Source organism: Canis lupus, chromosome 4 (genome assembly GCF_048164855.1).
Source record: "Canis lupus baileyi chromosome 4, mCanLup2.hap1, whole genome shotgun sequence".
NCBI classification, from domain to species: Eukaryota; Metazoa; Chordata; class Mammalia; order Carnivora; family Canidae; genus Canis; species Canis lupus.
The window spans coordinates 9610892-9755070 of NC_132841.1; the positions used below are offsets into that span (position 1 = coordinate 9610892).

Here is a 144179-nt window from a genome sequence, read left to right on the forward strand (position 1 = left end):
ATCTTCACTTCTTCTCAGGGTAGAAACTGGCTGGAGGACCGTCAGCCACATCTGGAGGTCTGGAGGCCCTGCACACCTCCTCCATGCAGCCCCTCACTCACCCTAGGAAATGCTCCGGACACCTCGGAAGGGAAGGTCTGTGGGTTTGCTCATGGGAATGGGGTGCATTTCTTGTAATAAAGTCTGCTTGTCACCAGCCTAGAGAGAGACCTGGGTGGCTTCGAGCCCTGTGAGCCTCAGGAGGCCCATTTATCATTTGAGCTGTATTTCCTTCCTCTTGACAGAACAATCTGCTGAAGTGAATTCTAAATTAATTGGTCCTTACCAGGGCCTCGAAGGGCCTACTAGTCCTTTCCCTCCACACCCTTGGCCTGTGCTGAACATGCTTTTTTTTTTTTTTTTTTCCCTTTCTCCACGGGAAGCCCAGGTGTGTTTGTGTGCGGGGCAGAGGGATGCAAGGATCATGCCTGGGATGGCCTGTGATACATGGGGGCAAAACTCAGGAACCCACGGTCTGACCCCTTCCCTAGCTGCAGCCACTTTGTCCTAGGACTCGAGTGGACTTGGATGCTATAGCAGGGCAGACTGACTCATCCATCACCAGGTCTTGCCAAGCACGCAAAACAGAGCTGATCCCGGGAAAGCGATGGTTCTGTTTTCCGTGCCCCGCTCAGCGGTGGTGGATGCTGTTTGTGGAGAATGGGTGGAGGAAGATCCCAGAGGGCAGGGGAGCCAGGGCGCATGCCCAGGTGTCCAGGTGCGCGGGACCACGGCTTAGGCCAGGTGTGGTAGGAGAGCAGATGAGAAGGGACAGAGTCTCTTTGCAGATTACTGTCAGGGCCTCCTCGTGGGGTGCTAGGATGGGGCTTTCTGGTACAAGGACGGTTGAAGGACAGACCTGGAAGTTCAAAACTTTGCTAGGTTGGGATGAAAATGCTCTTCTTGCTGCTGCTGGGAGGATAGAGTGTTAACTATTACAGCTTTTTTGGAGAGCAGTTTATTATAAATCTATCAAAATTACAAACGCTCAGATGCTCAGACCACCCCACCTCCACCCCAGAGCCAGCTGTTTCCTCCTAGCAACTTCTCCTATAGATAAACCTGCACCCCTGAAAAGTGAAAGATGTGCAAGCTTATTCATTTCACTGCAGCATTATTCACTTTAGAAAAAGGTTGAGAAGCACCCAGGGCCCACTATTAGAGGCCAGGATCAAAAATGAGGGCCCAGCCAACCATGCAACAGGACACGGTGCAGCCGCAGACCGGAGCGGGGAGACTCCGCCGTGACACCGATGTTTGCGTGAAAGGTCCACGTGCAGCGTGGCGTGCTGCACCACGGCGTGGAGTCCGCCACCGTTTGTGGAGAAAGGGGGAAGAGGGTATGTATTTCTAGCTGCATAAGAAGCTCTTGGAAAATGCATGAGGCATTAACAAGAGGGTCCCCTCTCCTGGGGATAGACTGAAAAAGCAGAGGCTAAGATGTCAGGGAGACTTGTCTAGCTGCCTTTTTATAGCTCTTTAATACTTGTTGCCTTTTGCACGTAGTTGGTTGAATTTCTAAGTTTGAGATGCCCAGGAGATGGCCAAAGTGGACGTCAAGTGGGCGGCTGGACAGCGAGCAGGGATGCAGAAGTGGAGGCCCTGGCCCGTGAATGCCCCCATCCCCCTCCCTGGTAGCTCCCTGCAGCTACCAGTCCCTCTGGCTGCAGGAGCCTGGGGTGCTCCCTCCCCTCAGCATAGAGTGCTCTCCACTTCCCCCTCTCAGCTCTCCTCACAACTCCCCTCATACTTGAGTCCTGTGCCCCAGCATGTGACACCCACAGTGAGTACGAAGGGGCTTCTGCAGTCAGTGCTGGAGGGGAGTGAGGGGGTCCCACATGTGCAGAAATGGAATTCCCTCTCTTCTGGTGCCTTCACCCCTCCTGGGCCTCAGGACCTCAAACTGCATGAGCACACGGTTATCCTGCCCCTTTGCAGGGCTTTCTAGCACAGGGAGCTTGCAGCCAGTCAGTGGCTTAGTGACTCTTTCAGGCCAAAGCAGAGTCCTCTTGAGGTAAGCACTGTCTCCAGTGTCTCTGCCCCTGTCTCCTTTTCAGGGACAGGGATATGGGCCTCCATGGTGCCAGAACCAGGCCAGATGTCCCCAAGTCTTCTGGCCTCTGGTGGATCTGTCCTCCTCCCCTGACCCCAGAGGGCTTTCTTTCTAAGGTGGGAGTGACCCTTGTGCCACCAGAGACTCTTAAAAGTCTAGCTTGAAGTTCAAAGCCCAGCAGTGGTGTCTTTGTTCTAGAGGGGCTCTGTCCTCCGCCCCTGCATCTCATCCCCCAAGAAGTCCGTGTGCTTGCAAAGGAGGTTCAAGAGTGGTGCTCATGAGTGCCACCCCATTTCCTGGAAGGCAGGAGCTAGTGCTCCCTCTGTTATTTCCTAGGTTCACGCTGGGAAGCCCAGGTCCCCGGTGAGACTCTCACTTCCTCCCCAAGGATGAGTCCTCCCCAGAGCAGCCCCCATTCCACACCCCTCTTCCCCAGTGGGGCGTCGGCCTCCCGTTGGTAGGGATGAGCCTCCCGTCAGCATCACATCACGGGACAGGAGGTCATCCTCAGGCACTCAGCCCAGACCTTCCCCAGACACCCTGCCCAGTTTCTGACTGCGGAGAGGTTCCAGCTTGGAGACACACACTCAACAGTGACCTAATGGATCCTTCTCCGTTTCCCAGAACTGCTCAAGCTGCCTAGGCTTCCTTCAGCTGCGGGCTTGCTTTCTGGCTCGACTGTGGAATATAGTTTCCTCCAAGGCCTTGTCACCCCCAATAAGCACTAGGCTCCTGCGCTATGGCCCTAGGTGACACTGTTAAAATTGCCTTTCCATCTCTGAGAGATTTCACTCTAAAATTTCAGTGTGGGGGCACCTGGGTGGCTCGGGCAGTTAAGCATCCAACTCTTGGTTTTGGTTCAGGTTGTGATCTCCGGGTCATGAGATCAAGCCCCATGTAGGGCTCCATGCTCAGCGTGGAGTCTGCCTAGGACTCTCTTTCCCTCTCTCTCTGCCCCTCCTCCCTGCTCTCTCTCTCTCTCTCTCAAATAAATAAATAAATAAATAAATAAATAAATAAATAAACAAACAAATAAACAAATATCTTTAAAAAAATAAAATAAGGGCAAGTGGGTGGCTCAGATGGTTGAGCATCTGCCTTCAGCTTGGGTCATGATCTGCGATCCTGGAATCGGGCCCCCAGGCTCCCTACTCTGCTTCTCCCTCTCCTTCTGACTCCTGCTCCCTCTTCTAGTGCTCTCTCCCCCTCCCCCACACTGTCAACAAATAAATAAATAAAATCTTAAATAAAATAAAATAAAATGTCAGTGTGAAAAAAAGACTAATGTCCCTGGCTTCCTTCTGCTGACCCTGCAGCATCTCTTCTGTCCCTACAGTCTGAGCTCATTCCAAGAGGACAGCTTTCAAGGCCTCCCATAGGAGCTGCAAGTTGATGCCATGCACAGATCTTGGGATGCCTTGAACCCCAGGCACAGCAGAATGGAAATTTACTCTCTGTGGTTTAGTGTGCAAACATTCTAACTTGACTTTTTAAAAACTATACATCTTGTCTCCTCTTGCTCTGGAGCCCCCATTCCCAACCAGTAGTAAAAATGCAATTTAAATTTTGCTGTATGACACCCTCTTTCATTTTAAAATAGTCTTTTGTTCTATAAAGGAGAAGTCACTTCAGAATTCAAACACCCTCGGAGTTTCTTCCCACTCGATGGTCTTCCTCTCCCTTCTCTCCAAAAGTGAGTAACAGCTGGAACAGAGGGATCTGACTTATCCAGGGCACCGGGGCAGGAGCCTCTGGGGGCCTCCGGGACTTCACCTCTTTTCTGACTGTTTGCTGCTGGAGGCTCACAACTAGAATAGCCTGTGTTTCCATTTCTTATCATGGACGATGCTTTGCAATTCCCTGGGGACGGAGCATGGCTCCAACATTTCCCCCTGTCAGGAGCCCCTCCGCCTGGGTCTCTATGAGCCCCTCCATCTCTGGCCTCAGTTCCCTTCCCTGGCTGGGCTCTCGGCGCTGCGGCCTCCGCTGTTCACCTCCTGCCCACTCAGGGCAATGCCTTGATTGCAAAAGTGACTCTTGATTCTCAGCCATCGCTTCCCCGACAGAGGGGATTGTCACGTTCGCACTGTACGGCATCATTTGAACACCCTTCTTCCAACCAGAGAGTTTCCATTTCATAAATCCCATTTCCCAGGGGTGGGAGCAGACCCGATTCCCAGGTCTTCCTGGCTTCCTGGGCTGCGTGACTCAGGCTCTGCTCCTCAGACGCCCCCGTGCGAGACTGATTCAGAGCGAGAGGTGGAGAAGCAGGAGAGAAGGAATTTGGTTATGGGTGCAAGGCGGTGATGGGGGCAGTCCGGTCTTTGTGGCCTGTGTGGCAAGCTTTTGGTGTCCACTTGTCAGCATCTTGTGTGAGACTCCAGCATGTGGGCCCGAGGAACAAATTCTCCAGCAGCCAGCGACTGTGAAGATGGCATTTCCCCAAAGCAGCCTCAGGATGGCGATGAGCATCACTGCTGGCTGTGTTCTTCATGAGCCTGGGTCTCTGGCTTCCCTAGAAACTGTTATCTCCCTATACCCTTTGGTAAATGTTCTGCCGTAAGTAGGAACTGTTGCTTGCGACTAAGAATCCTGGGCCCTGTGGGCACCCTTGGCTTATTTCCATGTGACAGTCGGGTCCTGGAACCTGGGTGGGCTCACGTGCTTCCCTCTATCTGCTCCTTCAGATGCACGCAGAACCGGGTGCACGGTGCACTGTTCTCAGAGTCTCCCACAAACATCTGGAGGTTTTCCACTGCTCTCTCTCTGCAGGTTTAACCAAGAGGAGTGTTGGGGTGGGGCAGGCAATGACTTCAGACGTGAGAGCTCCAGTCTCACCTTCAGCTTCTCCCACCCCCGCCTCCCCAGCCTGGGCCTCTGAACACTTGGGGACTTCTGCTCTGGTCCTGAGAACCCCTCTGGCAACGCGCCCACGAGCCCTGGCCAGTGTTCTGCTGAGAGAGGGTCCAGTCATCCCAGCAGTCCAGAGCATCCCAGCTCTGTGGTCTCCTTCCGAGCCAGCTCAGGTGCAAACATCAGAGCCCACCCAGAACCAGACACCCCAGCTGAGTCTGATGTAAAACGCCAAGTACAGACTCCTGAAAAACACATATTCTTTAAAATCCTTAAGTTGGAGGTGGTTTGTTACGTAGCAAAAGCTAACTGATACACCTCCCATGAAACAATAACTATCATGGAATTAATGGGACAACCATTATGAGGCAGCTAGGAATTAAGCATGACTGGGAGTAAAAATATACTGGTTTGGGATTTAGTGTCAAAAAAAAATCATCAAAATCAAATTAAATTTGGTCTGAACTCCCAGTCTTCAGAACTGATAGAAAAAGGTCACTTCAGTTAGCTTAGGGGGAGGCTCTGCTTAGGCTTGTACAACCCCTGCACAGGGAGACCCAAGAGGGCAAGGAGGTTCTTATAAGTCAGTCACTGCCTCTCTGGGGCCTCCTGGCTTGGATGAAAAGCAGCGTGCAAGAGCTAGAGACGCTCCCCCCTGCCCCGGCATTGGTCCCATTGGCTCTGTGAGGGTGCACATTGTCCTGCACCTCTTTCCCCTGCGTATGATCACCTCTCCCAGCTATTAATTCACCCCCAATCCTCCTTTGGATCACCCAGCGGAAATACTGATTGGGGTGAGTCTGGGAGACTCCCTCTCTCCTTTCCAGAGATGCTATGGGGGGTCTGCTCTAGGTCTGAAGGTTCCTTCCAGCCTAAGTCTAACCACCATGTCTGGTACCTTCTGAAATACCAGAGGAATTATCCCGAAGAGCCAGGCAAAACACTTAACTGTCCTGGACCATCCCAAATCCAGAAGGCTTCACAATTACACAGCCTGTCCCAGGGTCCCAGGAGGAGTCCAGCCTAGCTTTGAGGGGAGCCCGTGGAGACACTATGACATCAAACAAGCCCCCTGGACCTTGATTTTGTTTTGAGCCCACATCTAGGGAGACTGGAGTAAGGGAGGCCGGAAGCTCCAAGGACGGGACTTTGCCAACAAGTCATGGGGCTCTGGGTGTGAATACTGCAGAGCAGGGTTTGTCCTGAAGCATCTTCCATCACGTAGGAGGAAGGACAGTCACCAATAGTTTGTGAAGTTTTTCCATAGTGGAAAGAGATGAAATAAAAACAAAGCCTTTCATTGTAGAGATTTTTATATTCTCCACTATGCTGCTGGGTTTGTTGAACTAATTAATGTAATTTAAAATATCTCAGGATCCCTGGGTGGCGCAGCGGTTTGGCGCCTGCCTTTGGCCCAGGGCGCGATCCTGGAGACCCGGGATCGAGTCCCACGTCGAGCTCCCGGTGCATGGAGCCTGCTTCTCCCTCTGCCTGTGTCTCTGCCTCTCTCTCTCTCTGTGACTATCATAAATAAATAAAAATTTAAAAAAAAATTAAAAAAAATATCTCATTTGAGCTCTCTCCTACATCAAATGTCCAGCTGCATATTTAATAATTGATATAGATTTTATTTAATTCCCATCTTTTTGGTGGTAAAGGTTTATCTTCAGCATCTCTTCATGTGTCTCATCTTTTGTCACTTCTCATTTCATCTTTTTGACACATTAGATTCTCATAAATTGTGTTCTCCCATGATGGGAAGGCGCCATTAGGCAGCAAACACATGCTATGTTCGCTCCGATGAATGGCTCAGGAAAAGAACTATTTGTCTCCTTTGAGCTAATGGCTTTCATAAAATCTCATAGAAATCCTTATGCTCCAACTTTCAAAGGGATTTATTAGCTTAGGCTCCCATGAAAAGATAATTTATAAAGTCACTGTCAGTCCTAGCTGTGAGGACATAAAGGAACAAATAATCGCTTATTTTGGGTAAGACTTTTTTCATTCGAGTACTATGATATGAACTATTACAATCACAAGTTCGACTACTATGACTGATATATAAATATAATTTCCTGTTTAACTTAGGTAATTAAAAACTGCGTGAGCTGATGGGGATGTAGCCACTTTGGAAAATAGTCTAGTAGTTCCTCAAATGATTAAACATAGTTATCATATGACCCAGCAATCCCACCCCTAGGCATATTCCCTCTCCCCCCAAAAAATGAAAATATATGTCCACACAAAACCTTGTTCATGAGTGTGTATAGCAACATTACTCATAACACCCAAAGGTAGAAATAATGTCTATCAAATAATGAATGGATAAACAAAAAAAAATGGTATCTCCATGCAGTGGAATGTGAGCGCGTCATAACAAGGAATGACGCATGCACGCTACAACACGGAAGAACCATGAAAACATTATGCCAAGTGAAAGAAGCCAGTCACAAAAATCCACGTATTATATGCTATAGACTGAATGTCTATCCCTGTCGCCCCAATTCATATGTTGAAACCTAACCCCCAGTGAGATGTCATTTAGTGGTGAAGCCCTGGGAGGTAGAGCACTCATGAGTGGGATTGTTGCCTTAGTCAAGGGGTTCAAGAAAGCTCCCTTGTCCCCTTCACCACTGGGGACACAGGGAAAAGACGGCCATCCATGAACCAGGAAATGGGTTCTTACCAGACACCAGATCTGGCAGTGCTTTGGAACTGGGACTTCCCAGCTTCCAGAACTGTGAAAAATAAATGTTTGTTGTTTAAGCCCCCCAATCCTTTTTTTGTATATTTTTTTTTATTGGAGTTCAATTTGCCAACGTATAGCATATCACCCAGTGCTCATCCCGTCAAGCGCCCCCCTCAGTGCCCATCATCCAGTCATTCCCACCCCCTGCCCACCTCCCCTTCCACCCCCCCTAGTTCGTTTCCCAGAGTTAGGAGTCTCTCATATTCTGTCTCCCTCACTGATATTTTCACTCATTTTCTCTCCTTTCCCCTTTATTCCCTTTCACTATTTTTTATATTCCGTGAATGAATGAGATCATATAATATTTGTCCTTCTCCAATCGACTTACTTCACTCAGCTTAATACCCTCCAGTTCCATCCAAGTCGAAGCAAATGGTGGGTATTTATCGTTTCTAATGGCTGAGTAATATTCCATTGTATACATAGACCACATCTTCTTTATCCATTCATCTTTCGATGGACACCGAGGCTCCTTCCACAGCTTGGCTATTGTGGACATTGCTGCTAGAAACATCGGGGTGCAGTTTCCTGCTGTTTCACTGCATCTGTATCTTTGGGGTAAATCCCCAGCAGTGCAATTGCTGGGTCATAGGGTAGCTCTATTTTTAAATCTTTGGGGAACCTCCACACAGTTTTCCAGAGTGGCTGCACCAGTTCACAGTCTCTCCAACAGTGCAAGCAGGTTCCCCTTTCTCCACATCCTCGCCAACATTTGTTGTTTCCCATCTTGTTAATTTTCCCCCATTCTCACTGGTGTGAGGTGGGATCTCATTGTGGTTTTGATTTGTATCTCCCTGATGGCCAGTGATGCAGAGTGTTTTCTCATGTTAAGCCCCCCAATCTGTGGCATTTGTTATAGCAACCCAAAAGGACTAAGATATTCTACGATTCCATTCATGTGAGAGTCCAGAATAGGAATATCTGCAGAGACAGCAAATAGATTAGTGGTTGCCAGGGGCTCGGGGAGTGTGGGGGGATGGAGTAGAAGTGGGGTGATAGTTACAGGATCCAGGGTTTCTCTGATGTGATGAAAACGTGCTGATGGTGGTGATGGTTGCACATACCTGTGAAGATACTAAGTATTATTGACTCGTATACTTCAAACAGGTGAATTGTGTACTATGTGAATTATATCTCAATAGAGTTGCTTATAAAAGATGTGTGTGAGTGCTGTGCTTAATTATGCCCCTGACAAGATTTCATAAAGTTATGTGCTGCAAATGTGATTTAGGTTTTAATACTAGTAATAGTACTAATAATAATCGCCGCGTATGGCTCTTGGCCATCCCCTGCACGCAGTGTTCTGTGCAGATGGCCCCTTATGTGTCAGTGTTCTCCTTCAAGTTGTGCAGATCAATCTGTATAAATTGGCTAGAAGGCATTTATCAAAATTGCTGGGGAAACCCAGAAAAGAGACCATGGACAGGGAAGCTAAGAACCAGGCATGGAGATAAGCAGGAACTGGGGGAGATCCATGAGCTGCAAACAGGGGAGCTCCTGGGTGGCTCAATCAATTGAATGTCTGCCTTCGGCTTGGGTCGTGATCGCAGGGTCCTGGGATCGAGCCCCAAATTGGGCTTCCTGCTTAGCAAGGAGCCTACTTCTCCCTCCCCTCTGTTGTTCCCCTCTGCTCATGCTCTCTCTCTGTATCTCTATCTCTCTCAAATAAATAAATAAAATCTTTTTTTAAAAAAAAAAAAGAGCTGTGAACAGGAACATTCTGGAAGCAGGGTCAGAAGCTGGGGTGACCAGAGCCAACTGTCCCCATTGTCTGCACCTCTGTGCTCCAGACTCCACCCCAGCCGGCTGCCCCTGAGCCCAAATTGGGCAGAGCTTCCAACTGACCCCTTCCAGATTCTACCCCAGAATCACAGGGGTCCAGGTGCCAAAAACTGACCGATGCCCACTGCAGTCTCCAGGGACACTTCCGGTTTGTCCAGGGTGAACCTCGTGGCCCCATCCTGATTTTACAATTTGGCCTCTAAGTGCTGCTCGAAGAATTATATTAGGCAGTATAGCAGCATGTGGCTGAGTCAGGAAAAATAAATGTGGAGTGGAGAAAATATTTAATTAAACCCCAAACACCCGAGTAACATATTTCTTCCTTGCCCAGCCCCCATTTGCAATTCAGATCAGTGTTCGTGCTCCAGATGTTGTGAAAATCCTGGGGAAATGAAAATGTTTGAAATAATTTTCCTGATCAAGACCAAAATGAGAAGAAGTCAATCAAGTTAGAAACAACAACAACCACTGTGCATTAAACCTTTATATGTAAAGAATGAATCTGTTTCAGGAGCTTGGAAGCAGAGCTGCGTATTACTGCTACTGAGTATTACTGAACAACTCGTTTTCTCAGCCACACCAACAGGTGAGAGATACGCCCAATCTTTGGGTTTAGGGTATCATATTTGAGTTTTGATACTCTTTTCCAAACTCCCCTAAATGTACATGAGACATTTTTCTTTTAAATAGTAAAGTCAGCATCCTGGGAAGAAATAGGCTGTGCACCCACCGAGGCAATTGAGAAGACTTTCATCAATGAACTGTTTACTGGGATGTGGGCAGGAAAACACAAGAGCCTGAGCAGTTCCCTGGGGCTTAGAGAGACAGGACATCTTTGGAACCTCCACGTTGGGGAGGGTGCAGGTAGGGGTCCAGGATGGGGGCCCGGGCAGGAGCTGATGGAAGAGCGCGTAGTCCCTGGTGAGGCTCCTATTTGAAGCAGGGGCTGCAGGAGTGGTGGGCAGATAAATAATGGTCACTCCCACCCCCCCCCACTCGCAGGAACCAGCTGGAAGCCCCACCAAGGCTGCTCTGTGCACCATTCATGTCAAAGAGCCTCCGTGGAACAGGGCAGGGAGGTGAGGGCAGGAGGGAGCCTTCAGTGATGTCTTTGCAGGGGTCCTGGCGGCCAGCAGTGCTGTTGGCATTGCTCTCCCACAAGAGGGCAGGAGGCTCCCAAACACCAAGGACAGCCCTGACAGCAGCTTCCTGAGCCAAGGAGCCATCTGATTATTTATCCACCTTTTCCTCCAGACTGCCTCTGGCTCTGGTCTTTTGTTAAGAAGATGCGCATAGCCAACGACTTATGGAATTTACTAGTTAAATTCTTCCCTAGAGACTTCTTGTGGTAAAATAAAATGTAACATAAAAGTTACAACCAAAAGATTTTATTTATTTATTCATGAGAGCCAGAGAGAGAGAGAGACAGAGAGATAGAGAGAGGCAGAGACACAGGCAGAGGGAGAAGCAGGCTCCATGCAGGGAGCCCGATGTGAGACTCGATCCTGGGACTCCAGGATCATGCCCTGGGCCGAAGGCAGATGCTTAACTGCTGAGCCACCCGGGCTGCCCAAAAGTTACAATCTTAACCATTTCTAAGTGACCTATTTCACTCAGCATGTCTTCAGGGCCATCCGTGTTGTAGCCTAGGCCAGAATTCCCTTCCTTTTTAAAACAGAGTAGTGTTTTATTGTACACACATACCGCTTTGCTTGGCTTATCTGTTCACCCATCAGTGGGTTCCTGGATTGTCCCCCCTTCTGGTTATTGTGAACAAAGCACAGGGGATTTAAGTGAAACATAATGCAAACTCACTCTGCAAATTCCAGCATGTGCCCATGACCCCACTTGGGAGAGGATCATCTACTCAAGAGGAATAGAAAATGCAGGTGCTGCATGCAAGAGAATGCACGAGAAGCTTCAACAGGCCTGGGTTCTGCTCCTTTTGGTATCAGAGAAGTAAAATCCAAGCTGCTGCCTGAGCTCTCCCTCTCACCTTACAGATGGGGGTGGTGGTTCCTGGATGACAGCAGCACATGTCTCCAGAACATGGTGTCCCAGTAGAAGAGATAAAAGAAAAGGCCTGGAGGTGGCCCAGTGATCGGCCAGCCGAGATGAAGACTCCAGCCCTCATCACAGTGGCTGTCAGTTGAACCAGATGCACCAGCAGGCAGAACCTGGGGAGAAGCCATTGTGGAAATACAATCAGATGAGTTCACCCCACCCCAACTGCACTGGCAAGTTTTCCAGAGGAAAAGTCAATCCTTCAAATGCTTCCTACTTTTACCGGATAAGCAAAGATGCCATTATGGCATGCATGGGTTTATTACATCGTAGCACATGAAACAGCTTTTCCGGTGTTGGTGAAGACAAACAATCTAGTAAGAAAAACTGTCTTATGACCAAAGGTCCTGGCTAGGCGTCCTGATGGTATTTGTCACAGGTACTTGCTTTCGCAAGCTTTAGCCTTTAGTTTTTTTGTTTGTTGGGGCACCTGGATGACTCGGTCTGTCAAGTGTTAAGACTCTTGATCTCAGCTCAGACAATGATCTCAGGATCCTGAGTTCAACCCCACTTTGGGCTCCATGCTGGGCTTGAAGCCTACTTTTAAAAAATGGTAGATTTTTTTTTGTTTGTTTATTTGTTCAAAACCTGGTGAACATGTAAAAGTGTGCTTGGAAACATCTAGTGAAGAGCTGAGTTTAATAGCTGATAGAAATATTCTATCATTTCAATTGGAAGGAATTTTCACCAAAAGGGGGCTGAATTCAAGCTCATAATACAGAATTCAATACATAAACCATGTAGTTTCATGTGATGATCACTGGCATAAGAAAGGTAAAGAGGGGTCATGGGATAAAGGGTGGGGCAGGGTGCTTCTCTAAGGTGCTCACAGCGTCCTCTGAAAGGCAAAGTTCCAACTAATCAATGAGAAATCAGCCACTGCTCACAGATCAAGGAAGAAATCATGCTGGGTAGTGGTTTCTGCATTTGGGGACAGGAATGAGGTCAGAGTGGCCAGAGCCCAGAGGATAAGGAGGAGCATGTACTAGTAGTGCTTACAGAGGAAGGCTGTGGTCAGTTGTGCAAATGGCTACATGTGGCAAGGGTTCGGATTTGTCACTAAATACAATGAGCCGCCTTTGGAGAGTCTTGCTCTTAGAGGGAATGTGATATGATTTACTCTGAAGAAAGACACAACAGATGGAAGGGAGCAGAGGGGGTGGGGAAGCAGGGAGTCTAGTAAGGCTGACTGTGGGACATCTGGGGGAGCCATGCATGCAGGAGACAAGCAGTTATGGGGCCCTGTTGGGAACATTTAATTAAAAACAGAGTCTTCTCCCAACCCAGCAATTCTCTCCACAACACAGTAGGGAAAGAACACACTTTTATGAGTGAATAAGCATTAAACCGAATCCACAAAAAGATGGCAAGCAGATACCACCATTACACACGGATTCTCAAGACAGATGACAACTAGTTCTCAAGTCAGAGGACATGATGGCACTCCTGGTCACACAGAGTTCATCTAACTTTACCTAGTGATTGGAGTGATAATCTGTGTTAGTCAATTGGTCTTATCCAAAGGAAAGACACACTTTTCACATCTTTAGGACAGGTGGTAGTTTTGCAACATGGAGCCAGACCCCAACTCAGCTTACGCTCCTACTTATGGCACACAGGGATGGGAGTATAAGGGAGCTGTGGCCCTTCCTGTTTATATTTCAAAAAGAAGAGAATTGTATTGACAATGCCAAGTTTTCTATGGTAAGTGCTCTGAGAAAATGAATGGGGGAAGGAAGAGCCCCTCCCCCATTCTCAACAAGGAGGATGGAGTCTCTTATTTAATTTGAGTTTGTCCTTACAGGGCCCTCTGTGTGTAGGAAATACTGCCCAGGAGCACAGGGGAGCTGTGCTGAAGACTAGTTGGGCACCATCAGGCTCTTGCTGGCTGTGGATGAAAGTCCAGGAGAGATGGAAAGCAGAGGCCAAAGGGCAGTGTGGGAAACTGGCGAGGTAGAGGGTGGCCATAGCACACAGGATAGAAGCCTTAGGCTCTGGGTCGGGTGGAGGGTCAGGTTACCTCTACATTTGTGTTTGCTGTCAGCCCAGCAAAGTTAGCTCTTTCCCCAACCACCTGGCTGGAAACCACATTCCCAGCAGTTCTTTCATGATTGACAGCGCACTGCATGCCAAACACTCATATACGTTAACTCATGAAATGCTCATCACAACCCTTGAGACAGGAATTTTTCTCCAAGGCTTGCAGAGAATATAAAAATGAGCCCGCTATGTCTCTGACCTTAATTAAAAAGTATATGACACAAGAACAAGAATAATGGCTCTGCCCAAAGAGCTATGTTGCATATGATATGCTCTACCCATTTACCACATGCCCTCTTATGGAGACGGGAAGTGAAGTAGCAGGTGTGAAGTTTTAGAAAGGAGACCTGTACATCATAAGTGCTTTGGTGGCGGCAGCATCTTCTAACTGTTGCTGTGATCTCACTGGTGACATCTTCATGAGCATGAATAGTGCCTCTCCAGGATGGCAGAAAGCCCTGGAAGGCTGGAGAACTTCCTGTGTTGTGCCTCCCTGTGCTAGGTCAGGACCCTATACAGAATACGTGCTCAGGAATTATTCACAAAAGATGAGGATTATCAGTCCCTCAGAAGTGGATACAACTTGCCATTTTCCCCTTGAGCATGGTGTCTTTCCGGAGGATAGAACCTTAGCAGAATTATGTTACACACTCCTGAACTATTTACTTAAGGTTTCTATTACTTCCTGAACCTATATTGATTATTTGAATTTTGCTAGAGAATTGCCATTGTCATGTAGATTTTCATACTTCATGGCATAAAGCTGTATATATTATTCTCTCTCAATTTCCTGATCTCCATTGTAATTGTAGCCTGTTTCTATCTCCTTAGCACAAGGGACCACTAATGTCTGAAAAAAAAAAGGGGGGGATCACTAATGTCTGGAGCAGGGAGTTGAAGACAGTTGTATTTTTCCTCTTCCTGGAATCTTTAGGAGAGATCACCCTCTTTGGGCATCAGGGTCATATGTGAGCACCACTGGTGTGATTTTAGGGCTCTCTAACACCTACCAGGGTGCCAGGTTCACGGGTCCCTGTCAGAAGGTCCCACCATTCATCATCTGCAATGCAACCTTGACTCCAGAAAGTCAAGGGAGGACTTCCAGATCCCTTCTCCAAATTCCTTACTCCTCACTTGGATAGCCAAGGAAACATTTTGAGATCTAAGGGAATGGCATGAGATGGAAAAACAAGGATTGGAGAGACACAGTAGCTGGGTTGAAGAACCTAGTAAGGCTCTGTTGAAGAACATACACAGACTGAATTCTTCGTTGAATTATGGAGGAGGGGTATTTGGACAGGACGTTAGAAGAGATTCACACACCCATCAGATTCCCTACTGTTGACAAAGTAAGTGGTCCATCCAGCCCAATGTTTCTGTTTGTTTTTAAATATTGTAAGTGCAAACCAAATAGAGCCCTCTTTCACCATGGTTCATAGTGTAACATCTTAGGCCAAGCCCTTATGTCCACAAGTGTGACCACTTGCCATGGAACCATTTATAAGGCAGCTGGTCCCTCTGTCAGTAAGATGGGCAAAGCAATGGTTGTGGTGCTTCTCTTTACACCAAAGTTCAGACAGGACATATCTTTTAGCTTTCTCCACAACAGTTGAAGGAAGCCCCAGTGGTGACCCAGGAATCCTGGCCTCTGCACAGGGCTGGCTTGACTGGCAGATTTTGCTGACACTCCTACCGTGGCTGGCCTCCCCACGTCACTCTGACTTCTCCACTCCTTCCTGTTTGCGGCAGGAAGGCACTTACTCATATTTCTCTTCCCAAATTTCTTTGCAATATTTTCCCTGGAAGAAAACCCGATCATTACATAAATACTATCTCTGGAATTTGGTTTTTGCAAGAAATACGTCTCAGGCCCAGAAGGACAGTATCACAAGTATGGTGCTTCAGTGGGAAAAGGCTGACAACATTTTCCCATTGGATAGTCATTCCTTATCTAAACTTATTAAATGGTGAGCAGTACTGTCCTCTGTAGACTTTTCCCAACTACACGAGTGCCAAAGCAAACACCTGGAGTCCAGCCACCTTGCTGTAGTAGTATAAGTGCAAGACGGTCTGAGGAGAGAAAATAGATTTGGAAAATAGTACCTTTCATATCTGCTTTCATGATGTCTCCCTCTACTGACACAGAAACAGCACCAGGCCTGTCCATGGCCATCCCCCAACCAGGGAGACACCTCCAAAACAAATTAAGGACCTCTGAGAAGGTGCTGTCTTAAACAAGAATACTGAATTCAAATTTGTGTGACTACTGATGAATTTTCATTGAAAATGTATTTTCTGGAATAAAATCCATCCAGCCAATCTAATTCACTAATCAATTTCTATTATACAGGGTAGTGAAATCATTTTTATTTTTCTAAAGTTGATGAAACATTTTCCATTCTTATTTCTCAAAAGTGATTTTCATCAAGATAAAGCCTTTTCCATTTAAAATTTACTGTGAAGAGCTGATTAATTAATTAGCTTTTGTCCTCATCAAATTTTCTTGATTATATCGTCTGCCGCCAAGAGTTTTCTTTTACGGCCAGACCCAAAGTTTCCTTTTGTTTTTCTCCCCTGCTCCCTTTGGTTAAGTCCAATGTCTCATGCTCAAAGTTTGCAGATCTGAATTTTGCCAACAATATATTTTTTAAAATCAATTTTCTGTTGGTGACAAAGTTTGTAATGTGTAATACTAGCTATCATCTAGATAGGTTATATAAATTATTTCTACCTGTCCTTTTCATTGTGAAGAGGATAAAATGTTATCTAACTTTTTTTGGCATCAGTTTGTTCAGAATGTTCTGGATAGTCATCTCTTTATGCAGGATAAAAATAATAAAGTTATACATGAAATAGGCACTATAAATAGATGTTTCCAAAGCTAACTTTTATTCATTATGGTTTTTTAAAAGATTTTATTTATTTATTTAAGAGATACACAGAGAGAAGCAGAGACATAGAACGAGGGAGAAGCAGGCTCTCTGCGGGGAGCCTGATGCGGGACTCAATCCCAGGACCCCGGGATCATGATCTGAGCCAAAGGCAGACGCTCAACTACTGAGCCACCCAGGTGTCCCTTTATTTATTATGTTTTAAAGAACTGGAGAGGGAGAGAAAGAGAATCTCAAAAAGACTCCTTGCTGAGCAAGGAGCCCAAGACAGGGCTCGATTTCACAACCCTGAGATCATGATCGAGCCAACATCAAGAGTCAACCACTTAACTGACTGAGCTACCCAGGTGGCCCTCAAAGCTAAATTTTTAATAGACAGATGCCATACAAAAGATCTATTACCTTTGTCAGTGGCAATCTGAATTAACAGAATAGATTAGGGTTCAGCAAGCTTTTTGTGCAAAGGGCCAGGTAATAGATATTTTAGGATATCTTCTCTGTTGCACTCAACTCTGCTCTTATAGCCTGAAAGTAGCCAAAGACTGTATGTAAGCTAATGAGCACGATTGTGTTCAATTAAAACTTTATTGTATATATATATTTATTGAAATATAATTAAGATATAATGTTACATTAGTTTCAGGGGTACAACATATTTATTTAGCAATTCTGTACACTACTTGATGCTCCCCACAGCAAGAGGGGCCACCATCTGTCACCATATAATGTTATTACAATATGATTCACTGCATTCCCTATGCTATACTTTTCATCTCCATGACTTATTTGATTTATAACTGGAAGGTTGTACCTCTTAATCTCCTTTATCTATTTCTCCACTCCCCCACCCATCTTCCCTCTGGCAACCGCCAGTTTGTTCTCTGTTATTTAAGAGCCTGTCTTTTATTTGTATTTTTACAATCCACATATGAGTGAAATCACATGGTATTTGTCTTTATCTGACTTATTTCACTTAGCATAACACCCTGTAGGTCCATCCATGTTGGCTCAAATGGCAGGATCTCATTTCTTGTTTATGACTGTGTAATATTCCATTGTGTGTGTGTTCCACATCTATATCTATTCATCTGTTAATGAACACTTGAGTTCCTTCCATATCTGGGCTACTGGAAACTATGTTGTGGTAAACAGGGATGAATATATCTTTTTGAAAGAGTGTTTTCCTTCTCTCCTGTTAAATACACACTAGTGGAATTGCTACATCATATGGTAGCTCTATTTTTAATTTTTTGAGGAATATCCATACTGCTTTCCAGTATGGATGGCTGCACGAATTGACATTCCCACCAACAGTGCATGAGGCATCTCTTTTCTCCGCATGCTGGCCAACACTTTTTATTTTTTGTCTTTTTGATTCTAGCCATTCTGACTGGCGTGAGGTGATAGCTCATTGTCCTCCAATAAAACTTTATTAATAGAGTTATGGTCCAGATTTGAACCTGTGTGCCATAGCTTGCCAATTCCTGGAATAGATGAATGCTATTCTATTATTTGTTTACTTGCCAAAGTTAACCATCAACTACTCTGGATAGAGAGGTCCTGGAATGCACATTACAAATGGTTTCTCTTCACCCAGCCTCTCAGGGTCATAGCTGTTATTAAAAGTCCTGCACGTTGGCCATGTGTGTGTCAGCAGGGTGGTACCCAGTTTTCTTAGAGGAGCTCATCACCCATGGACTTATATCGAGAACCATAAAAGGTTCTGTGGAGGGACAAAGGGAAGGTATTCACATTCCCATCTTATTGAAAATGGAGGCAGAACGATCCTTCAGACCCTAGACACAGGGTTAATTATGGATGGAGCATATTATATGATAAAATATGAACTAATCACAAAGGCATGACACTAACATTGCTATTCATTCAAGGTTTAGAGTTTTCATGAACCTCATCTGGGCATAGTAGATTAAGTTCTGAATTTTACTGAGGAATTGTTACACTTTATACTTAGATTATTTCCTTGAATACAAAAACAATGATGCTTGTGAGTGTAGCATTACATACAGAATTGTCTAATCACTACGTTGTACACCTGAAACTAATGTAATACTGTGTGTCAACTGTACTTAGAAAAGAAAAGCCAAAAATCCAACTAAAACAAATGTAAAAGGGAAATCTATTACAAAGAGGCTAAAATTTGATAGGAAATTTACTGTACTCAATGGAATTGAATTTTTTAAGGATTATATTTATTTATTTTGGGGGAGGAGGGACAGAGGGAGAAGGAGAGAGAGTCCTAAGCAGACTCTGCACTGAGCGCAGAGCCTAACGGGCCTGAGATCAGGACCTGAGCCGAAACCAAGAGTCGGATGGTCTTTTGGTCTCTCGGTGGGAATAAACGTTATGGTATTAGGGATGTTTTCAGCTGTGTATAACTACCTACAAATGCTACTAATTGTGCTCAAATGAGCAGAGGTCCAGAGACAGGCAGTTGTTGATGCTAGCTGGGCAGCTCTATGTGCCAATCAAAATCACAGATTTTCTCTATCACTCCACTCTATCATTCTTAGTTTGTTGGACTTTGGTCCTTATGTTTGTTGTCTCATGGTTGCAAGATGGCTGCTCCGTCTGCAGGAATTACATGTCTGAGGGAGGAGGAAGGAGTAGAAGAGTCTAAGCCACTTACTCTGCTAATACAAGGAAAGCAAAGACTCCCAATGGCCCTCAAATTTATGTTTATGTCTCACTGGCCAGAATCATCTTACTTGACCATTAATGGTTACAGAGGAGGCTAAGAAAGTGAATATTTACTTTTCTCAATTTCTATGTGGATGTGGACAAAGGAGAAAGATATAGGGGGAGAGGAGAAGTCAGCATCCATCATCATTTGATATAAAGTTTATTACTACCTTTTACAATAACCTGGAACTGGATTAGCTAATTGTATCACCTAATATTGAAATTGAAACAAATAATCCACGTTTATTTATATAACTATAATTGGTGACCAAGAAGAACTGTCTGACTATAATTTCTGAAATATGCTCCAACCACAAAATTTCCCAGAACAGTGTTATCTCGAATCACCATCCCCTCCAACCCATGTTAAATCAGCAGCCACACCCCTATCAGGCAAAGACTGCACACAGAAGTGTGATGTCTTAGAGGGCTCATGGAGGGGAGGCAGATACCTCCTGCTGAGATGTGGGTGCTGGGACTACTTTGTTTTATTTACCAGTAGTCTAAAGCCCTTGTGAGCTAAGAACACTGACTTTGTATTTGAGTACTCTTTGTTGGAAGGAGATGTACTTCTCCCTAATGAATGCATTTTACAAACAGAGCCCCAAGAGCTGTTCCGGTTTTCCTGGCACTGATGAGCAGGGATGGGGACTCAAGTGGTGAGTGTGTCCTGGTCGTAAAAAGAAAAACTCGGATTCAGGACAGGGAGCTCCTCCCTACTCCCTGGTTCCAGTAAATGATGTGTTTTGTAGTCATGTGTCCTGGACCAGGCATGTTCATGGGACAATAGCTCTGATGCAGACAGCAACAAGCCAGTCCCCTGTGAAATAATTAGTTTTGTCCTGGAAGTAAAAATAGAAACCCAGTTCCTGTGTTTATCCCTCATTCATTCTACCTGGTTGAGAGTCTGATTGCATCACACACAACAAATAAAGCATCTCCCAATTTTCCAGTCTGGCTTTGTTTTGCTTTAGAGTAGGAGTTCGTGTGTGTTTGTCCCATGGCTGGCTGGTTGGTCAGGAGAAGGGAAAGCAAGTGCTTTAGATTAGACCAAGCCTCATCTCAGTGACCGCAGCGTGGATTTGACCCCCTGAGAGCATCAGCCTGTGGAGCACCTTCAACCAATATGTCATTGTGGTCCAGCGCTGCCTACTATCCATGGCTGGGTTCTCGGACCCACTTCTGAGGGATGGCTTACTCAATTTCCATGGCCAGTAGTTGCTGTTCATTCAACAGCCTTCATTTAGCTGCAGATATACTGTCCCCAACTTCCACTGATGAAGTGAAAACAAGAAATGGTAGCTATTGGAAAGAAAATTGTCCTAAATCTGAACCGGGATCAAAAGTCTGTGGCCTGTTTGAGTGGCTGCTTCTTCTGGGAATAATTTATGGTCTTGATCAAACGCTCTAGCAATTTTCAGATTTATTTTAATGAGCTTAAAAGCCTGGCGTTGAAAATCCACCCAGCTGATAGTCAGCCTTGGGAGCTGATTAACGGCCTTTAACCAATATCGCAAAAAAAAAGTCGAAGCAGACATCCTTTACTGTGTCCGACTTAATGATTGCTTCCTTATTTTGTCCCCAATAACATGTCATTACCGAGACAGAAATGTCTGCTTAGAAGCCTCTCTCCACATTGTAATGAGTTTGAAATGAACTTTGACATGTGTTGTAATCCCTGAGAAGCTGCTTTCAAATATACTAAAAGCTGTAATTGTGTCATAGGGACTCTCGGGGCTGAAAAAATTGAGAGAGGGAGGGAATCGTTCAAGGGCACTCACGGGCATGGTCTGCAGAATCTAAGGGACCCATGTGAGATTCAGTGATTTTTTTAAATGAAGATTTAGAACAGTGGTTAGGGAAGATGTACTTATATCCCTACTGTCTAATCAGTGAAGGTAAGACTCTTTCTGTTCTTTATTGTCAAATGTGCCATTCCTGGGTAATTTCCTATCTGCCACAGCAAATAAATATACTGTGGCTCCTCTGGCCTGTTCATGTAGACGGTACACACCTTCCCGTCTCTGCAGCTCCCTAACACAGTGTCATCACTCCCGAAGCTGTGTCCTCCTCAGAGGTGCCATTTGGGAATGCTGGCTTCCAAGGACTCACCAAGGTTGCCCTGTCCTTTGTGGACAACAGCCACAGATGCGAGTCTTACTGTTAGAGGTCTAAATCAGAATTCTTTTTCTGGTCATATTAAATTTACTGTTTGGAATTTTTAGGGCATAAACAGAGTAACACATCTTGCCATCATACCTTCCCCTGAACTCCATAGGCTGTGCAGGCTGGGTGCACTCCTAGAGTATAATCTCTTCCAATGTTACCCTGCCTTAGGCACCCAACACGAGCTGGGACGACAGGTTGATGAGCCATGATTCAAGGGAAAGCAGGGGGTGGGGGTGGGGGTTCACTGTCAAAGAATGCCCCTCCTTCATCTGGCATGGCTAAGACCACCCCAGAGAGCACAATGTCACTGCATTGATTTGAGGCAGGAGAGAGCTTCCGTCAGAAGGACCAGTTAGCAAATCCAATACCGATTTTGAAAGTCCTTGGGAGGGACAGGACACTACCCCTGGAGGACTGCCTGGCACAGAGCCCGTGGAGGGAGTGAGCGTTCTGGGGGCCAGAGGCAGGGGGTCCACGGGAAGAAGGATGCCTGCTGTCATCCACACCCTGAGGTACTGGAGAGCAGAAAAGATACATGGGACACAGGTGGATGAGACAGATGCACAGGCCCACACATGGCTCGAGCCCAAGGGTTTGGCAGTGGCTCTTGGTAGCTCAGAGCTCTGAAGCCCCCCAAAGAGGACATCAGTACCATTCTGGTAGCCCAAGCTCATGCGATCCTGCTATTTATTATCAGAGAGAGAAACCTTGTGCCAGCCAGCAAGAGTGATCTGATAGGTGGACTGCCTCCTAAAACTACGATGCCCCACAGGCAAGAGTCCTAGAGCTACTCAGACATCTGGTCACCCCCTGATACAACATGGGGAATGTGTAGAAGGTGAGGAAGTGTCTTAATGGGGAGAAACAGGAACCAGGGACCACACAGGTCATGGTCCTCCCACTCTACCTGTCCCAAGCACCAGATAACTTAAAAAATTTAAAAGAAGGTGCTCCAGGGCATAGTTTGCAGGATCTAAGGGTGGTACCATTGGGAGGCTCCTTCCAGTTCTGTGGTCCCATGATTCATCTCTTCAGGCCTTAGTTTACCCACTGTTTGGGGCCGTTTTGAGATAATACAGTAAAATATAGTTTTATACATATTTGGGGTTCAGGACCCCTCCCCCAAACTTCACTAGTTTAAGAAAAATGTTCACTAGTTTAAGAAAATGCAGTACAGTTTGTCTAGATAGCAGATGTCCTCCTGCCCCTTAATACTGTCATTTTTGTGAAATATTTGCTGCCCTTTGGACAGTGGAACTAATACTCATGACCAGAAATTGACCTTCAATTTTTGGTGCACAGAAGGCTTTTGATAACTGTCGGACAAATGCGTGAATGTGGTAGGAAAAGAAGAGGTGTTGGTATTAACATTTTCTTTCTGGGTGACATTTAGCAAATCACTGGACGTCTTGGGGCATCAGTGTTCTCTCCCTGGATGGTGGCAGGTGTGCTAAGATTTGTACTGCGTACATCTAAGAAGATTTACGCACCTGGCATGTAGCAGCATGTTATAAAGAAAACCACAGGCCCAAAATGGTGTCACTTAGGCTAAATCAGCAAACCAAGACTTAATATCTAACCAACTGCAGTTTCAACCTCCCAAGAATGTGACCTTTCATCAGACAACATAGAATCTTCCGGTCAATACTAGGAAATCTACTGATAGACCTTTCTGCTCCCTTTAGGAGGCAACACTGCCTGACCAATGCACTCTTTGTCTTGCAATTATTATTTTTTATTTTTTTGTCTTGCAATTAAATTCCTTTACTCATTGTTTACATGCCCTCTCTCTCTCTGCCTTTATTTAGTTATTTTTATTTTTTTATCTCTCTGCCTTTAAAAACTTTTGTTTTGCTCAGTGGAACTCCGCTGTACTTGCTAGACGGAGTACTGCCCAATTCATGCAACGTTTAATAAATCAGATCTTCACATTTACTTGGTAGAATTTTTATTTTTAACAAGCTGCTTAATAAATATGAAGTCTTTCATCCTTCAACTTAGGAGTGGAGAATATAGTTTTCTAGCTGCCCCAAACTCCCACCCCTTCCTGACCACATTTCATGAAAGAGGAGTTCATTGTTCAACCTTCCATTGGCTTCTCAAACCATCTCAGTCAGACCCCCTTCCTCATCCTTCCCCGAGACCACTCTCCAACTACCTTGGAACTTCTACTGGCCTCCTCTTGGTCTTTGATGAGCAATAAAGAGTTGGTAAAGGATTCATCAAAATGCTCTGGGTGGAGACATCTCAGCACCTATGATTTGAAGCCATTCTGACATGCTATCCAAAGGACCTCCTTCAGGCCCTAGCTCCTCACTTCTCAGACCTCTTCCCCTGACTTCTGGAACATGAAACCCTATGTCTTGCAGAGGGTGGTGTTCCAGGAAGAAATATCTCCACCTACAGGCCTTGAAACCCACCATGATGCTTGGCACCTCACATCTGTGTTTCCAGCCCAGACTTCTGTCCTGAGGGTGGGAATGTTCTCCCCAAGTATTCCCTGCTGGGATCCAATAAACTCTCAAAAGAAACCCACCTGAGATCAAACTCTTCCTGTTGCTTCCCCAAAGCTCTTGTGCTTCCAAGGTCCCTCTCTTGGCTATTGGTTTCAGCATTCTCTCAGGGGCCAGAGCTTGGAAATTTGATGCCTGGCATACTGACACCTATCACAATTAGAGGACATCTGCAAAAGCAGAAGTCAGACTTCATGGCATTCCCTCCCTCCAACATCTTCGATCCCTCCCTCCTGTGGCATCGACTTTGACCCTGAGCTGGTGTTCGGGTTCTAACCAGTGTCCCTTATTTCCACATCACATGTCCCATGCCCCAGATCTGGGGTGGCAAGTGGGTTTTGTCTTGTGCGTTGGCTCAGATCCTAGAGGATTTGGCCTAAAGCCCTGTGTCCAGGGAACACTCAGGAAAGATGAGATGCCCTCATCGTCCACAGAGGCAAGCAAGGGAACGGTGGCAATTTCCTGTTGTCCCTGCTTTTCCTTGTGGTACTTTAGGTGTGCTGGTGTCCCCTACATAAGCTCCACACTTTCCCACTCCTTTGTTACTATCCTATAAACCCTTTAAGGTTCCTTCTTCAGGGACGCCTGGGTGGCTCAGTGGTTAAGCGTCTGTCTTCGGCTCAGGGCATGATCCTGGAGACCCGGGATCGAGTCCCAGGTCAGGCTCTCTGCAAGGAGCCTGCTTCTCCCTCTTCCTGTGTCTCTGCTTCTCTCTGTGTCTCTCACGAATAAATAAATAAAATCTTAAAAAAAAAAAAAAGGATTCCTTCTTCAGCTTCTAAATCCAAATTATTTACCCTTCAGGGTTTGACTAAAGTGACAGTTCTTCCTGAAACCTTCCCCAGGTTTTTTTTTTTAATTTTTATTTATTTATGATAGTCACAGAGAGAGAGAGAAGAGAGAGAGAGACAGAGACGTAGGCAGAGGGAGAAGCAGGCTCCATGCACCGGGAGCCTGACGTGGGATTCGATCCCGGGTCTCCAGGATCGCGCCCTGGGCCAAAGGCAGGCGCCAAACCGCTGCGCCACCCAGGGATCCCCCTTCCCCAGGTTTAACGGACTGTTCCTTCCCATGATCCGAAAGCATCTTGCCGGTGCCTTTCCATCCGTCGGTACCGCTGCTGGGGTACCCCCACGTGGGGGCTACAGTTCCCCAGCTAAATCAGAGTCCCCAGGAGGTGCTTCTGCTTGGTAGCGTGTTTCTCGCCTGTCAGAGGGCCTCCCAGGGAGCAGGTGCCTAAAAGTTGTTTGGACAACCACTGAGCTGCTCAACTGTGGGGTCAGAAGTCACCCCCGGCTGCCCCCGGGGCTCCTTCCCTGCGCCCTGGGGCCTCAGCACATTCTTGGGGACTCTCAGAAGCACACCTCGAGAGGGCTCTGTCAGAAGGCTTGGTGGCTGGCCTCGGCTTGTCACAGCTCAGGGCAGAGACGCGACACACACGCCTACACACACGTACGGGGCGCTCCGGCTCCCAGACCCGGCCCGGGCAGGGGAGCTGCGGTCAATGTGTAACTCGGCGGCCCAGCGGCTCGTTCTGCTCAGCACAGAAAGTGTGCATCGATCTCCCTGACTTCCTGGAAGGCGTCCCAGCCTGAGAGTAGCTCTGGCGCCTGTACCCCCCACCCCCGTGGGGCCCCCACCCCCATGGTCGGGCCAAGTGATGTCACCTCCCGCCTCCCCAGCCTGGGCACAGAACGCTCTGGGAACGGCTCCACCCCCACCCCTCTGATATAAATAGGGCCTCGGTGGCCAGCCGGCCAGGGAAGAGGCTACTCTTGTTTGGGGGACTCAAGCAGCAGGTAAGCTGGGAGCCCCTCACCATGCACACCCCTCCCCCTCTCTCAGGGCAACGGAGCTACCTGCTGGAAACCAGAAGCTGGGGTCAGTGGTGACCTGCGCTGCAGGGGGATCACAAGAAGCTGCCTCTCCCTGCCTCACACTGGCTGCCCTCCCACGGGCTGTGCTCCCCCTCAGCCCACCCCAGGTCTTACCAGGAGAACCTCCCCGGCAGCCGGCAGCCGGGCGGGGTGGCCGGTCCTCCTGCTGCCTCCCAGCAGGGCTGGGGCCTGGGGGGCTGGCCAGGGAGCAGAGCCACGGCGGCCTAGAGTCCACTGGGTCTCTTCCAGCCAGAAGGACCTGCCAGGCTTGTGGTGCAGGTGCTGGGAGGGGGCTGGGGGAGCAGGCTCAGGTAGCCTGGGGTTGCGTCCGGTCCCCATAGGCTCCGGGGAGGAGTGGTCTGCCTCTGCCTCCCTGCACCTCCCCTGAGGCAGTGCTGCCTCTGGTCCTGGGCTCATGGTTTGGGTCTGTGCCCTTGACTCATCGCTTTGTATCCCAGCCTTGGTTTGCTCCTCCATAACATGGAACAAGTGGCCGTGCCTGGCCTCCCTTGCTCCTGAACTATGGTGTAAATTAACATAATGTGAAAGTGCTTTCTAAACTTCAGGAGAAACTAAAAAGACAGGTTCTTATTATTTTGTTCAAGAGTCACCATAGATTGGTGCTGAAGTGTGTGGACTATGGCATCAGGAGGTCTGATTCGAATCCTAGTTCTGTCTCTCACTTAGCTATGTGACCTTAAGTAAGTCATGGAACCTCTCTGTTCCTCTGCAAAACAGGATTAATTAATCCATTTAAAGATTTTTCTTTCTTTCTTTATTTGAGAGAGAGAGGGAGAGAAAATGAGAGAGAGAGAGAGAGAGAGAGAGCAGCTGGGAAGGGGGTGAAGGAGAAGCAGACTCCCCACTGAGCAGGGAGCCTGATGTGGGGCTCAATCCCAGGACCCCGGGATCATGACCTGAGCCAAAGGCAGACTCTTAACCGACTGAGCTATCCAGGCATCCCTAATTAATCCACTTAACAATTATTTATCAAATACCTACTATGTTCTAGGAACACTTCTAGAAATGTGGTATATATATCAGCAAACAAAACAGAGCAAGGACTCCACTCTCATGGGGTTTGCATTCACGTGGGAAGAGACAGGCAATAAACACTAAACATAAATAAATAATTAAGAATTAATTATTTATAAGGCCATAGGGTGGTCAGTGCTGTGGTGAAAGGACATAAAGTAGGACAAGTGAGGGACTCCTGGGTGGCTCAACAGTTGAGCGTCTGCCTTCAGTTCAGGCTGTGATCCTGGGGTGCTGGGATCGAGTCCCACATCAGGCTCCCTGCAGGAAGCCTCTTCTCCCTCTGCCTGTGTCTCTGCCTCTCTCTCTCTCTCTGTGTCTCATGAATAAATAAATAAAATATATTTTTCTAAATGTGGGACAAGTGGGTTCAGGGTGTCAGGCGTTGTGGGGGGGGGGTTCAGTTGCTGTGTGAAATGTGATGTCATGGAAGCTTTAGCAGGGTGTGTTGAGTGGTCTATGGAAAGCACTAGAACACTTCTGGCAATGACAGGCATTATTACAAGTGTCGGCTGCCAATCTCACCATATCATTAAACTATAAACCACGAACCATGAGGACTAGGGTTACCTAGAATTGGGGAGATGGAGAGGGAGACTGAGGAGGGGTTATGGAGGAGGGCAGATGCACGGGTGCCCGGAGCCAACCTTTATTCCTAGCCACCAGCTGGGTGCTGACTCAGGACCAGCCGGGGCAGCAGCCACTGATCCCAGTTGACAGCCTCTGCCCTGACAATGCTCCCTGAAACTGCTTCACCCGAGTTGGAGCCTGTGCTGTGCAGCAGTGGCAAAGTGGGGGTGACGGGGGTGGGGGAGCCGTCCTCACCTGCATGGCCCAAACCTGGGACTGGGTACTGTTACTGCAAGATTTCTCCAGCTCTCAGCTTCCACGAGTTTCCCCCTGATAACTCAGCATGCTTTGGCTTTTTACACGAGGCACGAGCTGGCAACTGAGGCCTGTCTAGGATAGGATGGAGACTTTTCTGTCCCACTTCTATATGTTATGTGGCTTCTCATGAGAACAGTGGATTGAGTCAAAAGCATGGGGAGGAGGGTAAAGCAGTGGCTGAGGTCAGAAGTCCAAGGTCCTTTGGTATTTGATGACCAGAGCAGAACAAAACACACAATGCTTTTAAGTTGAGAGCAGGTGCAGGTTACCAGACCGAGGAGAGGAGTGCAAAGTGCCAGTATAAGGGGCTAACTGGGTATGCATAGGTGTGCAGGAAGGACGTGAGTGTCAGGGTGACCTTGAGTTAGTGGAGACACACTTCAGTTCCAGGGATGCCTGGCCCTCCCTGGGAGAGCAGAGGGATAAGTGGGGATGAGGCTGGGAGCTCTAAGAAGTTAAGTTGGTAATACAGTCCACCTCTTCACCAGAAATGAGATATCATAGAAATAATCAGAACCAAATGGACCCATACAATGGACATGGATCCTCCTCAAATGCAAAGAGCCAGACAGTAGAAGAAGTTAGCGGAGCCAGCCAAGAACCTTGTCTTCCAGGATCTCAGGCTACCTGTGTGCTGTTGGTGAAGGTGAGGCTGGAGCAGAATCACAGGGCTCTAGAGGAGAGTGCTGGAGATCCTCCTGCCAACCCGGGAAACCCAGTCAAGGGCAGAGGATTATTCTAACCCATGGCTGTGCATCAGAGTCACCCAGGAAGTTTTTTTTTTTTTTTTAAATCTATACCTGGCCCCAGCACAGACCAACGCCGTCAGGCTATTGGTGAGAGGTGCTGGCGGGGCTGGTGTCAACCTGCATGGGGGGTCCACCTTGCAGGAATAGTTGTTGGCTGGTTTGGGGTGCTGAGACAGGTAGAAACACTGGGGCTTCAGGCTGAGCCTCTGGTGCTCAACACCAGCTGCCTGTTAGGGCCACCGGGAGGCTGAAAAACCCATTCCCAGGCCACACCCCAGGGCCATTTGAACTGGCATCCCTGGGGGGAGAGACAGACTTCCACAGTCTCTAAAGCTTCCCAGCTGAGTCCAGTGGGAACCAGAGCTAGGGCTGACCCGTGAGAATAAACAACTCACCTGCATCTCCGTTACACGCTTGCTGCGGAAGCGGGGGACTTTACGTCACGCCTTAGCACTCCCCTTTCCGTGTCTGCAAAGAGGTGAAACACTCCCTCCCTTGCATGAATAGCGTGAGGACTAGATTGGGTCATCTATGCACAGGGGCTTCTGCAAACTGGCACATACTACACAATTATAATATCTCTATTCTTAAGTTATGCACCTTGTCTGGGAAACGACGTGTACGTGTCCTCGGTTGATACCACACGGTTCGATCTTTCTTGCCAGGCCAATTTATGACATAGGAAAAACCTCTGGGTGCATTAGTTCTGTATTCCACACTGGTTTACCACCTACCCCGGGGCTAGGAGGCCTCCTGAAGACTCGAAGTCTGGTCCCCGTTTGGCTTTCTAGGGGAAAACTTACAGCCAGAGGCAGGCGAATGCATGAGTTTGCTCAGGCTGCCATGTCAAAGTCCCACAGACTGGGTCACTGCAGCCGCAGGAATCTGTTATCTCATGATTCAGGAGGCGGCAAATACTAATGTGCTCATTTTGGGATAACTCTCATATCACACATAGGATACAAGTCCAACAGGGCGCCTGGATGGCTCAGTGGTTGAGCGTCCGCCTTTGGCTCAGGTCGTGATTCCAGTGTCCTGGGATCGAGTCCCACATCAGGCTCCTCGTGGGGAGCCTGCTTCTCCCTCTGCCTGTGTCTCTGCCTCTCTCTCTGTGTCTCTCATGAATAAATAAATAAAATCTTAAAAAAAAAAGGATACAAATCCAAGATTAATATGTTGGCAGGGTTGGCTTCTTCTGAGGTCTCTCTCCTTGGCTAATAGATGGCCTTCTTCTCCCTGTCTTTCCAGGATCTTCTATCTGTGTGTGTCTGTATCCTAATCTCCTCTTCTCAGATGGACATTAGTCAGATTGGATTAGGGCCCACCCCAATGACCTCATTTAACCTAACTGACCTCTTTAAAGACTATCTCCCAGTATAATACATTTTGAGGTAGTGGGATTGGGACTTCAACATATGAAGTTAAAAACTTTAAGGCAACAAGGTAAACATTTTTTAATTTTAAAATTAAAGTTCCTTTAAAAATAACTTTAAATGTTTCCATATTACTCTCTTTTTAAAGATTTTATTTATTTATTTGGAGAGAGAGTGTGAACACAAGAGCCGGGGAGAGGCAGAGGGAGGGGAAGAAGCAGACTCCCCACCAAGCAGGGAGCCCGACATGGGGCTTGATCCCAGGACCCTGGGATCACAACCTGACCCAAAAGCAGGCTGCTCCCCATATTCCTCTTTATTAAACATATAATATCACTGATTAACATAGTGTAAAAATAATGTCAGCCACTCATATTCTTGATGAGATGTGCTTATATTTTATGAAAACATTTATGTACGTTTTTACTTGACTTAATGAACAACTTCATATTTCTGTGTAAAATCTACAAATGTCTTAATATCAAGACATTCCCACCATTATAAAAATTAGACAAGTCAAAACCAACCCCCAAAGTAGCCCTATGAAGGCACAGCTGGGTCATGGCAGCGTGTTGTGCACCTGGATCATAGAGTTAGTTTCTCAGAGCTTTGAATCTATTGCTTCTCTTCACAATGTGTAGACTTGGATAGATTCCTCCTGGAATAAAGGATCACAGGGAATATTGGAACAATTAAAAGTCTGACCAGAGGGCACTTACTCACTTAGTAATCTGTCACCCTTCACACAATGATGTTTCAGGGCACACGGAAGCGAGCGCCCCTGTCAGAGATGGCTCCTGCTGGGGTGAGCCTGGTGGTCACCGTCCTCTGTCTCCTGGCCGGGGCTGGCCTGGCTGCTGGTGACCGGGTATATATACACCCCTTCCACCTCCTCGTCTATAGCAAGAGCAGCTGTGAGCAGCTGGAGAAATCCAACACGGAGATGCCCAAGGACCTGACCTTCCTGCCAGTCCCGATTCAGGCCAAGACATCCCCTGTGGATGAGGAGGCCCTTCGAGAAGAGCTGGTGCTGGTCTCTGAGAGGCTGGAGGGGGAAGACAAGATGAGGGCCACGAAGGTGGGGATGATGCTGAACTTCTTGGGCTTCCACATGTATAGGATGCTGAGCGAGTCTCAGAACGCAGCCAGTGGGACCATCCTGTCCCCAACGACGCTCTTTGGCACCCTGGCCTCTTTCTACTTGGGCGCACTGGACCCCACGGCCAGCAGACTGCAGGCTTTCCTAGGCGTCCCCGGGGAGGATCAGGGCTGCACCTCCCGGCTGGATGGCCACAAGGTCCTCTCTGCCCTGCAGACTATCCAGAGCCTTCTGGTGGCCCAGGGTGGGGCTAGTGGCCAGTCCACGCCGCTCCTGTCCACGGTGGTGGGCCTGTTCACAGCCCCTGGCCTGCGCCTGAAGCAGCCGTTTGTGCGGGCCCTGGCTCCCTTTGCCCCCATCACCTTCCCGCGCTCTCTGGACTTGTCCATGGACCCAGATCTTGCTGCTGAGAAGATCAACAGGTTCATGCAGGCAGTGACAGGGTGGAGAATGGACAGACCCATGTCAGGAATCAGCCCAGACAGCACCCTACTTTTCAACACCTACGTCCACTTCCAAGGTAAGGCAAACCTTGTGGGTGGGCTCTGTCCCTGGGCTGGCACCAGAGGGTGACAGCTCTCCGTGTCTGTGGACTTCATGTCCAGGATTCAGCTCAGCAGGGCCGGGCCTTGGAGATGGGCAGGGTGACGAACGTGAGGAAGCACCTGGGAGCCACTCTCAGGGAGCTGGGAGTAGCTGCCCAGTGGGCTCCTTGGTTGAGTAGCTGCCTATCTACCTGCTGCCCCACTATGGGCAACTATTACAGCACATCCTTGTACTTTTATCATTTAATCCCCTTGCGATGTGATGAAGAGATGTCACTGCCTCTAGAGAAAAGAACACAGTGACTTCCTCCAGATGGCACAGCCACAGGGGGGCCCTGGGACCCAAACCCACACTTTCGGCCCTGTGGCCCAGTACCACGCTCAGGAGGGAGGGGTTCTTGTCTCTTGAGAAGGTCAGTGTCTGTGCAAAAACCACTAGTTTGTTGGCTTACACCACTTTCATGTCGGGAGGGGTTATTACCACCACCACCCCTAAATCCCTACAAAGATAGTTTGCTCATTCAACAAATAATTGTTGAAGATTTATTAAGTGCAAGCCCCTGAGCTCGGTGTCTCGGAGGGGAGATAGATCCCACAGACAAATGTCCCCCGCTACAGAGCTGCAGATTAAAGCACCTACGAAGTGCCTAGGAAGGTCCTCCGAGGCTCGGAGCACTTGGAGGAGGGAGAGTCACTGGGGAGAGGACAGAGGCCCAGGGGAGGTCAGGGGAGCAGAAGAAGAAATGTGTGAGCAAAGGCTGGCGAGTTCAGGGCCAGGAACCAGAGCAAGGGCAGCTCTGTTTGGCCAGAGCTCAGAGTGAACGTGGAAGGCAGAGCCTGGAAAGATGGGTTCGGGCCAGATTTTGGAATGCGATTTTGGGAAGGTTGGCGGGTGTTGGAGCAGGCAAAGTGTTCTGTTCAGAGGTCATCCGGGCGGCCGGGGCTGTGTGCATTGGAGGCAGGGAGGGTCTCGGGAAGGTTACGCAACGGGCAAACTGTCCTGGGAACACGTGCTGAGGTAGTGGCTCTGCAAACTGATGGGTGGGCTGGGGAGGGTGCATTTGAGAGCCAAGTGAGCAAGCAGCCCAAGGATGAAACCAGAGACAGAGAGGTTTCATAGAGCATGACTATTTTCTTACTCCGAAACATCCTGGACGTCTGTAAACCGCAAAGGGAAGGACCTCCGGCCCGTTTAAGGGGCAGGAGGAAGATGATAGACCAGGACTGCTCAGGTCCCAGTGCTGACGGGTCATAGGAGCAGAGTCCAGCACAGGGACCATCCAGCTGAGGGGAGCCCCACGCCACGGAGGGCAGAAGGGACTCGTGGGCTCAGCCTGCCGTTCCTAAGAAGCCCCAGGAGGAGAGCTCATTGAGAAAGTCGTGCCCCCAAAAGGCAAAGCTAGAGAGCCACGGGTGTCAGAGATGGGGTCTCATTCTGGAAGAGCTCCTGTCCACGTGTTCTCATGATGCAGCTGGACAAGAGACATAGAGACAAGGAAACCACGCTCAGGACTCAGATGCTCGCCCAGCCCCACCAGGTCCCACCCTCTGATCTTGCTCCCTGACCTTCCTATGCCTGTTTCCATCAAACAGGGATGCACAGCCCCTCCCTGCCCACCACAGTGTGCCCACAGAGGAAGCAGTAGGCTGTCCTGGGGGATCTAGGCTCCCCTTTGGTGATGATGTTCTATTGCCATGACCTCAGCAGACAGCTGGATGCTCCTGACCTGTGAAGACGCAGGGACTGGGAGCCCCTGAGCTGTAGGGTGCCCTTTGCCCAGGCCTCGCTGTCATCCCGAGCTGCTGCTGGCCCTGGCAGGTCCCACAACACCAGTTGACTTAACCTTGAGAGATTTACTTAACCTCTGGATGAGGATGGTGCAGCTGAGCAGACAGGACAGGGCAGCCACCTCTGTTTCAGATTCTCACATCTTTCTGTTTAGTCCTCTCTTCCCCTAAATTGACAAGTCCTCGGCCAGGCCTGGTGGGCCAGCACAGAGGGCCCCTCGGGGAGTCTGGGAGGAGGGACGCTGCAGCTCCTCACTCCCCGTGGCCTCTGAGTATCAAGGAGCAAGAGGACGCTGGGTTCCCCAGTTCCTTCTCAGGGGAGCCAGGCCCTGGGAAGGCAGCCCAATCAGCCACCTCCCCCAGGCGCCCGTCCTTCCAGCCTCCACACCCCCCAACCACCTTGGAGACGTCTGGTCCAGGAAAACGAAGCCCTGGCTCTTTCACCTGCCTCTACTCAGATTCCCAACTGGCCGGCACCCAGGGGCTGCTCTGTGACAGACTCACCATCACCTCATTCTTCCAGAAAGAGCCCCAACATGGGTGATGAGGCTCCTAAGACAACTGAGAAGAACGCAGGGAAGGGGCTGTGCTAGTGGCTGCAGTCATGGAGAGATCCCCGGGGACAGGGTCTTCAGCAGGTGTCCACCCCTCATCCTGTGACAGTTGAACCAGGTGGCCACTCTGCTCTGCCACTGCCAGGCACCAGACAGGCTGGCCCCGCACTCCCCTGCAAGGCCCAGTGTGAGCTGGCATAGAGCACTGTGCTCAGAGCCACTGGTCACACCAGGTCGAGCGTCTATCCCTGGCAGCACGGGAGCCTGAGACATGGAGCCTGGACGTGTGTGCCCAGGTCTGCGTCCTACGACTTGAGAAAGGGAGACTCTCAGCTGGCAGTGTTCGCAGATTGAAAAGAGAATGTGCTCCGAGCACACATAGGGCCAAGGAGCTACTCTGGATGATACTGTGATGGTGCACATGTCATTGCACATTTGTCCAGACCCACAGGACGTACAGCACCGAGAGTGAGCTCTAACGTCACCCATGGTCTCTGGGTGACAATGACGTGTCTGCGCAGGTTCATCAGTGTAACAGGTGCCCCACTCCTTGGGAGTGTCGACAGTGTGGGAGGCTGTGCGTGCGTGGGGGTGCTGGGTACATGGGAAAGCTCTAATACCTTCCTCTCAATTTTGCTGTGAATCTAACTTCTCTAAAAAAATTACGTCTATTTAAAACGAAGAAAGTGAGCACGCAGACCACGGCTTTGGGCCAGGCCAGATCTGGGGTGCGTTTACAGGGATAGTTCGGCGTGGCCTAAGTTCCCTATGCTCTCTGGTTTCCCTTGCGGGCCTTCCGGTGACAGGTGTAAAGTCCCAGTGTGGCACCTGCTGTGTGAAATGGCTTCGACACTGGCAGCTGGTGTCTCCGTAGTGAACTCAGGTGGTTGGATTTTGCAGGAGGAAGTCGTGGCTGGCCCTCAGGGGTCCTGGAGCTGCTGAAGCGCTGGGGTGGCAGACTGGCCAGCGGCCTGGGGGTGTGCTGGGAGGGTGGGGGGCACAGGCTAGGCCTCCGGGGTCTGGGGGGCATCCCCAGCCCTGAGCCCAACCCGCCTGCCCCTGCCTCAGCCGACTCTTCCTTCTTGTCTCCTCTCTGGCTCTCCAGGAAAGCTAAAGGGGCTCTCCCCCCTGGCGGGGCTGCGGGAGTTCTGGGTGGACAACACCACCTCGGTGTCAGTCCCCATGCTCTCGGGTACAGGCACCTTCCAGCACTGGAGCGACCCCCAGAGCAACCTCTCCATGACCCGGGTGCCCCTCGGCAAGAGCGCCTGCCTGCTGCTGGTGCGGCCCCTCAGCACCTGGGGCCTGCAGACGGTGGAGGCCCTCACCTTCCAGCACAACTTCCCGACGTGGGTGAAGAACCTATCTCCCCGGTACGGCTCCCTGGAAACATCCTGGCACCCCCTTGGCTGGTCCCCTCCTGGAAAGTGGGGGCCTGGGCCCAACCTTCTGCCCAGGGTGGGAAGGGGTGTGGGGTGAGCCCGGGCCCGGGACAGGGAGGGCTGTTCCGGAGCAGAAGGCCTGTGTGACCCCGGTCCTGCAGCATCCCTCCCTCCATCCATTGACCTAGCTCTCGATGTATTGTCTCCTCCTGGGAGTAGAAGAGGTAAAGGGGGGTGGGGGGTGCTCTCCTCAGGCTTGGACTCACCCACTGGTTTTGGAAGCCTGCATTTCAGTCCACCCTGAGAGGGGGACTTTTTCAATGCCATCATCCCCTGTACCCCCCACCCACTCAGCTACATTCCAAGAGCTATTTTGGGGCCTGGCTTCCCAGAAGGGTTTGGACCCCCCTGAGAGCTGAGGGCGGGGCTTTCTCTAGGAGCTGTCCTGGACCCCAGAATTCCTCGGCTTGCTCCTCTTTCCTACCGTGGCAGGAAGAAAGCCATCCCCCTCCACTGGGGCGCTACACTTGACCTGCACCCCTGGCCCAGAGCAGTGGGGTCCAGAAATCTGCTCTGAGACAGGCACTTAGGAGTACACTGGCCTCCTGAGGGCAACTCTCCTTTTTAAATCATTTTTTGTTGTGGTGGTGAACACGGAACATAACATTTACCATGTGAACCATCTGTAAGTGCACAGTTCAGTGGCATGAAGCACATCCACACTGCTGTGCGTCCCTCACCACCATCCATCTCCAGAATGTTTTCATCATCCCAAATAGAAACTGTGTCCCCATGAAACACTAATGTCCCATTCCCCCGCCCTCAGTCCCTGGCTGCCACCATTCTACTTCCAGTCTCTACAAATTTGTCTATTCCAGGACCTCAGATGAGTGAACTCATAGAGTATTTGTCCTTTTGTGATGGGCTTATTTCACTCAGCATGATATCCTCAGGGTTCATCCGTGGGGTAGCACGTGTCAGGATCTCCTTCCCCTTAGGCTAATATTCCATTACGTGGACAGACCATGTTTTGCTTATCTATTCATCCGTCAATGGACACTGGGGTCACTTCCACCTTCTATTGGTGAATGATGCTACTATGGGCATGGCTACACTGTCAACTCTTGTAAGGGTTGGTCTTACGGGACCAACTGGGAAGGTCAACTGAGTTGATATAAGCAACATGCTGGGCACTAAGGTTGACAGGACATTCCTCCCATTGCTCGCCCCCCTCCACGGGGATTTCTATGTCAAGAACACCACTGAAAGGTGGCTAGTAAGACATGATGCATTATTTCAGAGAATAGCATTTTTAAATTATCCAGGTAATACAGCTCAATGCAGCCAACCTAAAACCAGAATAGAATGAAGAACAGCCAGTTGGGACACCCAGAGAGCACTGCTTTAAATATACATCCTTCTCACACTACTTCCAAGGCCATGAAAGTTTATTTGTTGTATTTGTTACTGGACAAACCTTTTCTGAGACAGCCTAGCTGGGTGAGGGGGCCCCAGGGCCTCACAGCAGAAGCTACCGGGACCTTCCTAAGTGTGTCTCATCCCTGCAGGGCCATTCGCCTGACCATGCCCCAGCTGACACTGCGAGGCTCCTATGACCTTCAGGACCTGCTTGCTCAAGCCAAGCTGCCCACTCTGCTGGGTGCTGAAGCGAACCTGGGAAAAATCAGTGATGACAATGTCAGAGTTGGAAAGGTACCATGCGGGCAGTGATGTGTGGGCCTGCGTGGATTCTGTGTGTTCCCAGCGTGGGAGGTGTAGGCGGGAGGGGCACAAACGGAGCTTCCAGGAGGCAGGCAGGAGAAGAGGGGAGGAGAGCATGCTAGGTCAGTGTGCACCCAGGGTGGGAAAGAACTGACTGGAACCTTCCAGACCTTTCCAGGGACAGATGGAGCACAGTATACCCCTCCCCGCAGTGTGTTCTATGGCTCTGCCCAGCCTGGCCTAGCCTCAGGGTCCTTTCCAGATACTACAGCAGGGTCATGACTTGGGCCAAGAGAGTAAGTGCCCCTAGACCCAGTGCCAGCCCTGCCAGAGAGCTACCCACTCAGAAAGCCTCAGCAGTAGGCAGACTGTCCCTGGGACACGTGGACTGATGCACCTCTGCACCCGGGCTGCCTGGATGCCCTGGACAGAGGAGTGGCCACACACAGTTCTGGCCTGGAGATCACTGTTGGGGGCATGAGGCCTCTTGCCAAATTAGCGGGATGACCCAAGCACTGGCGGATGCAGCTGAGGGGCTGGGGGTTCTTCCCTGGACAGTGAGGTGGAAAGTGGAGACCGGTGGGTTTGAGGGACTCTCTGGGGAGGAGCTGTCATGCGAGTTGGGCCAAGGGAGAGTCGTCTACACCGAGCGGCACGGACGTCGTGGGCAGGCTGCAGAAACAGCCTCCAGCTGTCCTGTGCCCTCCTCCCTGGGCCCCGAGGGCCTTCGGGAGCCATCCCAGCGCTTGCTGCTTTGCAGGTGCTGAACAGCATCCTTCTGGAACTACAAGCAGACCAGGAGGAGCAGCCCACGGAGTCTGCCCCGCAGCCGGATGGGCCCGAGGTCTTGGAGGTGACCCTCGACCACCCGTTCCTGTTTGCCATTTATGAGCAAGAGTCCACCGCCCTCCACCTGCTGGGCCGTGTGGCCAACCCGCTGAGCGGGGTGTGAGGCCTGGCCTGCCCCCGGGACGCAGCTGTCACCGTGAGCAAGGGCAGCAGCCCACAGCAACGCTGATTCGCCACCAGTCGTCTACTTTGCCTTCCAGTGAGTCAGCGTGGAGCGGGAAAGAAGCCGTTTCTCCTTAGCAAGTGTGGCGCTGTGTATAATGAGCAGCAGAACCTGCAGGCAGAAAGACCTCCCGGGTTCTCACGGTTATCTTGGGCCACGTGGGGGAGCCACGAACCCGAGGTCAGCACAGGGAAAAGTCTGAACAGACCAACTGGTTCGTGAAACCAAAAATTGTTTTTTATCAGAGAACAGAAACTGAGTTTTACCATTTCACGGTTTTCATGGCCTTGGGTGTATATCCGGCGAGGGCCTGTGAGCGGACGGCCTGCTGTCCCCACCACGCCTTAGCTTTGGTTGCTTTCCCGGTCTTCTTTCCCAGGATACTGTTATCTTTGAAAAACACATTGCATCTGAATTTATGTTAGAATGTAATACCATGGCTGATTATCCCTTGTGTTATTAATAAATGTCTTGCAACAATAAACAAAAACGAAAAATTCTTGGGAAAAAAAAAGAAAAGAAAAATTCTTGGGGCACCTGGGTGGCTCAGTCGGTTGAGAGTCGGCCTGAGGCTCAGGTCATGATCCTGGGGTCCTGGGATCAAACCCGGAGTCCGGCTCCCTGCTCAGCAGGAAGTCTGCTTCTTCCTCTCCCTCTACCCCTCCGCATCGCTCGTGCTTACTCTAATAAATAAAATCTTAAAAAAGGAAAAGAAAAAAATCCTTTCACTTAGCAGCAAAATAAAAACATACACATGCAGGTCCATTCTAGGGCTTTGAGCCATATTTTGGGTGGAATTCCCAAGGGAGGTGTGGGCTGGTACTTAGCCATCATTTGGAGAAGCTTTATGTGATGCTTTCTTCTGGACACTTCTATCTCTAAATGGCAGGTGGGTGCATGGGGGAGGCCCCATCCCCCCCCCACACACACACATACACACACTTGCAGCTGGCAAGGATCGAGGAGGACAGGCACTTCCTCCTTTCCAGGGACACAGGGTCAGACCACTGCTTCCATTGTGCCCAGGTAGTGGAAGATAAAGAAATCCTCTCTGTCGAGTGCCTCTGCCTGCTGTCCTCTGGGGAGATTAGACCCCCACCATCTAAACTCAGGCAGAGAGTGAGGAGGAGGTGGATGCCCAGCAGCCCCACGCCGTTGACAGTGAAGATGTTTCCTGATGTACACACAGCACTTTCTCTCATTCCCTCCGGAGATGCTGAGATAACCAGGCAGGCCCACTGGCGAGGAGGCGCACGGCAGCCAGAGAAGCATCCAGGGGTGAGAGTGGGGATGACCGTTCCAAAGTTGAACCAGTTCTTTGCTATGCGGTCTCAGTGGTGTGAGCAAAAGCATCTGTGTCCTGTTTGCATGACGACTGTGCTGCCCACTTGTGCCCAGGCCTTGCCCGCCCGTCTGCTGGGCACTGTGGCCACAGTCCAGAGGGGACTGAGAGTGCTGTGAGGACGAGAGGCAGGCCTGCTCCTCAGTGTCCCCCTCATGTTCCCAAGCACCTGGCTAGTGTGGAACACACCTCCCTGCTCTCATGTGAGGGGGATAGCTGGGCCAGGCACAGGAGAGGCAGCATGGCGGTGTTCAGGAGTTGGGTTCCAAACACTGACAAGCAGAGCAGGAAGCCCACATCCAACACTTACTGCGACCTGGGGCAGGTGACTTCCCCTCCCTGGGCTTCCCCGCACTTCTGCGTAAAGTGAGAAATACCTGAACAAATAAATGAATAAAAACCACCGCCATGTCAATGGCAGTCAGTCCACAAAAAAGTCATGACCTCTACCTTGTCTGGAGTCCTGTTCCATAAACACACAGCAGGAGAAGGATCCCTCCCAGAGCCTCCAGAGGGAGCACTGCCTGGCCAACACTTTGATTTTGGCTGGTGAGATCCATCTTTGACTTCTGGCCTCAGAACTGAAAGAGAATCAATTTGTGTTGTTGTAAGCCACTACACTTGTGGTAACACATGACAGCAGCAGAAGGAAACACAGGCCAGCCTTGGCGTGCACTCAAGCGTGTGTCCTAAGGGCACCGCTGGGGGACCTTCAAGGCTGCTCCCTCCACATTCCAGGCTCCCCTTTGGGATGGTCTTCAAGGAGGAGTGCTCCCCCCTATCCATTAAAGAGGCCCACTGACCATACAGGGACCTGGCTGGCACCTGGGGAGCAGAGGTGAAATGTCCCAGGGAAAGCTCTGGGAAGGGCCTCAGGTTTGCAAACCCTTTGGGGTCCAGGCAGCACCCATCCCTGTCTTTAAAGCTGCAGGTGAAGCATTTTGCTGGGAATCATTTCAGTTCCTGGCAACCTCTACCCTCTTTCCTCAGATCAGGCTCTGCTTGGTCTGGCCACAGGGGAGGCCCCAGATACATGTCACACAGATATGGATGGATGCTTGGAAGTTCTAATGTATTCAGCTGGCTGCCTCCCTCCAGCCAGTGAATGAGCCGGAGCAAGGGGTGCATATTCCCCACAAACCCCTAGACCTCGCAGGATGTCGGCCTGAGTGGTGTCAAATCCCGGAAAGATAAATACATCACAGCACCTGTGCTTTACTTGGTCACTTTGAAGAGGCAGCAATCCAGATGTCCTGAGCCCTCCCCGCCACGTGGTAATGAACTATGGGTGCTGATGAGGGTCCCCCTCTTCGCAGATGGCAGGGAGTCTGTTCCCCCAGCAGCCCCGACCCTGCTGGCCTGGCCCTGGTTTCACTTGGGTAGTTTGCCTTCTATCACGCTCTGCACCCCTGGATCCCTTTTCCTTCAGAGGCCCAGTGTGGGGCAGAAGCTGGCTCCCAAACCCTGTCTGGTTTGGGCTTTTGGGAACGGCTACTAGATGCCAAGTCTCTGGGGAGAAGTGGAAGTTTAGGAAGCAGCGTGTTAGAGATGCAGAGCCTTGGGCCCCACCCAGGCCCCACAGTCAGCATCTGCCTTTTCCCAGGGAGCCCGAAAATGCACATTGGACTTTAGGGTTAGGGCCAGCAGGGAAGCCCCCTTCCCAGCACAGGCTTCTGGAAGAGCCGGGGGGGGGGGGGGGGGGGGCGGTGGGGGGGTGGGGGGGGGTGCCACGACCAGTAGCGCCACCTCTTGGATTCCCTTCCTTGGGTGGAGGACACATCTTCGATCAGAACTCTGTGACAGCTTCTGTAATTCCTAAATCAACTGCAGACGAGAAGTGGTCCATATATATGTGCACTATGGGTTCAGAGCTATTCCTGAGACCCTCCGGCTCGTCCTTCCCCACATAGGACGGATGTTTGGGAGGTGCTGACCGAGTGCCAGCAGGGAGCCTGAGGCACCACCACTGACTCATCCTGATTTGTGGACCGTGGTCTTGAGGTCTCCCACAGTGATGTGAGACAGCCTTGCAACCAGGGGATGAGAACTTTGGTGTCCTTCGCCAGTTGTCCAGAAAGCAACTGGCAGCGGACTAGTGCACGTCTTCCGCTGAGCAGGCTGCTGGGCCTCGGCAGGCAGTTGCTAGGAGTACGATGTTGCTAACCGACCCGCTGCTGCTCTGTGTCCTCCAGCTCTTTCATAAATGGCAAGTGGGTCAGGATGTTACCAGGATACAAAATACGAACATTTCCCAGATTACTCAACACAAACATATTAATTCTGGGGGTCTGTTCCTCTTAAACCATTCTTCACTAACTTCTAAGTCTTCTTGGAGTTGCCAAGTGCTTCTCCCATAGACAAGGGCATGACTCAGCAGCTCAGATCACCTCCAGCCTGGGCATGTGCGGGACCCACAGTGATTCAGGTGCTGGGGGTGCTTCCCGTGGCCCACTGAGGAAACACCGCAGATCCCAAGTCTTTACTGAGTTTAGAAAACTCAATGATTTTTGTTTGCTATTCACTTGGCAGCCAGCCCCAACCTGAACAGACATGAGGCCGCGTTACATGATCCTTATGTTACACAAGTTTGTGGAAGTGTGAAGAGTCCTCCATTTGCTGCAGAAAGATGTTTGATTACGAGGTGCTGTTCCAGAACCCCCGGGTGACCACATGGTACCCAGGACAGAAACCACGTTACCTTTCTAAAGTCTGAAAAATTCTGATCTCTGAAACATGTCCTGAAGGTTTTGGACAGATTTTGGATTTGAATATTACCCCATGTGATTTTTTTTTCTAGCAGAATTTATTTTTTTACAGCAGTTTTAGGCTTACAGCAAAATTGAGCAGAAAGTACAGAGTTTCCATAATACTAATAGATGAGAGTTTTGATGCCCTAAAAGTCCTGTGTCCCACCTATTCATCCCCCACAACTCTTGGCACCACTGATCCTTTTACTATCTCCATAGTTTTGCCTTTTCCAGAATGTTGCACATTTAGGACCCTTCAGTATGCTGTCTTTTCAGATTGGCTTCTTTCTCTTAGCAATATGCATTTAAGGCTCCGTATCTTTTCATCACTCGATAGCTCATTTCTCTTCAGCACCCAATGACATTCCATGGTCTGGATGGGCCACCATTTCATATATCCATTCACATACTGAAGGACAACTTGGTTGCTTCCAATTTCTTTCTTTTTTTTTTTTTTGTAATTATGAAATAAAAGCTTCTGTAAACATCTATGTGCAGGCTTTTGTGTGGACACTGGTTTGGCATGTGATTTTGTTAAAGACTTTATTTATTTGAAAGAGACACAGAGAGAGCACCAGCAGCGGGAGGGGCAGAGGCAGAGGCAGAGGGAAAGGGAGAAGACAATTCCATGCTGAGCAGGGAGCCCGACGTGGAACTCATTCTCAGGACCCGGGGATCACAACCTGAGTCAGGCAGATGCTCAACCACTGAGCCACCCAGGCGCCCCCACGTGATTTTTAAAGCTGCAGAATGAGCAGATGTTCAGGGCACCCCTGAGAGACTCTCGAACACAATGAGCTGAACGTCAGTGGCCCATCACTTCGGGGGGCGGGGCCCGCGGCCTACCCCGAGCATGCAGGTTACTCCACACTTCTGTCCAGTTACCTTACAAGCTACCCTCTGAGGCTTGTTTTTAAGCTTTGCTAAGTGGGTGGGACCAGTCTGTGGTTTAGGCTAACCTGGTGCCCCTCCCCCCTCCCGAGGCCACAGCCTTCTGAGGACCTCCCCTGTGGCCCATCAGGGCCCTTCCGTTCTGGCCGGTGGGCACACACCATTCCCAGCCCCTCGAGCTCTGAGGATCGTCCTACTTACTCCTCTCTGGGGACCCACACCAGCGGCTCCTCAGCACCCAGCTCACGGAGTGAGCCCTGCTCCCCTCCACTCGCTGCCCCCCAAGGTCTGGCCTCCTCAGCACCCTCAACGCCAATCTCTCTCCAGCCAGAGTCACCAGGCTCCGGGTGTTCCTATGCCGGCCTGGAGGCCATCCACACGGGGCTGTTTCCCTTCTCTCCGGGATCCTCCACTGCTGTGGTCCTGTGTCCACACCGCGGCCTTGTTCAGCTGTTCAAGGTGGGAGAGTGACTCAGGTCCTTGTTACGGCCTCCAGCTGGGTCGTTCACCCATCGAAACACCACCTCAGCGGTGACTGACACCCTCTAGTTCCATGGTAATGAGAGCTGGGACAAGAGGAGAATCCCGAATGTTCTGAGACTCGGCGGGAGGGTGAGTGCTAAGGCTCAGCGGAACCCGGCCGTGCCCGGAGCGGCGGGAAGGGAGCCTGTGACCAACACGACGCCCGGCCACCAGTTCAGGGAGGCGCCCAGCGCCTGGAACGTTGGCACAGGTCAGTGCTGGTGTCTCCTTTGGAGCTGCTGACCCAGGGGGAGGGAAGGGGGAGGAGTGGGCAGACAGGGAGAGGCCTGCTCTCTCCCACAGCGAGGAGCCCTGGTCTAGGATGGCTAGCAGCAGGGTGGGGGGGGGGGGGAAGGGGGGTGTGGGGCGGGAAGGAGAGGTCTCTCTTGGGTATTAGAATCCCAGGTACCTAGAAAATAAATGGGGCCTTCAGAGAAGAAACCACCCACAGACCTTGCTTAAGAAGCTACCATTCACTCAACATCTGCCATGAACCATATCTTGAGTCCAGGAACATGAACCTGAGCGGGAAGGTCTCCGCAATCTCAGTGGCAGGGTCACAATCTGCCCACAATTGTGCCACCAGGGCTGCTGCTGGCCTGAAGGCACCCGAGGTCCTGAGGTCCTGCAGTCCTGCCTGCTGTAGCCCACCAGGAGAGGCCTGAGGACATGGGGGCAGCATTTTCCACAGGCACCTTTGTGGCTGAGCAGTTCTCATACGGCAACTCCACGTAGTAGGTCCAGGGAGCTGCAAAGAATTACTAGTGAAGACTCCCAGCAGATCGAGGTGTATATCTAAAGCAGCTGCAAAATCTACCTTCCTCTCTTCTTCCTGGACACAAAGCTAGACCAATTTCCAGTCCCTGTGTGGCTGAGCTCCAGATACTGGAGTGTGTGAAGTGTGGTGTCCTCTCCCCGGCAGGGCCACAACCACTCCCCGGCGTGGCCCTTCATGTGCTTTTCCTTTGGCTGCAGCAGAGGGCAAGGACTGAATGGTGGCCTCCAAAATGATATGCCCACATCCGAACCCCCCAGAACCTGTGCATGGAGACCTTACTTGGCTAAAAGACCTTTGCAAACACAACAAAGTTAGGGATCTCATGATGAGACCCTCCGGGATTGAGCAGGTCCTAAATCCAATGACAGTGTTCTTGTAAAAGACTAGAGAGCAGACACAGAAGACAGAGGGCCACATGAAGGTGGAGGCAGAGATGGACTGGTGCTGTGAGCCAAGGGACATCTGGAAACATGTGAGGTGGCAAAGAGCCCTCAGAGGACGCATGGCCCCATCGACACGCTCATTTGGACATCTACCTCAGAATTCTGAGCAAACAGAATTCTGTCGTTTTGAGCCACCACATTTGTGGTAACGTGTTACAACAGCCATAGGGAACCCACATAGGAAGGCACCCTCTGAACGCGGAAGTCGTAGGATGGAGGTGGCAGCTTGCAGGCAGCCTGGGTCCCCAAGTGACTGCGTGGAGCACCCACTCGCACACTGCCTCCTGGCGCCACATTACTCTTGGGCTGAGATGCCTTTTGATTCTTATATTCTAAAGTAAAAAAATCATTATAGTTTTACTATAAAAATGTATTGCTTCATCTCTAACTTTGTTCAATTATGATTCTTCAAGGCAAAGCTAACAAAACACACACTAAATGAAGGAGATGGTCTGGGGAAGCCAGAAGTGTTGTAGAACCTTTTGTTTTTTATTAAAGATTGTTTCTTCAGTCTAGAAATAGGGATCAGGGCCCCACGTGTGTAGCTTTGCGGAAACAAGCCCAGAACACAGTGTTACTGAGCCCAGGCCAAGCCTGGGGCCCCGACCCTGGACTATCAGCCTCCCTGTACCGATGTTCTTACTACGGAGGAAGAACTACCTGTTGGCAAGCAAACTGGACTTGGAACAATCTTGCCTGGGTTTAAATTTGGCTTGTTAGTTATCTAACTTTTTAATTTCTATTTCCTCATCTGCATAATGGGGATAATGTGGAGTTGGAAGGACTAATACACTGTATCCCTGCCAACCACATGTGGGGACAAAGGAGAAAGGCAAAGCAGTCCGGGACCAGGCTGGAGGGAGGTGCTCAGCCACGTGGCTATCCAGCAGACCGTCAGCCTGGTAGGGCTGGGTCTCTGCTCCCGCAACACCCCACTGGGCACGGTGGGAGGTCAGCGCTGCCCACAAGGGCCTGTTGACACTCGGAGGCTAGTGTAGGGGAGGCCACCGTGGCAGCTCACAGATTCCGCTGAGCTGCAGGCTCACCTGCTGTACCTCTTTGGCTCCCTTGGGTGCGAGCAGCTTCAAGGAAGCACAACTTCCACAGGCCCCCCCTGTCCTGAACTTGGCGTCTAGAGGAAGCAAGAAACAAAGGTGGGTGCCAGTTTATCTCCACTGGTTCCAGGTTGGCCTTGCTCTCTCACTTCACGCCTGGCTTTCCTTCCCGACCGCTCCTTGCTGCCTCAAGGCCCAGCACCATGCAGAGGCAACGCCCACAAAGACAAGACGGCTGAGCCGGCTCCCGCAGCCAGGTGAGTTCCGACCCTGATGTTGAGTCCTTTCTGCTCTCTCACCCACAGGGCTGGGTCTGACCAGGCTGCCAACATGGTCTGCTTAGAGGCCAATCCAGTCGGGGCAGGGCGCTCCCTGCTGAGGCCAGGCACGCGCGCTCTCCACAGGGTGCAGGCACAGGCCCTGAACAGAGGGGAAGCCACACTGCCCATGGGCTGGAAGACATGTGGCCGGGAGCTCCTGCTGCTGCTCTTGTCGCTTCTACTGGGGTTCCTCCTGTGCTCCCTATTTCTGCAGCTCTGCTTCATCACTGCACTAAAAAAAAAAAAAAAAAAAAAATTGCTGCTAGCTCCCAGATCTTCTTTCTTAATTGCCTATTGCTTATCCCATTCCTTTCTCTCTCCAGAGCTGATCTTTGAACAGAGGAGACGCTGAGCTGTAACGAAACACAAGCAGAGGAAGCGCGCCTGCCTCTGTGGGGTCGGTCAGCAGCAGCCCACCTCGTGCTCCTACCTCTTCCCAAAATTCCTGCAGCTGTTACCTCCTGACACGCATGGGTCTGTGGCCTTGTCACCTCCCACACCTGCAGGAGGTTTTCCCAGGCAGGCCCCACCACAAGCGGTGTGGGAGGCAGGTGCCCTCAAGGAGACACACCTCACAGGGCACCTGGGAGGAGCACCATTTAACTTGCACTGGATCCACAAATAAAAATTGCACACACTTTTGGCAGACACTTTTTTTATTCAGGAAATACATCTTCCCTACTGGTTCCAGCCGCTGCCAGGAATGATGATGTGATGGGAAGCACTCTCACTGAACACCCAGTGGGAGAACGGAGGAGCAGCATTGCTTCCTGCCTTTTAGAGTGTCACCTCACACAGCAGGGCCCAGCAGAGGAGGGGCTGAGGGGAGCGAGCCACCTGTTGCGGTCACCCCTGCAGGCAGGTGCTTCCCATGGCAGGGTCAGTGGGCCAACTTTCCATAGTCAGACATCTTATTTCCTCTAATCGTATTTTAAGAAATCGGCTCTTCCACGCTAAGATTTACAATAAAAATAAAATAATTTGCTCTGTAAACTATAGTAGAAAGTTAAGTGTCTTAAAAACTATCTTCCATACAACGGAAAAAGGCTTCTGTGTTCTGTTCTGGGTGAAAGGAGACCCAGGTGTGCGGAGAGAAGCCGCATTGGCATGTTGCTGGAGACATGTGGAAGCACTTCTTGGCCTCAGAGGCTTGGAAAGAGGACGGAGCCACCTTCTTCCCTTCAGGCTTGCCGTCCAGCTTTCCTCTCCCTGTGGGCTCTTCCAAGATGCTCACGGCTATTCTGCAGTTGCCTGGTCCTTGGCGGCGGCAACCAGCTCTGCCAGGGCCGGGAAGCTCTTTATGTCCTTTGTTGCCAGGCCCATCTTTTGTATCTGCAAAGGCCACGAAAGTGAATAAAAGCACTGTGGTCTCAGCTGAATACGAACAAAAGGCCCTTATGAAGAACACAAGAATAACTACCACCCCCACCCTCCAAGAAATCAGAAAAAGGCAGCTCCCCAAAGAATGGCAGAGTATTTTTTCCCTTCACAGCAAAGGATTTACTCATTATAAAGCTTCACTTTTTTGGGTTAAAGTTAGCATTCTATGAAGCCAGCATGTTCATTTATCTAAGTCCATCAAATCAGGCTTACCCAGGGTAAGAGCCTCTTTTGTGAACTGGAAAAGAAAATTCACACAAAAAGAATAATAAAGTAAACTATTTGTTAAGCAGAGAGTTTTTCCAAAAAGCAATGGCCTGCGCTTTTACTTTCTTCACATGCCATCAACAACCTTTTCTCAGAATCTGATGAATTGCGGACGTTGTGGCAGAGAACCAGAGTGAATTACTGAGGCAACCGAGTTGTGGCATCCCATGTTCCCACTGTTGTTAACAACGGCAACAAACCCCACACACTCACAGGAAAATCTGGGAAAATCTACACCAAGTACTTCACATCTGTGGGCATGTTGACGCTCATCTGGGGACCAGGACCACAGGGTACCATTTCTTTTCATCCCCCTGCTTCCACCCACCCCGCCTGTGTCTGGTTTCTTTGTTTCTCATTTTGCTGTAGCAAGCTGTCTTGTTTGTAAAAAAGACTGTAAGTTTCCCTTGTGAAATAAAGAAATGGAGCAATGGATTCCTGCCGGGATGTATCTGTAAATTCACCTCAAAGCAGCAAATGTGGATCTCCAGTGACGACCCTGATATGCAAGTCCTCAGTGAGCTAGAAAACCAAGCATCTCCTGAGGGAGCTTTTAGGATCTCACTTCTTTTCCTCTAGCAAAGGAAATTTCCTGGAGGACCCATGCCATACAGCGAATGTGAACAGCTTAGAAAGCCAGCTTATCAAGAGCAACAAGTTTCACAGTCCTTAAGCAAGTCACCTCTGTATGAGCAGAGGCCCTGTCCAGAACCTATACTTGCCTCCTAAGTAGCACTATATTCAGGAACGTTCATCTACCTGCCATGACTCTAAAACCTGAGAAAACCCAGCCAGGGAAACAAAGAAGTCAGGCTCAGACAATTCCTTAAGGGCTGCAGTGAGAAACCCACGAGCTAATGCATTTCTAGTTATTCTAACCGCCTGATTAGGTCTCAGACACTTTCCGGTCAGTGGACAAAAAGGACACCATCTTCTGTGAGCCCATACTACAGCGGGCTTTGTGAACATGAGGGCCCGTGAGCCAAGCAGATGTCAGCTGCACCAAAGACCAGTTCATCAGACCTCAACTGTCAATTTACAGTGTTGGGTACACACCCATATCTCTTTCAAGTCTGGGGCCCTGACCCTTCTTCCAGCTCTGGGAGTGGATGCCCCCCACCCTGCTCGGCAGCACGTGTGGGCTCAGAACAGCCACCAGGAGATGGCTGGGCCCGTAGAACTTGCGTCAGACACACGGGGCTGATGATGGCTCGGGGCTTACCTGCTCTCCCAAGTACTCCACATCTAAGGCCAACTGCAGCCTGATTTTGTCATCATCACTCATGCCACCACCACTAGGACCGACGGGATTGGTGGGAGTGCTTTTTCTGGCTTGTTTCAGCCTTTTCAGGCTCTCCTCCATCTTCCTCACCGAGCTCAGAACGTCTGACACAGTTTCGTAGTACCTGGAGCATAAGACACACCCACTGGTAAGACGGAGGAGTCTGTGTGCATCCCCAAACAGATGAACTGGCTTTGTGGACCAAAGCAAGAGATTTTTAAGACAAAATTCATTTCCACTTAAAAAATCAGCCATGGTACATTTATCAATGTTTCTTAGGACTGAAAAAAACCCAGAGTCTTGACTCTCTACCACTGCATTCCCTCAGAACTGAAGAAATATGTATATGGACTCTCTGTACAATTTTACTCCCAAACACTAAGAGGAAATCGTGGGCCAAACTGTCTTTCCTACTTGAAGGGTGAGCAGCTGGAGCTCATTCCCCAAGTGCAAGCAACAGATTCATTTAGAATCAGTCCTAGGAATGGCTCATCTTTTAAGGAATGGAAGCATTTCAAAATTTTAAATAAAACTAATTTCCTTCACAATAATCTTAATAAAATTTGCAAATTATAAATGAGTTGCATTTCAAAACTTAGTTTACAAGCTGGTTACTTGGCACTTGGAATATATTTGCCTACAAAAACAACACTGTAACTCATGGTTCTGTTCTAAATTAACCCACAAATGTCACTTAATTCAGAAACAATTGAAATAAATCAAATATTATTGCAAAATAATTATACAAAATTCAATAATAAAACTGAATAATATACTCGGACATAACTCAATGCTGGCATTTGGAGAAGAGTTGATTAAATGAGAAATAAGGAGACATTCAAACACGGAGATGCTGAAGACCTCCTTATGTTTTCAAGGGTTGCAGGGTTTTAGGCACTGAACATTTATCCATTGTAATGATACTTCAGAAAATATGTTTTCTTTTCCTAGACTGCAGTGGCCTCACCAGTAGGAGTCTTTCATTATCTGGAGTGATCAGACCCATTTTCGACTGACACAGCTGAGGAGAGAAAGAATCCTCAAGGAAAAACGATGCCTGGACTTGAAGTAAGAGGCCTGCATGAAGTGTATAATGGACAGCAAAACCCAGGCCTGCCCAGGGTAGTGCAGGACCTGTGTGAGACCCAGGGAAGCTGGGAGGCGGTTTAGGTGGAGGCAGGTGGCCCAAAGCGCTCTGGGTGCAGGAGGAGTGAAGCGAGCACAGCTCAGCCATCAACACAGACAGAAGTATTAAGCACCTGTACCTGACTCACCCAGTGACACACTGACTTGATGTGCTCACCACCCCGTCAACATGCAATCCCCTGGTGGCCTCAGTGGTCTCTGACTCAGGGATCTTCTAAGAAAGTCTGGAATAGCCTACTTCTAAGGTACTCACTTATGAGTGCTCTCAGAAAGTGCGCCTTCTAGCCACTGCTGAATTATTGCCTGTTTGAGCTTATCCTTGTGCCCACTCTGAAGTTGGTAAAATGGCTTCAGAGCACTGTCCACATAAGAGGAGGCTGTTGTTGGCACCTCCTGGAATAATGATGGTAGAGGTTAAAAAAACATAAAGAAAAAAAAAAAAGGAGAATAAGTTACTCAAAACTTCAAAGAGATGCTAGTGATGTATCAGTTTTGAGACATGTACAAACGTCATTCCCTCCCCAGAATAACACTAATGTCTATAGAAAAATACCTGGAGAACAGGAGGGGGCCAAGAAGAGTAAAGCGAGGGGAAATCATATTTAGAGCAGAGCCAGAAAGAGGAAGAGAGAGAAAGAGGGAACAAGCACCTAAGTGTGTACACAGAGGAGGAGGGTTGTGCTTGACTTGGTGCATTTCCAACGAGCTCCCACCAGGTGGACTGACCGACCAGCAAGGATCTAGGGCAAGTAATTGGACTTTTCTTAGTTTAAGTTTCTTTGTCTGCAAACAAGGACACTGGCATTCACTTTATAGAACAAATGAGAGTATCTGACCCCCAAGCACCTGGTAAATATATTAACATCATATACAACAGACAGGAAAAGCTGGTGGCTTAGTAAAAGAATATTAACGAATTTGGGAATATAAAGTAGGTCTCTCTCTCCCACTTTGACATGGGAGTTTCAGGTCAGATCAGAAAGGAAAAATCGGGTGACAAAGTACTCTTGCTGGAAGTGGTAAGCCTATTGCACACGCAGATTTTAAAAGGAAAAAAGGAGTAGCCACAAAGGAGACTTGCTGAAGCTCAGTTCAGCCCTCAAGTGCCTCCAGGACACCGAGTCAGACAGGCAGAGTAACATAAACAGGGAAGATGCCAACGTTGAGGCTGCCCTAAAACAGGGACGTACACAGGAACTCCAGAGAGACTCCAGAAAAGCACAATGTCCTGGGAATTTTCACAGTTCTTGGAAATAATTTTAGTAGTAAAGTGCCTAACATCCAACACTACAATTGAGGAAAAAAAGAAAATTCGATGGAAAATTAAATGACATGTGGCAAGAAGGAAATGAGCATAGAGATGCCTGAAACTGAGAGCTCAGGAGAGGAAACTAAACCACTGGTCAAAATGAAGTCCCCAAATCACCATTCTATAAGATGTGACAACAGGAGAATTCGACCTTGAACATCAGTGTGCATGCACACTTTTTTGAAGTCTTATAAATGCTTTTCATACTCTTAATGTAGCTTTTCAAATCTTATCAAGTTAAAGAACAGGAGAAGGTAGGTACGTGCTAGGGCACTATGAAGGGAACAAGGTAAATTCCATTTTTTTTCAAATATAAGCTACAAAAACCAAGAGGGTATAAAGGAATTAAAAATATTTTATTAAAATGCTTTCTTCTGAAATTACTCTCTTTCCCTAAGGCCAAAGGAATCCAAACAAGTCAGTACTGTCTGAGTCCAATTCCGAAAGCAGCTGACCATCTACCCGGGGGGGGGGTGTCCCCTTCTCAAATATTCTCTGGATGAGGCTGAGCAGGTCTGCCTCTGGGCAGTGCTGCCCCTGGGCACCCATCTCTGTATCTTGATCTGCCACTACCCCCTTGGTGGCTCTCCTACTATGTATTTCCCCACTTCAAAATTATTTTCAGGGAGTGGTGCTGACCTTATTGGTCCTTCGGTAAAGCCTGGGAACCTCCAGGGCACTTTTCAGGTAACTGAAACAAGACTCACTTAAGTCTTGGATGATCCTGTTACTTAAGGCAGGAACACAGGCAGACAGAGACGTCTGAGAGTCCTCCAGGGCTGCTGTTGAGACATATAGATTCAATTTAACCACTTACTCAGGCCTAGATGTGAATCTTATTTTAGACAGCGTCATAGTAGTTAGAGAGTGTACGACAGTAAGTCAAATCAAATCATGAGAATTAAACAAAATATCTCATTTAGAGAAGTTAAAATCACAGAACAGAATACAGATACAACCAAGAATTTACAACTAGAGAAGAAAATGGCATATACATCCTACAGTCTCTGAAGTTTTATTTTAAATTATTTCTTAATCAAAGATTTGCTGAGTCTAAACATTCATTTTTACCTGAGATAGAAGAAAAATTCTTAAAGCCAATCATTTCAAGTTTTGGCTTGATTGTTTCCAAGAGTTCTGGAAGCTGAAATAAATATGCACTTTATATATTCAGTTACTTCTTATAAATCAAAGGAAGAGGCAATTCTATTTGCATCTATAAACTCTAAAATATTGTTAATGAATGCTGAAACTAGACTCAGGACTTTCTGTCATTTTCATCAGAAGAAAATAAAACTCTTTACACTTTCATGATCACAGAATCCAACAACACAGGAAAAGCAGTCCACAGCTATAAGCAGACCCAGGGAATTAGCAGAAGCATTTTCTATTCTGTGGGTCACCCCAGTACCAAAAACAGCTTACAAGGAAGATCAGATTTTGCTCAAAATATATTATTTGTTCAAGTGCCACAATATATTTAAACCGGAGGAAAGGAGAGTTATGTATCAGGGCACTCAAACACAAATTTAATCCACAAAGCCCTCTTCATTAATGATAAAGGCCCTCAATATGGACCCCTATCTAGGGAAAACAGAGGGGGAAATTTTAACAGTTCAGCACTTTCAAAGTACAGCTGAAGATGAAATGTTACCAGGAAATAAGTGGTCAAGTGCGGGAGAAGCAATTAAACTCCAGCCCATTAGCAATCATGCCTGCACAGAGAAAGTGGAGCTAATGGACAGATGGTGCGTGGCTCCCCCAGAGCTAATGACAGCGCCACTGAAAAGGAAGCAGAGGCCCCAGGGTCACACAGGACGAGACTAGACTGATAAGCAAGGAGGCAGAGAGCCCACCTGTGGGAGAGACACTTTGAAGGACAGATGAACATGTCTCCCCAGGTACCCCTGGGTCCCATGATGCTAAGCCCCGTGAAGCCAAATGGTGTCAGGTCTTTGCACATACGGCCTCCTGTGGGAGCACTGAAGCTAGCAGCTGGAATTCTGCCAGGACATGGGCCTACCTGCTCCTGAAGCTTGTCCAGGTCTGCTACCACATACACAAGTTGCGTACTGGAAATGGAGACCACAGGCTTTGTTTCCGAAGGGCCACTTCCTTGGTCTTCACCATTTCCTTGGGTAACGGAAGGGTCTTTGCTACCAGTTACCAAAGGCTTTTTAATATCCTTGGTACTTTCATTAGAGATGGGCCTGAGTAAAAGCTGAAAAACCATTTCAATGATTATTTTTCCACTAGCAACATCTCTGAGCTTTTATTTTTGTGGGTCAACAACTCACCTAAAGTGACAGCTATCTACAAAGTACTCAGTACAAGTTCACCAGTGAAAGCACAACAAGGAGAAACAAGGTCAAACTACATACAACCTCAAGTATGCTTATCCTTAAACCTGTGTCTAATTTCTGATAAAAAACATAACAGGTAAAAATAAAATAGGTCCCTAAATGGAACGAAAATTAATTTCTGGAATATCAAACCTCATTATGCTTCAAATACTACAAACAAAAGTGACTCACATCATGTATTGTTACAAGGGAAAAACCAGAGAGAGATACTCTGGCATCAAGAAAAAAATGAAATAACAAATATTCGAAGCAAAGTAACTTATTAAGAACACATGAAGCGGCCAACTTGGGCCTAACTGAAGAACTGCACCAAGGCCCGTTGTGTCCCTGGAACTGACTACACAGTGCTCTTCAGAAACAGCTTGAAGGATGGGTTGTCTGCTAAGACCCTTTTGAGCAGAGGAAGGCAAAAGAGAAAAAGAAAACTAGCTTCCACAGAGCTTCCAGGATCTGCCAGGCACTTCTGTCAACAATTTGTTGGTCAACAAGTATCTCTTTACTCCTCACAACCACACAGAGAAGCTGCTTTCCCATTTTACAGATGAAGAATTTGGGACTCCTAGAGCTAATTGTCCCAACATCACAAAATATAAAAGTGGCAGAACCTGGGTTTGATTCTGACTGAAGCCTGTGCTCCTTCCATTAGAACATGCAGCAGGATGACGACGTGCTTGTCGCCTACTCCAGCTGAGATGGCATTCCCTCCCAAAGATGAGGCTTCTTCATGTTGTCCTTCCTGAGAGCTAACACACGCCTATCTTCATACTCCTCACATACACTTAACAGGCTGCTTATCTGTCTCACTGGAGACAGTCCAGGAGGCAGGGCCTCTCTGAGGCCAAGACACAGGTGCAGGGCCTGCTTGCGTGCTCAGTGCTGGCCTGTAGGAACACTTTATGGACAATACCTTATCTTTACAGGTGTGTGCAAATCTAATACAATCAACTACTTGACAAAGAGAAAAGTAGGCTGTTTTGAAATGAAGAGAAGGTTAATTAATTTTCCTATCTTTTAATCTCCATGATCACATGATTTTTTAAAACTTCCAAATACAATTAAAATGTATTTTTTATTCCTACTCACTTTCATTAAAATGAGCATCTTTGTTTTAATATGGAGGCACCTCAAAAATTCTGGCCTTGAGAAGGGAACAAGAGCTTGTCAGTGCAGCACCTTCCCATAAAAGGAAGCACTGACTATGTGATAATTAACACCCATAAAAGGCAATGGTGCTGAGACAAAAAAGGAAACAAACATGGCTGCAAACTTGAGAAAGGAGCCCACTCTTGTCCTCCAGATCAACCTCTCGTGACAACACGGCCTTGTAAAATCTTAGCACACCTAGTGTTAAGGTGTCTGGAATTCCCAACAGCGTTGAATGCATAAGAGCTGCTGGACCAGCCCTCACCTCACTGACAAACATGGAGTACCGAGCCAAAATCTGCAGCGTGAGCCTCCAGAGACGATGCGCCAGCGCTGGCAAGAACATCTCATCTGACCAACACTTCTGCAGGCTGCTCCATGTCCGGTGAGAAGCCAAAAGGCAAAACGAACTGCCGGCTAGAGAGGAAAAGAGGCATGTAAAGAATCACAGGCAATTCAAGGCTTAATTCTAATATTTTCAATGTGTAATTCCGGACTGAAGAAGTGGCCATAATCCATGCTATCATATCTTTCATGACAATGCGTTTTCTAATTTTATACAATTCCCCTTCCCAGGTGTTTGAGAAATATTAAACATACACAGCATTCAAAATAATTTGTTAATGGGTATTTTATACCAAATCAATAAACACAATCAGGAGTGACAGTCACTAAAAAAAAAAAAAAAAAAAAAAAAGGAGTGACAGTCACCTGCAAAGGTTTCGACTTTAGTTTTGAATGTGTCCTATTTTGTTTGTCTATTCTTGTGTTCCTCTACCTGAACACACTATTTATGTACAGGAAGTCAATTATATATGACCATGTTTCGCAAAGACACATGGGAACAAACTTTGAGGCTAAGACAGTGCAGTCCAGGCTGACTTAGCCACACAGAAACGAACCGAAGTTTCAACAGAGCAGCCTAGAGACCTATGTAGCTACAGAAATAGACATAGAGCATGTAAGAGGCCACCGGACATTAGATTAATGAGGCTATTAAGGAAAGCAAGCATGTCTGGAACCCACCCAAACCACTGTCACCTGCCCAATATCCCAGGATGGGGGCTGAGGACCCTGGAGGCCTGGGGCAGGAACCCCAGTTGTGAATCATCCCCCAGGAGGGAAGGGCCATCCTTTTTTTTTTTTTTAATTTTTTTAATAATAAATTTATTTTTTATTGGTGTTCAATTTGCCAACATACAGAATAACACCCAGTGCTCATCCCGTCAAGTGCCCCCCTCAGTGCCCGTCACCCATTCACCCCCACCCCCCGCCCTCCTCCCCTTCCACCACCCCTAGTTGGTTTCCCAGAGTTAGGAGTCTTTATGTTCTGTCTCTCTTTCTGATATTTCCTACCCATTTCTTCTCCCTTCCCTTCTATTCCCTTTCACTATTATTTATATTGGGAAGGGCCATACTGATCCTTTACCTCAGCCTGCGAGGAAAGCAGATAGAAGCCAGTTTGCTATACAGAGAGCTGATCACCTGGGGGGGGGGGGGGGTCCCCTTCACATGTTATTATATTCAGAAACAAAAATGAGGTCTGCTTCCTATGTTTTTAAAGCATTTTTAAAAATTTTAATTCCAGTGTAGTTAACACAGTTAACACACTATTGTGTTAGTTTCAGGTGTACAATATAATGAATTCAACAATTCTGAACATTACTCAGTGCTCATCATGATACATGTCCTCTTAATCCTCACCACCTATTTCCCCCTCCCCCCACCGACCTCCCCTCTGGTGACCATCAGTTTGCTCTATATAGTTAAGAGTGTTTCTTGGTTTGTCTTTTTCTTCTCTTTGCTCGTTTTATTTCTTAAATTACATATGTGAGTGAGATCATATGGTATCTGTTTTTCTCTGACTTATTTAGCATAATACTCTCTAGCTCTATTCATGTCCTTGAAATGGCAAGATTTCATTCTTTTTTTACAGCTGAAATAATATCTCATTATTTTACCATGTTTATTTATTTATTTATTTATAAAATTTTTATTTATTTATGATAGTCACACACACACACAGAGAGAGAGAGAGGCGGAGACATAGGCAGAGGGAGAAGCAGGCTCCATGCACCGGGAGCCCGACGTGGGATTCGATCCAGGGTCTCCAGGATCGTGCCCTGGGCCAAAGGCAGGTGCCAAACCACTGCACCACCCAGGGATCCCTATTTTATCATGTTTATAAAGAAGTTCTATAAACAAAAAAAAAAATTTGATTTCTTTTAGCCTCTTTAAAAAAAAAAAAGAGGTTGAGTTACGCCTTGAAGGTCTAGCCTACTGCCTGACAGGACAAGGGGCATGTACCCTCAGAATGTGAAGGTCTAGGTGACTGGCTGAGCTTCACTCACTCTCTGAGGAATCACTTTCAGGAAGTTACCTGGAGCATCCTCCAGTACATCTGTAAGTGCTGCTTCTAAGGATCCTGCGATTTCTCTAAACCTGAAATAGAAACAGCACAGATTATGGTTTATGCAGCTGCTAAATGCCTTTCCCTGCCCATTCTCCCACCTTCCTGAGGACCAGGATCACCTCCACCCACTTGTCCCTCAGCCTGACGCTCTTAACGATGCCCAACCAGCCCCAGAATGCCTATTCTCCCAAACATCTTTTTTAACTAAACTAGGAATACATTTTTCTTGATTCAGCCACTATTACATAGGGCTTCTCTATTATTTCCAGCTGAGTGGAATCACAACTAACCCCACATGTTTCAAACTAAACAAGCTGCCCATGTAAGCCTCCATCAAGAAGCTGTGCCTGGCAAGTCCTAGCTGGCTGGACTCATGCCATCACCTCACAGCCACAAGATGGTATTTATCTCCAATCCATTTCGATTTGCACAATCCCAGGAAAGGACACGTCCCCAAACTAAGGAACAGGAAGGCTGTATTCCGTGTCTTTGCAAACTAGAGAAAAGCCACTGCAAATAGCCCATTAACACTATAACAGCTTGCTGCTCACATGCTTCCTATTTCTACTGAGCCCCTCATGCTGTCCAGCACCTACCCTGCTGGCACTGCCACCCAGCATCTGCATCACTGCTCTGTGGGTCAGTTTCTTGTGTTGGACTGCCAGGCATCACAACATCCCATCACAGACTTGTTTTAATAACTGATGTGGGCACATGTTTAGGACTTTGTGACATGAAAAGTGTGTGTATTTCTTAAATGAGCTGCTCATGTGGCAATCTATTTCCCAACTACATACCTTCCCCCGTCGCATCTTTCCCAGCACACTCCTATCACCAGCTAGTTCCTTTGCTAGCAACACATTCTGACATGCACTCAAGATTAATTTACCTAATTGAGCATTCTGGATTTTTATAGTATATGTGTGCTTTTTAGAAGTGGTTCAGAGATGGAGCTTAAGGAAACTTTCTGAAGGGGGAAAAGAACAGTACGTTAAAGAGCGGCAGCCATGCCTTCCACAAATGTGCAACACAGCACAAAGCCCAGGAGCCCAAGGCCGCCCTACACTGTTAGAGCTAGCCCGGTTCCTAGAGCTTCCTGTAGCCTACACAGACAGAAACTGCCTAAGGAAGCCCACAGAAGGCTCGCCTCCCCAAGCTGCTGGCGACAGGCACAGGGGGAACAAGGGAGAGGCAGAAAGGTGGGGTGAGAAGGGACCCTGGGAGGCTAACCGAGAATGGCAACAAGAGGGGTGGTGACCCTGTGCCCAGTGAAGAGAAGGGGGAAGAGGTGCTCTGAAGATGGGAGAACACACCAGCCCCAGGTCTCAGCCTCGGGCCCCTCACACCACCACTTTTTCCAAAACCTATACAAACTACAGACAGTAAGCTCCAACAGGGAAAAGGCCTGAGAGCTAACCTGGCACTGTTGATGGCTGGGAAAACCTGGAAGCAAGCTACATGGCCCCAAGTAAGGAAATGGTTACAAAACGTGTGGCACATTCATCCTAGAATGTGGTATGAGAAGAAGTTGGCTTGAAGCTGCCCAGCAATAAGAACAAATATAAATAATTTAGTGGTGAGTAAAGACACAGGACACAAAATTATGTGTATGTTTATGCTGACAATGAGAACACACACGTGAGAAGGTACCAGAACCAAAGGTGACAGGATCCCTGGTATCTCACTGCCTTCACACAGCCCTTTGCCTGTGTGACCAAGTGGGAAGACTCTTGACAGTGTAACTGCCCAGGTCACTTGACAGAGCTGTGCCTCCCCAGCCAGAAGCCCAGCACCAGCACCTCATGCAGCTTTGCAGAGCAGTTAGCTGCCAGGATTGAAGTGATAGGTTACAGGTCATCTTGCAAAACAGCAAAAAGTGAGAGGTTAGTTTGGTGGAACCTGAGAAGCCATGCCATGGTTTGCCCATGCACATGTGATGCCATTCTGCTCTCACCAGGGTATTTGTAACAAGGACAAATCCCAAATAAAACATCTCTAAATGCTTAAATTTGGGTTTGGGGAAGGTCTCTAAACCTCTTCCTCCATGCATGCTACAGGTCTGCAAGCCTCCAAAAGTGCTCCTATAAAAATCAATACGGCAATGAGAATTTCCTTCTGCTCAGTGGTATATCAGAAATGTTGCAGGGCACATCTCTACTTTGTACACACACATACTTGAAGGCAAAGGGTAATAAGCACATCAATGCTGTTGACTCCACATAATTAAGGAGAAAATATGCTATGTTTGGCATGTACCAAACACAGTACATACTGTGAACATTCTGGGAGTATATAATATTCTAATAAGATTTTAATTAAAGGACGTAAACCTTAACCTTTGGGATTTAAGAGACTAACACCTGTTTCTAGGTAGCCACTGACACACAATTTGACACCATTTTGTACACATTTGCATTCGTTTTCATCTTATGAGAAACTGAGTCCTGAAGCTACTTTCCAATATGCCTATAAAGAGGAGTGAAATGAAGACCCAGCAGGGTCTCAGGAACAGTGTGGGGGTACAAGTATGCTCCAGAAGGTGCTGGATGGGAGTGCTGCCCTTTTTCCTAAGACAGTGGGGATGTAGGCCTACAGTCAGACCAGAAGCATAAACCTGTTCTCAAGGGTGCAATATGAATATTTCTCCCTATAAATATGTCAAAGCATACCACCCCACTGGCTTTTAGCTTCCTTTACATGACCCTGAAGTGATTTCGGTAACAATACAACTCTGACCCTAGTCATGTTTGTGGAACTTTTTGTCATCCCTCAGAGTAAACAATTCAATACCTGGTAAAAATCAACAGAACTGTCCTACAAAGTATTACCTGAATTTATTTTTTAAATGGAAAAACAAACATTGAATACAAGTTCCACACTTCGTAACTCAAACGTCATTTTTGAAAATTTCACAAATTTTAAAACACTTTACAGACAAAAGTTAACCAATCCCTTGGAATGCTTAATGTTTCTGATGAAGGTAAAAAATCTCTCAGGGAACTGGCTGACTTTCAACATACTTTAAGGCCCAGTTGCCAGCCCCATGAGAACCAGCCAAGGCGAGGCTGTGCTGTCACTGTGGGGCCTGGCTGGCCAAAACAGGCCCCTGGAGCTCCATGAGGGCAGGCCCAGGAGGCAGGGTGACAGGACAAGATTGCCAAGCGTGGGGTCATGGGATTGGGGGGGCGGGTAACAAGAGGAGTCTGGAGGCAGCAGAGAGGCCTATATAGCATGATGGTACTGGGCACCTAAAGCATGCTAACTCTAAACGTGGACTAAAATGCAGACATGTCTTCTCCACTGCGTCTTATACTGTGACATAATGCTTCACTATTTTTAGTTCTGCTCCTGAATCAAAAGGCTTCTTGCCCTGGCTTGATCTTGATTATCTTCTAAAAACTACTTCCAGTGCAGCCTGCGAATACCTTAGATGAACAGATCCTTAATTTCCTACTCAGAGACAAGCTACGTGGTGATATGACCTCGGGAAATTAAGCATAAAACACAGTATGGTATGAGAAAGGGCATCTCACTAACGTTCTGATAACTGTGATTTCATTATCAGAGGATGATTACATACATTCTCAATCATGGCAAGCAATTATAATCAAGGTACCTAATCCTTAATATATTTCCCTCTCTCTAATTCTCCCTCAGAACTCTAGGGAAAAGGACTGCATCATAACGAATCACTCAGTGATTTAAAGAAAAAGCCTGTGACTCTTTATGGATCATTCTATCTAAAACACTCTAGCTAATGTCATTCTGTGAAGGAACTTACCTCATTCAAAGACTGTATAAAAATGCCTATTCTCATCTATTTTTCTAGTGGAACATACACTGCTAGGATTTTATCCTAAATTTCCCTGATAGTTTTTAGGAGCACTTATTTACATACATGATATCATCGTGACATCTGTTAGAAGCATCATCATTTTCCAGAACAGAGATAACAAATGTCAGATTATAAAGGAAAGCCAAAAATAACTAGGATTCTCATAAACTGATTGATGGAACAAAATACAAAGTACACTTAAGGCTGTGCTTCTCCCCACTCTCTCTAAGGGAAAGAACTGTCCAGGGAAGCCAACAACAGATTGGGCTGGGTCCACTGTTTGACAGAGGGGTGTGCTGAGAAGGGGCAAGGGGAGAGTATGCTACTCCAGAGCCCCTCCTGTCTACCTCTGCGTGATGGATAAGGGCATTCAAGGCATGTATGTGGAGTTGGGGGACAGGGGATGGAGTTGGGGGCAGATGGAGCTGGGCCCAGAATCCACCTTAAATCCAAGGCTGGTGTTCTCGGCCCCCTAATTACCAAATTCTTTCTTGTCGTGCAAGCCAGAACTTTGGCAATCGAAACACTTCTTACATGTTTCCCCTTTACATTTTGCTTCCAAGAACAGTATAATGATCTCAAAGGAAGGGCTGTTAAGTGGGGCAACAGCCTGCCAGTATTCAAATTCCTTTTCAGCAGGTAGGGGGAGGAATAAATTACTGACCTTATTTGAAAATAAACAGGTAAGTTCCACTTATTATTGAAGCTGTGATAGGCAGGATGTGCTCTTAATCTTCTAACACTGGCCTGTGATCCACACTGCCGTTCAAATGCTCTTACAAAATCCATACTTATGGTGTATTTCTAAAATAAGAACAAACAGGTGGAATTTTTATTGTAAGCCAACTAACCAGAGATGAGAACCTACTGGAAAAACTATCATCAAGATAAAGGAGGTGAACACTGTGACTCAGTTTCAGAGCTGACAGGGACCTGAAGAGAGCTTTCTTTGCAGGTCCTGACCTGAAGACCAGGTAATGCCCAAAGTGGCTCAATGACACGCTCAAGGTGACATGCTCAAGGTCTTACATGGGCAAGCCCACCTGGAAACCCAGTGCTCTGTGAATGACGGCTCTCATATTCTAGGGCAACCCTAACCTAGTCCATTGGAATTGGTAGAGACCATAAATTAAGTATTGCTCCAACAGGAGTAGAAAATTTTTAAAAGGAAAGAATCATCCAGGTGAGCAATCACATCATTTCTGTAGACGAGACAGCATGGAAGTTGACAGGGGGTGCTCACGATGCCATGGAGAGCAGCAGCTGAACCCTACTTAGCATTCAGCACCTGTGCGTGTGCTTACAACGGTCTTATTTAATTTAGCCCACAAAACTACCCTACTGGGTAATAACTGTTATTATCTTAAAAATGAAGTTTCCTCTTCTGTTTAAGCTCAGAGAAAATTTGCCCAAAGAAATAAAGGGCACAGAACCATGAGTGGTCAGCAGAGCAAAACCACAGATATTGTAAATGCACCTTCCTCTGCAGGTACTCTAGACCCCAAGCGCCCAGGCTCTAAGGAGAACATTTGTGGACTTTCCATATACTTCTTAATTAAGAGGACTCAATTCTGGCTTACCAAACCATTCACCTAAATATGCTGAAGTCTGTGCTTAGGCCAGAATTGTAGTGTACTCAGCACTACACATTTTTAATTTCTTTCAATTGGTCCGAGCAACACTTAAATAGAATCCCCTGAGTGTGGTCTAAATGTACGGAGTTGAGGCAAAGGTATTATTCATCTGTCTGGGATCAAACTATATATACCTCTGCAGATGATGGGATGCTAAAGGAATACAAAACTATTTCTCTCTTCACAAGAAGCCTGTTACAGTAATGCTGAAAGCCTTTTTTGAAAGAAACTGACAAATGCCATGTTTGCTGGAAATATACCTACCAACATTCAGTCCTGGTTTAGAATTCTAAAGTCAAAATTCTATGAGAAAGTGTCATTTCTGAGCTGAAACATCACCTAAGCCTAACGTGATCAGTACTATTCCCTAAAGCACAGCAAAACACAAAGGGTCTTAAAACGCTTGTGCTTAAGACCACTATTTCATTCTGCTTATAGTATCTATTTTTAAAAGCCCTATTTTAAAAATCACAAAAATTGCTATAACACAAATTACTGAAAACAATACCAAGTGATCATATTGTTCAACATACTGCAGCATCACACAATTAGTTAAGAAAAGAGGTTAGTGGGATTTCTGGAAAAATAAAGCTCCAAATTTGTTGTCTTACCTGTTTTTGAAGTCCATCAGGCCCCAGGCTCATCACACTTACTGTCTGCCTCTCTACACTTTAAAAACTAAATAGAATTTTACAATCCAATCAATATGCTTAGTTTTCCTTAAAATTAATACAGTACATACAGATCTGCAAATCTAATTTTTCATGGAAAACTGTGACAAGACTGGCTTTTAATGGTCTTTAGGATCTTTTTTAAAAAGTGAGAAAATAATTTTTTTAAAAGTGAGAAAAATAATGCACATATCTCATAATTGTTTAGACTGAATTTTACTATACATTCTCAAATTAAAATATTTATTCCCAAAAGTGCCAGAGACTATTACTTGAATGAAACAATTTTTAAGTAAATGCTCACTCACGAACCTAAATTTTTATTTTTAATAAACCACTAAACCAAGACTGTGCAGAAAACATGATTAGGCTCAAGCCTCTGGTTATTATCTTCAAGAATCAAGATGATGGAGGAAAAGGTACCTCATGAAATGCATCAGGATTCCCAGGATTAAAAAGAGAAGGCAACTTTTCTTCTAATCCTTGTACTATTTCTGGCCAGACAGAGTTCACCAAAAAATCATACCCAGGAACAGTATTGCCTTTTTCACTGTAAGACAAGAGCAAAATTTCAATCAGATACACTGTGCTCTTCTATTTAAAAAGGGTAAAATTAAAAATAAATAAATAAATAAATAAATAAATAAATAAATAAATAAATAAATAAATAAAAAGGGTAAAATTCTATCTGTGGTGTTTTTACTAAAAGTTCCTCAGTCTAAAACTTATTTTGACCTTTAAAAAAAAACTCTCTTTGTCAATTAACTTGTTCATAGCCTCACACTTCTATTTGACTCCTTGATCCCAGTCTCTCCTTGAAGCTGATATGTCCTCTGTATCCTGACTCCTCTATTTATCACACAGGAGAGCAAGCTGGTATCAAGGTTAAGGCAAAACTACCACATCAAATTGCCTTGGCACGATTCCCCTCCTAATTAGGCCACCATACTTAACACTCTATCTTGGAAAAGTAGTAGTTCAATAACACAAGAAAAGCAACCTTTGCACCCAATCTTAATATTAGTAAGCCATAAAACATTGTAAATTATGTTAATTTATCAATTACTAGGAGCTTTGTGAAGATGATGCTATCTCCAAGATCACCTTCAGTTCTAAAATTCTAGTACTGCTCTGTGTAAAATTTTGATCATAAATCTTGATACAAAAAACTTGTTACATTAATGGTTTGTTGTGTGTCCATGCTTTATTTTGCATTTTTTAGCAAAAGACTGGGCTTTGGATTTCTAATTCACAACTCAGATGAGAGGCAACACTGAGATAAAGCATCCACTCAGGAGCTCATCTTTAGATAGAGATGATAGGATACAGATCATAGGATCATCATACGGGTTAACATTTGTAAAGCATTTAGGCTAGGGCCTGGCATACAGTAAGTGCTATGTTAGTGATGTTTATATACATTAAGTAAATAAGTAAGACAGATTCCTTAAGTTTCTCCTGAATTTAAAGACACATAAGTATCTTTGAGGCAAATGTCCCCTCAATTACAACCCATTCTGATTGTTGTATGTTGCATAATATGCTCTATTTTAAGATAATTTTCTTTAACGATGGTCAGCAATTCAATATACGTTATTTCAGCAAAACTGGGAGTTTTGTAGCCAAGTTGTGATAGGGAATTGGGATTTACTATGCTGGTTTTTTTTTTTTTTTTAAAGATTTTATTTATTTACTCATGAGGGACAGAGAGAGAGAAGCAGGCTCCATGCAGGGACCCCGATGTGGGACTCGATCCCGGGTCTCCAGGATCACGCCCTGGGCCAAAAGCAGGCACTAAACCGCTGAGCCACCCAGGCTGCCCAACTATGCTGGTATTAAACAGAAAAATGCTTTTGTAATTTTCCTACTTAGTGAAAATTATCAGGAAAGATAGGTTATCAAGGAAGCTATGCTTTACTGTCCAGAAAGGGATACCAAATAATCTTACTATAGTTCATTATTGGTAAGAAATCACTGGCTGGGAAGAGGGCTAGGGAAGGCAAAGAAGATGCCTGCTTCCCACACACCCATACTTTTACTCATACTAAGAACTAGCTCTATTAAGATATCTAGAGAAGGAAAGAATGAAATTAAGGATTTTAGAACTACAGAGGCACATAGTATAAGCAATATTAAATGACAAGATTTCCTCATCCCCCAGGTAAATACCTACTGAAAGCCCCAAAGAGAAAATTTACATCTGCAAGATTAACAGTTGAAACAGATGGCTAATGAGAAAAGTGAATCCTTATTCTTTGGAAGATAAATACTACATGCTGCTGGAGCTGCCAGATTCTAAAGGGCACATACAGAAAACAACAGAGGGAAAAAGAAGAGAATGGAGAGGGAAGCAGAGATTGTGGAAACCTGAAGGCAAGAGCTGAGCAAGGGGGACAGTCAGGGGTGGCCTAATGAGGGTGCTTCGGGCAAATGAAGATCTATTAAGGTACAACTTTGATTCCTGAAATTTCTGAAGCTTCTACATGAATTCTGTCACACTGAAATCTGTGGGAAAGAACTTCCAAAGCGCTGAAATCTGACATTTCATAACTAAGACTAGCCTTGTCAAATCTAAGTGACGACTGATTGTTTACTAACTGTGGCTTCTTTAATTTTACATCATGACTTTTTTTTTTCAAAGATTCTATTTATTTATTTGAGAGCAAAAAAGCACAAGCAGGATGGGGAAAGGCAGAGTAAGAGGGAGAAGCACATTCCCCACTGAGCACGAAGCCTGCTGTGGGGCTCAATCTAGGAACCCTGAGATCACGACCTGAGCCAAAGGCAAACACTCAACCGACTGAGCCACCCAGGTATCCTAATATCACATCATGACTTCTAAATTCTAATAGTCTTTTTTTTTAATATTTTTTTTTTAATTTTATTTATTTATGATAGTCACAGAGAGAGACAGAGAGAGAGAGGCAGAGACATAGGCAGAGGGAGAAGCAGGCTCCATGCAGGGAGCCTGATGTGGGATTCGATCCTGGGTCTCCAGGATCGCGCCCTGGGCCAAAGGCAGGCGCTAAACTAAATTCTTACCTAAAATCCAAATCCAACTAAATCTTCAAGATTACTAAACACAAGTGGCAAAATTAGGCTTTCTCTAAAATTATGTAGTGGAAATAGGACACTTCAATGGTCACGTGGCACATTTATTACCCCAGACTTTTCTTTCCAAAGAACAAAAATCCAAGACCAAATATATTGATTGCTTACTTCATAAAGATTAGGGACCTCATTTGCCTTTCTAATGCTGGAAACAGATTCATTCTTTCATTATACAAACACTGGGGGGGTTGCTATCTTCAAGATGCTGTGCCAAGTGAGAAAGGTGTGGGCAGTGCAGAAGGGGAGTACACGCTAAGTTTATGAACATCAGTCTCAACACAGGTAAAGGTCAACATGTACTATAATCCAGAGCATGTAGATAATGCTGAACATCAAGATGAAGGATGGTCTCTTGAAAGAGGTGGTATCTAAGTGAAGCTTTGTATGGAGTGACAGGTCAACAGAAAGACAAAGGGGATAGGAAGGGCAGGAGACAATGAGGGAAAACAGAAGCACAGAGTAAGATGTTCCTCAACTTATGATGGGAGTTAGTTCCTAATAAACCCATCGTAAGTTGGAAATCTCATAAGCTGAAAATGCATTTAATACTCCTAACCTATTGAATATCAGAGCCCAGCCCAGCCTACCTTAAATGTCCTCAGAACACTTACAGTATGGTACAGCTGGACAAAATCATCTAACGCAAAGCCTATTTCACAATAAATAGTTGAATATCTCATGTAATTTTTACTGAACATTGCACTGAAAAATGAGAAACAGTATGGTTTCAGTGTGTTGTTGCTGACTCTTGTGATTGGGTGGCTGCCTGGGAGCTGCACTCACTGCCCCTGTCCAGCATCACAGGAGAGGATCCAACTGCAGATTACCAGCCCGGGAAAAGATCCAAAGTCAAAGTTTGAAGTATGGTTTCTAGTGAATGCATATCACTTTTGCACAAATGTAAAGTCAAAAACCCGTAAGTTGAATCAATGTCAAGTCAGGGATCTTGGGATCCCTGGGTGGCGCAGCGGTTTGGCGCCTGCCTTTGGCCCAGGGCGCGATCCTGGAGACCCGGGATCGAATCCCACGTCGGGCTCCAGGTGCATGGAGCCTGCTTCTCCCTCTGCCTGTGTCTCTGCTTCTCTCTCTCTCTCTGTGACTGTCATAAATAAATAAAAATTAAAAAAAAAAAAAAAAAAGTCAGGGATCTTCCATACAAGGTGTTTTAGGGAAGGGCAAGTACTACTGTTTGGTGCAGGGACCAAAATGGTATGTGGCAAGTTCTACAGTGGAGAACCACTGGAACCAAAGCATCAAGGGCCTCACATGCTGTGCCAGGAAGATTGGATGTTCCTCCATAAGCAACGAAAGGCCATGGAAGACTTAAAAAGGCAGCAGAGTTCCGGGCAGGTGGGACAGCCAAGGGCTGCAATGAAGAGGGACAGGTGGAGCCAGGCAGACTGAGTGGGGAGAGCCTGCTCTTCTGGAAAAGAGATGACAGAGGCCTGGACTGGGACGATGATGGCGAAAGGTAATGGGATATTCATAACACAGAACTGGAAAGCTATGGAAATGAAATGAAAGAGGGAGGGAAAACTGAACACTTTAATCACAATCAGTATAAAACTTGTTGAATTAAAATCAAATTGCTATTTCTACACAGAATGATGACATCAGAATAATGGAAGGAAACTAATTTTGATTTCAAACCTGATTAAGGAGAAAGTGTAGAGAAAAGTAGAGCCTCTGGATTCAGAGAAATGTAACCTTCTAGGTTAGTGCCCACTATTCATTTCCCTCCCTGTAAACCCAGGCTAGTGCCTCGGAGCACTGGTAACAAATAGGAAAGCACACACGTTTTCAGTTCAGAGAAGACAGCCAATGATCAGTGGCACACAACAAGTGGTCTTAACTAAACTGAGTTAAGGTGTGAGCACAGCAGCTTACATCACCTTGAGATGGCTCCTCCTGTGACTTCTCGAAGAAGGCGGCAGTGGTGAGGAACAAACTCCAGGAGCTTATTATACATGATCTGAAGGCCATTTGGATGAGATTCAACAATCTGCTCTACGATCACCTATCAAAAGGAATAGCATTTTTTTTAAGCACCTAAAAAAGAAGTATGAACTACACACAAAAGAGAAAAAACAAAGAAAACCTGAAGAACACATTTCCTCATTCGTCCTCCCCGCTGGACATACTTTCTAAACAGGAGTTAAGTAGTAGTTACACTAAAAACTAGTTCCTAGGATTAGGGGACATGGTTCTAACCCTGAGGGACCCAGGGTTCTAATCCAAAGGCTGGGTTACAGACATGGGCCTAAAGCTGAAACACCACACACACTTCATCTGCTTCCCTTCTGAGCTTAAAAGCCAAGTACCACATCCCCGGACAACAGCTCTGTACTGTCTTCACCCAGGCCTTGTTGTCTATCATCTCCAGATTAGGGGAAGCGTTGAAACAGAGAGTGATGGAAGAAAATACATTTTATTTTGCTTTATTATTTCATTTGTTGTGGTAAGGTTGAGTGTCAGGAGGTAAATGACAAGCATAGAAACTCTAAATACAAATGTGGCCAGAGTTCATTTAATATGCCACTGAAACTTAAAGTCCTTCCTTAATATAGCACATAGGTTCAGTTCAGCAAAAAAAGGCATAAATTAGTAACTAAAGTATTTTCACTTACTGATAAAGAATAACATGATCTTTTTTCACCCCCCCAGAGATAGCTATGAAGTATATAATAGGATACACACAGAGAATTGACAGATCATCTATTTTTAGTAATCCTAATAAAACTCAGAGGATTACTAAAATTAATCCTTCAATTTCACTTTTATCAATGGGATTCACATCCGTTTTAAAACTGGAAGGCTTTCATCCTGAAGTCACGGTGGGTAGAAACTTTGTACTTACTGGACAGAAAGCACACTCATGCTGGCAGGTGACTGGAAGAAAGTCCTCAAACACTGAGGACCAGCTTTATGACTTCTATCAGCTCCAACCAGATGAAACTGACACTTCCTAAGTTGGAAATGGTTGAGCGTCGGCAACCTCATACCCCAAAGCCTATACTCCGGCTGCTCAAAGACAGGATATACTTACCTCCTGCATTAACTATATCGTCTTAGGTGAAAGATACTAAGCAGCCAAGTCTGGATTTAAGGTTCTACCCTGCTAACTTGCCGATAAAAGCCTTTCATCTTTGAATATTCCCTCCATCCCATCTTCCTGGCCTGGTAAACTCCATGGTGTTCAAGATATAGGCCAAATCTATTCTGTGAAGACATCTTCCCTCAAGGGCTTTCCACACTCACAGGGTTGTCTTCCAATTCCTCCACAAGGCACGTGCAGTGTGGTCATCCACCTAACTGTTCTATTTCTCCCCCGGCAGTGCTAACATGCTCTTCAACAAGTTCACTTACGTGTAATCTACAGAACTTAAAACTGACCTGAAAATGTTCTGGTCCATACTTTCTTCCTAGGCAACACCCTCACCCCTACTAAATTATGATGATCCCTTGCTCATCTTAATTAAGCTATGAGCGAGCTATGGCATAACTGAACTACAGCATCACTAGAAGATACCACAGAGTATACCTGACGCCTGGTATACCTGACAGTAATCCATGGTGACAACCCTTTCTTACAACCGGTAGCGTAGTAACCATGAGAATCTTCACAGAAAGATCCCCGATCTATCCTTCATAGCCAGAGAAGAATCAAAATCAGAGTAGCTGTTCTATGAGTGTTTGTTGAAGAACATGAGGTGCACAAACCTCATCCATGTACGGTTTCACTAGTACTTGGCCAACTAATGCCTCTGCATCCCGTGTCTTGTCAATTGTGGCATAGGTCCGTAAGCAGTGCCGAATTATATCAACATTGGAAGTCCGAAGACCTTCTAACAGCAGGCCTTCCAGAGACTGCTGTAACATGGCCGTGATGCCAGCTATACGCTGTGAGGAAAAAGTAAAGAAAGCTCCAGGTAGAACAATTTCTAAAAATTCAAATACACACACACACACGCACATATCCCAAACCTCTTATTCTACTAGGATATATATAAGATTCAAATATTAGCATTTCCTGGAGAGTAACAACAAATCTCCTCTCCTCCCCACTATTTCTTTGTAAGTAAATCTTTGTTTTATGAAAGGAAAGTTTAGACAGAATGTTATAGAATGACAAAAAGTTATTTTCCTCGTAAGCTACAGAGTAAATCTGACAAAAGTGCATTAAAACCCAGTCAAGGGCTTTGGATAAATGAACTCTGACTATATCATGTAATATGTCCAGTTACATGAAATTCAGAATTAATTTTACTAGTTTAGTATGGAGGCTATGCTTGCATCTTTACACAAAATTTACATAGCACGCCATGCTAGAAGCAGGGTCCCAAACAACAAAAACTGTAAGAAAAAATTCAAAGCTAGTTTCAAAATCCCATAGAACAAGAATTATCAGGGGCAATGCTAGGTTAAACCAAATCATCCAGTAAATTCGCAAACAGCAAACTGAAAATCTAAACCAACACTTACCGGTCTTACTTTGTCCAGAAGAGGCATGCCTTTGCTTTGAACAGCATGAAACTGTAACTGGTTAAATTCTGTGGCAATTCTCTCCAAAATCTGTCCAGTCCAAAGTGGACTAGTAGAGACAATTATAGAAATGTAATTCCCGAAGCTTAATTTCCCAAAGACCACATCACCCAGTGAGGCTTTAGCGCCCCCTGTGCTGTAATTTTCTTCACAGTGTGTTCCCAGGGTCCCCATTACAAGGTGACAGCTATTGCACCTGCATCTTCGTGCCATCAATTTTTCCCAGCAAGCCATCTGTGGGGCAGGTTCCAGGCAACGGTGAGGGCAGGGGAGGTTGTTACCCAGAAGCCACTGACACTGCGTGGCCCTGGCCACAGGGCCAGACAAGCAGCAGGAGCTGGACTAGGTCAGCGTGGGTACAACTGTGTGTTTCTGCCACGTTCCTCAGGCTCTCCCATTCATGATTACACTCCTTCCCTCTCTAGCCCTATCAGTCATACCTGAATCCTCCTCTTCTCCACCCGCCTCATTCTCCATCCCTCTGTAAGACCTCTACTACTTCAAAGTACCCAATACTGTTTCTTCAATCAAATAAAACTGGCCCTTTCGTAACAATAAATGAAATACTCAAAATAGCTTACTTTAAATTTACATTTACCAAATAGCAGAAAGAGCAATCTATATGCTCTGGGTTCTAGTGAGAAAACACTCACTGTGAATCTGCCAAGTGTAATAAATGCACTCCCCATTCCCCATACCCCAAACACATTATAAAGCACCAACACCACTTAAAAAGAAGCTGCATTGTAAAAGAAGAAAACTATAAAGAAGAAGAAAAGAAGAAAACTATAAAGGCCCCAAACCCAAAGCACCTGCTGGGCTTTTCTGAGGCATCCTGCATCTGAGGAGCAGTCAGGTAGTGCAGGGAAAGCCCGCATCATAAGGAAACACAAAATGTGTGAACACCAGCAGCAGTGTGCCTAGTCCTGTAGAATCTGAACTAGCGTGAAGGAAAGTAAATGCCCGGCACGACCAACTCTGAAGCTTAATTCCTAACTCTACTGACTAATCTTGTGTGACTGACTAATCTTATAAATAAATAAATATCTATCCATTATATCAATGTTTCTTGGCTAAGCAAGCATGATATATTCACTATTCACCAACACTGCTCTGGCTTTCCTTACTCTTACAGCTCAGAGTTACGGTTCTAGAGTAAAGAAAAAATCCTCAAAGGTGATTCTGAGCAAGAAAGAGCATAATGTCTATTTATCAAAGACAAAATTGCGAGGGGATAGTATTACAGAAATAGAAATCACTGAGGTCTTTCGATCAAAAGAGCACAGCGGGACTGGGCAAAGATGGGAAGAAAGCTGGAAGGACTTGGCTGGTGGGGCTGTGAGAGCTGCCGAGGGCCACAGCAAAGCAGAGCAGCTGGAGACAGGCTCCACTGGACTGGCCAGAATGGACGCTCACCGAGTCTCTGCTAAGTGCAGATGAACAGGGGCAGAAGCACAAGCAATGGGCTGAACAAACAAATGTGCCAGGTATAGACCACTTATTTACACATCTTGATATTAAAAGAGGCAGAGACCTAGGACTCAAGAATTTCTTCCTTTGGGAAGTCTCTGTTGACAATGTACATAATCAGAGATTTGGAGCTTATGGGTCTCTCAAGTCCTTTCCAAATCTAAAACCTTAATTGCTAAAATTAAGAAATCCATATGTTGGGGCACCTGGGTGGCTCAGTTGGTTAAGCATCTGCCTTCAGCTCAGGTCACAATCCCCGAGTCCCAGGATCGAGCCATTGGACTCTCCACTCAGTGAGGAGTCTGCTTCTCCCTCCCTCTCTCTCTCAAATAAACAAATAAAATCTTTAAGAAAAAAAGAAAAAAAGAAATCTAACATGCCTTTATAGTATGACCAAGCCTTTGAACTATGGGTATATTCAATTTGGATTTGATTGGCTGGTTTTGCAGATTATCCAATATTACTCACGGAAAAATGTTACAGCTATCCATGTGATTTTAAGAAAAACTTATGTTAGACCCATGTTGACACCTAGGAGCACCTGTGTATGCCAGGTATGGCTGAGAGTATCTCACGGGTTGAGATAACCCTGCAAGTGGAGTGAATTGTTAGCCTTACATTAGAGAGGATACAGAGCACCAGAGGATCTTGACTCGGGCTGCCCAGGTGGTACATGCAACACAAGCCCATGCTCTTCTCAGCATACCATGATGCACCCCACTAGTGTTGATATGATCTAACAACTCATTTTCTGAGTCACTCATCTGCCTGGCTGATTGAAAATTCACACCAGGAAGGAAATAAGACAGTCACAGTTCATCTTTTTCTGTTTCATAAGCTTTTTCTTTCCTGTTTATAACTTTCAACTAAATGTGTCTATTTTTTCCTCGATAGACACGATATAATGCTGGTGCAAAATACATCAATGGTTACACTCTGGGAAGGTCCAGAAAAAAAATCTAAGAACTACAAATGGTACACTTTGAAGATCAGTAAGGCTTTTCCTAATCCTCAGGGAAGGTGATTCCAAATACAAAAAATTTTCCCTGGAAGCACATGGTCTTTGACTTCCTGAAAGGTGACACGTTGGAATTGTGGCCTGTAACTGCCAAGAGTTTATAGTGACATATTATAAACTTTACCAGTTCATGTGCTCCACTCTCCTGGAGCTATATTCAAAAACATTACACCACAGACTTGGATTTTCTTCTTGTTCAGAAATGAATTCTAACTAAAAAAAAAAAAAAAAAAAAAAAAAAAACCAAAAAAATTTAGACTGGATGTGAAGTACTAACTTATGTGCTATTTAGTAAAGAAATACTTACCTGCTTGCTTCTAGTGTAGATGTTTCTTTAGAATTTTGAGAATTTAAGATTTTTTCAATTTTTTCAACTGATCGAATAACTTGTATAAGCCTCAACACACACATCTAGAAAAATAAAAATTAAGCAAACGAAGAAAGTTAAGACCTTTTGTCTTAATCATCTTTATTTTCCATGCTAAATGCAGGAAAATATAAAACCAAAAAGTCACCTTCAAATATACAGAGCAACCTACATTTTGAGTATTTCTACAAAACACGGAATTACCAAGAATGCAAATCTTAATTTTGACTTTCTAGAAGAACCATATTTCAATATTCTGTTGCAAGTTTATAGAAAACAAAAACTTAGACTTTTTGCTTTTTCATATCCTGTATTCTTATTTCTTCTTTTTCCCATCCTGAACCTCTCTATGGGCACTTTATTTCCCTTTTTTTTTTTTTTTAGAAGATTTGCATGCTTGGGGGGGGGGGAGGGATCTCAAGCAGATCCCTAATGGGCATAGAACCTGACACAGGGCTTAATTTCACAACCATGAGATCATGACCTGAGCCAAAGCCAAGAGTCAGATGCTTAACCAACTGAGCTACTCAGGTACCGCTCTGTTTATTTTCTTATGGCCCTTTTTTCATGTTTTAATTTTAGTTTCTGATCATATTTATCCTATTATGCATGATAAACCTATATCCAAGTATCAATTCATTAAAGACATTTTACACCACAAATATTATCAAAGAGGTTGAAGGATATTTTAAAAACTCTCATCCTTAAAAGAACAAAAAAATACAAAGTGATCTATTCAACAAATAGTTACTGAACACCTCCAGGAGCTAGGCATTCTTCCAGACAGTGGGGACATGAGTAAATAAAACAAGAAAAATACCCTGCTCGCATAAAGCTTATAATCTTGGTCTGGGGGGCACCTGGATGGCTCAGCGGTTAAGTGCCTGCCTTCAGCCCAGGGTGTGATCCAGGAGTCCCGGGATCGAGACCCATATTGGGCTCCCTGCATAGAGCCTGCTTCTCCCTCTGCCTATGTCTCTGCCTCTCTCTGTATCTCTCATGAATAAATAAATAAAATCTTTAAAAAAAAAATCTTGTCTGGGAATGCACTATATGAATTATTTGGACAAAAGCTGCGAGGAAATCTAAAGGAAAATTAAACAGAAGGTCTCTAAAATAGGCTTCTTCCCCTTGATATTTTAAAAAATATGCTAATAAATACACATAGAAAACACTGGATAGAGCAGCAGGCTAGAGTTAGAAGTCTGGAATCCCAATTCCCACTGTGCCCTTACATCATTATGATCATTAACAAAATCATGGATGGGAAAAAAAAAAAAATCAGGGATGGGTTAATTGGGTGATGGTCACTAAGGAGTACGTTTGTAGTGATGAGCACCAGAGGGTATACAGAAGTGCCAGCTCACTGTCCTACACACTAACAGAACAGTGCATGCTAACTAACTGAAATTTTAAAAGTAAAATAAAAGCTAACACTGGAACAGAAAGAAAAAAATTAGAAAATAAAATTAAAACCTACCACCACTGAAAAGTAAGGGAAGAACATGCAGAGGTATACTTGAAGAAGGGAAACAAAAGAAGAAATTAACATGGCAGGATGAGAGAGCAACATACTACTTTTTCTAAAAAAACAAACCTGCAACAGAATGCTGAATGCTGAATTTGTTTCAAGGCCACTTCTACCCTAATCTCTAAAAAGACATATTTTCTTTACGGTTCACTGAAAACTTATGTGGCAGTTAAACTGTTAAGTGCTTCACTGACATTAGTTATTACTGTTTCTTGTTCTGGAAAAAGTGAGAGATCTTGAGACCATGTGGGTGCCTCCAAAATTCTTATTATTTCAAGTAGATAACATGACAATGTGTAATATGCACATGCACAAGAGTTTTGAAAAAAGTTGAATAGTACTAACAAGTAAAAAGAAATAAGAGGGGAGGGCTTTAACTGGCATGCTACATAAGAAAGCCACTGGAGGATACCTTTTTCTTCCTTATGTCCTCTTGTTTACACATTCGTTCATCTACTGCCTGGATTCCTTCACTGACAGATGACCTGAGACTCTTTAGAAGAATAATAAAGAAAATGTATTGTAGAAATTATTTCACAAGATTATCAAGTTTATGCATTTAATTCAATTCCACAGAACTTAATACCTGCACGCCAGTATTATGTAGATATTAACAAAAATACGACATACCAGACACAATTGCTGTTGAGGGTACTCATGATTTGGGGGCAAAATGACAGAAAGCCAGGGTCTCACGGCCAGAAGAATAACAGTACTTATACAGTGAAAGTCATGGGGGGTCAGGGCAAAAAATGGATAATCTGAAGCAAAGTACAGGAGAGTCTAGAAAATGGGTGAGGCTTGAATCCAACTCTGAAACCCTTTGTTGGCTAAAGTGGAGAGGGGACGTTTAGAAGACAAAGGTAAGATGTAAGTGTGTACATGCTTGGGGTCAGACAGGCACACAGCCATGTGCCCTGCAGGCTTCATTTCAGAGAGAAGTAGAAATTGGGGCAGCCCTGGTGGCTCAGTGGTTTAGTGCCAACTTCAGCCCAGGGCCTGATCCTGGAGACCCGAGATCAAGTCCCATGTCGGACTCCGTGCATGGGAGCCTGCTTCTCTCTCTGTCTGTGTCTCTGCCCCTCTCTCTCTCTCTCTCTCTCTGTGTGTGTGTGTGTCTCTCATGAATAAATAAATAAAATCTTTTAAAAAGAAAAAAAAAACAGAGAAGTAGAAATAAGAAGCGAGGGTCAATTTAGGAGGACTTCACTCAGATAAGGTCTTTAGATTCTGCATATTTTGGAGAACTAGACAATGGTTAAACACTGATGCACCAGGATGAAATGCTGTTTTGGAAATATAAGCAATCAAAACATAAAGAACAGAAGGCTAGAAAAAGGGAGAATGCATAGGTGGAGAAACATGTCCAGAAGCTAATGAATGAAAGCAAGTACAAGACAATGAGGAATCAGGGCCAAAACACAGGTTAATAGAAGCAAATAGAATAAAGTGGACAAATCACAAAAATTCTACAGAAAAGTGAATTAATTCACTCCATCAACATTATGAAATACCATGCTCATTTTGGCAGCACAGTGCTCGCTTCGGCAGCACATATACTAAAAACATTATGAAATACCTACTGGACATCAGCTACTCTGGTAGCCCATGAGGATACAATGATGAAGAAGAAGAAACAGTCTTATCCCTCAATGATCTTAGAATCTCACAGAGTAGCTCCATGAATTGGGATCAGAAAGGTAGGTCAGGCCCATGGCTGAGTAGGACAAAAGTGGCTATAAAGATGGTTGGGGAAAAGGGAGAGGATACAGATACGGTGCTGGTGGGGGTTGGGGGGGTGAGGCAGGACAAGAGCTTGGGTGAGCAGAGCAGCAGTCAGCAGAGCAAATCTGCCTTGAGGGAGGGGGTTTGAGAGGAGAGTGGGAGGCCAAGGGAAGGCTGTGCTTGGGAAATACCGCAGCTACAAGGCTGGGGCAGGAAGAGGCACACAAAAAAGGAGTCAGGAGAACCATACAGTGGCTGGTGTGGAATCCAACAGAGGACTACAAAAATCACTCTTCCATTCCAAGGAAAAGTACCTTAACAAGACTTTGTAAAATTCAAGCAAGACATAAACAATGAAAAGTATTGACTAGCTCAAGGCACAGCTCCAGACTTACCTCTTTCACGAATTCTCTCCTGCCTACCCCTCCCCTGGGCTTCTCAACACTGGTATTTGTTACTTCGCGTTTTTCTTGGCTCTAACCATGCACTCTGTCTTCCCTTAAATTATCTTCTACTTATATTCTCTCCTTAGGTTCCAGGCACCGTCTTAGGGGCTAGGTGCACGAGGCCATCCAAGCTAGAGGACACACACACAGGAATGATTGTGTCGTGCACCAAGTTTACAACAGTGCATCAAAACAGATGGAGGGTGGAAGTCGGGGCACCCAGCACAGATGGGGATGGGGGCTGGGGAGGACAGGGCAGCACAGTTCCTGTTGGAAGTGATACCAAAACTCCCCCTCCGCTGCTCACCCGGGTGGAGTTCCTATTCCCAATGGCTTAGAGGTGGGGAGTCCCATTCCCACAGTAGAGACTTTCTGAGCAAAACATTAAAATGTAATGTTTATTAGGTATACATTTCTATTATCCTTCAGTTACACTGGGCATTACAGAGCTTTTATAGACCAGTCTAGGATCCTAACCACATGTAAAAGGGGGGGGAAGGATACTAAAAAAAATTACAAATCGTTAAAATACAAGTCATTCATAAGTTGGAAACCACTTACATAGGAGCTAAGTGGCATGAATAAGTTGAATTTGGAAATACACTTCCTCTCCCTTGACATTTTAAGGCTGTCTACCCTAAGAATCTGTCTTCTGCAAATTGAACATGTTTTTCAGGTTGTAACAGCACATGCAAAAATAGAAAATTATTTACAACTTTTCTGAAGGTGAATACTATAATCACGAACCATTAAAAACCACCACCACAAACTTAACAGATGAAAGGAATTCTTGGAGAAAGCAAACAAGAACAACATGCTTCACAGCAGATTGTTTTATATTATTTGGGAACTTACCAGAACTTCTTCTCGTAACTGTCCCAAGGGCACAGAAAGCTGATTAAGGGCTTTGTCCATCCCAACCTAAAGGCAAATCAGGTTGACACAAACACATCACACATCAGGAGTAATAGTGACCTATCTGTTTAATGATCAAAGCAGTACTAGCTTACATTATTTTTTTTTGGTACGACCATATTTTGCTAAGTAGCTAAACAATAGAAATGTTATTTTGCCATTAGTGTTGCTCACAGAATATTAAAAAAATCTGTTGGATACATGAGACTATAAAAATAGTCACAATAAATGAAAGCTTCCTTACAAACAATTTGCCTTTGGAGGACACTGTAAATCAATGTAAAAAAATTTCATGGAAAGTGAACAGCTCTGTGTCTGTAATTTATGATACTCAGCCAGATGACGTGAAAGTCTGATGGGCTACGTCTCTCCTAAACATTATTATAACCCTTGAGAAAAATCCAAATTAAATAGAACAGAAATAAAATTTTCTAAGTTTCTAATTCCATTGGAACATTTATCTTAGTGGTATATTTCCCAAAAGCCAATACGCCTCATTAATTTTAATGCTTCTTGAAATTCCCACGGAGCTGCTATTTTCTGTACTTCTCTGGGCAAACATATTTAAAACAAAATGAGGGGCACCTTGGTGGCTCAGTTGGTTAAATGTCTGCCTTTGCCTCAGGTCATGATCCCAGGGTCCTGGGATCAAGCCTCATATTGGGCTCCCTGCTGAGTGGAAAGTCTCTTCTCCCTCTGCACCTCCCCTTGCTCATGCTCCCACTCTCTAATAAATAAATAATTTTTAAAAAATTAAAAATGAAACACCAGCAAAGAGACTTCTCTGCCAGGTAATAAAACTCAACATTCCTTTTCTTCTTTTTCTTTTTAAAGATTTATTTATTCATGAGAGACACTGAAAGAGAGGCAGAGACACAGGCAGAGGGAGAAGCAGGCTCTCCACGAGGAGCCTGAGTGGGACTCAATTCCAGCACTCCAGGATCACAATCTGAGCCAAAGGCACTCAATCACTGAGCCACCCAGGCACCCCTAAAACTCAACATTTCTAAATGGCTTTTACAAACAACTCATATGCTCATTATAAGTCATTCTTACGTTTTTATAAAACCAAGCCTTCTAAATATCAATATTGGCTAATGTTCCCTCAACCTAGCTCTAGCTAACACATATACCTGGAAGTAAAACATTTCCTTAAATCAAACATTAAACAGTTGATGTTTGCTCTTGCAAATTAGTCTAAACCAAGTAAGACTTCAGGGTAATCACTTAGCAACTAACAAAACAACCATTCCGATATTATAATCCTTTATTTTTCACTACTAACAAATTCAAAAAGTAATCAAGCTAGAGTAGCCTTAAATGAATAACAACTAACCCCCCCCCCAAAAAAAAAAAAAAAGTTTAGTTCTTTTATTAAGGAGATTATTAATCTCAAATTTCTCTTGGGGGCAGGATGGGGGTATAAAATCAACTGAAAGGTTTCTAAAAAAATACTCCAATCTTTTAAGAATAAATATCAGTGAGAGAGAAACTGCGTCTCTGTGTATATAGGACCTGTGAATTTCAGGTTTACCAAGTTTGTTGAAAGGTTGACAAAATCTGCATAATCCTTATTGATGAGCTCGACCATGGCTGTTTTAAGAAGTTTATAGTAGAGTTCCAGATCTCCTCTCAGTTCCTCCAGCTGGACACGCTTCCTACAGTCAGACACAAAATGATCGACATCGAAATCTTCCTGAAAAATCAAACCAGAAAGAAAAAAATGATTGCAATGATATCACATTTTACATATAAAAATAAAATCAGAGAAAGAGTAAGAGAGAAACATCATTCTATTTATTTAAGAGGCTATATTGCGGCAGGGGGGGGAAGTACCTCTGAGTACACAGAGGCACCAGGGGGTCTGCTCACTGCATAAAGGTTCAGGAAAGGGGCCTCACCAAGAGCATTCTCTCCTGTTGCCCAAATTCTACAAGGCATTTAATTTTTTTTAGTTATACATTTCATAGAGGCTCTTCTCAAAATAGAAACAGCTTTTACTTAATTTAAAAGTAACAAATGATCAATGTGAAACTTTTAACCAACAAAGAAATAATTATATGAGAGAGAGTAAAAAATCACCCACTCTCTGATGCTCTACAGTTAAGCACTATTAATGTTTGTTTTTCTTCACGATTTAACATTGTGATTCAGATCCTTCCAGACTTTGTTTTGGTCTTTCTCTTTAAAATATACACTTTTTTTGTTAATTGAGATATAATGGACACATGTTAGTTTTAGTTGTACAACATAATGATTCCATATTTCTATCTATTGTGACACGATCACTGTGAGACTAATTAACATCCATCACCACACATACATATTTTTTTCCTTGTAATAAGAACTCTTAAGAGCTAACTTTAAAGAGTTAACTTTCAAATATACAATATACAGTATTATTTACTATAGTTACCATGATGTACATTACATCCCCAGAACTTATTAACTGGAAGTTTATACCATTCAACCCCTTCATCCATTGCCTCCACACTCTCACCGCCTATGGCAACCACCAATCTATAAACTGACTTCATTTTATTTTGTTTTTAGATTCCACATTTAAGAGAGATCATACAGATTTGTCTTTCTCTGACTTATTTCACTTAGCATAATATCCTTAATTAAGGTCTACCCATGTTGTTGCAAATGGCAAGACTTCCTTCTTCCTTTGGCTGAGTAATATTCCACTGTATACACACACACCACATTTTTTTTTCACATTTTCTTTATCCATTCATCCATCAGTGGACACAAGTTATTTCCAAGTCTTGGCTGTTGTAAATACTGTAATACTCACTACTGTGAGTATAACTCTTGCTAGCCACTGGAGCCAGGTGATTAGAGGTATCCCTTAGTAGCAACTGCAAAACTTGATGCATCATACAAGCATACAAGCTTCTTTCCAGGAGAAATCAGCGAACAGGAGCGAGGCAGGGGGACAGTGCAAAGATGGAACCTGCTAGCTCCAACTTTGGAAAAAAACTCAGTAGGCCCCTAGATATGTGTTAAATTCAATGCCTACCCCTCGGGGCTTTAAGATAAGCAGATGAGCCTCTCTTACAGAAAGTCTCAACACTCACTCTTCAGTCAGCTGCTTCTGTGCTGAGTCTTGGGGTGGGGAAGTCCACTCACGTGAAATGCTTTAAGAACTGTTTCTCAGTTTGCTATAGCCTTGTGAGTCTCAAGGATGCAAGACCTATTGGCTTTCAAAGTGCAGGTCTTAAAAGCTGGGGTGCCAGATGTGGGGTTCAAACCCTTTGCTCCTCAGGGAGAAGCTTGGGGTTGTGAGTACCCTCCCAATCATGGGTCACTATGCAGGGGTAGGGTTTATGGCAAGAATGAATCTCACTTCAACATAGTTTTTTTTTTTTTCTTACTCACTTAATGTGTAGGAATCACTCAGTTTTGAATTTCTTCCAGAGGAAATTGTTCCATATGCAGCTGCAGATTCAGTGTATCCAAGAGAGGAGATGAGTTCAAGATCCTCCTACACCACCTTATTGAAATGAAACCCAGACCTTCTCTCTGTGTACACACACATACATATGTACATACACACACACACACACACACACACACACACAGCTTAATACTCATGCTTTTCTAAACTATTTCCCGTCTAAAAATATAACTTCAATGTCTTTTCATACAACATACATATTTCCATTAGTATTTTATATGGACGTGGAGTGTTCCATTGAACAGATGTTCAGAATCTTTCCTAATCAATTTCAAAGTACTAGTCTCACAAGATTAGCTATGTTCTGTTTCCCCTTTATTTTTTTTAATTTTTTTTTTAATTTTTATTTATTTATGATAGTCACACAGAGAGAGAGAGAGAGGCAGAGACATAGGCAGAGGGAGAAGTAGGCTCCATGCACCGGGAGCCCAACATGGGATTCGATCCCGGGACTCCAGGATCGCGCCCTGGGCCAAAGGCAGGCGCTAAACCGCTGCGCTACCCAGGGATCCCCTGTTTCCCCTTTATAACACACTGATGCCTCTGGTAGGCTAACCTGCTTAGAGGCAGCAAATCACTATCTACTTCACCTATGACTCTGCTACTCATTGAGCTGTTTAGTCATCAAGAATCAGATGTAGGGATCCCTGGGTGGCGCAGTGGTTTGGCGCCTGCCTTTGGCCCAGGGTGCGATCCTGGAGACCCGGGATCGAATCCCACATCGGGCTCCCGGTGCATGGAGCCTGCTTCTCTCTCTGCCTGTGTCTCTGTCTCTCTCTCTCTCTCTGTGACTATCATAAAAAAATAAAAAATTAAAAAAAAAAAAAAGAATCAGATGTAATGATTCCCAAACTAGTTAAGGGTACTTACACTTACTTCGTAACTATATAATTTTATAAAACATTATGTAAACCAACAAAATATGAGTGCAAAAAGATCACTGTTCTTATGAAAACTACGGCATGGGATGCCTGGGTGGCAGAGTGGCTGAGCGTCTGCCTTCAGCTCAGGGCATGATCCTGGGTCCTGGGATTGAGTCCCATATATAGCCTGCTTCTCCCTCTGCCTCTGCCTGTGTCTCTCATAAATAAATAAATAAAATATTTTTTAAAAAAGAAAACTATGACAGAAACTTTGAAAAGACTTGGTACAAAGAAATCAATAAAAAAATGTTTGCTAAATTAAGTATGGGTGAGATGACCATGAATCAGGTAGTAAGAGGGTGATCACAGGATTCTCATTCAATTCAGTTAAAGAAACTGAAACTGAACTAAATGCAAAAAAAAAAAAAAAAAAAAAAAGAAAGAAAGAAAAAAAACCAGACAGAAATCTAATCAGCAGACCAGCTTTCAGAGAAGAGTCTGGTACTACATCAATGGAGAATAAATGTACACACATATATTTTCAAATAAAACAAGAACTATATGCACCATTCCTTAAGAGTATTTGTTTCAACTGATTTTCTTAGTTAATCAAACACCTACCTTGGCAGTGTCAGAGTAGAGGACTTCATACCATTATTTCACAGCCATCTACTGAAAACCACCTGCTTTTTAAACTGCGGCCAGAATTAGCCTAGACTTTTGTCTCTTGAGACCACCTCAGACAACAGCTTACACCAGAGAAAACTATGGGAGGAAGACTCAGCTCCTAATGCTGGCCATGCTACTAACCAGCCATATGCTTTTAGGTGATCACTTAGCCTGCCTCGGTTACATATTCTTTGAAGCTCTGCACTTCACATGGATGAAGTTCAGATCTGAACTTTATGATGGCATTCTAAATGGTGTAACTCAGGCCTACTGAACAAATGCTATTAGAGAAGGTTAGTTCTCAACACCACTTACGTATTTGTTTTCAGGTAAACAAATGTTGCATAACACAAGACTAACTTGCAGCATCGCATCTGTGAATACTGGATTAGGCATCTTTTGCTGTGACAACAAGCAAGCCCAAACTCACAGAGGCAGAATACAGACACACTTCACTCACCAGGAATGGTCCTACTTCATAATATAGTATAGTTAGCAAGCATTTAAAAAGAAAGAATTTACAACCCATACATTTATAGTCAATTGATTTTTCACAAGGATGCCAAAACCATTTAATGGAGAGAAAACCCAGCCTTTTCAAGTGCCTACTATTGGGACAAGTGAGTATCTACATGCAAAAGAATGAATTTGGAACACCAACCTCACACATGCACAAAAAATATAACTCAAGATGGAATAAAGATTTATTTATTTATTTATTTATTTATTTATTTATTTATTTTTATTTATTGATGAGAGAGACACACAGAGAGAGAGAACGCAACAGAGACACAGGCAGAGGGAGAAACAGGCTCCACGCAGGGAGCCCGACGTGGAACTCAATTCCGGGTCTCCAGGATCAGGCCCTGGGCTGAAGGCGGCGCTAAACTGCTGAGCCACCCGGGTTGCCCGGAATAAAGATTTAAATATAAGAGCAAAAACAATATACTCTTGGAGAAAACAGGTGAAAATCTGTGTGACTCTAGGTAATGCTTTCTTAGATATGATACAGAAAGCATTAAGAAATAATAAACTGAATTTGATCAAAATAAAAACTTTTGTTATCAAAAGACACTACTGAGAAAGTGAAAAGACAACCCACAGAATCGTCTATATGACAAGGTCTAATAACCGGAATATGCAAAGAACTCTTACAACTCAACAATAAAAAGATAACCTAAATTTAAAAACTAGCAAAATGGGCAGCCTGGGTGGCTCAGCGGTTTAGCGCCACCTTCGGCCCAGGGCATGATCCTGGAGACCTGGGATCAAGTCCCACATCAGGCTCCCTGCATGGAGCCTGCTCCTCCCTCGGCCTGTGTCTGTGCGCCTCTCTCTCTCTCTCTCTGTCACTCATGAATAAATAAATATATAAAAAAAAAAAAACTAGCAAAAGACTTTTGAATAGACATTTCTCCAAAGAAGATACACAGATAGTCAATAGTACATGTAAAGATGTTCAATATCATTAGTCATTGGGGAAATGGGAATCAAAACCACACTGAGATACCACTTCACATACACTAGGATGGCTACAAGAAAATAAGAAAAAAAAAAGAAAAAAAAAAAAGAAAGAAGGAGGTAAGTGTTGACAAGCAGTCAGAGAAGCTGGAACCCTCCTAGATGGCTGGTGAGAATGTAAAATGGTGCAGCTAATGTGGAAAACAGCCTGGCAATTCCTCAAAAAGTTACACATATAATTACCCAGCAATTCTACAACAAGGTGTATACTTGATAGAACTGATGACAGATGTTGACACCACAACCCGTACATGAATGTTCACAGCAGCATTTGCTCATAACAGTCAAAAAGTATACAGAACCCAATGTCCATCAACTGATGAATGAAGACTTAAAATGTGGAGAGCCTCTAATACAGTCATAAAAAGGAATAAAGTACCGTTACGTGCCACAACAGGAGTGAACTCTGAAAACATTCTAATCTAAGGTTAAAGAAAGCCAGACACAAAAGGTCACATATTGTATAATTTCATTTATATGAGATGTTCCAGAGTAGGCAAATTCATAAAAACAGAAAGTAGAGTAGTGATTGCCAGAGAATAAGAGGGAGGAAAACTGGAACTAACAGGTCTCTTTTTCAGGTGATGGAAGTGTTCTAGAATTGGACAATGGTGACACATGCGCCACACAGTAAATATACTAAAAACCACTGAAGAATACACTTTAAAATGATGTTATGCTTAGAGAATTATGTCTCAATGAAAAATGAAACGAATATCAACAAGTAAATGTTCCGATACGTTAAAAAACTGAATGTGGGGATCCCTGGGTGGCTCAGCAGTTTAGCGCCTGCCTTTGGCCCAGGGCGCGATTCTGGAGTCCCAGGATCGAGTCCCACATTGGGCTCCCGGCATGGAGCCTGCTTCTCCCTCTGCCTGTGTCTCTGCCTCTCTCTCTCTCTCTCTCTCTCTATGTCTGTCATGAATGAATAAATAAATAAATCTTTAAAAAAAATAAAAAATAAAAAAATAAAAATAAAAAACTGAGTGTAACACTAATCAAAAGAACACTAAGGTAGGTATATGACTTCCAAACAAAGCAGATTTCAGAGCAAGGAAAATTATCAGGCATAAAGAGGAGCATTACCTAATGATAAAGAAATCAATTCACCAAGAAAATACAATAATCCTTACTGTATATATGCCTAATCAACAAAGGTGAGGCAAAACCTAACAGAACTGTAGGGGGAAATAAATAAATCCATTATTATAGCTGGTGACTTCAAAACTTCTCCATCAGTAATGGACATGTCTAAGAATAGGACAATATGATCCATATAATCAGTCAAGATATAGTTCACTCAATATCACCATCAATTTACATACAATGGACATTGATAGACAAACTTCATTCAGTAATAGTGGAATATACATTCCTCTCATGCTCTTATGGAACATTCATCAAGACAGAATAATTCTGGGGACGCCTGAGTGGCTTAGCAGTTGAGCATCTGTCTTCCACTCAGGGCTTGATCCCAGAGTCCGGGATCAAGTCCTGCATTGGGCTCCCAGCAGGGAGCCTGCTTCTCCCTCTGCCTATGTCTCTGCCTTTCGTGGAGAAATAAATAAAATCTTAAAAAAAAAAAAAAAGGAATAATTCTGGGCAACAAAACAACAAATGGTGGGTGGGGATGGGTAACTGGGTGATGGGTATTGAGGAGGGCACTTGTTGGAATGAGCACTGGCTGTTATATCCAACTGATGAATCACTAAATTCTACCCCTGAAACTAATACACTATATACTAACTAAATTGAATTAAAAAAATTTTAAAGCTAACTGCTTTTGTATATACCAGCAACATATAAGTGGAACTTGAAATTATAAGTACAACCCCATTTACATTAACAGACCAAAAAGAAAATTAAATACTTAGGTACAAATCTAACAAAATACACAAAAGACCTATATGAGGTAAAATACAAAATTCTGATGAAATATAGCAAGGAATGTAAGATCCAAAATGGAGAGACAGTCCATAATCTTGGATAGGGAGACTCAATACTGTTAAGAGGTTGGTTCTTCCCAAATTTATCTACAGATTCAATACAATCCCAATCAAAATGTCAGGAAGTTATCTTGTGGATATCAACAAATTGAGGGCAGCCCGGGTGACTCAGCGGTTTAGTGCCACCTTTGGCCCAGGGCCTGATCCTGGAGACCCAGGATCAAGTCCATGTTGGGCTCCCTGCATGGAGCCTGCCTCTCCCTCTGCCTGTGTCTCTGCCTTTCTCGCTCTCTCTCTGTGTCTCGAATGAATGAATGAATGAATGCCAAATTGATTCTAAAGTTTTTTGTTTTTTTTTAAAGATTTTATTTACCCATTCATGAGTAATAGACTTACTATTAAAGCTATAGTGATTAAGACAGAATAGTGCTGGCAAAAGAGACAAATAAGTCAATGGAACAGAGAGAGAGCCCAGAAATAGATCCACACAAATACACAAAGGCAATTCAATGGATAAAGGAGAGTCTTCAACAAATGGTACTGAATAATGGGACATCGACATGCAAAAAAAAAAAAGGAATAAAGACATAAGTTTCTTACATCTTCCACAAAAAATTAAGTTAAAATGGCTCAAAGACCTAAATGTAAAATGCAAAATTTCTAAAAGATAACACAGGAGAAAATGTAGGGGCTCTTGGATTTGGCAATGACTTTCCAGATACAAAACTAAAAGCATGATCTATAAAAGAAAAAAACTGATGAGATAGACTTTCTTAAAATTAACTTCTTTTCTGCAAAAGACATTGTTAAGAGAATGAAAAAACAAGTCACAGAATTGAGGAGCTATGTGCAAAACACATCCATGGTAAAGGATTTAAAACCAAAAGATATGGGCAGCCCAGCCCAGTTGGCTCACCGGTTTAGTACCGCCTTCAGCCCAAGGCCTGATCCTGGAGACCTGGAATCGAGTCCCACGTCAAGCTCCCTGCATGGAGCCTACTTCTCCCTCTGTCTGTGTCTCTGCCTCTCTCTCTCTGTCTCTCATGAATAAATAAATAAAATCTTAAAAAAAAAATAAAACCAAAAGATATAAAGATGTCTTAATAACAATAAGACGTCAAACAACCTTATTTAAAAATGAGAAAAGGTGCAGCTTTTGGGGACGCCTGGGTGGCTCAGCAGTTGAGCATCTGCCTTTGGCTCGGGCGTGATCCCCGAGTCCCAGAATCGAGTCCCACATCGGGCTCCCTGCATTGAGCCTGCTTTGCCCTCTGCCTGTGTCTCTGCCTCTCTCTGTATGTCTCTCATGAATAAATAAAATCTTTTAAAAATAAATAAAAATAAAAATAAAAATGAGAAAAGATCTAAAAAGATGCTTAACATTGTATGTCATTAGGGAAATGCAAATGTAAACAAGGTACTATTACATATTATTAGAATGTCAAAAATCCAAAACACCGACTACCTCAAATGCTAGCAAGGATGTGGAGCAACAGGAACTCTTCATTCATTGTTGGTCAGAATGCAAAACTGTAGACATTTTGTAAGACAGTTTGGCAGTTTCTCACAGAGCTAAATACACTCTCATCATAAGATCCTGTAACTGTACTCCCTGTTATTTACCAAAAAGAGTTGAAAATTTATGTCCATATAAAAATCTTGCAGATTTTTTTTAAAGATTTATTTATTTATTCATGAGAGAGAGAGAGAGAGAGAGAGAGAGAGGCAGAGACACAGGAGGAGGGAGAAGCAGGCTCCATGCAGGGAGCCCAACGCAGGACCTGAACCGGGGCTCCAGGATCGTGCCCTGGGCCAAAGGCAGGCGCCAAACCGCTGAGCCACCCAGGGAATCCCCCACACAGATGTTTATAGCAGCTTTATTCCTAAGTACCAAGACTTGGAAGCAATCCAAGTTTTCTTCTGTAGGTGACTAGATACATTGTGCCACATCTACACAATAATATATTATTCAGGAATTTTTAAAAATGAATTACTAAGCCACAAGACCTGGAAGAAACTTAAAAGAATATTGCTAAGTGAAAGACCAGTCTGGAAAGCTAAATACTATATGATTCCAACTATATGGGATTCTGGAAAAGGCAAAAATCTACCAGCATTTTTATTTTTACTTATTTTTAATGTCATCTCTATACCCAATGGGGGCCTGGAAGTCATGACCCTGAGCTCAAGAGTCAGATGCCTCCAAAAAGGTAAAACTTACACTGTAAAAAGATCTGGGGTTGCAGGAGTGAGGGTGGAAGGTGCAGACAGAGAAGAAATGAACAGGTGACGTACAGGGATTTTCAAGGCAGTGAAACTGCTGTAAGATACTGTGATAGATAAATAACATTATACATTTGTCAAAATCCACAGAACTATAGACAGAAGAGAGAACCCTAATGTAACTAATGGACTTCAGTTAAAGTTTACCTACTTTAATAACCAGCTACATTCAGGGATGGCAAAGAATAACACAAAATAATTTGGGAATTAATCATTTAAAACCTGCCAAAGACTCAAATACTAGTATTCTTACCACTATAAAAATTACACAGAACTTTGGAAAGACCAAAATTCTCTAAGCTGCCAAGAAGTAAAACACTCCCCCCACCCAAATACAAGGAATTATAAAATCACCACCTGCCATCTCCACACAGAATCAGAATCCCCCGACACCATCATTCTGTATTTGAGAGGTACTAAGAGAGCACATGAAATTTTTGATCTCTACCCTAAAACACATTCCATTTCATTGAAACAAAAAACCAAAATAGTTAAGCCTACACACTAAATAGAGGTTGAAAGACATAAGAAGTCAGTGTGGGCTTGTGTGTATGTATTTCCAACCATTCTTGAAAACCAATGGACAACAGAGATGAAGAAATGCCCCTGTAATATCCCACAAATATTAAATATGTACCATGTAACTTAGGCTCTGCTCTAAGACCTGGGGACACAGCCATGATAAAGAAATACAAGGCCTCTGCTCTTAAGGAGCATATATGCTAATGCAGAAATGAAAAAATAAACATGAAAACAAACATATTAATGAAGAGTGAGCAAAGCTAAAAAGAAAACAGGACACTGTAAAGATGAGTGACAAAGGGTTTGTACTTTAATGTGGATGACCAAGAAAGACACTTATAGAACAATGACATCTGAGTTGAGATCCAAATGACACAAAGGAGCTAGCCATGGGAAGAGTGCCCCTGCTTAAGGAACAGCAGATGCATAAAAATGTCCCTGGAGCTCTTCCCTCCCGTCCCTGCCCTCAAATCTCTCACCCAGGTAGGGGACAGGCAGGTGACATAGTCTCTCAAAACTCAAATTGTGTCTCTCAAACTCCTTCTAAATCTTTATTCAGGGCAGCCCGTGTGGCTCAGCAGTTTAGTGCTGCCTTCAGCCCAGGATGTGATCCTGGGGACCCGGGGTCGAGTCCCACGTCGGGCTCCCTGCATGGAGCCCATTTCTCCCTCTGCCTGTGTCTCTGCCTCATTCTCTCTCTCTCTCTCATAAATAAATAGAATCTTAAAAAAAAAAAAAAAGATTTAAATCTTTATTCAGTGTTTAAATTACTCAAGCTTCAGAAACTAAAAATATACACTAACGAGTTCTTTCCACCCATCTACAGATTATCTTTAAAGTATCACGAAATAGTAACACTTAAATTCTAAGGAACTTCTAACATTTTAATCAATTTTATATCTAACTTCTTTGTTTTATATATATATATACACACACACACCTGTTTGACATATTTACAAAAAGGCAAAGAAAACCTGTATTCTGTAAATTTATTCATCCAACAAATATTTGAGTACCTCTGTTCCAGTTGATTTCTTCTCTTTTTCTCTCCTTTCCCCTCAATTTAACACCAATCATAATCCATACAGGGTTTTAGTTTACTTTTCCAACTTATTTTCTTGAACTGTTTAGTACAATTATCTGGTTAAAGTTCTAAGGACTGGTTGCATATTAGAATCACCTGAGGAACTTTAAAAAAAAAAACCTAAGGGGCACCTGGCTGGTTCAATGGGTGGAGTGTGCAGCTCTTGATCTCGGGGTTATGAGTTCAAGTCCCACACTGGGTGTAGAGATTACTTAAAAATGAAATCTTAAAAAAAAAAAAAAAAAAAAGGAAAAGAAAAAGCCCAAATCCCAGTTTGTGATTAATTTGTTTAAATATTTAAAGAAATTTGATGCTAAATGCTATAAGACTAGTTAAATAACCAAAAGATGTATTTACATAATGCTTTTCTCTTAAATTTTGAACAAAGAAAAATTACTAATAATCAGTAACTCGGTAGGCCAGAAGTGCAACATTTTATTCAACGGATAAGTTTTATAACATTACAACAAGTGAATTAGAAAAGAAAAGAGAAACAAGAGTGTGGCATGAACTTGGGGAAGCAAAAAAAAGTAGAAAGACTGTAACCATGAAGCAAATGTTTAGCTCCAAGATCAGAGGCTTAAATAGGACAGATTAAAATCTACAAAGAAAGAAAAGATCCCAGTGTACTGAAGGAAAGAAAGTCCCCCAACACCCTTCCTCCTTCTTCCAATATAAACACACTCTGGGCCACCTTGCCATATCCTGGTTACACTGACTTTATCAACTTTCCCATTAAAGCCAGACTTGACCTGGTAACAGTCAATGATGGGCTGTCTGTATGCCAAGTTATACACAGGAGTTGTATAACTGTGTAATGGCTGAAACTGAGAAACTGGGGTAAAAGTATTGAGAGGCCCTAAGGATTGCCAAGGATCCAAGATTTGACTGATTACCATGCACACACAAGGGGTCCTATGCAGATGACTGCTTAGTACAGAGAGCCATTAGGCATCAGCTGACCTTAAACACAGGATCCAGAAGATCCCTGGAGTTCCCAGCATGTACACTTCTAACCATAGGTACAATACTGAGCAGATGCCGATGATTACAGAGCCCCTCAGTTCTAATTCTTAAAAGATAAAGCTCCTCAACCTTACTTTAAAAACTTTTTCTGTTGCCAGTTCATATAGCAATACTCTGTCACATGAATTATCTATCCTTTATCGATTTGCTCTGTTATGAGTGGAGTATGGTTAAATACACTCACTTTTTGATGCTGCTTTGAAACTACTATTCTGTATCACTTTAAATCTTGTTGCATCTTTTTATAAATCAGATGATTCCTTACATTTAAAAAAAAAATCAAAAAATCAAAAGGACAATAAAAAACACGTCTTTTTGCCAGAACCTCTTCTTACCAAGTGCCAATTGAATAAACTTTGTTTGATATTACATCTCTACCACCCAGGAAAGTATTTCACATAAGAAAATTTCTCTATAAAATGAGATATAGCCTATATTCCATATTTGACTTATTCAAATTTTATGATGATGATGTCCATCTCAAACTGATGAAGAGAATGGAATCTTGTCATCAAGCTCAGAACCTACAAGGTAAGCACTCAGCTCCAGTGACACAAAGGGTGCTCCTACAAGCGGGGGGGCGGGGGGCGGGAGGGGCCACTGGGAAACAGTGGCTGACCTGCTTGCACGCTGCTGTCTGTGATTTGTAATTCTTCCCTCTTCCTTTTCTGTCAGCTGCTATCTCTTGATGCCATCAACAAAGTCCACCTCAAACAGGTCAGCTTTTCTCTCTGATCCTGTTTATTATACCTAAGCTACCGGCCAAGAGTCCAAATCACCAGCCCTATTGGAATTTCTCCTAAAGTAAAAGGCAGCCTGGGCACCTGGCTGGCTCAGTGGTTAAGCGTCTGCTTTCAGTTCAGGTCATGATCTCAGGGTCCTGGAATCGAGCCCACATTGGGCTTCCTGCTCAATGGAGGAGTCTGCTCTCCCTCTGCCTCTGCCCCTTCCCCCCCGCTCGTGCTCAATCTCTCTCTCTTGCTCTCTATCTCAAATAAATAAACAAAATCTTTAAAAATAAATAAGTAAAGAAAGAAAGAAGTGACCCTACTGATAAAATGCAGGCGCTTTGGCATACAGACTTTGTACCAGCTTTTGGGCTATTCTTAATATTCTTATTATCCCACTTCCCAAAGTTCCCACCTGTAGCCTCTAGAAAGGAACATGTTACAGCATGATTTCCCAGGACTGATGCATGGCGGTCAGGACATCAGGCCTGTGATTTGCCCCAACTGGCTGTGTGACTTTAGGGGAAGTCATGACACCCCAGTCTCCTTACCTGCAAACCAGAAAAACCGACCACTGTCTTTTTTTCACAGGAGCATAAAATGTCAAGAGCTGGAAGAGACTGCAAAGATCATGTAGATAAGCACTGCCTCATTATACTAATGAGGAAACTGAAGCCCAGAGGCGAGTAATTTGCCCCAAGCCACACACAAGCAGACAGCAGAGCTGAAAGTGGACCCCCATCTCTGGGTCACAGCTACTCAACCAGCACAGAGATCTGAGCAGCTGGTCATTTTTCCCTTTTCCATGTTGTCAGTTAGAATGCATATTCCTTGAGAACAGAGACACCCTAGACACACTTCCTACAGTGCAGACCACGGACCAGAAAAAGACAAGGACAGGTGCAAGGAGACTGGGTCAGAAGCCTCTATGACACGATGGTGAGAGAGCACTGTGAAGGTACAAAAAGAGATGGAGAGAAGTAGATGGATATGAGAGGTATGTAGGAAGTGAAATCCACAGGACTTGGTAACAGACTAGATTTTGGAAAGGTGAGAAAGGAGTTGACTCCTGAGTTTTCCAACTCCCAACTAGATGGTTGGTGGAGCATTTACTGAGATAGGCAATAGGATAAGAAAGCTGGTTTCCAGGGGAGGAGGAGCTCACAAATTCAGTTTTCAACATGATGAGTTTGAGGGACCACAAACATACCCAAATCAGCAAGTTCAGTATATAAGATTGGTACTCAGGAGGCATTTGGGCCAGAGACAGGAATCTGCCTCAGCTGCCTATAGGTGAAGCTGCATGAAGAGTCATCCAGGGAAAGGAGAGGACGTGTGACTGAGCCCATAACCAGCCATTTAATGGCTACTAGGAGAAGTATGATTATGCACAAAAGACAGACCAGAGAGGTATGACAAAAATCAGAAAGCAGTGCAGGGGGATCCCTGGGTGGCTCAGCGTTTTAGCACCTGCCTTCAACCGAGGTGTGATCCTGAAGACCTGGGATCGAGCCCAACATCAGGCTCCCTGCATGGAGCCTGCTTCTCTCACTGCCTGTGTCTCTGCCTCTCTCTCCGTGTCTCTCATGAATAAATAAATAAAATCTTAAAAAATAAAAAAAATAAAGAAAGCAGTGCAGGACATTTGGTTTGGTGCCAGGTCCAGTAAGGAGACAAAAAAAAGGTCTGCTGAATTGATTTACACCTGGCTAACTTGGTAAGAACTTCAGAGGAACAATGAAGCCTTAAAAGTGAAAGGTGAAAAAAAAAAGTGAAAGGTGAGAAAGTAAAGACAACCCTGAGCCCTGGCTGTGATGAGCAAGAGTGACAGGGCAATACCTAGAGGTGGGAGGGTCCAGTGGAAGAGCCTAAAATAGGAGCATGTGTGCAAGCTGATAGAAGAAGCGCAGGAGAGAGGATCCTAACAGGGTCCAGGGAAGGCAAGACGGCATGGCTGCCAAGCAAGGGTGAAAACTTAGCCTGAGGAGGGAGGAGAGCCCCTTCACATAACAGGCAAGGAGCAGAAGGAGAAGGGTACAAATACAAGAATGGGACTGTGATTGGCAAGATGAAGGAGCTCCCTTTTTTTCTTTTAAAGATTTTATTTATTTATTCATAGAGACACACACAGAGAGAGAGAGAGAGGCAGAGACACAGGCAGAAGGAGAAGCAGGCTCCATGCAGGGAGCCCGACGTGGGACTCGATCCCGGGTCCCCAGGATCACACCCCGGGCTGCAGATGGCACCAAACCGCTGCGCCACCGGGGCTGCCCAGGAGCTCCCATTTGATGTCTGCTATTTTTTCTGTAAAACTGGAGATGAGTCACATGTTGAGATTTAAGGGAAAGGCTATGATGTCAATAGCACACCCATGTAAATGGGTCTAATTTATCTCTGTTATGCCACTTTCTCTCCCCTACCAAGTCACTACCAATACCTTATGTGCTATTCACCTATAGTTGGCTGTCAATCCTAAGGATCTATGTATTTTTAAGCTGACAAAGTATGATGTTGCCACCACCTCTGCACCAGGTGACTCTCCCCACCTGCCACCCCTGCATTGTGATCACCTACGTCTTTCACATACCTTTCCTCTCCTCTGTATTTCTCATTAGATCTCATAAAAACCACCGAAATAACTTTTTAAGTAGTCTCCTGCCAACAGTCAGCTCCAGTGCAACAGATACGATCATGCAACTTCCTGCTTTAAACCTGACTGTACATCCACAATGAATCAACATCAACACAAATCCGTCACTGCAGTCTCCAAGGTACAATTGGCAGCCCCAGCCCATCTACTTTTCTACCTCCCCGGTCTCTCATTCCTGGGCACTCTTCCAGGCTCCAGCCACTGTGGACTAAGGGGAGATTCTGGGCACAAACGTTCTTTCTTCCTAGCACCAGCTCAAGAACCAAAACTGTATCTCATCTATCTCTGTGCCATCATGTCTGGATCGCTGGCTGGCACCCAGTAGGTGATCAATGAACACCTGCTTACTGAATGAGCAACTACCATTGCCCTACCAGGTCCACATCACATTGGGCAGACTAACGACACATTTCTCAGCAACGACTGGATTTAAGTAATCTCAACTCTCCCAGTGAAAACATATTCTCTAACTTTCCTTCAGGTACAAAACCTCTCCAGTTACAACACGCGTTAAATGAGACATATATGTAGACGTATAACCCCAACCGCAAGCTCTCCACTCATCGCTTCTGCCATGGAACTGCAAGTTATAAAATGTCTCTCTGAAGGAAACACAAATTGCAAATGACCTTTATCTCTGGGCCTCACCTAGACAATCAACAACATTTTACACAGCACAGCTGTTCTATGTACTTTCCTTCATCACATGAAGAGGTCACGTTCATTAGCACCACAAATTATCTGGCACATTCAAAAGCTTAAGAGCCATGAAAGAACAAACAGTTGCTGGCATTTGAGCCAGGTTCCGGGTCTGCTCTCTCCCTACCTCTAAGTCCTGCTTTAGAACTTCTATTTTGAGATTTCTATTTTCTGAAGCTGCTTTGGCCAAAGGCATTCCGTCAGCTCAGAGTGAGAGAGATGGCGGGGCTAGTCAGGCTGAGGGAATGCCGGTGTCAGGCTCAAAGGAAGCTGAAGAAATTGAAAGACGGACAAGCCAGAGATTTCTGTGCTCTGAGATTCAGGTCTGTGTGTGTGCCTCTTCTTCTTCCAGTGACCTCTCCCTGTCACGTACCTTTAGTTAACAAAGGGTTTCTGGATCAGTGAAGTCACGCTCTGCCCTCTTGCAAACATCCCATTCAAGTTACACCTGTCATTACAGTGGCTTACTGGAAACACCCCTGTGTAAGAACAAGGGTCCAGCACTCCTCGGTCCAGACAGTCCTACATGTTAAAAATGACACGGCCACACTGCAGAGGATCCAGATATAAACACTTCTTAAAGCCGGAGTCTGGGAGATGTGATCTGAATGCAAATACCAAAAAGGGACTAGTTGGTTAGCTCAAAAAAAGAAAAAAAAACGTATTATGACTTGAAGCCGTCAAAAAATAAGAAATTTAAACTCCTTTCAAAACTTTTAGGTGCCTATAGAGCCGAGCTTTTAACTTTCTCATACGAGACTAGCTACTAAGTGATGTTAAAAATCCCAATGGTTGGGATCCCTGGGTAGCTCAGCGGTTTGGAGCCTCCCTTCCACCCAGGGCGGGATCCTGGATCGAGTCCCATGTCGGGCTCCCCGCATGGAGCCTGCTTCTCCCTCTGCCTGTGTCTCTGCCTCTCTCTCTGTGTGTGTGTCTCATGAATGAATAAATAAATAAAATCTTAAAAAAAAAATCCCAATCGTTAAACATAGATTTTTTTTTTTGATAGTTTAAGTACAAGACCCAGAAGAATACACATAATAAGTAAACCAGAGTTCCTCCTAGCTCTGATTCAAATCTTGGACATTTTCAAGACTGTGCCCGATGAACCTTTATTGTCAGTAAAATGTCCTCAGTTCGTATTTCCATTCTGTAAATCTATGTGCTACGATTATCGGCAGACCAGCTTCGAGGTCCCCTTAACGAAGGGAAGCAGGGCAACGTCAGAAAAGGAGCTTGGTTTGCTTCGGAGCACTGCAACAGAATCAATCAGTAAGGGCCGCGGCCGTTTAAGCCTCTCATTTCAGGGCCTCGAGACGAAAAGTCAGGCAAGAACTTTGGACTACGTGCCCTTCTCACCCGACCCGACGCCCGGGTAGGTACGCTGGCTGGGCTTCTGCGCCAGGCACTGTCAGGCGGTCAGGCCAGGGGCCGGCGGGCCGGCCGCGCCCTGCGCCCTACCGCAGTCGGGCCCCAGCGGGGACTTTTACGTTCAGCTCAAAACCACTCGCCCTGAACTTTCAGGCCTTTTCGCTGCATGTGCACGATCTCACACAAGCGCCTGCTCCGGGCTGCGCCCACAAACCTGAGGCCAAGAGGCTCACTGCGAAGCGCAGCGAGGTCCCCGCCGAGGGCCGGTCCGGGCGGGGGCGCCCGGGGAGCGCTCGGGAGAAGCCCGAGGGAGGCCCGGGGGTGGGGGGCGGGCAGCGAGGGCAGGCCACGCACGGCCCGGCCCGGGGAGCCGCGCCCCGGCGCGCACCTTCATGAACTCGTCCTTGTCGAAGCAGAGCGTGTCCGGCCCCTTGGGCAGGTTCATCCTACTTCTGTCCATCCCGCCGGCCGCCGCCGCTCAGCGCAGACCGTCGAGCGAGGAGAAGACGCCGGGTACTGCGCTCGCTGCCGCGGCGGCCGCGGCCACCGCCAGCTTCCACGGCCCGGCAGGCGCCGCTTCCGCCAACATGGCGGCGCCCGCGCCGCGGCCAATGAGCGGGGACGCCGCGGGCCCGCCTCCGCCGCCGCCGCCGCCGCCGCCAAGAGGGGCGCGCCGGCCGCCGCCGCTGAGCGGGCGCGTGGTGCTGCCACCGCGAGGCGGAGGGCGGCACTACGGCCTCGCGCGCCGTCCGGCCGGGCCGCCCAGGAGCCGGCGGGGCCCGATCGGAGCCGGGGAGGGGACGGCAGGGGACGGCAGGGGACGCTCAGGGGATGCTCAGGCGCGCCCCCACCCCCGGCCCCACCGATTCCACTGGAAAATCGTCCCGCGGGGCTGCTCCCCTGTCTCCTCCCCGACACTGTCCCGGGGAAGCAGAGCCGTGGCGGGACGCTGGCCCTGCGGCTCGGAGGCCGGTGTCCGGGGTCGGCACGGCGCCGCGTCGCCCCTCGGGTCCCCGGGCCCCTGGGAGCTGGCCCGCCCTGAGCCCCGGCACCCCGGCGGGCGCAGCCTCTGCTCCCCGGCTCAGCTCCAGGGGCTGCGGGACGGCGGCGGCCCGCCGGGCGGCCTCGGGGGCTGTTCCTATTCGAAGGCGGGGACGCGCGCACGTGCGTGTGTGTGGCCCTCCCTGGGGCGAGCCCCCCCCGCCGGCCCTCCCTCCTCCCCCATCCGCCCCAAATTTATTTTTGAGATTTTCTTTCTTCTTCCATTGCTCTCGGTCCCGCTGCCCTCGCCTTTCGTGTGAACGCCGTGGTCGAATGATGATTCGATTCTCTTTTTTCTCCTTTGACTCTGACATCTCAACCCACGAAGGCCCCTGCACGCTTCACTTCCTGCAGCCCCGGGCTGCTGCTCCCGGTGCTGTGTTCCCCGGGAGGTGACATTAGCCCTTAGTAGTCCTTACAGAGGGATGGAGCAGAGGAAGACAATACCTTATAACTAGAGTCTTGTATTCGAGTCACTCCAAACCGGAAAGTGGTCACTTTTCGAAAAAATGTCCATATAGAATCCGAAACAATATATTCCCTAGCAGTGGGCCTGGCAAGGCTTGTTGAAGAAAATATTACCAGCCGATACCCAGAGAATATGATAGATGAGAGGAGAGCTGGAATCTTAGCTGGAAAATCAGAATAAATTGCCAGGGGAGCAATTAGGAAAAGTGCACTCTATGTCCCTGTCATGTCGGTTTGGGTATAGGATTGAAAGCCTCATTATTTGGTCTTTGTTTGCTCTTATTATGGAATTTTTTCAAACATACACGAGAGTATGTAAGGATCCCTGCTCTTCCATGTATGTACTCATCACTCTGCTTCACCAATCCTCTGTTTCATGTGCCCTCCTCCTACCATGCCCCCTGCAGCACCACCCTATATGGTTTAGGGGGGGAACATCTGGAATACATTTCAAAGTAAAAAATCCCAAACACCACATCATTCTCTGCTCCCCAAATGCCTTGGTTTACACATCAAAGAAGAAGGAGAAGAGGAAGAGGAGGAGGGGAAGAAGAAGGAGTATAAGGAAGAGAAGGAGGAAAGATGAAGAAAAGAGATTTCCTTTCAAACCCACAAAGCCACCTAACAAAATCAATAAACCCTCAGACTGGCTCTGAGAGGCATGACTTTTAGCCCAAGGCCACGCAGTTAATAAGTGACAAGTGCAAACCCAGGCAGCGCAAACTGCAAAGCCCACACTCATCCAAAGCACCAGGAGAGGAGGCGAGGATGCTGGGCAGACCAAGCAAAGCTGTCTGGGAAGCCCTGCCTGCCCTCGAAGTCTGGAGTTGAACTGTTTCTGACCTTCATCGTAATTCCCTTCTGAAATTATTGCTAGGCCTTTCGTAAAGACATGAGTCTAAACTTGTGCAGCCTGGTGTGCTAATCTTGGGGATGTTGAGGGATTAGGGGCCAATGAAGAATGAAGATTCCTGCTGCCTGCTCTTCTAAGAGTCCGTAGGGAACAACCAAGACCCCCTACCGTGGGCTGCTGCCTCGAGCCCCAGGCTCCGGCAATGGTGCCCTTAACCAAAGCCAGGAGCAACAGGAAAGATCCCATATGCTAATAGAACATCCTGGAGAGGCACTCTGCTCCTCCCCGTCCGACAGACAGCCACATCTTCTGGTGCAGGGCCAGCCGCGTCCCCGAGACACGATGGCGAAGGTCGGAGTCAACGGATTTGGCCGTATTGGGTGCCTGGTCACCAGGGCTGCTTTTAACTCTGGCAAAGTGGATATTGTCGCCATCAATGACCCCTTCATTGATCTCAACTACATGGTGTACATGTTCCAGTATGACTCTACCCACGGCAAATTCCACAGTCATGGTCAAGGCTGAGAACGGGAAACTTGTCATCAACAGGAAGCCCATCTCCATCTTCCAGGAGCGAGATCCCACCAACATCAAATGGGGTGATGCTGGTGCTGAGTATGTTGTGGAGTCCACTGGGGTCTTCACCACCATGGAGAAGGCTGGGGCTCACTTGAAGGGCGGGGCCAAGAGGGTCATCATCTCTGCTCCTTCTGCTGATGCCCTCATGTTTGTGATGGGCGTGAACCACGAGAAGTATGACAACTCCCTCAAGATTGTCAGCAATGCCTCCTGCACCACCAACTGCTTGGCTCCTCTAGCCAAAGTCATCCTTGACCACTTCGGCATCGTGGAGGGCCTCATGAGCTATGCCATCACTGCCACCCAGAAGACCATGGACGGCCCCTCTGGGAAGCTGTGGCGTGACGGCTGAAGGGCTGCCCAGAACATCATCCCTGCTTCCACTGGAGCCGCCAAGGCTGTGGGCAAGGTCATCCCTGTGCTGAACGGGAAGCTCACTGGCATGGCCTTCCATGTCCCCACCCCCAACGTGTCAGTTGTGGATCTGACCTGCCGTCTGGAGAAAGCTGCCAAATATGACGACATCAAGAAGGTAGTGAAGCAGGCATCGGAGGGCGCCCTCAAGGGCATCCTGGGCAACACTGAGGACCAGGTTGTCTCCTGTGACTTCAATAGTGACACCCACTCTTCCACCTTCGATGCCAGGGCTGGCATTGTCCTCAATGACCACTTCGTCAAGCTCATTTCCTGGTATGACAATGAATTTGGCTACAGCAACCGGGTGGTGGATCTCATGGTCCACATGGCCTCCAAGGAGTAAGAGCCTCCTGGACCACCAGCCCCAGCAAGAACAAGAGGGAGAGAGGCCCTCAGCTGCTGGGGAGTCCCTGCCCCAACTTAATCCCCCAACACACTGAGAATTTCCTGACCTCCAATTTACATCCCAGACCCCGAGGAAGGGGAGGGGCTTGGGGAGCCCTACCTTGTCATGTACCATCAATAAAGTATACTGTACCCCCCCCAAAAAAAAAAAGAACACCCGGGAGAGGACAAAGGAAAGACAGTAAAGTGAAACCTGCCTAGAAGACACTGTCCCCAATTTCCACTCTGATATTCAGTTGGTACACACCATTTCAGCCACACAAAGTTAGGGGCTATACTCTGGCCAGAGCCTGCTATGTGTCCCCCCTGCTGCCCTGACCCCTTCCAAGATCCCTAGCAGGGCTTCAGGATCCAGACATTAGAAAGGTAACACATGGCTGAGCAGGGGTCCTCTGGCCACCTTTAGATTGGTTACTTGTCTCGCTGTTAAATATTTGTCTAGTGTTAAATGTTTGACTATCGTCTTTGGTGATAACACCTATTTCATAGGAAATAGGAGCTGGAATCCAGGAAACAGGAGCTGGAAGATTCCATTTGAAGGTAGATATGAAGCTTCTTATCAATGCCAGACAACTGGTGGTCAGTATACCCTAATTTCTCCTCTCTTCTCTGATCTATCTGTACTTTCCTTAAGAGGGATGAAACTTTAAGTTGACATGTTTTATCTTCAAGTCTCTTTCTATATTCCCTAATTTGTCTTTCTTGCCTTCATTTCACCCTAAAGCTTATGCCCACTACTTCCTGTCTAAGTAAATATTAACCCCCTTTGACTTTCTCTGGAAAATTCTCAGTTCCCTCTTTTCACTGGCACTGTGACAGGTCCTCATTTCTCCTTCCCACTCTTCTCTATTTATAGTTTTCACATTTTTGGCAGGTTTGCTACAGAACACTCAAAAATTGCAAAGAGAAATATTGTGCTCGGGAAATTTGTACGGGCATTTTCTCCAATATCATCCTTATGTTCTTCTGAGCCTCTCCTGAACTGTTGGACTAAAGCAGCCAACTCTTCCACCAGCAACCAGAGTCGTCCTTGTTCACTACTGTGGGAACAGAGGGTTTCCATTTTGAACTAAAGGCTGAGCATATAGTCTGGTGGTCTTCATTGCCAAGAAAGCAGGTGCAGGGTGGGCGGAGCATGGAGACAAGCACCAGGGGGGAGGCCTCCATGTGACTGGGAAAGCTCACAATGAGCCAACAGGGCCATTTCAACATCTTCTGTATTTTAGCTATACCTTGTTTCATTCCAGAGTGGATTTGAGGTCATTTGGTTTGATTCTTAAATGTTTCCCATTCTGGGGCACCTGGGTGGCTCAGTGGTTGAGCATCTGCCTTTGGCTCAGGGCATGATCCCAGGGTCCTGGGATCGAGTCCCGCATCAGGCTCCCCCACAGGGAGCCTGCTTCTCCGTCTGCCTATGTCTCTGCCTCTGTGTGTGTGTCTCATGAATAAATAAATAAATAAATAAATAAATAAATAAATAAATAAAACCTTTGGGATGCCTGGCTCGCTCAGTGGTGGAGCATCTGCCTTCTGCCCAGGGCGTGGTCCTGGAGTCCCAGGATGGAGTCCAGCATCCGGCTCCCCACAGGGAGCCTGCTTCTCTCTCTGCCTGTGTCTCTCATGAATAAATAAATAAATAAAATCTTTAAAAAATTTTTCATTCCAACTAGAAAACAGATTAATCCGAGGGCCTCCCAAATTCTGCTTCATCTCTCTAATCAATTAGTACCCCAAATCAGGTATGATAGTGCCAGAACATTCTTCCATGTGTATTTTACAACAGACTGACATTTTACCAGGTTTTTTTCAAACTAATAGGAATGGGATAACCTTTTCTTAAGTATTACAGGGCAAATCATGAAAGACTTTGAAATGAACCTAAAAGATCATAGTGTCTTCAAAGGGAAAACAGGCTGAGTGAAGTAAGTCAGTCGGAGAAGGACAAACATTATATGTTCTCATTCATGTGGGGAATATAAATAATAGTGAAAGGGAAAATAAGGGAAGGGAGAAGAAATGGGTGGGAAATATCAGAAAGGGAGACAGAACGTAAAGACTGCTAACTCTGGGAAACGAACTAGGGGTGGTAGAAGGGGAGGAGGGCGGGGGATGGGAGTGATTGGGTGACGGGCACTGGGGTTTATTTTGTATGTTGGTAAATTGAACACCAATAAAAAATAAATAAAAAATAAATAAAAAACAAAACAAAGGGAAGACAGGTGTCTCACATACCCTTCTGGGCTAACCGATCCTATGGGATATTCTGTGCCTTTCTAGTCTTTGAGCTACTTTGAAATTCTATAGATCGTACATGATTGATATGGATGCAAATAATCTTGCTTATGGACATGCAAATGAATTTTGTCCACTGAAAGGACAGTTGACCCCCTCTTTCCTTTGGTAGAAGCCATTTCAGAATCCATTTGCATTCTATTTGCATATCTATTTGCTTCTGTCAAAGCAAATTCATTTAAGTATTATTGATTGTATACATGTCTGCATTTGAGATTCTCGCTTGAAGTGGTGGTTACATCTCAGGGTGGTTTGCATCCTATGAAAGGATTCTGGTAAATGAAAAGGGCAGAGAAATCAAATCAGTGAATTTTAGAATTACCTTTTGCGTGGCCAGCACTATGCCAGTGGGGAGAATGAATGAAGCTCAAACTCCAGGATCTGGCCCTGAGGAGCCCCAATAATCTGTGTAGACATTGTCATACCTGACAAGTGTACGTTACACTTCCCGTCAGTGTTTCTCAGGGTTCAGTTAACCAACCTTTCTCTTCCATGCTACCCTCTCCTGTAGTGATATCAACTGTGCCCTTGGCTTCAGTTCCCATTTACGATAGAACACTTCTCCCATTGTATCACCACCATCTGTTTCTTTCCTCCCCACCAGACTCATGTAACCGACCACTTACTTGTGCTATTTCACTCTGATGTCCTAGACACCTATACCCTCATTTCACCTGAGCCTCAAAACTCAGAATGCTCAAAACTTGATTTATTATCTTTTCTGGAAGGCTTGCTTATCCTCCTTCATTTTGCTTCTTTAAAAATGGCTCTACCAATGCCAGCTGCATATACCAGAAACCCAGGAATCAATCATATGACTGAGCCTACCTGTTGTACTTTAAAACCCTTGCCCACAAACCTCCATGGGTACTCAACACTGACTTCAAACTCCCTTGTCTCTCCAGTGGGTTTGCTTTGCCTCTAATGATGACTAATTTCACACCTTCAAGACTTGCCTCAGCAACCCCCAGCCTCTCCTTTTCTGAACAATGTCCTTTCACTCTCAGCTCATGCCCTAGTGTCACACTTCGGAGAGGGGGTGGGGAGTGGGGAATAAAAGCCACTTTATGCAGGAATTCCCTTTTCTTACCACCTTTAAATCACATTTATACCTGCATTTGTATCCATTTTTATTTGTTTTTAAACATTCACTCAACAAATATTTAGTAAGTACCTACTATGTGCTACACATTGCCCTGAGTGTTTGTAAACTTGTGGTGAACAACACGGAAAAGTCCCTGGCATCCTGGACTTTATATGGTAATTGGAGAAATGTACAAGAAACAGAGAAAAGAAAAATGTGAGCTGAAGACAGAGCAGGTTTATTGAGAAGAGCAGAGAGAGACTATTCCAGGGGAGCATGTGCCCACTGGCTATAATTCACCCAGTGGGGCCTCCCTCCCATGTTTGGGATTTATTCCCTCCAGCCTTTGCCAGGATTCCACTCCCAGGGTTAACATCAAGGTCTCCTTTCCAATGGATCCTTCCAATCAGCATATAAATGACCTTTGTCTCAAGATAAAACAGACTTCCTTTGACTTTACATCTTCCTATAGCCACCTCTATATTTCTTTCCCCATCTCATTCCTAGCATTACTTATAAAATATTTGTCTATACCTGTGGGTACACTATTAGGGTACCATGTCCCCAAGGATACCTGAAAAATCTTCAAAGAATCCACATGTGCAGATCATTTTAAGGAAATCCATTTTCAGATCCAAACACCATCTATACTCTGTAGTATAAATGATATGCCCAAGAATGGGTCTGATTTCATGATACTCTTCTCACTTCCTCCCAAATCTTATTAGCATATGACTTGGGCAGATACCAAACTTGAAATTATTGGTTTTGTTTCAAGTAACATCCTTCAGTGGGTAATCTTGGGGCTCCACCACTAGGGCTTCTTCTCCTTATTAAGGTTGAAGGTTAGCATTGGAAAGAGGGTATTTGGGTTGATGTTGAAGCTCTAAAATCAGGAAAACAACCAGTTTGGGTTAGTGACACTGATTCCTCTATATTTAAGTTAAATTATATTTTTTTAGAAACATAATAAGGAAAAAAACAAGTAAGCATTTTAATGATGTCGTTTCATTCCAGTGTAGTTTGGTAAGTAAAATAATAGAAAACTAGGTTGTTCTTCCTTTAAAAAATCAAATTGTAGCAGGAAAATTATATTCCAATGAAGTCAATCCTTTCCTGTTTCATTTTTTTAATGTTTAATATTTTCAATGTCTAGTTAATAAAATATACATAAACTGCAATGAAACATTTATGATTAAAAATTTCAGATGTCAACTTACAAATGTGCAAGGTGCATGAATTCTTGTAGGGGGTTTGTGCATCATACCCTCATAGTATTAGAAAACATGGACATACACTTGGCATTTCTTCTCTACTGCACTCTTAGTCACGTGGTTTCTCTTCCTACCATTCTGGACCTATATGCTTCTCTGACTCATCTCTGCACCTTAAGGAGCTTGATTGTGGGTTTTTTGTTCTCTATCCATCAGGGTTTCACAACTTGGCACTATTGACACTTTGTCTGGATTATTCTCAGCTATGGGGCCTGTCCTGTGCACTGCAGGATGTTTATAAGCATCTCTGGTCTCTAGCCACCAGATGCCACCAGGGTGGCCAGTAGCCACCCCTGACCCAGTTGTGACCACCAAAAACGTGTCTGGGTATTGTTCAATCTGCCCTGGGAGCAAAGCTCCTTGCCTCCCAGCCCCAGTTTGAGAACCACTGCTCTAGATGATTCCATCTGGCATCATTGATTTAAGTACTTTGTATAAGCTGAAGGCTCTGAAGTTAGCATCTTTAATCCTCACCTGACATTGGAGCTGAGACTCCTGTGCCCGACTGCCTGCAGCATTTCTCCAGGAATATGTAACAGCAGTCTTATTTTCACCATGATTTCTAACCTGCTCCCTCCTCAACCTGCTCCTGTCCCAGTCTCCCCGTCTTAATAAATGGCATCCCCACCTACCACCTAAATCCTCAGTCCCTGGGATGGGTTCTCTCTTTCCTTATCTCATATTTAATCCATCAGCAAAGCCAATTGATTTTACCTCTAAAACAGAAGTCAGACTTGATCACTGCTCTTCATATCCACTGCTCCCATTTGAACTCAGACCTTGAAATTTTTTTGCATTTCAGATACTGCAAATAGACTTTGGTCTCACGACTACACCTATGTAGATATTTTACAAAATCGCTGAAGATCACTAATCACTACCACATTGCCAAATCTAATGACTAATTCTCAGATCTCAAACGACTCAATCCATCAGTTCCAAATGACACAGAAGTCCCTTCACTTCTCTTAAAGTGTTCTATTTTACTCATCGAGATTTTGGCTCTCTCTTCCTTTTCCACATTTGTCACTGATTGCTCCTTTCTCTGCTGGGTTCTCTTGAACTTCCTGACCTTTAAACATCAGTGTGCTCCCGGACTCAGAACTTCAGGATGAATTTTCTGTTGTGTTAAAAACAAAATTCAACTGAGCTAATTTTTAAAAACCTCTTGGCTTTATTCAGTGATTGATGAAACGGGCAGCACCTGATCTAACAGACTGAAAGGACCTCTGAGGAGTTGTACAAAATAAAAGACTTTTATAGGCAGAAGGAGGAAGGAGCAAACAAGTCACATTAATAATAATAATAAAAAAAAAGCACGTTGGTTATTGCAAGGTGACTTTCCTTCAGGGGGTGGTGGGGGTCCATCAGGTAGAAGACCTAAGGAGTGCTGATCAGGTGATGACTGATTGAGTGGTTTCAGATTCCATTTCTGGGAGAGCTGAAATCATAAGTAAGTCTCGGTTCAGTGACATGGGGCTTAGCATAAGCAACTCCATTTTGTGCCTGTTGTCTTGTTTTTAACAGTTACTTTATAACAAATAATAGCAATTTTAGTAGCTTTAAACAACTTAGTTTATTATCTTACCATTTCTGTCTGTCAGGAGGCCAGGCACAGCTTAATGGGGTCCTCCACTTGGGGTCTCACTCAAAGGACAAGAGAAGGTGTCATCTGTATTCTCACCTGCAGGCTCCACCAGGGAAGAATCTGCTTCCAAACCCACTCAGGTTGTTGGCAGAACTCATTTCCTTACACCTGTATAGTTTGATGGGAGGTAAGGAGGAGAGTCTTCTAGCTGTTAACTAGAGACTATCCTCAGCTCCCAAAGGCTACCTGCAGTCCTCTGTTGTATGCCTCCACAGGTGGTTCAAAACATGGCTCTTTGCTTCTTCAGGGCCAGCAGGAAAGCCTCTCATTCCAATCAGTAAAAACAGTCTTATTTAATAACTTGTGATCATAATAATGACATCCCCTTACCTTGCCAAATTCTACAAGCAAGTCCCAGGTCCCATCCAAACTCTCGTCCACACTCAAAGGATAAACACAAGGGGACAGGTATCACGAAGCTGCCTTAGATGCTGTTGAACACACCTCTAACCACACTCACTGCATAGCTAAGTCCACTCTTTCTCAGGGCCTGAAATATCACCTAAATCCTAATGATGTTCATATTTATGTCTCCAGCCTGGACCTCATCCCTCAACTCTGAACTCATGTATTCAGTTGCCTGCCTGACATTTCAATGTGGATTCAACCACCATCTCAAATGTAACGTCTCCAAAACCAAACACCTGTTTCCCATCAAACTTGATTCTCTCATAGTCTTTCCCATTTTAGCAAATGGCAACTTCATCGTTCCAGTGCCTCAGGCCAAAAAATCATAAAATCATCCCAACTCATCTTTTCCACATACTCCACACTTAATGTATCTACAAATCCTGTGTGTTTCACCTTCAAATACACCCAGAATCTCACCACTTCTCCCCACCCCCACATTTACCACTCTGGTCCTGGCTAACACCACCTCTCACCTACATCGGTGGTCCTCACGCAGGAGAGTTTTGTGCACCTGCCCCCCAGGGGACTTTGACAGTGTCTGGAGACACTTTTGGTTGTCACAACTAGGGGAAAGGGTGCTACTGGCACCTAGTGGTCAGAGGCCAGGAGTCCTGGTAAATATCCTGTAGACAGCCCCCACAACAAGAATTTATGTGGCCCAAAATGTCATGAAATCTCAATCTATATTAATGCGAGTGGCCTCCTAACAGGTCTCCTGCCTCCAATCTTGCCCCCCACCATAAGTCTATTCTTCACACAGTAGCTTGAGTGATTCTTTTCTAATCTAAGTCAAGTCAAGCCTCTTCAAAACCGTCCAACGGCTTCTTGTCTAGCACAAAGTTAAAGGCAAATCTTTACAGGATACCTGGGTGGCTCAGCGGTTGAGTGTCTGCCTTTGGCTCAGGGCATGATCCTGTGGTCCCGGGATCGAGTCCCGCATTGGGCTCCTGCAAAGAACCTGCTTCTCCCTCTGCCTATGTCTCTGCCCCTCTCTCTGTGTCTCTCATGAATAAATAAATCAATCTTTAAAAAAAAAAAAGACAAATCTTTACAATGGTCTTTGAGGCCTTACGTGATCTGAGCCTACCACCTTCCTTACCTATCACCTACCACTTGCCCTCTTGCTCATTTTTTATCCAGCACTATTGGTCACAGTGTAATTCTTGAAACACACCAGATGTGCTCCCACCTTGAGCTTGCTGTTTGCTTTGTTTGGAATACTCTTCTCCAAATAGCACGATTGCTTATTCCTTAATTTCCTCCATTTGCTCAAATGAGGGAGACTTTCCTGACACAGTCTTCTATAAAGTACCAACCTACTCCCTTAAACCCCCACCCTCCACATCCCCTTATGTAGCTTTACTTTTCTTTCTACCCATGTTTACATGTGACATATATGTATATTTATTTGCTTATTTTTTCACTCAACCACTAAAATGGAAGTTCCATGGGGGCAGTAAATTTATTTTGTCTGTTGTTAACTATTCTAAAATTTAGAACAGTACCTGACACATAGTAGGTGTTCCATAAATATTGCAGAATGGTTTATTTCTATTTTTGCCTTCATTCTGCTCACTCTCTACACAGCAGCCAAAATGATCTTTTAGAAATACAAAAGGAATACCACCACCACCCACAACCCACCACAACAAGACCCTTCAATGGCTTTTCATTGTGCTCAAGCCTCAGTTGACAGTCTTCAGACCAGGCCAGATGAAGATTTCAGAGTTCTTGAAGCACCTGGGTAGCTCAGATGGTTAAGCATCTGCCTTTGGCTCAGGTTGTGATCTCCTGGTCCTGGCATTGAGTTCCAGGGGCTCCCGGCTCAGTGGGGAGTGTGCTTCTCTCTTTCTCTCTGCCTCCCCCCACCCCCAACCCCCGTGCTCTCTCTCTCTCAAATGAATAAATAAAAATCTTTTTTTAAAAAAAGATTTCAGAGTTCTTAATCACTGAGAAGATTACGGTATCATCACCACTAGAGATAATTTTAAAGTTTTTAAATATTAGATCCCAAAATAAGTGTGTTAAAAGCCTAATTAATGATTTTGGATTTCACAAATTCGGATTTCACAAAGTCTCATTAATCTTTCACCTTGTGTATGTTTAATCTTTCCACTGCCCCCTTTTCTGCTTCAGGCACTAACTATACACTGCCAGAATTACTGTAATGGCCTTCCAATTTGTCTTCCCATCCCCAGCCCTATGCCTCTCTCCTTCCCCTCCCCACATCAATTCATCTTCTAAATTTATTTCAAGGAGCAACTGGGTGGCTCAGTGGTTGAGTGTCTGTCTTTGGCTCAGGTAGTGATCCTGGGGTCCTAGGGATCGAGTCCCACATCGGGTTCCCCATTGAGAGCCTGCTTCTCCCTCTGCCTGTGTCTCTGCCTCTCTCTATGCCCTTAAGAATAAATAAATGATACCTCAAAAAAGTAAAAAAATTTATTTCAAAATCATCACTCTAAAATGCACATCTCATTATATCCTTCTCCTATTGAAAATTAGTATCTCCTAAAGATGTCCGAATTTCCTTGGTGTAGGATTTCTGAAGACCCTTTGATTAAATGTGACAGCAACCCAAAGAAAACTGGATTGAACAAAAGGGAAAAAGGAAACAAATAAAGCAAAACAAAAAAAGGGAATTTTCCGGTTCATGTAGGGAAGAATACTGTGGTAGTTCATAAAATCAAAAGAGCTGCAGAGCTAGCAGAGTCAAGAGGTAGGGACTGGAAAGCAGAATACTTTTCTCTTTGTCCATGTCTCATGATTACTTGTCTCCACGTGGCTACTTTCTTTATGGACAGTCTCTTCAAATGTCAGGGAAGATGGCCACTGCCAGCTCCTGAATCCCATCTAGCAAGGCCAGCAACTTCACTAAAAAGAGAATGTCTCCTTCCTGCCATTTACACATCAATCCCAGGGAGGCTGCAATTGGTCCTATTTGTGTCAGGGGGACCAATCACTGAATGTTCATATGTGTGGTTCCCCACCAGACTGCATAAAGCATGGAAGAAATTACCCTCAGGCAATGGGCATTCTGTCCCTAGAAGAGAGAGGTGAGAAAGCACAGTGGTCAGCCACAACACATGGCCAACAGCTTCCACCATTTACTAAACATGGCACCTAAAGACCTTGCAGATCTGGCACCTAATGACCTCTTCAACTCCACTTTTAATTGTTCCTTCCTAGTGTTCTGTGCTCTAATCACAGTGAACTACTGTGAATTCTTGGATGGTTTGGGCTCTCACATACCTGCAGGTAGCCACACCTACTTGCTCTCTGTGCCTAAAACACTATTTGCTGGCTTGTTATATGAAGGTAATACCTTTGGACATTCTTCATACATCATATACTTCATACAACACCTCCTCCATGAAGTCTTTGTTTTGACTTCTGGGTTTTACTATTATTTAGGGATAGTAAGGCCAACAGACCAGGAGACCACTGCCATTGAAAAGATAGTTGGTTACTCACAGATCCCAGAAGGAAGGGGGCCAGCCAAGCCACCAAGGTAGGGTTGAGGAGGACACAGGGAAGCACCAGGGTCTGTCAGGATAGGACTGAGAAATAAGAGCCTTTATTGTGATTCCTGCAGGAAGGAATGGGGGAAGCAGGGACAGCAGTTTAGGACTGGCTCACTTGAATACTTCAGCAGGTGCTGGGGACTAGGGGCTGTCTCTGGTTGTCTGGTACCTGGCCGGGGGTGGTTAAGAGTGATGAGTTCTACAGAGGAGGTGGTCAGGGATCCAGACTCTGCATTAATTGCTTTGCATTTAAAAAGCACACTCCCAGGTGAGTTGTTTACTCTCTCTAGGAATTGACCAACCCTGGAGGGGCAGTCCTTCTAGGGTCAGCAAGGCCCCAATTATCAAAGCATCAGAATATAGAAAATAAAAGAGGACAGCCCAGGTGGCTCAGTGGTCTAGCGCCGCCTTCAGCCCAGGGTGTGATCCTGGGGACCCAGGATGGAGTCCCACATCAGGCTCCCTGCATGGAGCCTGCTTCTCCCTCTGCCTGTGTCTCTGCCTCTCTCTCCCCCTGTGTCTCTTGTGAATAAATAAATAAAATCTAAAAAAAAAAAAAAAAGAAAAGAAAAGATATGATTACTCATCATCCCTGATACTTTTTAAGTCTCTCCCCCAAGCCAGGTTTATGTGTGCTTTCTTTATAATCCCACAATAACTTGTGTATATTTGTCATTGCAAGGTGGCAGTGCCAACAATGGTATCCCAAGCAATAGCTCCAGCAATCTTCAACCTTCAAAGATTGGTTGATTTATTCATAAAGACACAGAGAGAGAGAGAGAGAGAGAGAGAGGCAGAGACACAAGCAGCCACCATGCAGAGAGCCTGACGTGGGACTCGATCCAGGGTCTCCAGGATCATGCCCTAGGCTGTAGGCAACGCTAAACCGCTGAGCCACGGGGGCTGCCCAATCTTTGACCTTTACATTCCTTCTTGGGAAGTAAGTGAGAACTTTAAGCCATTTTAATTTTGATTTAATGGATATGTGACCTCATTTTATGCTGAGAGCCTGTAAGATTGCACACTTAGTCTTTACTCACGTGTCTTAAAAAATATTTTTATTCATATTTTTTATTAAAATGATGACAACAACACTCTAGGTTTAGTATATTCTGAATTTCAATGCAGTACAGGCCACCACCATCTACTTATGCAGTCACTATTCATTTATCCTCATTCAGACTAACCAATACATTTTTTCTCTGCATTATTATGCATATATTTGACCTTCCAAATACTCAGTTAATTAGGAAATTTTAAACTCTGAACTGCTCTTTTAAAAAATTCAGGCCTGTGAATATCCATGCATATAAAATCGAAACTGTATGCATGAATACATAACTACCCCTCACATTGCTGGTTATATAGTGCCTTCCTATCTTTATCTGATGTCTGTGTGTGAATTAGGAAAAGAAGCTCCTTCCTTTGGGCAGATGCAGCTCTGTGTTGTGCAAGCTGCTTGAGGAGCAAAGTACAGGTTGGTTTTCAGCCAAAAGTATCTTCTTCTGAACTATTCTGTAAAACCATAGGCAAAGATGATAAATGGGCACTTGCTTTGCTCCAATGGGCATAGCTCAATGCATGTTCTTTCCTGAGATTTTAATGTCCTCAAGGGGATATGATAGCCGTTATACAACAGCAAGTGAGAGCTAACATATCACGGTGTAAATTTCAACTGCTTTAATAAAATGTTCGTGTTTATATTTAGGAACGTGAACACATATTTAACGTTTTTAGTGATTCAACTTTGAAGCAAAACTCTTTATCATCTTTTCTTCGAGCCTTTAGGTTAATTAAAGAGTGCCCTGAGATTTCAAGGCAAATTGTCATGAGTCAGCATTTATCTACAATTACTTATCTCTATAATCAAATTCTTCTCAAGAAACAACTACAAGTAAACATACAATAAAACACAGATATAGTTTGGAAGCTGACTCAAACTGTCAACCACAACTGCTAATTACACATTTTCCATCAAGTCAGGTGATTGACTATATGAAGGTAAATATTATAGATTTGCAGTTGTGAAATAAACATATAGTAATAAAATATACTTTTATTGCTTTTTACATTAATGGATTTTGGTTAATTTTTTCCCATTTTTTTTACAAAAGAATTTATTTAGGTTCTGCTATGGACTGAATGTGCCCCTCCTCAGAATTCATATTTTGGAACTCTAATCCTCAATGTAATGACATTTACAGATAGGGCCTTTGGGAGGTTATTAGGGTCATGAGGGTGAGGCCCTAATAATGGGATTAGTGCCCTGTGGGAAGAGACAGGAGAGAGTCAATTTCCTCTTTCTCTGATCTTTACCATTAGTGCAAATTATATTCCATACTATGGACATATCATAGTTCATTTATCCATTCACCTACTGAAAGGCATATTTTCTTTTCCAAATTTTGGCAATTATGAATAAAGCTGCTATAAATACTTTTGTGTAGGTTCTTGTATGGACATACCTCTTCAGCTCGTTTGGGCAAATACTAAGAAGCATGATTGTTGGAACTTATGATAAAAGTATGTTTAGTTTTGTAGGAAACTGCAAAATCACCTTTTAAAAAAATATTTTATTTATTTATTCATGAGAGACAATGAAAGAGAGGCAGAGACATAGGTAGAGGGAGAAGCAGGAGCCTGATGTGGGACTCAATCCCAGGACTCCGGGATCATAACCTGAGCGGAAGGCAGATTCTCAACCACTGAGCTACCTAGGTGTCCCAGAAACTGCAAAATCACCTTTCAAGGTGGCTGTACCATTTTACATTCTCACCAACAATGAATGAGGGTCCTTGTTGCTCCACAGTCTTGCCAGAATTGGTGTTATACGGGGTGGCAGGTGGGGGTGGGGAGAGCCAGAGAGCACAAGCAGGGGGAACAAGCAAAGGGGGAGAAGCAACCTCCCTGCTGAAGACAAAGCAAATATGGCAAAACATGACTAGGACATATGTCCCTAACTGCCATCTGATTATTCTTTCTTGTATTTTCTTCTATAAATGTTTTCTTGGTTCTTCTTTCTCACAAGATGATAAGACACAATCATGAGTGCCAGGATTCACCCCTAAATTCCTCTAGCTGTTTCAAATTCTGCCCAATAGATTTCAAGGTGACAGAGACTTAAGCAAGCTTAGTACTTCTATTACTTTAATAAAAACTTTTTACAAAGTATTTCCTCGAGTTAAAATTGACATTGGCATACTGATGTGTGAATCTAAAGATATTATTTCTGAACCCTTACATATTCAACCAATATTTTATTGGAATCTGCTTCAATAAATATTTAATATTCCATACGAATACCAATTATTATATAACAAAATGTTGATATATGTATTAATACATAATACAGAATTATAAAAGAATATACAGTATTAATATAAAATATGATATACAAAATATAATATATGAAATATGATCATATTATTATATCAATAAATAAATTAACGGGGACTCCTGGGTGGCTTAGTCAATTAGGCATCTGCCTTCCGCTTGGATCATGATCTCAAGGTCCTGGAGTGGAGCCCCATGTCAAGCTCCCTGCTTCTTCCTCCCCCTTTGCTTGTTCTCCCAGCTTGTGCTCTCTGTCTCTCCCTCTTTTTGTCATATAAATAAACAAAATATTTTTAAAATAAAATAAAAAATAAATGGGCAGGTACTGTACAAGACACAAGAGATAAGCAGTAGCAGAGAGGAAGTTCTCCCGGGCCTTCTGGCATTATATATTTTTTCCAATGATATTAAAGAAAGCTATTTTATGAATTAGTGGGTTAAAATAACTGACTTGCATGTAAGCCTCTCCTAAAAATATTCCTAATCAGTCATTTATTTTAAACACAGTACATTTGACTCAAAATAATAAAAAACATAAAGTATAATTCTAGCATATACACAAAATAAAATTAAATAGAATGACAGGTATTTACAGAAATTTATTGGGAGATTGGGTACTTGAGAGAAAGCAAGTACAAGGGAAAGACACTGAAGATATTTGTTGGTGTTTGGGAGTTTTTGTGTCCATTCAAGGACTTTGGTTCTCCGTATTACTCTGCTCCCTGGACTTTCAAAAAGGAGAGACTGGGAATGAAGTGGGTGGATTACAGGGGTGCATGAAAGGATGTTGGACTTCATCAGTGATTAAGGATGCAGGATCAGAGGTGCAGACGTTGTCAGTGTGGCAGAGCTAGGGGAAGAGGAGTTGGTTTTACATATCTGGGATAAGCCATTTGGGAGATACTGGCAAGGATTGGTTTCCGAAGATGGAAACATCAATTTACATTTTAATTCCTTAAAAAGAAACCAAAAAGTTAAGCAAGTATCCACCCATCCTTTGACAGTGAGAGTATAACCCGACATTTGCATCTAAGTAGAGCTCCCACTCCACCTTCTTTGGCAAACGGACCCACGTCCGCCTTTCCCTGTGATCACTGAGGATTGCTGGGCTGTGTGGGGAAATGGGCAGAAGCAGAACACCGTCTCCCAAAGCAAAGGGAACAACTTTGCTTGTTCTAAGATTGACACCAAGTAATGGAGATTATCTTTTTCAAAAATAAAGTCAATATAACTTCAGTTGGGCCCAAAATTCATTTCCATGTGGACTTCCGTCCCTATAGCAGAGCCATAAGTGTCAGGAAGGACTGCAGTGCCACTGAAACTAAAGAGGTCATGCACCATCTGAGTCTCAAAGTTGAGTTGTTTTGAATCCCCAGCTAGAGAAAGCTTCTTCTTATTAACCTTCTAGGAACCAGACCTGACAGGCTCCATGTTAGTGTTTTTTTCCTAGTGTGTCGACTTTATTTAACTTTATTAACTTTCTTTAATATCATTGGAAAAAATATATGATGTCAGAAGGGCAGGGACAACTTCTTCTTTGCTACTGCTTATCTCTTGTGTCCTGTGTACAGTACCTGCCCATTTATTTTTTATTTAATTCTTTCCTCGAGTGTCTTCCCATCATTAAAGTTGACTCAAGAAGTTTAGTGTTTGGGTGGAGGAAGATACGGGGCACGGAGTTGTCTGGGCAGAAGAGGCTGAGGTGACCTCCTGGCTCCACACAGCCTGCGTAGCGTGCAAATGACCCAGAGTCCCCCCAGCTCCTGCTGGGGAGCAGAGAAAAGCCCAAGAGGAATGGGGCTGGGATGAGAGGGTCGCAGTATGCAGGGACTTCACAATAGGAGCCAGCCTCCAGTAGTGGGAGCACACGAGACCTGCCCAGGGCCAGCCACAAGCCACATCCTGCATCAAAGACCTTCAGTACCACAGGACGCAGCGCGAATCCAAGGGCTTTGTCTCCAGTCCCAACCCACACTACACGCAGACCCAGGGCAGGGAGGAGGGTAAACCTTTACCTGAAAAAGACTGCGTGGTGCAACTGAGTGTTTAACTGCACCTAGTGGGGAAGCTGCATTGTGAATGCACTCTACTTAACAGAAGATGCTGAGATACTGAAAGTCCTCCCACTTACTCTCCCTACAAGGCGGAGCTCCATGAGCAAGAATGGACAAGACAATAAAGAAGCCATATTTTCTTTTTCACACTGATGGTAGCATGCACTCTATCCATCTACCAAGGGGGCAAATCCAAAAAACGTGCCGGAGTAACTCTGATAATCAAGCCCCCAAACTGGAGTAGGGCAACAAGGCCATGAGAGAAAAATCACCATAGGATAAGGCAAGGAAGCAGATTTGGTTCTGGTCATGTGGCAACTGTGGCAACTGACACGGAAGAGCTCTGTCTGCCATCCTAGGGGTCTGTGTCCCAGGAAAGGGCTGTGTGAAATGAATTGGAAGGTCTGTGTCAGGAAGAGCAGCCTAAGTGTCCATCACCAGATGAACAGACACACAAAATGTGGTAAATCCACACAGTGGAAGATTATTCAGCCTTACAAAGGAAGGAACATGGATGATGTGCCCGGTGGCTCATGCTGGCTCTTGGCTGGGACCTCAGCCAGAGCTAGACTGAAACCCTGCATGGTCCCATCAGTTTGGGGTTTCCTGCTGTCTGCCCTCACAAAGGACAAGTGTCCAATGTCAGAGGATGAGGGACAGGAGTAGTCTCAGTTATTTCCTACATTAAGAGTTGCTTTGGAAACTTCCTGAAAACCCATCATGTCATCCTGGTAAGACCCCCTGCCATGTGGCTATAAAGGAATATCTATGACATTTATCCTATGACCCATGTTTTACTTTGTGGGATGCCAAACATTCAGCAAGCTCACGAGTGGTCTATTTATCTGCAAGCCTGGGTTGCTGTTTCTTGCCTTTAAAAACCAAGTACTATAATTGCTACCATAGACTGGTATGGCCTTTTATAGTTTTCAAAGCATTTATGAGTTCTCCTCCTATTATGTAGCTTCTGAAAAGCAATGTGTATCAGTCAACGTTCTAACTAGCTTGAGCAGAAAAGGACTATTAAATATTATCAGGGGACTTGAAGAACCCCCCAGAGGGTATGGGGCTGTAGCACCACAGGACTGCCAGGGGACATACTGCACTGACTCCCCAACAGTGGGCCCTAGATGGAACCATGGCCACGGCTGCTCAGAGAACTCCAATCATTTGCCTCCATCCTTAGTGCTTGGTGCTTGCTTCTTCTCCCACCAAAGCCTCATGTGCGTGCATCTGATCAGCAGACAATAGGTCACATCTTTATATATTTGCAAGGTAGAATGAGAAAGTACTTTTCTGGCTTCTCTTTTGGGATAGAAAGGTAAAACAGGAACATTCCTCAAAGGTAGGAAGAGTGTCCAAAGGATGCTGACAGTTGAAAATTATGATAAACATGACTAAGTATCACTGACCACCATAAGTGGGGTTTTCACATCTTGAAATGGTTATTATTGTGTTTTGGATGATTATGGAGAATTATTTACTGTAGTCACAAGAGATCTGATAAGAGGGCACCTTTTAGATTTCTCTAACCAATAACGTCCGCATGCCGATCCTATGAAAAAGTTCTCTGAAAGAGCTGGTCAACTTTGATTGCGATACAATTTCTCGGTTGATTATTTTCATCTCACTTGAAGCAGAGCTCAAAACTCTGTTCTCCGTGGGTGGCTGCATAATTGTTTTAATTCATTTGTTAAACGTAATCGTCTCTCCTCACTTCTGTCCTCTTCCTTTGATTTGTGCTCTGCAACAGGGTCCCTAATAGATGTGATTAGAGCTTCCCGCAGTGTGCGGTGTGTGAGGGATGGAGTGTCAACATCGTTAAGCTGGGGACATGTCTTCATTTCATGTTTCAGACTTAGGCTGTTCCTTCTGACACCTGGGGGCTAAGTTAACAAGAGAGTTCTTTGATGGCTTTATGCGAGCTATTTCTGCTTGTCACATGCTAAAGGGGAGCTGGAGAACTGGGAGGAAGAGAGAAGACACAGAACAGGTGGGGTACCTTGTGTTAAATGACCATCCCCTCACCCCCGCCACCAACCCAGTAATTATCTGTGTGCATTTAAACAGAGACATCCCAGGACAGATCAGAGACAGGTCCTCGGCAAGAAGTCAGAACATATTCTTAGGAAGAGTAGTTACGCTAGTGGTCCCTTCTGAATCTTAGATTCAAGACCAAAATAGAACTTCTCACTTCTTGTGCTCTGAATTGAAAACTGGTGCCAAGGGAATAGTCTACCTGGCCCAATGCACCCTTGTTTACCCTAAGGATATGAAGATTTTGCCCTGCACTTTATTTCAGAAGTTTTATGGTTTTAGCCTTCATATTTAAGTCTATGATCCATTCTTAGTTAATTTTTGGATATGGTGTGAAGTAAGGGTGAGGATTTGTTTTCCCATACATATGTCCAATAATAGAAATGCTTTCCAGCCAGTCCCCAAGAAGAATAAGCCTGGGTCTTTCCCAGTGTGTTCCTGGCGATGGTCCAGCACAGCTTTTCTTCTGAGCAGGCAAGTAACTGAAAGAAAATCCTCAAATTTAACAATCTTCTCTACTGGGTTTCTAATTTTTTTTTTTTAAGATTTTACTTATTTATTCATGAGAGACGCAAAGACACAAGCAGAGGGAGAAGCAGGCTCCGTGCGGGAGCCTGATGTGGGACTTGATCCTGAGACTCCAGGATCATGCCGAGCCGAAAGCAGACACTTAACTGCTGAGACACCCAGGTGTCCCTCTAATCAGTTTCAGCTGAAGTCCATACATTTTATCTGCTCCCCCTTTTCAGCCAGCTTTTTATAGGTCACATCAAGTCACCTGTTTAAATTAAACCTGCAAAAAATGACAAGATTACAAACTAAACTGCTTATGAGAGTGTCATTAAGTACCAATCTTTTATTCTTAACCCCAGGATGGAGAAAACTCCTATTCTTGTGAGTAGAAATAGAGTGAGCACCCCTTTCCCATCCTATGCAATAGTGTGCATAGAAACCTTGTCCAAGTAAATCTTAGAATTTAGGTGTTATAGAAAACAGAACAATCATCAGTTTGATGAACCATTGGAAATGGGGACCTTCACAGCTTTGGCTTATAACAGTGGGCATGTACATTCTTGGGTAGCTGTGTGTGATTGATGGATATCAGATTAGAGAGTTTCACCTGAGGAGCAGAGGCTTGTTGTAGCTGTTTTAGGTAGAGTCCAGAGATTCTGTATTTAAAAAAAGGCCTCTAAATGCATACAGCAACATTTATTGCACACTGAGATATCAACACTGAAAACTCAGCAAGTCTACAAGGTACAGAAGCATAAGCACCAATGAATAGATGGCAACAGGAGCTACAGGAATATTGAGGAGAGAGAAGACTGTGATGCTTTTGGGTGTTCAGGGAAAGCTTCTAGAGGATTCAGTACCTGCTGTGATCATTGAGTCATGAAGAAGGGACGTCAGAAAGGGTAGTGTGGTGAGCAAGGGCACAGAAGAGGAGCTGAGCCCATATGGCAGGTGGCAACTAGACTGGCAGGTGGGGCCACAAGAAACTGTGGTCAAGGCAAGCAGCCAGGAGCCAGGAAGCCTCCTTAAAGCCTGAACGCACATATATCATATTTCCCAGAGTAGCATATCCTCAAATGAGGATTATAAGACATATGATTATTTTACATACTGCTAACTGGGAACTTTGCCTATTAAACCATGCTACACCTTTGATTGTAAGATGTATCCGAATTTCAAAGATGTTAGAATGTGTTGGGATAAAAGCGTAAGTCAGTGTGATTTCCAGCTTCCGCGCCTCTCCCCCTCCCAGTTTCTTCCCCTCACCATTAGCTCTTGTGGACACTCAGGTAGCCCTGTAGATACCCATGTGGCAAGGAACAGAAGCCCTCTACACCTGTCACCTGCATAGCCTGCCACGTGAGTGGACGTGTCCATGAGACAGCTGCAGCCCAGCTGACAGTTTGATAACAACCTCGTGAGACACCCCGAAGCAGAAACACCCAGATAGGCTGCTTCCAGATGCCCGACCCTCAGAAACCGTGTGAGATCACAACTACTAAATATATATTGTTTTAAGCTGTTAAGTTTGGGAGTAATTTATTACATAGCCATAGATGAGCGATTCTACACTCGGAATCAATGAAAGCCATATACCACATGCGTACTCGGTTAATGTCAGTCTAACGTGCAGAAACAGGTATGCCCACCTGAGTCAGTTTAGACCCTGCAATGCCTCAGAACAGGTAGAGAGATTAAAGAGAGGTAATCATGGGGGACTCAGGTGGTGGATCACATAGTCATGAATGAGGATGGATCCCAGAAGTAAGACTGGGAGGTTCCAAGCGAAGTATAAGTGCCTTTCAAGCTGAGACAGCTGTCTGCCTCTGTCCTGGAACATTCTACCTCCTTCCTACGCAAGTAGAAGCCAACTCCAGAACAAAGTCCCACCGTATTTCATAGAAAGAATTAAGTGGAATACTTCTACAAAGTAAGCTCGAGGATGGGTGTGGATCCAGACATTTCCAGGATGCTAAAATTTTCAAATTTCAGAATGTTATAAGCCAGTGATAGATCCTGGAGGACCCTGACAGCTAGACTAAGGTATTTTGACGTCATTGTGCAAGCTGAAGGCAGCCGTGGTGATTTGGAGCATGAGAGCTGGGTGATAATAACAGTCTTTAGGAAGATGAAACCGATCATAGCGGGCACTGTGAACTTGAGTCGGAGAAGCTATAAAAGCTGTGGCTATTTCCAGCATGAGGATGTCAGTTTAGACTTAGCAGAATCCTTGTTTTCTTATCCCTCAGGCCACCTGTCAGGCTCAGCATCAAAGTGAGCCTGACTTCTCTGTTCCCGGTGCCTTGCTAGCACCTCACCCGAACTAGAAATTTCTCTTCCCATGACCACTCACTCCCTCATAAAAGCCCTTCCATAGGATGCTTCTAGCAGCTGAAATCCATCAAGGCAAGCGTGCTGAGCCCAGGGCCAAAGATGGATTGGGTACTGGGAGAGGCTAGGGTGGGTGCCAAATCCTTGCAGAGGGAGAATGGGGCAGCCTCCCCTGGGGTATGGAAGGAGCTTCAGAAGAGTCAAACAGCTGATTCTAGAGGAGGATCTGCAAGAACAATGGCTTCCCACAGATTGTTTTAATGTGCTGGAGGGATCTTAAACATACTCTGATTGAGCCTAGACTCATACACACAAGCTGTGGAAAAGTCTTGGCTCCTGGTCTGCAGTCCCCCAGGCTGGTCTTGTAGCACCTGCAGACCCTATCTGCCTCCATAAAGGAAGAAAACCCAGTGAGTACCTACACTGAAGGTGAGCATCCATGAAGGGGGATGACAGCACACGAAGGTTCCTTAGAAAGCAAACTCCCCCTGTGATGTATTTGCTGATATTTTTGATGAGTACAAGAGTAGAACTTGATGCTGGTGCCTTCCACTTTCACCTTGACAAAAATCATTTTTATACATGGGTGAAGGAGAAAAGAATTCACATCTAAGTTCACTTTCTGTGACTCTACTTAGTGGGAAGTTAGCAGGTAAACTCTACATATTTTCCTAAGTCTGATTTAAGAATGTCAAAAGATTAATGTGATTTATTCAAGAATATCTTATACTTCTATAATTAGTCCTTGCTAGTATAGATTTATTTCCCCTTACCTGGGAATGTCACAATCCTAAACAAGGGGAGGAAATCCCCCCACTCCAATTTGTCATGTCCTTTTTCACGTCTTTTCTCTCTTCCTGAGAAAGTCACACAGTTGACCTGTAGCACTTCATATTACCTAGGATGAAAGCAAAAGTCATAATATGTGTTAGTCACACAATATGATTGAAATACCTGTTTACAAAATTAATAGCAGCTTTATTTACCAACCTGTGCATTTTATTAAGCATCATTTTTTTCCTCTTCATGTTTCATGCAAACAAGCCCTACAGGGTTCTCTTTCTGGCAATATGGCAATGCAATTACCCAAATCGTCCTTCTTGCTGAAAATAACTATAAAGGTTGAAATTCAAATGCTTCTTCAAAAGGCTGATGAGCTGGCAAGAAATCAAGACATACACAGGGAAAAATCCAAGGGAACACGGCAACAGAGGGAAATAGCAGAGCCAACTCTCAGCCTGGGGCATTTGCCAACCTTGGTGACCCTGAGATCCAGTTTTCATGGCTTTGTGGAGCCTAGGAGACAGAGACACAGCACGAGACAGTCAACATGGCACATCCCAAAAGACCTTCCTACAAAGCTGGGACCCCAGACAACCACACCCTCAGTGTTAGCTTGATCTGGAAATACACCCAACTCTCCCCTCACCACACTACAGCAATACAAGAAAGTCACCCAGCTCCTTGGTGTAGAGCAGAGGCAGAAACCACACCCATGTGAAGTTGTAGCCACAAGCTAGACTTTACACACATTTGCAGCACAGATTCATACTGTCTTGGGTAAAACAACAGCACTCAAGGTAAGATATATATATATATATATATATATAGTAAGATATAGCGTGGAGGGACACTGCACACTAATGGTCCCCTAGGTATCTGGCAAAATAACTGCAACTTCTCTACAGAGAGCTCTGCTTTAATTCCAGATAAATTAGGAATACTTTTTTTTTTTTTAATTTAAATTTTCGGTAGTTAACATACAGTACAATGCTGGTTTCTGGAGTAAAATTCCATGATTCATCACTTATATACAACACTTAGTGCTCATCACAAGTGCCCTCCTTAATACCCAGGGAGGTAGTGACATGACTGCCCAGCAGTTCACAGTTAATAGCAGAAAGTGGGTGCCAAGACCCACTTCCCTCTACTGGCTTCCCAGATCCTATGCCTGAGAACAATGTAGCACCTTGGTGCCACCCTTCTTCCTGTGACACAGGGGATGCTTAGACCACCCTGTCATTCCTGGGACTCTGCCCTCTATGCCACCTGAGCACATTTAATCCAGGTACATCCCCCACGGTAGTGAACTTAAAAGTTCAGATTGTGCCTTTGCCTCTAATACTTCATGGTAGCCTCCAGAAGCTGGCTCCCTCCCCACTGCCATATCCACAGCTATGCCTCCCCGCAAGTGAACTTCTGCACCGCCTACCTTCTGAAAGGTGGTTGCATTTCTACTCATAGACTTGTAATTTTTGTTCTCTCTGACCTCTAATTGACTTCTTGGGTGTTCAGAATAATTTGACAATTATCTAGCTGTGTTAAGGGACAAGATGAGCTCAGGGTCATCCTACTCCTCTGTCATCCTACCTCCCCCCTCCAGAATCAGGAATTCTTAATCCTCAAAAAACTTTCTCAAATACATTTCCAAGGAGAACAAGCAGCTCACAGAAATATATCATAAATGTTCAAGGAAACAAGGTAGAATGATTGAGAACCATTAAAGACAACAGACAATAGAAACAGACCTGCAAAGATCTCAGATACTGGAATTATCAGACACGGAATTAAAATAATGGTGTTTTCTATGTTAAAAAAGAAACAAACTTCAATTGGCAAGAAGATTTGAAAAAGAATGAAGTAGGATGTCTAGAAAGAAATGTTGTAACAGAAATAAATATCTGGGGATCCCTGGGTGGCGCAGCGGTTTGGCGCCTGCCTTTGGCTCAGGGCATGATCCTGGAGACCCGGGATGGAATCCCACGTCGGGCTCCCGGTGCATGGAGCCTGCTTCTCCCTCTGCCTGTGTCTCTGCCTCTCTCTCTCTCTGTGTGACTATCGTAGATAAATAAAAAATAAAAAAAAGAAAGAAATATCTATTTTTATAAAGATTTTATTTTATTTTACTTTTATTTTTTAAGATTTTATTTTATTTATTTGACAGAGAGATAGAGAGAGCCAGAGGGAGAGGGAGAAGCAGGCTCCCCACTGAGCAAGGAGACCAATACAGGGCTTAATACATTAGACATGACTAAAGAGAGAATTGGCAAAAGGAGTACGGATCTTAAGAACTTACTAAATGTCCCATAGAAAGGGGAAGAGATGGGGCAGTTGAAAGAAAAGTTATGAAGCAAGAAATGTAAAGTGAGAAAGTCTAACAGGTTTAACAAGATATTTAGAAGAAAAAAAAGATAAGGCAGAGGAGATGAGGCACAGGCACTATTTAATGATGTAATGGCTAAAATTTTTCAAGAGCTTTGAAAGGACACAAATCCATATACAAAAGTCCAACAAATACTTAACATAATGGAACTGTAGAAAAACAGTGACAGGGAGGAGATCTTAAAAGGAATCAGAGAGAAGAGAGAGGGTACCTTCAAAGGAGCAACCTTTAGCTTAATAATCTCAATAGCAACTGTAGAAGTCAGACAAAACAAATACTTCCAATGTGCTGAGAGAAGATAACCAGTGCACATGCACAGACACACACCTCTAGTCAAAGTATATTTCAAAGGTGAAGGCTAAATAAAGCCATTTTTTAGGCTAATAAAAACTGAGCTTGCCACTAGCAGACATCAGGGAGTTGGGGTTTTTAAACGATTTATTTTTTTATTTGAGAGAGAGAGCATGCGAGCAGGGGGGAGAGGCAGAAGGAGAGGGAAAGAGAGTATCTTGAGCAGATTCCCCACTGAGCACAAAGCCCAACACAGAGCTCAATCCCATGACCATGAGATCATGACCTGAGCTGAAATTAAGAATTGGACACAACTGACTAAGCCATCTAGGTGCCCCAGACATTGAAGAGTTTAGGGAAATTTTAAAGGATATTCTCTAAGTAGGAGAAAGGTGATACTAGATGCAAGGAATAAAAAGAAAAGGAAGTGATAATTACATGGGAAGATGTATTTTTAAATGGCTGTATAAAACAACAACAGTAATGTTTTGTAGGTCTAAAAATGACACAGAATTAAAATATATAAAAACAGCGTAATAAACAGGTTCAATTTGTTGACAAGTGGAGTTTAAATATTCTGAAATCCTTGAAATGATTGGAAGGAGGTAAAAATATTTATTAACTCCAGGCTTTGATAAATTAAATAAGCATTAGTAAAAACAACACAAGAATAAAAAAAATGTGTTGCTTCTGTAATCATAGGAAACTTAGAGGAAAAATTATTAGAAAAAACAAAGTGAGGGGCACCTGGCTGGCTCAGTTAGTAGATCATGCAACTCTTGATACTGGGGTTGTGAGCTCAAGCCCCATGTTGGATATGGAGATCACTTAAAAATAAAATCTTTAAAAAGTTAGTCCAAAAGAAAGAAAAAGGGACAGAAAAGAAATAGAAAAGAGTGAAACTAGAGGGGAAAGTATAGAATAAGACAGTGGCTATAAGTGCAATGATGTAAGTCCAAATATATAAATAATTACAATAAATTAAAAGACAAAGGTTGGGGTGCCTGAGTGGCTCAGTTAAGCATCTGACTCTTGATTTTGGCCCAGGTCATAATGCAGAGTCCTGGGATGCAGCCCCATGTTGGCCTCTGTGCTCAGAGGAGAGTCTGCTTGAGATTCTCTCTCCCTCACACTCTGCCCCCACACCACTCACACATTCGTGCGCACGTTCTCTCTCTCTCTCTCTCTTGTGAGTAAATCTTTTAAAAACGACAAAGATCATGTAGAAGTTAAAAAGTAATTTATCTACATGGCTGTTAGATCCTTGATGTTTTGATTCTAAAATAGAAATAGAAATACAAAGAGCCAGGGCACCTGGGTGACTTCAGTGGCTGACTCTTGATTTTGGCTCAGGTCATGATTCCAGGGTTGTGAGACGAGCACCGTGTAGAACTCTGCATCCCACATAGGATTCCGCACTTCGTGTGGGCCCCATGCTCATCACAGAGTCTGCTTGAGATTCTTTCTCACCCTTTCCCTCTGCCCTTCCCCCTCCCAACATAAGGATATGTGCTCTCTCTCTAAATAAATAAATAAAATATTTTTTTTAAAGTACAAAGAGTCAGTAATAGTGAAGACATTCTTTAAAAGGGTGAACCTTATGATAAGGTTCTAATACTTAGGACAGCATGGCATTGGTTCAGGTGTAAAGGCATAGACAGGCCATTGGAATGTGATAGAATCCCAAAAACAGATGTATTTCATAGGCAATGCTACTGACATGTTAGGTAGCATCAGGGACAGAACCAGCGTTTCAAAATATAGCATGAGTAAAATTGGTTCTCTATAGGGAAAAAGACCGAACTCACACCAAAATACACCCTGTAACTCCAAGAGGATTCAAGTGAAAGGCAAAATCTATAAAATGTTTCAAAAACAATATAGAAAAATATCTTTATGACTTGAAGGAAGACAAGAATTTATTAAAGAAAAAGCAGAAACCATAACTTTAAGATTAACAAATTCAACAATTTAAAATTAATTTTTTTTCAAATCAAAGACTCAGACTAAAAAGACAGACAACTGGGCAGCCTGGGTGGCTCAGCGGTTTAGCGCCGCCTTCAGCCCAGGGTGTGATCCTAGAGTCCTGGGATCGAGTCCCATGTTGGGCTCCCTGCATGGGGCTCCCTGTGTCTCACCTCTCTCTGTGTCTCTCATGAATAAATAAATAAAATATTTAAAAAAAGACAGACAACCTTTGAGAACATATTTGCTATACACGTAGTCAACAAATAACTAGTATATGGAAAATATGTACATTTTTGACTATTTTATATCTTCCGAAAAATGTCTAAACAAGTCCCTTGCCCATTTTTTTTAAAGATGTTATTTTCTTATTCATGAGAGACACAGAGAGAGAGGCAGAGATTCAGGCAGAGGGAGAAGCAGGCTTCACGCAGGGAGCCTGACGTGGGACTCGATCCAGGGTCTCCAGGATCACACCCCGGGCTGCAGTTGGCGCTAAAACGCTGAGCCACTGGGGCTGCCCCCTTGCCCATTTTTAAATTGGGTTATTTGTATTACTGTTCTTACTGAGCTGAAGGAATTCCTTATATATGCTGGATATTAATCCCTTATCAGACATATGACTTGCAAATATTTGACAGATTTTTTTTTAGTAAGAAACAAAAACCAAAATGCTTTGAAATGTAATAGCATTCAACTAAATTCCTTCACTCAAATTGTTTCCATCGAAAGCCTAATGTATTTAAGAAAGAAAGAGAGAAATAGAGAAAGAAAAGAAAGAAAGAAAGAAAGAAAGAAAGAAAGAAAGAAAGAAAGAAAGAAAGATCCAGACACCAAAAAAACTGGATTTCTAACATTTACCTCTCTCCTAGAGCATCATTTCTAGATTTTTCTCCATCTTTTTATTTTATTTTTTTTAAAATTTTTTTTTAATTTTTATTTACTTATGATAGTCACACACAGAGACAGAGAGAGAGGCAGAGACACAGGCAGAGGGAGAAGCAGGCTCCATGCACCGGGAACCCGATGTGGGATTCGATCCCGGGTCTCCGGGATCTCGCCCTGGGCCAAAGGCAGGCGCCAAACCGCTGCGCCACCCAGGGATCCCATCTCCATCTTTTTAATCAATAAAAATTCCCACCCAAGCAAAAGTTTCTGTTCCATAACCCAAATTTATCTTCCTGACCTACTAGACTGGAATTAGAGAAAATGATTATAAGAAAGATAGTATAACAACAGGAATACCTACGGTTTAGGGAACACATACAATTTGTCCATTCACCAGCTTAGCCCCCAAACCTATGAGGCACAGGTATTGTTATCCTCATTTCACAGGCAAGAAAAATAAGGGTCTGAGGGGAACCCGGGTGGTTCAGCAGTTGAGCGTCTGACTTTGGCTCAGGGCATGGTCCTGGGGTCCTGGGATTGAGTTCCACATCAGGCTCATCCCAGTGAGCCTGCTTCTCCTTCTGCCTATGTCTCTGCCTCTCTCTGTGTATCTCTCATGAAAAATCAATAAAACCTTTAAAAATAAAAAAGAAAGAAAATGAAAAAGAAGGCTCTGAAATGATGTCTTTTGTCCAAGGTCATGAGGCGGTAGGCAGAGCAGCCAAAATTCCGTCTTGATTCCAATGCTTGTGTTCTCAAGTACTGGGCAGTACTATCATCCTCCTGCCCGGAGAGAGGAAAATCCTACTGAACATTGCACCCTCTAGAAGGTCTCTCTGTTGGTCCACCTGCTGGAGAAGGTACGTATCCTGACCTGTGATTGCACAGCCAATAATAATGGCCAACACTAAAGAGATAGAGCTCTACCCTTTACATCCATTATCTTGTTCAATCTTTGGAATGTTCTTATGAGAGCATAATACTATATCTTTTCACTGATGAGGAAACTAAGGTTTGGCTGAGTTAGATCATTAGCTGACAAGGGCAAGGGAAATGTGTGCCATGCTAAGAGGCAGAGGACTGCATGGGTTGAGACTGGGGGCCTGGTTCTTTCCAGTTATCTCCTTCAAAGGAACAAACCTTTCTACCTGGCCCTGCTGTAACTTTGTCTGCAGATTCAAAGCAGGAAGGAGGGCACACGCCCAGTCATTCATATCTAACATTAATGTAGGGAGGGCCCAATGTTGCACCAGTATCCTTTCCCCCAGGCTTTGGGTTCTCTGCCAATCCTGGGACAGGCCTCTCCAGGAACAGATGGTGGGATTCTTAGATGCTTCCACTTGAGCAGAGCTGTGATAGGCACATCAACATGGAGGCCAGGCGCGGACCCTGATAATTTCTTGCCAAGACACTGAGCTAATTGGCACCAGATGGTCAGCTGTTGTTCCAAGAAGGGAAGGGCATCCCTTTTCAGAATGCCTGGCTGTAGCATAAGGTTAGGGTCAGCCTGGGGAAGATTGGAGGGACAATATAGCTGGCTTCCATTTCATTTCTATTATGACTTCCTGCAAAACCCTGGAATGAGTTTTGGCAAGCACTAGAAAACTGAAGCCCACCAGGAGGGATCAGAGGATGAAGAGTAGGATCATGATGATTATGGCAGAGAATTCTTGGTCACTCTCTTGAATTCTTAACTTGATCTATAAATGTTATCTTTAAAACTCTGTTTCGATATCTTTAATATTAACTTTTAGTTGCTATGCTGTTTATTTGTATGTTTACTTCCTATTCTTTGCTTTCTGCATTCTAAAGTAGGACAGTCCACATGGAATTGTAACTTTCAAAGACCTGATAGCCACTGACGAGCTGGTTAACCCTGGACAAGTCACTTCTGCTCTGTCCACTCCAGTCCCTCACTCCCACCCATCTTCTTCCTCCAAACTATAACATGCAGTAACTAATATCTTCAAAACACAAGTCTTTGAAGATTATGATGCTGCATTTGAGAAAACATGAAGCCTATAAGGGCTACCAAACATACCTAAAAGTTGTTAATTTCTTAGAGTGGTTTATGAGTTAAAACTAAATATTAGGAATGGGCCCAAATCTCTTTTAGCTTTCTCTCTAACCCACACATCTTCAGTGCACAGAAAAGTCCTCAGAGACAAAATCATTTGAAATGCCATTCTGGCATTGCTTCCAAAGCTTCCAGTGTCACCCAGATCAGGAGTGGGTTAAGCTGTATTTAAAGAATCAGATACGTGAGCTTGAGAAACAGTTTATGACAGTTCATATTAAGATATAAAGTACTCTCACGTCCTTTCATTTACAAACGTAATGATCTCAGGGTCAAATCTGAAGCACCTGTAGTTCTATGAAGCTCTTGCGTAGTCTTAGGTGAAAAGCATCCCATAAATAACATTACTACATAGGCAAATTATATAATTGCACAAGATTTAAAAGATATAGATCATGCTTTGTAATGAAAATCATGATGACGCAGAACTGTGCCTGGGGAAGGCTCTAATGCAGGAACGTTGCTGGGGTCTCAGGACAATGAATTTGTCTGCCAGCCTCCTTCTCAATCCTGGCACCCCTGGTTCATTGATATGAACACCCAGATTGTCCCTTTCTTTCCTTGCACCAACGTTAGAATTCAAGAATAGTGACAACATTCTCCCTATATTTAAACAGATGCTTTGAAACCAAATGATCCTAGTTTCCAATTTTATTAAGAATTAAAATCCTTGTGCCCGCTTCGGCAGCACATATACTAAAAAAAAAGAATTAAAATCCTTGAGGGTAATTAAGGAGTTCTTCTATTAAAACACATGGTGCGGGATGCTTCACTGGCTCAGTCAGAGGGGCGTGAGACTCTTGATCTCCAGGTCATGTGTTTGAGCTCCATGTTGGGTATAGAGATGACTTAAATAAATAAGTAAACTTAAAAAAATTGTTAGGTTTTTAAAAATAAATAAATAAAAATAAAAAATATGGTGTGATGTAAATATATGATGTCCATTTTAATAGCTTTTGTATTATTATTTGCCTAGCAGCTGGTTAATCAGATCAAGAGTGATTTAAACTGAAAATGAGGGGCACCTGGGTGGCTCAGTGGTTGAGCGTGTGTTCGGCTCAGGGAGTGATCCCAGGGTCCTGGGATTGAGTCCAATATCAGGCTCCCCACAGGGAGCCTGCTTCTCCCTTTGCCTATGTCTCTGCCTCTCTCTGTGTCTCTCATGAATAAATAAATAAAATCTTTAAAAAATAATAAACTGTATATGAGTAAGGGAGGAGAAACACTGACACAGAATTATCATGGAAAATGGCAGTTAAGGCAAGGAAATGAGTATCTGGTGATTCACATGAAAAAACAGTAAGGCAGGGAGTTAGAGGTAAGGCTTATGACCTCAGATGTTTATTACATAGATTATGCAGAGTAAATAAGGTGAATTGAGTAATAACACCAAGTGGTAAAGCTATCACAGAGATTTGGAAGATACTGTTTAAGTTGGAACCTAGCAGCTTGTTCTAGGCAGAAGCAGTTGAACAACATGGATTTCCACGTGGAGAAATCAGACCTGGAAGTAGGATCTCAGGGGAGCATAGGGATAAGGATTGAAGAAAAGAAATTACAAAAGCGATATCCCAGTGCCTGTGTTCTACACCACCTGATCAGGGAGAGGAAATAGGTAATAAAGTTCTAATGCAAATATGTTGTGGTCAAGGATCCTTTAGCAGAAGCTCCAAGATCCGCAAAGCTCCGAATAGCTCGTTTGTCAGCAAAACTTGACCTGACATGAAGCTATTTATATTCTTTTGTTGGTGGTAGTGCTTGTTTTAGTCACTTTAGTTAAACAAAATACACACACATCAGAGAAGAAATTAGGAAACAGAGAGGAGAGTAGAAAATGAAAACTATCCAGTTATAAAAAAACTATCAGTGTTTTAGTGTAACTCCTGCCACACTTTTGGTTTTCTACCTACCTCCATGTCTACCTACTTACTTGCCTACCATCCATTATCTTTAACACCTAACATGTAAATCTAGCTATACAAATATAGCTCTTTTTACAAAGGCTAGGTTATACTATACATACTATTCTATAAACTTCTTTCTTTTCCATTAAGTAGCAGATCACAAACAACATTTTGTAGAATTAACCTTATGCTTCCCATTGTATTAAAGTGGCTACACTTGCAGGAATGTACCCTCTTTATTAATTAATTACAACTTAATGCATTTAATTTTTTCAGACTTTTCATCATCAAAAGCAACCCTGTGATCATCATGCTAGTAACTAAATCTTTGCAAATAATTTAAGTGATTTCCTTACTATAAACCTCCAAATGTGAGATTATAAATCAAGAGATATTTTGATAAGTATTTGATACATTTGTCAAATAACTCTTTAAAAATTCTGTATCAGTATATAATCATCTCACCAAGATGTTGGTATACCACCAACATATTAAAATGCTCATTTTCTAACAATCTCTCAACATTGAGTAGCAAAGTTAAAAATCTTTGCCAAATTTTAGGTGGAAATGGTGTTTACTTAATTTAATTTTAATATCTTTGATTACTAGTTGTGATGGTTAATTTTATGTGTCAACTTGACCTGCCACAGGATGCACAGGTTAAACATTATTCCTCGGCTTGTCTGTGGTGGTATTTCTGGGTGAAGTAACATTTGACCTTGTGGGTTCAATAAAATAGTTTGCCCTCCCCAGTGTGGGTGGGCATGATTCAGTCCACTGAAAGTCTAAACAGAAAAAAAGGTGTAGGAAGGAGGAATTCACCTCTTTTTTCCTGTCTCACTGCTTGAGCTGGAACATCTCAACTCACTTTCTCCAGCTCTTGGACAGGGACTTAAACCACCGATTCTGGTTCTCAGGCCTTTGGACTCAGATCAAATTATGCCAGCAGCTTTCCAGGTCTCCAACTTGCAGACGGCAGATGGTGGGACTATTCAACCTCTCATGGACCAATGTGTGTGTTTGTGGTGTGTGTGTGCGTATACAACATATATAAAACATATATATACTCATGTGTGTATATATACATATACATATATGTTTTTATATGTTGTATATATACATATACACACACACACATACTCATGTACATGCATATTGATTCTGTTTCTCTGAAGAATCCTAATACACCAGTGATGTTGAGCATTTTTCCATGAATTAATCAGCCAGTTGTGTTTTTTTTTGTTGTTGTTGAGGCAAAACACATATAAATAAAAGTCTACAGGGATCCCTGGGTGGCGCAGCGGTTTGGCGCCTGCCTTTGGCCCAGGGCGTGATCCTGGAGACCCGGGATCGAATCCCACATCGGGCTCCCGGTGCATGGAGCCTGCTTCTCCCTCTGCCTGTGTCTCTGCGCCTCTCTCTCTCTGTGTGACTATCATAAATAAATAAAAATTTAAAAAATAAATAAATAAAAGTCTACAAATCGAAAGTACAGCTCAGTGAATTATCACAGAGCCAACACATGCTGCAACCAGACAGAGGTCAAGAAACAGAATTCCCAGCACCTCAAACACTTCTTTTTGGCATGGTCCTTACCTTTCTCCTCAAAGGAGAGGGTGCAATTTCTGAATCAGTTAGCTATTGCCAGCAATCACTATTGTCATGGATGTGTGGCTTTGCTAATTTCAGCTGGGTTCATTAATGTATCTGGGGATCAGCTGATCTAGACTGGGCTTAGCTGGGCCACTATCCCAACATCTAACATCATAATTAAGCTTCACTTCTTTTAGTACTTTACATAGATGGACTCACACAATAGGTATTCTTTTATGTCTCGCTGATTTCATTCAATATTATTTTTTGAAGTTTGTCTGGCAGTATGTTTCATAACAGCTTGCAAGAGCTGATGATTGTTAATTTTTTAGGAATTTTTTTATTTTTTAGGAATTTTGAAAGTCAGTTGTCAAACATAACATAAAAATTAATTGATAAAAACCCATAATTAAATGAATTAGATTAAAAACAAAGGTAATAAATATTCAAAACTCATTGCTTCCTAATTATTCAATTATATTTTGCTTTTACCTATGCTCTTTATCTATCCATGAGGTTATTTATATCAATTGTAACAGCATGGAATAAGTATTATAAAAAGGAGCAGTATTGTGTGTTTCTTCCCAATCTTGTGTTCAACAGTGTCACATTGGTAGCTTGAAATTGGCCACAGTGGGAGTATTTACACCATGGAAATTAGCTAATGCTTTAAATTAGGGCTTTATTTTATTGTTCCGTTAATTCTCTAGACTTAAGAAAGTGATGGAGAAAATGTTAATTAAGAATACAGGGCAGGGATCCCTGGGTGGCGCAGTGGTTTGGTGCCTGCCTTTGGCCCAGGGTGTGATCCTGGAGACCCGGGATCGAATCCCACGTCGGGCTCCCGGTGCATGGAGCCTGCCCCCCCCCCCCCCCGTGTGACTATCATAAATAAATAAAAAATTTATTAAAAAAAAATAAAAAGAATGCAGGGCAGCCCAGGTAGCTCAGCGGTTTAGCGCCGCCTTCAGCCCAGGGTGTGATGCTGGAGACCTGGGATGGAGTCCGACGTCAGGCTCCCTGTTTGGAACCTGTTTCGTCTCTGCCTCTCTCTGTGTGCCTCTCATGAATAATAATAATTTTTAAAATGCAGATTAACCTTAAAATTGTGTTGTGTCTGTAGCCAATTATATTGTGAGAAACAAATAAAAACAAATATTCTTCCAGTATTCAAAATTATTATCCAATTTAGTACAGAAGTTGCTCCCTTATTGACAAGTGGGAGGTTTTGATATAAATCTTCATTTTTTTTGTCTTATTCTTTAACATAAGTAAAATGATCAAGTAATATGCATGTCAGAGCTACATTTATTTGTCAATTGCATCCACAGGCTGGCTACAGATATAAGAGTTCAGCAAGAATCAACAAAATTGAGAATCAATTGGCAATATGAAATTTCCATTAAGGAGTATTACAGATTTTATTATTTGTAGATTGTGTCCTATCCAAGATTGTGTCCTTATAGCAATAAATTTATGACAAGTATACGTATATATAGATATAGATAGATAGATAGATAGATAGATAGATAGATAGATAGACAGACAGAGATATAGAGAGATTTTCTTTTCCCAGAGAGACAGTTGTTAAACATTTAGCAGCCCCCCCTGGATTCATCTATATTACATATTGTTTTGTATGGTAGTAGCTCATTTATTTCCACTTTCTGTATGGTTTTCCATTGAATGATTATACCACCATGTATTTATCCATTCTACTGTTGATTGATGTTTGGATGATTTCCAGATTTAGATTGAAGAAATAACGCTCTTGAAAATTCTTGTGAATGTATTCTGGTACACATATGTACTCATTTCTTTTGATGTTCTATTAGTTGTTTTTTTGCTTATATAACAAATTATCTCAAATTTAGTGCCTTAAAACAACATAAATTCATAATGTTACAGTTCTGGAGATCAGAAGCCCAAAGCAGGTCTCATTGGGCTAAAATCAAGGTTTCGGCAGCAATGCATTGCTTCTGGAAAGTCCAGTGGTCAGTCTGTTAGCCTTTTGCTCTTTCTAGAGACTACCCACATTCCTTGACCTTGCAGCCATCACTCGAGTAGGTGCCTACTTCCATTGTCACACCTCTTGTTCAGAACCTGACTTCCTGCTTCTCCCTTGTAAGGACCCAAGTGTCATATTAAGCCTTCTTCAATAATCCTGGGTGACCCCTCCATCTCACGATCCTCAATTAATTTTTTTAAAGACTTTATTTATTTATTCATGAGAGACACAGAGAGAGAGGCAGACACATAAGCAGAGGGAGAAGCAGGCTCCCTGCAGGGAGCCCCATGCGGGACTCCATCCCAGGAACCTAGGATCATGGCCTGAGCCAAAGGCAGATGCTCAACCACTGAGCCACTCAGGTACTCCTATAAACCTTAATTTAAACACATGTGCAAAATCCCTGTTGCCAAGTAAGGTAACCTAATCACAGGTAGCAAGGATTAGGATGTGCACATCTTTGTGGGTCCCATTATTCTGCTTGACATAGAAACGTTCTAAAAGTGGAATCAAAAATAAAATAAAATAAAAATAAAAGTGGAATCACTGAGCCACAAAACACGCATATATTCAGTTTTAGAAAATACTACCATGTAGTTTCCCCAAGTTGTCCCAATTTACCCTCCAGAACAATATCTGAGTATTTCTATTAATCCGCATTTTTGCTTGATAGGGTCAGTCCTCTTCTTTTGGGTCATTTCAGTGGATTAGTATTAGAATCTCATTGTAATGTCAACTTGCATTTTCCTGATGACTAAAGCAGATTTTTATAGGCTTATTGACTATTTGAATATCCTCTATTGTAAAGTGTGTGGTTGAGCCCACCCTCTATTCATTTTTATTTATTTTTTCTTTTTTTGTCTCAAATATTCAAATACTTTTTATATAAAAGTACTTATATAAAATATTAAATGCTTTTTATATAAAAATGTAACTAATCACTCTTTTTCTCATTTCTTTTTTTAACTCAAATACAATTAACATATGGAGTGATGTTTGGTTCAGGGGTACAGTATAGTGATTCAACAATTCTATATTTGGTGCTCATGACAATACGTGTGCTCTTAATCCTCTTCACCTATGTCACCCATCCCCTTACCCACCTATTCTTTTAGATGTATCCGAATTTTTTTAAATTTGTATTCTTGAATCAAGAACCATTCTATCATTCTGATTATTCTATCATTCTGATTATTAAAATATTTTCTCCCATTCTGTGTCTTTCATTTTTTATTCCTTTTATCGTGTTATTTGATGAACAGAAGTTTCCATTTTAATATAATATACTTTATCAATCTTTTTCTTCATGGTTAATGTTTTCTGGGTTGTTTAAGAAATTTTTTTGCCTACTTTGTCTACTCAGTGTCTTGAAGTTGTTCTCCTGCATTGTCTTCTAGAAGTCGTACTGTTTTACTTGTCACATTTATATCTACAATCTGTACAGAATTGATTTTTGTGTGTGGTGTGGGGTTTTTTCTACCATGTAGATACGCAACTCACTTAACATTATCGAAAAAAAATTCTTTGCCTTCATTCTTGCATTATTGTATGTACACTTATTTTTAATTCAGTACTGGACATTGAGCATAAAAATTCTGATGTATAATTTGAGGCTTTGAAGGATTTTATCCTTTTCCAGAGAGGATTAGCTTTTATTCTGCAGACAGGTTAGAGTAGATGATCTGAATCCAATCAAGGGTTGAGCTGATTGGAAGCTAGACCTTCAATCTTGGGGAGCAGGTTTATTTCCAGGTTTCTCCTCCTTCCAAGGTATAGCCCCTTGGGGTCCCAACTGCAAGCCTTGGGGTTTGTCAGGGTCTCCCCTCTTTGGCGGGTCATAATATTTGTCTCTCCTGCCCCATGGAAGTGCTGAAAGCTCTGCTCAGTTTCCCAGCCTTTTAGTTGTTTTTTCTTTTAGCTCCCCAGCCTCCTAGGTGCAACTTTAGAACCTACTAAGGATTCCAGAAGAAAAGTGTGGCCTGATATCAGCTCACTCAAAATGAAACTGTAGCCCACCAGTCAAAGCAGAGGTTTAGGGGCACCTTAGTGGCTCAGTGGTTGAGCGCCTGCCTTTGGTTCTGGACATGATCCTGGGGTCCGAGGATTGAGTTCCGCGTTAGGCTCCTTGCAGGGAGCCTGCTTCTCCTTCTGCCTATGTCTCTGCCTCTCTCCCTGTATCTCTCATGAATAAATAAATAAAATCTTAAAAAAAAAAAAGCAGAGGTTTATGGTGATCAGTTGATAATTGGAGTCTAACAGTGAGCTCACTCTGTGGCTATTCCCCTGGTTGCTGAATACTTGGCAACAAGGGACATTTTGATTGGAAATCCTAAGTAGAAACCCCCAGAATTTCCTCTCCTTACCACAATAGTAAGCTAGAAGCAATAATATACCCCGGTGGAATTGCAGAGATTAATACTATCATCAAAGACTTGAAAGAGGAGTTCTAGCTATCACACCACCAGTTAACTCACCTATTCGACCTGTGCAGAAGCCACGTAGATGCTGGAGAGTGATTGGGGATCATCCTAAGCTAAATTAAATGGTAAGACTTCAAATGGGTCAGTGTAACATCTCTACTGGAGCAAATCAACAGAGCACCTGGCACTTGGTCTGCCACTATTGGGCCAATGGTGTAACTTCCCAGCGCTGTCTCAGGGCCAATCAGTTGCCCGGCTCTCTGCCAGAATATAGTCTTGCAGGGATCCTGGTCATCTTGGGCAGCATCCCACTGGTCCACCACACTGACAATAATATGCTGATTGGCTGAAGTGCTCGATTCCAATGAGCAGGGTAAATTTGGCCTCTGCACAAAAGAGGCACATAGGACTCTGTCTGGAAGCCAGGGGGATTCACTGAGTCATTCCTAGGATTGCATGGCCAATAGTAAAGCTTAATGGAAGATGATGTAGCAACAACAAACGCAGGACAACTAGGGACTCAGGCCCTTGGAGAATGAAGACTTGGATCACAATACCTGGTAAAGGACCCTGAGCAGCTGAGGCTCTAGCTGGGAGGGCAAGAGAAATATGAACTGGGCAGTGGAAGAAGATAGCCAAAGACACCATGACCCCTTGACCACTTATAGAAATGAGTTCTGTAGAAGCTTTGTGTATTTTTCCTGTACTTGTTATATGCCTATGTTTTCTGGCATATACCAGCCATTTTCTGTTCCTATATCCTTCCTATTTTAGTTATTTTTAAGATTTATTTATTTATGTTAGAGAAAGAGAGAGACCCCAGGCACATGTATGCGCCACGCAAAAGAGAGAGAGAGAGGAGAGGGAGAGCATCTTCAAACTGACTCTTCACTGAGAATGGAGCTGGATGCACCAAAGGATCCTGACCCTGAGGTCATGACCTGCACCAAAATCAAGAGTCGGATGCTTAACTGACTGAGCCACCCAGTTGTGCCTCCCATTTTAATTTTTATACAAGTTGTTGGAAATTAGCTTTACCATTTAGGTAACAGAATATTCCATGGAATGATAACTAAATCTTAAGATTAATTAATACAGCCAGTGACAGATACAATAACTCTTGGGACTTTGTGTCTTCTCATTTGGGGGAAAGATGAGAACTTCTCTGGCAAAGAGGAACATATCTCTCTATGTAGAAATATTGAGTGGTTTTGGTTTTATGTGAAAGTCTCATGGGCACGCAAGGGTGGGTGAGGAAGCTGAGCAGCACCAGGGTTAGGCTGCCAGGTAGCCATTAGCAGCCTCTCAGCTCCACATTCACCCTTCAGTGCCTGCTCTGCTATAATGGACACAACTCTTGAAGCTTTCTTTTCACTGTGAACATGGGGATATGCTTTGTCAGTAGAGGGCACTGGAGGAAAGCTTTTCTTCCTGGTTCCAGCTGATGTGTTTTGCTTTTGCTGGCTCCTGCTGCACTGCCCTTCGGGATGTTTGTGTGGAAACATCAGTGGTGCTCTGCCCCAGCCACATGTGCAGAGCTTGAGCCCCTTAGAGACTTTGCTATTCTGGTTGGGGCCCAGGCACCATCTCTCTGGCCCTCCTGACACACAGACTGTACTTCAGGCCTCCAGGCTGCAGGGGGCCCCCAAGTCCTTCTGTGTGCTCACCTCCATCCTTGGCTCACTTGCACCCAGAGGGCCGTTTCCTGCTTACCTGGTGAGATGTGGGCTACCTCTGACCCAGCAGCCCAGCAGACTTCTCTGCCATGGGCAGAGGTGGGTGCTGCTACCCATGAGGAGATCCCTTTCCCAGTTTGCCCCTCCTGGGGACTCCCCCTCAGCCCTAGGGCACACTCTTTCATTTTCTTTACATCATTGTAGTTATTCTCCTGGAGTAGTTTAATAATTCTTTATATTAAGCTTCCTGATTTTTCATTACTAGGTGGTTTCTGTTTTCTGATTGGTCCCAAACTGATGTGCAGGGCAATAATGAAGGGAAGCCCCAAAATGTCAGCAGGCAGCTGGCCTAGCCATCAATCAGTTCAAACTGGAACAGGAAGCCACAGGGCTCTGGAAGGGACGCAGCTAGAACTGATAGATTTCCTCACCACATGGAAAATTGAATCGAAAGGCTGTTGGGGGCATGAGAAAAAAATATCTACACGTATATAGAATCATAAGACTATTCTAATTGATTTGATCATGTGGAAAACTATTGTGGGGCTGTGGGAAAAGCAAGAACTGGCTATAGGTACATCAAAGCCTTAGAGAAAATGAAAATCATGCATTTGTTAAATCAAGAATTAACAATTAATTATAAAGGAAAGGAAATAACAATCATAACATGCTACTTGCATGTGGAGTTTACAATATTTATGAAGTAATAATTCTAATGATTCCATCAAAATTGTGATAAACCTGTGGTTGAAAGTGAGGGGGTAGGAAGCAAAGGTGGTGATAAAGTGATGTAAGACGCCAAATCTTCGATCTAATATAAAAAACAAAAACAAAACAAAACAAACAAAAAAAAACAACACCTATGATTGATGAAAGAAATTTCAGTCTAAGCATAAAAAGTAGAAACATAAAGCTAAGCATTAGAGAAAACTGGTAAGAGGGGATACCAATCATAGGCAAAGAATACTTACAGCACCTATAATATTTTTTGTAACAAATAATTCAGCATTACTTGACATTTTAACTATGTGTACGTATTACACAAACTTATTTCAGAGAAAAGCTAAGAAAGTTCTTGGGTCGGAAGACAGTGAAGAGGAGGCAATCTTACGAGTTTGAAAGGTCCTCAAATATAATTCAAACAATACATTTTCAGTTGATCTTGGAAGAAAAGGGGATGGTATGGAAAGAAGAAGCACACATGCCCAGAAAGCATAGCATAGAGCCAATGGTTCTAAGGACAGCATGCGAACGATGGCAACTTGGCTAGTACCATGCACGAAGGGAAGAAAACAGTCCAGATACATGAGAAAAAGAGCAGGACACAGAAGGTCACAGAGAGTGAGAGCTGTTGAGGGAAAAAAAGGCGGGGCAAGCTCAAGGGACTTTTAAAGCTTGCTCTGTTTAACAACTCAGGCATTGGAAGATCAATTTTTCAACCGAGAGCTGCCACTCAGGAGGACATATGCAGAGAGATCATAGAAAACATGAAATGAAGACCACACAGAACGCTACTCACCCCGGTGTAAGAGAGGACCCGGCCAAGGGCCTTCTGCTGTGGAAAGGCCGAGTCTATGTGACTAAAACTGTAATGTGCAGATCCCCCCGAGAGCTTGTTAAAATGCAGTTTGTATTCAGAAAGTCTGGGATGGAGCTTGAAATCCTGAATTTCTAACAAGTTCCCCAGTGGTGCTACTCTTTGAATATCAAGAGTCTAAAGTGATGCCAAGTTGGCCTTGCAACCAATCACTCAGAAAAACAAAGCACAATGCATCAATCAATTGGGAAGGTCCAGAGTCTGGGAAACACACACATTCACATCACACGGGGCTGGTTCTGTCCAGGTGCTGCCAGGAAGATCGGTCGGTATGCACTCCGGTTCTCAAGGACCCAGTCTTGTCAGAGGAGGAGGCACCTGAGAGAGAGCTGAGAAACTCCAACAGGAGTCTTTAAGAATTCCTTCACATCAAGGAAAGAGGCGCGGGGAGAGCGCCACAGCTGAGAAAACCACCAGCTCAAGAACCAGTCACTTGGAAGATTCTCCTCTTCCTCAGTGGCATTGTTGGACCTGTAAGTCTGGAAAATTTGACAATTTTTCAAGACATGCTTATGGACTGTGTAAAGAAATATGGATTATATGCTATTTATAATTAAGTGGAGGAGTCACTGGTTTAATAACCATACCCAAGTGTATTGATTAATTGGCTGATGTCAACTTAAAGGGACGTTTTAAAGGAGCTGTGGGCAGCTCTTTCATGTTCAACAGTATTATTAGTTGTGATTGGTGTGAAATGGGATATAAGAGGTATACATACAGTAGGACTCTTCTCCAAGTGACAGAAAACCAAGTCAAACAGGCTTAAGCAAAAAAGGACTGTATTATATGTATTGGCTCATTATGTATTTATTGGCTCATTGTATGTATTGACATTATATACTGTATTGGCACATTAATTTTTCCTATTTTTTTATTATGATGAAATATACATAATGTAAAATCTACTATCTTACCCACTTCTCTTTTTTAAAGATTTATTTATATGAGAGAGAGAGTGTGTGAAAGAGAGAGCGGGGGAGGGGCAGAAGGAGAGAAAGAATCTTGAGCAGGCTCCCTGCTGAGCATGGAGCCCAATACAGGACTCGATCTCACAACCCTGAGATCATGACCTGAGCGGAAACCAAGAATTGGATGCTCAACCAACTGAGACACCCAGGCGCCCCTTAACCATTTCAAAGTGTTTATATCAAGGGTATTTAAGCCATTCATAATGTGCAATCTTCACCAACCATCCATCTCTGGAACTCCTTTCATCTTGTAAAACTGAAACTCCATACTCATTAAACGATAGCTCCCTATTCCTTCCTCTCTCGCAAGACCCTGGAAACCACCATTTTACTTTCTGTCTTTATGATTTTGACTACTTCTAAATATCTCAGATAAGTGTACACATCCTTTTGTGACAGGCCATGTCTCTCCACATAATGGCCTCAAGACTCATTCATGCTGTAGCATGTGTCAGGATTTCCTCCCTTCTCAAGACTGGATAAGATCCCATTTTATATAAATATATACAGTCCACATTTGGCTTACCCATTCGTCCATCAACAGACACTTGGGTTGCTTCTAGTAGAGTACGTAGTTAGGTACACATGAACTGGAGGGTAAAGTGGTGAAATATAGGTGACACATTTGAAGCCCAAGAGCTCAGCATCCTGACTTTCTGGCTTTTAACACCCTAGCCTATGGCTTCCAACACCCTGCACTAAATAGACCAAAAGCAACAGGTGCAGAACATGCTCACACCTCTTCAACCCCTCTCACAGGGTGACCCATTGCTTATTATAATATATTTACATGTGGTTTCAACCCTGCCCCCCCAACCCTCCCCAGGTGACAAGATGGCCATTGTCAGTTCCAGCAAGAACCTTGTAGGACCAAAAGCTCCCCTCCCAACCAGTAGGAGGAGCCCTTTAGAGGATTGGAAATAAGCCTCAGTGGGAGATCGCCCTAGCTATGACCCACAACCTATGCAAACATAAAAAGAAAATACACCCCTCACTCCAGGGCGGTCACCACCTCTGGACCTGCCCGTTCTCCCACCTTGAGAGTGCACTATCCCCAGTAAACTGCTCTGTCCTCGCTACCTTCCCTCTGGCTGTCTTAATTCCAGCAGAGATCCTCACATGTACCTTTCCAGGGGAATCCAAGGAGAAAAACCTCCATTCGCACAACACAGACTCTCCTACCAGCTACACCTCTTCCACTTTTGCCTGTTGTGAATAAGGCTGCTGTGAACGTGGGTGTACAAATACCTCTTTGAGACCCTGCTTTCAATTCTTTTGGGTATATACTCAGAAGTAGAATTGCTGGATCATATGATATTTCTTTTTTTTCTTTCCTTTTTTTATTTATTTATTTTTTTTTAATTTTTTAAAATTTTTTATTTATTTATGATAGTCACAGAGAGAGAGAGAGAGAGGCAGAGACATAGGCAGAGGGAGAAGCAGGCTCCATGCACCAGGAGCCCGACGTGGGATTCGATCCCGGGTCTCCAGGATCGCACCCTGGGCCAAAGGCAGGCGCCAAACCGCTGCGCCACCCAGGGATCCCTTTTTTTTTTTTAGTATGGCCTCTGTGTACCTAGTGGCTAAGCCCAGTGGTATCTAATAATGTGATAACTCTGGAAATCCGATTCTCTTCCTTCTCCAGAGTTTTCTGGCTTTTCTATTGTTCTTACATATTGTTTTTGATGTTTCTTTTATTGATGTTTCTTTTATCATTGTGGGCTGTCTCTCTGCTGAGGATCAGACTGAAATGTAAACTTAGGGTCTTCTGAGATCTTCTCCAAGCCTTTCCCTGGGCATGCACAGGCACTTTCTAATTTTTCCCATATATGTAGTCGTTTCTCAAGGTTCTAGTCTTTAATGTCTGGCTCCCAAAAGGAGAAATAGAGAAAAATGAAGGTGGGGATGAGTTAGGAATGGAACCAGCATTTTAAATCTCTAGAAGTCACTTTAGCAGGATTTGGGGTGAGGTGGGAGAGTCGCTTGTGGCACAAATCCCT

At 44.5% G+C, this 144179-nt stretch overlaps 2 protein-coding genes and 1 pseudogene across 3 annotated transcripts; 2 read left to right on the forward strand and 1 right to left on the reverse strand.

The window, feature by feature from the left end:
- Positions 1-25531: 25531 nt before the first annotated feature.
- On the forward strand, positions 25532-38376 carry AGT (angiotensinogen). The gene is made up of 5 exons (XM_072823107.1): positions 25532-25652; positions 30536-31394; positions 34867-35134; positions 36712-36856; positions 37626-38376. Exons 2-5 carry the CDS (start codon positions 30566-30568, stop codon positions 37815-37817), a joined length of 1434 nt encoding a protein of 477 aa, XP_072679208.1. The 5' UTR covers positions 25532-25652; positions 30536-30565; the 3' UTR covers positions 37818-38376.
- Positions 38377-46613: 8237 nt separating this feature from the next.
- On the reverse strand, positions 46614-97962 carry COG2 (component of oligomeric golgi complex 2). 2 transcript variants are annotated; one of them, XM_072823109.1, is made up of 18 exons: positions 97757-97962; positions 80078-80239; positions 78484-78549; positions 75870-75950; positions 73867-73970; positions 71012-71120; positions 70250-70429; positions 68422-68546; positions 63842-63968; positions 61778-61917; positions 57246-57307; positions 55131-55282; positions 53383-53580; positions 52431-52503; positions 51999-52138; positions 50304-50443; positions 48845-49028; positions 46614-47307 (listed from the first exon to the last, which is right to left on the reverse strand). In XM_072823109.1, the coding sequence occupies exons 1-18, from the start codon at positions 97826-97828 to the stop codon at positions 47212-47214; spliced, it is 2211 nt and encodes a 736-aa protein (XP_072679210.1). In that variant the 5' UTR covers positions 97829-97962; the 3' UTR covers positions 46614-47211. The 2 variants fall into 2 exon arrangements, with proteins under 2 accessions (XP_072679210.1, XP_072679209.1); XM_072823108.1 differs by having other exon boundaries at positions 51999-52141.
- Positions 97963-99957: 1995 nt separating this feature from the next.
- LOC140631470 (glyceraldehyde-3-phosphate dehydrogenase pseudogene) lies at positions 99958-102562 on the forward strand (annotated as a pseudogene).
- The last annotated feature ends 41617 nt before the right edge of the window (positions 102563-144179 follow it).

Excerpts from the sequence above, each read along its gene's own strand:
- COG2 (XM_072823108.1), bottom strand. The coding sequence starts at position 97,828 with ATGGACAGAAGTAGGATGAACCTGCCCAAGGGGCCGGACACGCTCTGC. Across the intron at positions 73,971-75,869 it reads AGGACATAAGGAAGAAAAAG|ATGTGTGTGTTGAGGCTTAT; the intron begins GTATCCTCCAGT and ends TTATTTTTCTAG. Across the intron at positions 63,969-68,421 it reads ACAGGAGGAGCCATCTCAAG|TGAAAAAGGCAATACTGTTC; the intron begins GTGATGTAAGCT and ends CTTGTCTTACAG.
- AGT (XM_072823107.1), top strand. The coding sequence starts at position 30,566 with ATGGCTCCTGCTGGGGTGAGCCTGGTGGTCACCGTCCTCTGTCTCCTG. Across the intron at positions 31,395-34,866 it reads CACCTACGTCCACTTCCAAG|GAAAGCTAAAGGGGCTCTCC; the intron begins GTAAGGCAAACC and ends CTGGCTCTCCAG. Across the intron at positions 36,857-37,625 it reads ACAATGTCAGAGTTGGAAAG|GTGCTGAACAGCATCCTTCT; the intron begins GTACCATGCGGG and ends GCTGCTTTGCAG.